At 44.4% G+C, this 144,179-nt stretch overlaps 2 protein-coding genes across 2 annotated transcripts; both read left to right on the plus strand.

Moving 5' to 3' along the window:
- The first annotated feature begins 29,742 nt into the window (after positions 1–29,742).
- Positions 29,743–72,114, plus strand: APPBP2 (amyloid beta precursor protein binding protein 2). Its single transcript, XM_066575110.1, has 13 exons — positions 29,743–30,097; positions 53,625–53,713; positions 55,936–56,087; positions 57,330–57,453; positions 59,784–59,952; positions 61,122–61,211; positions 64,726–64,793; positions 64,891–64,996; positions 65,878–66,002; positions 67,117–67,202; positions 69,308–69,498; positions 70,713–70,878; positions 71,074–72,114. The coding sequence occupies exons 1-13, from the start codon at positions 29,960–29,962 to the stop codon at positions 71,328–71,330; spliced, it is 1,761 nt and encodes a 586-aa protein (XP_066431207.1). The 5' UTR covers positions 29,743–29,959; the 3' UTR covers positions 71,331–72,114.
- On the plus strand, positions 33,717–38,862 carry LOC136575817 (uncharacterized). Its single transcript, XM_066575109.1, has 2 exons — positions 33,717–35,742; positions 37,080–38,862. The coding sequence occupies exons 1-2, from the start codon at positions 34,686–34,688 to the stop codon at positions 38,666–38,668; spliced, it is 2,646 nt and encodes an 881-aa protein (XP_066431206.1). The 5' UTR covers positions 33,717–34,685; the 3' UTR covers positions 38,669–38,862.
- Positions 72,115–144,179: the final 72,065 nt, after the last annotated feature.

Below are 144,179 nucleotides of genomic sequence, written 5' to 3' on the forward strand. Positions count from 1 at the left end.
ATGAAATACACATTGAAATAAAGTGCAAGGCCACATTTACACCGCCCTGTTACAATGACCTTGTCGCTGTGAGGGCAGTAGTCCCAAGGTCGGGCCGGTACACCCTACGTAATACATCTCTATGCAGGCGGCCTGAGGCGCTGCTCACATCTAGTTGGAGCCGGCAGCGCAAATTCAGCGCAAAATGATGCGCTATTTCAACTAAGAAAATGCTGAAGCCTGACACTCCATTAAACACAATAGAGTCCATCAGGTCCTGCTTGTTTCCATTAGGCTGCGGTTACACGGGACGGAAATCTTGCGGAAGGTCCGCAGGAGGACCGCACGGAAATTCTGTGAAAGGCTGCTTCATAGCCCGCAGATTTTGAAGCAGCTTTTTAGCCTGCATTCTGCTGCAGAGATCTCTCCGCGTGGACCCAGCCTTATTTGACAGACCCGATCCGGACTGGGATTTTATTTTCCTGTTACCGTGATGGAAACATGGCCTAAGGCCAGTGTCACACAGGTGTAAGACGGGTACATTCCTGGGCTTATATTAGCCCCCTTCACAGAGGCATATTTGTGTGCGCAGTACTTAGTGAATAAAACACTTTTATTTCACTGCGTTCACATACGCATATTTTCCTACACTATTTTCCTGCGCATTTGCGCAGCCAAAGTTTCCATTAAAGTAAATGAAGATGTGCAAATGCTCATAAAATGCGCTAGGAGATGCGTGAAACACTATGTATGGGCTCTTTCACACGGGCATAGGCATTTTTACGTGTGCCCGCTGGCGCCGTAAAAACACATGAACGGGCGCACAAATCTGCTATTACTGTGCCCTTTCAGATGGCCCGATGCATATACACCTAGCCTGAGATACTGTCGGGCAGGGGGAGACAGTTTAGTTCTGCTAAACTGCTTTTCCCCTTTCCACCCCCTCGCCGGCTCTCGGGAAGGGATGGGGACTAGAAGGGAGCTAGTGTGCTGAGCTCTGGCTCCTTTTCAGCAGCCAGCAATGGGATTGGGCGGGAGCTTAGTAACTAGGTCCCTCCCTCCCCCATAGCAAACAGCTGGCAAGGGGTGGAGAGGAGGTGAGAAGGGGGAGGGAGTTTAGCAGTCACGCTACTAAACTACCTCCCTTCCCTGGCCGCTGTCATTGGCTCCCATAGGAGTCTATGCAGCGGCCGTTGTATTCCGCCTGGAAAGATAGTTCCAGAACTATATTTCATGGCCGGCGAAAAAGTGCCCAGCCGAAATACACTACTTTGGCTGGGCGCTTTTAGGCGGCAAAAAATCGTCCGCCTGATCTAATGCATTGGAATCCAATGCATCAAATGGTAGTATATATCATCTGGCCATGAAAACGGCGGCCGATATATGTTTGTGTAAGGGAGGCCTAATTGTGCAGGAAAAAGAACACATCTGGAACTCATTAGAGTAATTATCCATTTCAATTAGTGTGTCTTTGCCATGCGCGAAAGAACATGCGTTGTGGGCACAAAAAGTACAGAAAAATATGCCAATGCCTGCACAAAAAAAGCATTGTTTATTCCGCAAATACACAGCACTCAGGCACACGCAAATACACATGTACTGGTGGCATATATTGATATTCCGCTGCACTTCAGCAGCATAGACGATTCCAGCAACCTCATTGGTTGTTGGACACCACGTGGATACACATTGTGCACGCGGATACAGTTTCACAGCTGTGCACGAGAGTCACGTGATCAGAGATGTGGGCATGTTTTACTCGTGCTGAGAGGAACGTAGCTGCTGCATGTAGGAAATATATGCTTACTTGTGCTGAGAGGAACGTATATTTCCTACATGCAGCAGCTACGAGTAAAACATGCCCACATCTCTGAGCACGTGAAAACAGCACCATTTCATAGTAAAAATGTACGTAGACTTCAGCAGCAGTGTTGATATACTAATAACATGCCGATCAATACAAGAGCCAGAAGAGAACTAGAAGTGACATACGAGAGGCCGTAGAGCGCTACATGAGAGCCTATTGAGCGCTACGACATAGCTCATACTCCTGCTGAGAGGAACGTATATTTCCTACATGCAACAGCTACGTTCCTCTCAGCATGAGTAAAACATGCCTATATCTCTGATCACGTGACTCTCGTGCACAGCTGTGTAACTGTATCCGTGTGCACAATGTGTATCCACGTGGTGCCCAACAACCAATGAGGTTGCTGGAATTGTCTATGCTGCAAAAGTGCAGCAGAATATCAATACATGTGTACTGGTGTGAAGAAGGGTCTAACAGCTGTAGAACCTGGACCAGCTGTAGGTCGCAGCTATGCTGTTAGTTCGAGTCATCAGACTTGCAGTTAAGCCAAGACTTGAGGCTATAATACGGACGCCCAAAGCGCTTGAAAATTCTGATGCAAAATACTGACATGTAAAAGTAACTTTGGGCCAGATTCACACGTATATATTCGTGCAGCATATTAAGCACGAAGAAACTGCACACAATACCCAGAGAATAGAATTAATTGATTTCAATGGCTACGTTAACATAATCGTATTTTGCACACACTTTTTTTTCCCCACACAAAAAATATATATGCAGCATGCTCTATTTTCCTGCATATTTGCGCAGGGAAAGAGCACATATTAAACTAATTACACTAATTGCCCATTTCAATGAATAAGAGCATGGATGTGTGTATTTTTCAATGGTCCTACTTAACACACCGTATAATGCATTGCAAAATTTTTTCACGAGTTCACGGTGTGGTAAAAGTGACATGTTATCTTTATTCTGTGTATTAGTATAACTACAGCAATAGCAAATTTCTACAGTTTTTTATGTTGTACTATTTAAAAATACTTTAAAAAAATTGTGTTTTGTTACCTTTTTTTGACTCCTAAAATAGTTTTTATTTTTCTGCCGATGCAGCTGTGTGGGAACTTGTTTTTCTGTTGGGTGACCTGTAGTTTTTATTGGTACCATTTTGGAGAACATACAACATTCTTGATTGCTTTTTAGGTCACGCTCACACATGCATTCACAAAGCACTGCATTCGAAATTGCAGCATTTTAACGAATTTTGAACTCACTGTACAGCATTTGACAGCGTTTTTTAACGCATCTCATCATTGTGATGAGGTGCAATAAAAAGCGCTTAAACGCGTGAAAACAGAGCAGACAGCGATCGAAAATTGGGCGTTGGTCTGCGAAGCCCCATGTAAATCAATAGCAGCGTTATACCGCAATTAGTGTGGTGTTTGAAATGCATGCTCCATTTTACTGCGGTTTCCGAACCGACGGCATCCATTAAAGTCAATGGAAGCTGTCCGATCCGCGGCCCATCCGCAATCGACATTGCGGATTCCGTGGGAAATCAGGAGTTTTTTTAAAAAACTATACAAACTGCGCATGTCTGATGGCGAGCCGGATGGCACTTCCTCACAGATCTACAGTACAGAAAAAAGAAGACACAGACAAGTACGCAGGGTTGCCAGGCAGAGTCGGATTCAGTGCAGGATTCCCCATGCAGAATGTGTGCAGTGCCCGTGGACATGAGGCCTAAATATAAGTTAGATAGTATTACCTTTTTTTTCTCAGGTGTTCATGTGCCCTAATCCTAACCAACCCAGATTTACTTGTGTTTATATATTGTCAAAGCAGCCAGTTTCTTAATCAAAATACTAAGGACCACCTGTCCGTCCGTGAGTGAGTTACATGCTCCGCCCCTGATCACATGACGGTGATGTCATCACAGGTCCTTCATCCCGAGTGCTGTACTGCTTGTGATCCCTGTTGTATGGGATGAAGAATGTTTGTAGCAGAGCTGTATGTGGTACACATATATCAGAGCTGTGTGTGATGTGCATGTAGCAGAGCTGTGTGGTGCATTGCACCACCAGAAACACTGATACTATGATTTCCTAATAATTACTAGTCAGCGTAATAGAACAACACTTGATTGCTCCATGTTGTGTTCTTCTCTGGTGCACCATACAGACAATTGGGCATACCTGGTTGATGAGACTTCAATACCCCTTGAGTATCACTTAAATTACACTAACATGGCATAAACATGCAGTTACTGATGGAAAACCATCTATTGAACTGATTAAATGTTAGGTCCAGCAGACCAAGGCGTCATCCTGTCTCCTGAGTCTGCTTCTGTTTCTTTCAGCATTCACAGGGTTACTGTGTCTAGCTCCTCTGGCCAGCCTGTGGAGATTTGTAATCAGCTTCCTATTTAAACCCTTCATACCTTACACACAATGCTTGGTGTTGTTGTTCATTCCCTGGATGACTGCACGCAAGCTGCTGGTGCAACTCTCTCTCTGTATATAGTTCTTTGTGTATCCTTCACTAGTTTGTATTGTGTCTTTGTGTCTTCCCAGTTCCCTGTCTGTTTTGCTTCTGGGTTCTGTTTGTCTTTCTGTTCCCTGTATCTGTGATCTCTGCACAGGACTAACTCCGGTTTTCATCTTACATCCACTCCTGCATATCCCTGCGGCTCGGTACATCTGACACTCAATTCCCATCCTCACCAGGTAGGTAGGGAGGTCTAGGAGTCAGGGTTTGGAAAGGCAGCCTGGATCTCTCCACCACCAGGAGTATCTCCAGGACAGGGATATCTAGTCCATCTGAGTTCAGGGTAAGGTCCATTCACGTTCTGTGTACAGAGTCCCCGCCTTTGCTCAGTCTGCACCTCGGTGTCAGCTCTCTATCCTGCCGGGTGGTTCCACTCGGCAGGACGACACAGTGGATCCACATACACTACGTAACATTAAACATATGAGTGTAAATCACATTCCTTCTTACATACAAGCAGTGATCATCCATTGTTTCAACTGTTGACTCATCAGAGAAGCACACTCTTTCCCAATCTTCTTAAACTGCTTGGCCCAAGTAATGGCCCTTTTACATGGGACAACAGTCAGCTAAACAACTGCACGAGCGCTAACATCACCACTAAGGTAATGAACGCTTGTGCAAAGTGTTTAGACAGACAGATTTCAACGCTGAATCGATGCCTTCTTGTTCAGCACTTCACCGTCTATATAAACCGCTGAGCAGGGAGCATTTATATGAAACGAGAAGCCAGGAATCCAGCAATAGCTTTCATGCTGACTGAAAGTCTGTGATAACGACTTGCAAACGAATACTGAGCAATTTTTTTTATACTGCATGATTAAACCTGGAATTCTTTTGTTTGAACGAATTTTGAGCAATAATCATTATGTGTAAATGGGCCATAAGGTGTTTGGCCTTTATTCGTGGAGTCAAAAGCTGTTTCTTCATACAACCTTCTCCTCGCAGTACTTTAGCTTAACTCATTATTGAAATGGTAATTTTTTGATGTTTGTTGTTAAAAAAGATTAAATGTTATTGTCTGGTTTTGGTGTTGCATTCTTGCTAAAGTGAATTATGAACAGTAGCATCAACGGAGAAAATATATAGATGTTTATATAAAGTACTTTACGTGCTGTTATCATGGGACATGTCAGTGGCTGAGCCGCAGCATTGATTAGCCAATCCATAAATCCCGCCTCCACAATGAGATTAGTTCTTCAAACTCTGCTCAGCCAATCAGTGCAGAGCTGGATGAACCAATCAGAGCCATTGCTTCCTAGAGGCGGGATTCTTGAATCCCGCAACCAGGAAGTGATCTTCTGTGGGTGAATGAGGACTGTAGGATGCTTGGCGGAGCTCCGAAGGGCAGCGGGAGGACCCGGACCAAGCCTGCTAGGTAAGTATTCTTTTTTTTTTCAGGGAATGCAGCAAGGGCTTATTTTAGGGGTTGGGAAATGCATCGCAGCTAACGAAAATCGCTAGTTCATAAGATGCGATAAACAAGGAGGCTCCATAGGGAAACATGGGCTACTAAAAATGCCGAGATTTTTTTTCTCTCGCAACATAGCATCACAGAAAACATTGCAAATGTGAAGGCACCCGTTAGAAAGCATGGACTTCGCATATATGAGATTTGTAGCATTGTCACATCACGAGAAAATCGCACGATTTTGTCACAGGTGTGAAAGCGGCCCTTCATCCAGACCTAAATTTTTCTGCCACACATTTGAAAGAGATCATACACACAAACACTGTAAGGCTAGGGTCACACAGGGCGGATTTGTTGCGGTTTTGCTGCGGTTTTTCCGTTGCGGTTTTGATGCAGAAGAACTGCTTCTGCGGCAAAACCGCTTCAAAGGTTAATTTGGGCTTGCGGATTTTTGTGCGGAAAAATCTGCAAGCGTTTTTTCCGCAGCGCTTTTTTACTTTTGTCGCGTATTTGTCATGCATTTGGTGCAGTTTTGGCTGCGGCCATAGAGGTCTATGGACAAAAAAGCGCTGCGGAAACGACCATAGAATGAACATGCTGCATCTTTTAAAACCGCGCCGCAGTTGCATTTCCGCACTGCGGCTGTGCGGAAAAAATCCGTCCTGTGAGAACAGCTTTTTGGCAAATCTCATTTGTGCTGCATTGCACTGCAAACGCAGCGGTTTTGCAGCAGTGCGGATATGCAACGGCAATCCGCGGCAAATCCGCCCTGTGTGACCCCAGCCTAAAAAAATCAAGCACATAGACCGAGTTGTCGTTTTGCTGCAAAACTGGGCATGTAGTTACATCTCAAATATGCAAATGATTATAGATTATAGATGAACGGTCCTGCAACCTGAAGCCCTAAAAAGTCAAGATACAATGATAACTATGGCACACTGCCCCCACTGCTGGTGTGATGTTCTGGGGGACATAGCATACGATATTCAGTCATCCCTAGTAGTGGTACGAGGTACAAGGACAGCTCAGCGATGTTCAGGACATCCTGTGTTCCTCTCAAGGCAGTTTCCAAGAGGCATATTCCAGCAGGATAATGCTGGGCTGCACACAGCAAAGGGGTCATAGGAATACCTCACAACATTGTCACTCTTCTGTGGTCTGCCCAGTCACCGGACGCCAACTTTGACAACCTACGAACTTACACAATCCAGAGGCTCAGTTACAGCAAATGTGGAGCAGTATACCACAGGATACCATACAGAACCTGTATGCCTCCAAGCCCTTCCCCCCATATCACATCTTGTATCAGAGCTAGAGGCGGTACAACAGGGTACTAGACCCTCCATGCCCAACTGTATCACAACTTACATCCAAGCTAGAGGCGGCCCAACAGAAGAGCTAGAGCCTCCGTCTGCCCGCGTCTGGCATCCACGCGTACCTGCTGTTTCTTCTTTTCTCCGTCCCCTTTTCCCAGAATCCGCGACTCTTCCACAATGTCATTGCAGAAGGACCGCAGATCGGATGGCTTCCATTGACTTCAATGGAAGCTGTCAGAGCGGAATCCGCACTGGAATAGGACATTCTGTGATTTTCCTACCACGAGCGAAAAAGCGCATTTGATTTCCGCTCGTGGACATGGAAAACCGATTTTGCATAGCATGTCTATGGGCATTATTTGGAGTCGGACGCCCACTCCGGATTTTGCAATGCAAATACGCCCGTGTACATTGGGTCAGCAAAAGTATGTATATGTTCTTTCTTTTGGGACTGGGCATATAGGGGCTTCCTTTAGTGAGCAGTAGTCAGGATAAAACTGAGATATAAAAAAAAGTAGACCAAGGTTTCCATGTCTTCATGATAAAAAAAGTAGACCAAGGTTTCCATGTCTTCATGAAAGCCTCCATCCTATCAACTGTCATAGTAGACACTTTTCCCTCTAACATCATTCTACAAACACGAGCGTTTTGCAGATTGAACCGAGAGACCAGCAGACATCCACCGTGACATTTATTCTAGCTGCCATGCAAAATATTTGTGCTAATTTGTGTTCTTCACGATTAACCCCTGGTGGTTTGTCAGCTAGAAGGATGACCAAAGATGTAACAGAGAAGGATTTAGAGAGAACTCTGGTGAACAAGTTGGTTCTCTCACCCCAAAACAAATGTATCTTGGGGCAAGTCCACCACATATGCAATTTTGAGCCCTGGTCCCGACATCCTCTTAAACAATTAGAGGGTACATCTGGGGAGAATTTATGTATTCTCATGGAAACCAGATATAATCCATATAACATTTTTAAGGAAGATTCAGCCAAAGTAACTTGATGACTTCCCTTTGATACGAATGTGCAACAGTGATGCCAACTGAGAAGTGATAAGGAGATGTTCAGATCCTGCTCCCAACAATGCATGTAAGGCAACTTGACCACAGATATTGGCTGGTTCATACCAGCAGACAATAGAGAAATCACCCCCAGTTGAAGAGGTGACCATGAACACTAATTCAGGGACCATAAAACCTTCACATCTTTGACTATTTAAGGATGTTTGTATTTCTGTTGTTGTATTCTCCAGTCAACCACTAAGGCTGGGTTCACACAGAGCGGATTCCCGTCGGAAATCTCGCGGTTTGGCCGCAGCAAAAACCGCGAGATGTCCACCGGGAGAACCGCCGCGGTTTAAGCCGCGGCGGCTTTGAAGCGGCTCGGCCGCTCGCTTTTCCGTTGCGGCCGGCGCTCCCATAGAGGAGAGCGCGGCCGCGACGAAAATAAAAAAAAAAAAAGTTAATAGACATGCTGCATCTTTTGAAACCGCCGCAGCCGCGGTTTCAACCGGATTTACAGCAGCGGATTAGCCGTCCCGTGTGGACGAGATTTCTGAGAAATCTCCTCCACATGGCTGGCTAATCCTGAGATTAGCGGCCGCGGGCGGATCTGCTGCGGCAAAACCGCGGCAAATCCGCCCTTTGTGAACCCAGCCTTAGGCTGGAGACTATATCTTTTTGTTATTTTTCTTGGGGGATGGGGAATTTTTCCTAGCCTTAGTGAGATTGTTCACTAGGGCTTTACATATCTGAGCTTCAACTAGCCAGTTTTCCTCTCAGTCAGACAGGGACAGCACAGTGGAGAGTATTCTAATCTACAAATTTGAGTATTTTTGTAACACTCTTATTTTTGAGTGCTTTACTTTGTTTCAGCTACTCCATACTACTCTCCTTTTTTACAGTTGTTCTGGAGGCTCACAAGTGTCGCTTTTCATTTTAGACAACCAGAACTCCAAACATCCTCCTTTTGAGCCATTTGTAAAACTTTCCACAGGTTCTATTTTTTTCATGGGTTCCTGATGAGTCGCTCTCGCGATGAAACGCGTAGAACCACAAACTGAACCGAGATCTGAATATGAATTTAATTTTGTAACCCAATCTGAACCTTTTAGCGAACGACTTGCTGGTCCAACTCACTGAACCCATCATCCATGTTGAGTTTGAACCAGAAATTCGATTCGCCACTCAAACCTTTTCCTCATCTACATTTGGAGTTGGCTTCTCGGACTAGGGGTTAAACCGCTTTAGGTCGTGTTATATGCTGACCCCACACTTTTGTCGGTATACCCAGTCCTGAATATTTCTAAACAAAGGGGGTTATCTACCAGACCTCCAATGCCCCTATTTAAGCATTGCAACTCTTTACACCTTTGATGACTCGTGCAATCTCTATATACGATTGCTGAGTAATATCCTCCCACATTGCCGTTTTTTACCCGGCAGGGTGGTTACTCACGATTTTGCACTTTTAGAGAGGTGCAGACATATATATTGATCACCTCTTTTACGCTGCCAGATACAAGTTCACACTGGCACCGTAGTCATTATTGCATAGTTGCAAGAGGAGAGTTCAGTAGGCTATTGTCAGCACCTTTACTGTAGGTGCTCAAGATAGTACATAGCCTACCGCTAGTGTATATGCACGTGGGTGATGCAATTTTCTTCCATCAGCCTCACTTGATACATGTTTGTTTGTCTTTTGATACTGGTCCTAAAAAAACATATTTAAAGTTTTTAAATTGCATTTAATAAAGGTTATATTTTAAAGGGGTCCTCCTCGTGACACTGTACACAACCCGTTGGGACTTCCTCCGCCCCTGTAACATTTGGATTAGATGTACAACGCCCATTATTGGATCTAATTAAGGCCCATTTACACTGGACGATTATCTCTAAAACTTTGCTCATCGTTGTAGCGATAATCAGTGAGTGTAAATGGGAGCGGGGCAGCCGCATTTCGGGCTCTTTTCGCTGATCATTAAAATCAAGTGAGCTTGATTTTAGCAATCAGTTTTATCAGGCTATTAGCCTGTGCTCTGTGAAGGCTTCATTAACATACATAATTGGCATTTAAGTAGCTGAGAAGCTACTTGAATACCAATTTTTTTAATGCAAAATAATCGCTCAAAGCTGTCCCTCAAACTGTGGTTTGCGCGATCTTTGAGCGATTATCTGCTCATGTAAATGGGCCTTAACGTGCACAGTATTAATTTGCTGCCTAATCAGAAGCCTTGCCGGCCGCCAGAGGTTTTTTTTTTTTTTTAAAGGAACGTTTATTGAGCATGTCATACATCACAATACAGAACAAGGAAGAGTCATCAAGAATACTTCACAAAATTAAAACATTACAGTTTTCTCACTCCCTTCAGAGTTTATAATACCCCCTTTTTTCTTTTAAACAATTTTGGCCGTTATAACAAAGGAGACCAAGACTCCCAACCTGGGGAATTGTAACAAATAGAACAAATAACTATAAAGTAATCCCACAGCTCCAGTATCAATATTGTGTATACATATTGTCCATGCGAGTCACAACAACCAATGGAGAAAAGACCTTCATTTTTCCCAGAAAAGAGGAGTTAGTCAGATACGCCCTCGCAGTATTGGGGCAGTCAACCCTCCGACCCCATATCTTGGTGAACTTGGCAGGGCATCCCCTAGCCATATATGTCAATTTATATATGATGGGGCAACACTGTTTAACTCACGTAGCGATGCAGACCTAGTGGTTTTTTGGGGATGTGTCCAATTAAGTAATATTACCTTTTTAGCATAGAAAAAAAGCAATTTGTATAGGGTGTGTGCTGCCACATTGACCGGAATGTCCTCCACAAGGCCAAAGAGACAGACCTTAGGGTGCAGGATACGCGGTGCTCCCAGATGCGTCTCCATGAACTCAAGACATCTCTCCAATAAGCTTGTAAAACATGACATTCCCAGAACATATGCATAGTTGTGCCTGTATCCATCAAGCACCTTGGGCAGTCTGAACTAGGAGATAAGCCCATAGTGTTTAGACGGCTAGGAGTATAATAGACTCTATGGAGGAACTTGATTTGTATTAGCCTGTGTCTAGTACTTATTAAGGGAGGCCCAGAGCCTGCCAAAAGGCCTCTCCGGTTATCTGAGTCCAGGTCTAGTATATCGAAGCCCCATTTTTCAAGAGCCCTGTCTCCCATTGAAGCAAGGCTACGTGTCAGCTGTCTATAGAAACAGGAGAGCGGCTTCAGAATATTAGCCATCTGTGCCAACTCCTCCAGCTGAGTCAAGACAAGGGGGATACTCAAGCCCTCAAATTGGGCTCTGAGGGCATGGCGAAGTTGAAAATACCTAAAAAAGGAGCTACTAGGGAGGCCAAAGCATGTCCGCAATTGTAAAAAGGTACAGAAAACGCCACCTTCAACAACATCTGACAAGGTAGTGATCCCATGCCGTCTCCAGAAGACTATATCAGGCATACATTGCAAGTGTGGGAAGTTGGGGTTACACCATAGAGGGGTATGAGGAGACCACTTGGCTGCATCATCAGGTATCAAATGAAAGTCAGCGTTCCAGATTTTGAGAGTCACCCACATGGGCACAGGTAGGGCACTTAAACACGAGGTCGGGCCCCTTAGTAATAAGCCTCTCAAACTTTGTTCTGAGCCCACCACACTGCGCTCGAGTCCCACCACTGGGTTATAGTCAGTAGACGACAGCCACCACCCCACACATACCAATTGACTAGCTAGGTAGTAACAGTAGAAGTGGGAAAGGGCCAACCTCCCTCCATCCGTGGGCAGGCAGAGAGTTTCCAATTTGATTCTTGGGATAGAGCCCCGCCATAATATGCGAAGGAGTATTTTACGGAGAGCTGTAAAGAATCTTTTAGGGATCAGGATACGGGCGTTCTGAAATATATACAAAAATTAGGGTAATAACGTCATTTTAATTAGGTTTATACAACCAAGTAGGGTCAGTGGGAGTGAAGCCCATTACATTGTCAGGTCTCTTGCCCAGTCCAAAAGTGGAACAAGATTATCTGTGTAAAAGTGCTGTGTAAAAAGATCTCTGCACCACTATTTCTAAATAAGTGACGCTATCTGTCCACTCCAGGGGGGCAGGGAGGGCTAGTGATGCCGCAGGAGGATCGACCTCCAACAGCCCAGTTTTATCCCAGTTAACCCTTACTCCGGCGTACTCTCCGTAAATGTCAAAAATTGAGTGCACTGAGGCTAAAGAGGATACTGGGTCTTGCAGAAACAGAAGAGTATCATCTGCGTACAATGCCACCTGCTCTTCATGAGTTCTCAATTGGAACCCCGTGACTGCCATTGACGCTCGAATCTGTATTGCAAGCTGCTCAATTGCGATAGCGAAGAGGGCTGGGGACAGAGGATAGACCTGACGTGTCCCTCTACCAAGGGAAAACTGCTTAGATATATGGGTGTTCGTCTGCAACCAGGCCACCGGAAAATGATACAGCACCTGTACCCACTTAATAAAGGTTGTCCCGAACCCAAAACGAGCCATCACTTCCCACAGATACCTGCACTCCACTGAGTCAAAGGCCTTAGCCTGATCAATAAAGACCAAGGTACGCTTCCCTCGGTTGGAATGCGACAGTGCGATGTTAGTGAAAAGTCTTCTGACATTCATAGTTGTACTCTTGCCTGGCATAAATCCTGACTGATCAGCGTGTGTGATGCGACTAATGGCTCTATTACTATGCACTGTGAGAACCTTAGCCAGGATTTTAATATCATTATTGAGTAGGGAGATAGGCCGGTACGAGCCACAGTCCCCTGGGTCTTTCCCCAGGCTTGGAAATCAAGACTATCAAAGCTTCACCCCTTCTCAAAGGATACTGTTGAATAACACAAGGAGTTTCGGGGCTATAAATTCCGCGTTTTTTTGGTACCATTCCATGAGGAGCCCGTTGGGACCCGGGGATTTCCTGTTTGGGAAAGACTGAATAGCCTCTACAATCCTCTCCTTCTCCAAGTTACTATCCAGCATTGTCACACTAGTCTGGGGCAATGTTGGGAAAGTAATAGTGTCAAGTTAGGACTTCAGGGCTTTATCAGACCAAATGAGCTGGGAGGTATACAGATTTGTGTAAAAGGCAACAAATACATTATTGATGAGCTCAGGGTCAGTGACCATGGTCCCGGATATATTCTGGATTCCTACAATTGGGGGAATAACATTGTTCTCATTAGCGAGGTAGGCTAAAAGTCAACCACTTTTATCCCCCTAATCAAAGACTCTATGCTGGGAGCGCAAGAGTCTTTTCTTAGTATAATCAAGCAGTAGTAACTTATATTCTCTCCTCAGACAGTTAAAGGGGTTGTCTCGCGAAAGCAAGTGGGGTTAAGCACTTCTGTATGGCCATATTAATGCACTTTGTAATATACATCGTGCATTAAATATGAGCCATACAGAAGTTATTCACTTACCTGCTCCGTTGCTGGCGTCCCCGTCTCCATGGCTCCGTCTAATTTCGGTGTCTTCTTGCTTTTTTAGACGCACTTGCGCAGATGGGTCTTCTCCCTTCGGCTGGGCTCGTCAGCAGCGGCGTTTTGGCTCCGCCCCCTTGTACGCGTCATCGCGTAGCTCCGCCCCCATCACATGTGCCGATTCCAGCCAATGAGGAGGCTGGAATCGGCACACGTCATGGGGCGGAGCTACGCGATGACGCGTACAAGGGGGCGGAGCCAAACGCCCAGTATATGGTGGTGCCTTGAAGTTCCTGCCTTGGTGCCTTGAAGGTGGTGCCTTGAAGTTCCTGGAGCTTATTAACTAGATGAGTGAATAACTTGAATGAGTTGGTGACCCGGGCAAAGGAATTTACTAAAATGATGTGTTAATCATAAAGGGAGCCTTATAAAATAACAAATCTGCCCTGAGAATCTTTTTCTACCATGTCAATTGTTACTGGAAAAGAGCTATGTAAGAGGATCATGACTCCTTGATGTTTGATTAACGCCTTATGTCTCTTAAGAGGCCAGTTAAATCCCTTAAAGGGGTTGTCCCGCGAAAGCAAGTGGGGGTATACACTTCTGTATGGCCATATTAATGCACTTTGTAATGTACATCGTGCATTAATTATGAGCCATACAGAAGTTATTCACTTACCTGTTCCGTTGCTAGCGTCCCCGTCTCCATGGTGCCGTCTAATTTTCAGCGTCTAATCGCCCGATTAGACGCGCTTGCGCAGTCCGGTCTTCTCCGTTTTGAATGGGGCCGCTCGTGCTGGAGAGCTGCTCCTCGTAGCTCCGCCCCGTCACGTGTGCCGATTCCAGCCAATCAGGAGGCTGGAATCGGCAATGGACCGCACAGAAGCCCTGCGGTCCACCGAGGGTGAAGATCCCGGCGACCATCTTCGCACGGTAAGTAAGAAGTCACCGGAGCGCGGGGATTCGGGTAAGTACTGTGCGGTTTTTTTTTTAAGCCCCTGCATCGGGTTTGTCTCGCGCCGAACGGGGGGGCTATTGAAAAAAAAACAAAAAACGTTTCGGCGCGGGACAACCCCTTTAACATTATGGGAGATATTAACTACAATGGTGGTTTATTTAAAAAAAGAACCTGAGGTAGCTGATGTCCCAAAGAGAAAATAAATTATGTGGTCAGAAAAGTAAACTGTAGCAGGAAAATGCCAAAACCTGGGTATATGACAACATAATAAAGTGTACTAAGGTCCGAAGGCCTACAATAGCACAGACTAATAATGAGTACATTAAAAAATTGGATAGGGCAGGACAACAAGTGACTCAGTCTTGTTCTAGCAACTAATAGTGTTGCTGGAGATAAAGAGGAGCCCCAAAAAATTCATTAACAGAAAAAAGGATAGTCAAAGAGACAATCTTCCAATTTTTATGGTTCAAAATGTTTTTTTAATTCAATTTTCATCTTAAACAGAAATAAAACATGGATCATCAGGGGCCAGTAGTTCTGACCATGTTGCATCATCAAACAATTTTATGTTGTTAACAGTAAACTATTATTAACTACCTCCTGTCTGGTTCTTAGTTGTAATCGGGAACATTATACCTTAAAGTATTTTATAAACCATCTAGTATTGTCAACTTAATATAATAGTTGGTACGATTGTCAAATATAACTCTAGCAGAGTCTAGAGTGGGGAAAAGAGGAAGAAGAAAGTAAAGTTAGAAGAATAGTATGAGGAGGGTAAGTGTGGGGGGGGGGGGAATAGACTGACCTGGTGTTCCTTTCCCTTCAAATCTGTTTTATATGCCTCTAGTCGTCCTGAGGTGGTTGGATCCTGGGGGCGGGAATTGATCCACTCGTGACCCAATTGGAGATCTCAACCGTTTCTCGTTGCGAGGACCAGGTATACCAGATCGTTAGGTGTTTCTTGAGACGCATCTTCCAATTTTTAGATAGTCGAAGACCTCTCTTACCTCAGAGAAAGCAGGCAATCATAACAACGTATTCAAAAAACTAGCATTGCAAATTCAAACTAATGCAATATTTAACTGAAAATTAGTGTTAAATATAATGATAAATAGTAATTTGTAGTTCACAGGTAGGTTCTTTTAATGAGGAAATATAATAATTAAATGGACTATAGTTGAATTCAATGACCATTACCATTTGTCTAAGGGACTGTCAGGTCTCTATGAGGGTTCCGGACTGTTGTCCGGGGTAAGTTGGTCTTTGAGGTCTAGGTGATGACTGAATTGACCAGTTGTATGGAATTCTTTCTGCCTCCAAAATACACCTTCCCTCCTCGAGGGATTTGATAGAATTTAGTTGTACTGAAGGGGGTACACCTGGATCCCTCATTTTTGCATAATGGAGTTTTAAAAAAAACATCTTGGTGGGTTTAGAGAGAGCGCTGGCCCTTTTACTTCTATTTTCAAGATCCTTCCTCACACTGAAGCTCAAAAGCATCAACTCTGGCTACATAATAATCCCATTTGGCCCACATCTGGTCAAAGGCATCCACTATTTCATCAGATTTTTGTTCAAGGTTAACCATGCGTTGTTCCAGATCTGATATTTCTTTAGATATTTATCACGTACTGCTAACTATAGTTCATACAGAAACATCTTTTTGATATGTCTAAGGAGAAAAGAGTCAATAGAAGATAAGACCGTTGTGGAATACTAGGTAGGGAAGTACCTTAAATGGCACTTTTAATAGTGCGCAAGCTTCCTAGTGCTTTGTTATAAGGTGCTATGTTGGTATCTGCAGGACAATCTGGCCTAGCAGGATAAAGTGAAAGTGGAGCAGGGATCTCACCTGGTCTTCAAAGCTGCGTAGTCGGGTTGCTGAAGGCGGCAGCAGAGACAGAAAGGCACAGCACACTGTGCCCCTCAGGAAGGAAAGGAGAGGTGGCCCGGGCTCCAACAAGGAGGATGGATGTTGGCGGTATGCTGCAGCAGGCCTCCAGTTCAGTCTCCTCACCATCTCTGCAGAGGATGTGCGGCGCTGGGTTCCAATAGAGGGTCTCAAGTGCAAGTGTACAGTCAAATTCCTGAGCACAAGTGAGTCTCTGTGTACAAGTGTAGGTCCTTTGCAAGCGAGTATGTGTAACAGAGTGGTGTACTTGTGTTGGAGCCCACAACCACTCGAGCTCACAGTCTATAGGCTTCAGTTAGGCCAGTAGGTTTCTGCTCTGGAGGACACAATGTATGAGCCACAGAAAATTCTCAGAGCAGAGAGTCCAGGCTGTATTTAGGCAGCAAGGTACCTGTGTTTGCATATTATGCTACATTTTAGGGGTTTCACGTGAGAGCTTGGTGGATGGATCTCTACACAGCTTGGTTGCCAGGCCAGACCTCCCCCTCCCTCCCTCTCCCACCACCCAGAATTCCATGGTTTTACGTATCAGGACATAAGAAAAACTTTTGGTCGTTAGAAGGTCATGAAATTAGGTAAACATAAGTTCAGATGAACAACACATGACAAACTACATCGTGTCATTATTTAAGAAAAACTAGGCCAAAATGCAGAAGCAGTATGTGAAAAACTGCATACACCCAATCAATGGCATGTTGACCCACCTTTAGTAGCAATAACTTGAAATAGTCATTTTTTGTATGACTTTATTGGTCTCTGACATCGTTCTGGAGGAATTTTGATCCACTCTTCTTTAGAGTGTTGCTTCAGTTTATTGAGGTTTGTGGGCATTTGTTTATGCACTGCTCTCTTAAGGTCTCACTGTAGTATTTCTATTGGGTTGAGGTCTGGTCTTTGACTGCATCATTGTAACACCTTGATTGTTTTTTTTTTTCAGCCACTCTGATGAAGATTTACTAGTGTACTTGAGATCTCTGTGCTGTTGCATGACCTAGTTTTGGCAAAGCTTTAGCTTTGGGATAGATGGACTCACATTTGACATTGTGTTAACACATGCCTGAATGCTCCAGACCAGCAAACTGCCAATACTTCTGCTTTTACATAGGAGGTCACACTTGCTGATGATTAGTTACTCAGGGGTTACTACCTGGCTGCTACTAAACCTTTTAAATCAGAGGCGTAACTCAAAGCTTTTGGGTCCTGATGAAAAATCTGTAACAGGGCCCCTAACTATAATGCTTTATCCATAGTACTGGGCTCCCTATATGGAGAAGAGAGGCCTTAACATAGTAACATAGTATGTTAGGCTGAATGAAGACAATGTCCATCCAATTCAGCCTGTTTCAACCCTGTTGTTGATCCAGAGGAAGGCAAATTACGGGCCCCATAAGGCTCCTGTGCCCGGGTGCAACCGCATCCCCTGCATCCCCTATAGTTACGCCCCTGATCTTAATGCCTATGGAAGCAGTACTGCTGGGTTCACACAGGGCAGAATTGCCACGGAATTTCCATACGGAATGTCCACACACCAATTCCCCCTGTGGTTCCTAATCCCAGGATTAGCCAGCAAAGTGGACGAGATTTTACAAAAATCTCATCCACACACTGCGGGTCAATCAGTTGTGGCCAAGCCGCGCAGAAATGGACATCCGGTGCGGAAAATGAAGACGCAGCATGTCAATTCCTTTTTCATTTCCACAGTGGCCTCTCTCCTCTCTATGGGGAGAGATGGCCGCAGTGGAAATGCAGGTGGTGAAGCCGCTTCAAAACCTGCGGGTAAAGGCCGCGGGTTTTGAAACGGAGCTTTTTCAGCGGAATTCTCACGGTTTTATTGTGCGGCCATTCCGGGAGAATTCCACTGGAATTCCACCCTATGCGATCCCAGCCTAAGGGTGTACTTGATTTTTCACACACTGTAGCTTCATTCACACGAGCGCATATATGCCGCATTTTTACGCTCAACCAATATACACGACCATCTGAGGCACTGGCTCCCAATGCATTCGTTCACACAGGCGAATATAGGGCATGTCATAAAAAATAGAACATATGTGACTAAAATGCATGCCTGCTATTATATACTGGTAAAAAGATAGTTCTGGTTCTATCTTTTGACCGATATACAGTGGTGGCTCCCATAGACTCCTATGAGAACCGGAAAGAAAGGTGTTATGGGAATATGATATTCCAGATGAGTTCACTGCTCTACTCCAAATTGGTTATTGTGAGGGTTATGAACATATTAATTTATATATGTATGTATCTTTGATACACGTTTCCGGAGGCTTTAGGCCTAAATTGTACACTCTATTCTGTGTCCTATGAAAAGCTCTGATAAATGCTTGTACATTTAGGTTAGTACTTAATTACATTAAGTAGAGGTGTAATCTTAAATGTCCATCATGTCTCCAAGATCTTGTTAATCTCGTTACAATGATCAAAGGATAATGGAATGCTTCGATCATTAACTGCTGTCTAGGGCATGTGATTAAAATGTAGATTGTGATAAAGAATCAAGGTACTAGACAGTCAGTCTACATTCCAACAAAAGAAGCCATGTTTATTGAGAAAACGCAATTATTCACCACCTTAGTATTTTGACCTCAGTATAACAGATTGAACTTTGTAACACTAGCCTTTGCACTGATACGCCTACTGATACGCCTACTGATACTCCTTCTATTTTTTGTATAAGAAATGACAATGTACAGAATAAACACAGATTGCTTCTAGACACAGGCCTGATCTCTGTGTTTCATTGCTTTCTCACGGCGGCCGCCATAACCACCTCTGATTTGGAGCCTCACAGCATATTGACGGAACATTGAATTCCTTAACAGTAATTGGTGCCCAGAACGTGGGGCTTGAAGGAACAAGAGGACCACCTGCACCTCAAACCCCCCCGGACCCAGATGGGATAAGGAGCCACTCGGAACCACGGATTTACAAAAACTGCGCAGTAAGGTAAGGCTTTATCTTGCCACAATCTATCCGTGCTTCTTGGCTGCTCCTTTCCTGTCCGAGGGGTAAGAAGTGCATGCCTCTTATAAATCTTCAAGCTTTTTTTTTTCAAGAATTCATATGGTGGGCTGAATATGCTGTGCAGGTGTTCTTTAACTGTTATTGTCTTTATTTGTTACTTTGCATGGTCAGTGTACAGAATATGAAACCCTCTTGCCGATCTCTGGAAGGCATGGTATAAATTGTACCAGGGAAGCCTAAAATTTTCAGGGGATAAAATCCCTGATGGGAGCCTCTTATAGGTATAAGAGAAGTAGTTGAGACGGGGGAAAAATAAGCAGGGTTGGGAGGTACCGACACTTACAGACAAGTGAGGAAGTACTGACACTTAAAAAAAAAGTAGTAACTGACATTCAAATGTTTTTGTCTTTATGTGTGCCTGTTTATGCACGAGTGAGTGATTGATGAGTTGACCTGATCGACGGAACCTGACCTCCGGGGTGCAAATATACATCTCTGTGTCCCATGTTTACAGGAACCTGATCAGTGACGCTGAAAGGAGTCCCTAACAAGGCCACGATTCTGGACAGGGCCCCCTGCAGTTCCGTTTGTATATTTCAACGGTCAGGGGATTGTTTTATGTGTATGAAAGGATAAAATAATAAGCCTCTTGGTGTACATAAACCGCCAGCCATGGGCAATACTGCTGGTAAAGAGGATAAGGTATGGAAGACAGCTAAAGAAATTGTACAAGAAAGAGAAGGCAGAGCTGCAGTTGGTAGAGGATGTGATAAATTGTTTAAGCACATAGGATATAAAGGGACAGGAGTATTAGATCTCCAGCAGTGGGAAAGGTTTTCAGACAGTCATGCTGGGTGGGCAAAAGATAATGGATTACAGGAAATGTTGAATAGTTGGAAAAAGGCAAGTAGAGATATATAAGATGCAGGATATCAGAGAAAAGAATTCAAAGGACAGATATATTATGCTCCCCCATTGCCAGGTCAGTTCCCTCTTCCACCTCCACCCCCTCCTTCATCTCAATTCCAACAGTCTCCCCCACCCTATGCCAAGCCATCCACTCCAAGGTCAAACACTGGACAGGAGGGATGGACCTGCTGGCATTGTGGACAACAAAACCCGGATTGGAGAGAGAGCTGCCCTGCTTGCGGAGCTCCTCGGCACAAACCGGTTATGCCTATGCTCACTAGATCCAAGGCTAGTGAGTGGAAGCATGGAGAAGAGGACAAGGAGGAGATGCAGGGAGCGGAGAGTGGTATAGGAGCTGATGTAACACAGGGGGAAGGCAGAAGGAGCCAATATGATATGACCTCACAAAAAGTTAAATATAGACCATGGACACCTCAAGAGCATATGTCACTTATACAGCAATTACCAGACCCCATGACCAGACCTATGCCTTTCTTTAGACAGATAGCACAAATACAAGACACATACTCTGCAACATCAGCTGATCTGGGTCCTTTGATTATGTTAAAAACAGGGGAGGCAGTGGGAACTATAATTTTAAATTATGTGAAAGACTATTGTGGCACAGATTGGGATAAAATTAAACATAGAGAATTAAAAAGTGGTAAGATATTTTTAATTGGTCTAGAACGTTGGGCAAAAGAAAAATTAAAAGAATCCTCCCTGTCTCTTTCTAATGTCACACAAGAGAAGGATGAAAGTCTAGAGCAATTTTATGCCCGCCTTCAACAACGTTGGTCAGATCTGGGGTATAGGGGCATACAAGAATTGGGTGACCATGTACTTAGCATGGCCTTTGTAGAGGGGTTGCGAGAACCCTTGAGGTCTAAACTCATGGATAACAAGCCTGAGTGGAGACAATATGAAGCAGCAGGCCTGGTGCAAGCAGCCAAGGGCATTGAACTAAATTTAAAAATCAAAAAAGGACATAGCTCTGTTATGATAGCACAATACAGCACAGGAGAGAACAAAATAAAACGGGGCACCCATCCCAAACATAACCTTAAGTGCCATTTCTGTGGTAAGCCTGGGCACTTTAAACGGGAGTGTAGAAAATTCCTCCAGCAGAGGGGTAGTGAACAACCCACAAAAGCACGAGTCGCCAAGGGAGAAATAGAAAACCAAGATTGAATAGTCGGCGACCCTCTGCCCTTCTTCCCCATGAGCAATGTAAAAGAGGGTGTGGCCATTTTTCTTAAAGGGGAAGTACTCAATAAGGAAATTCCTTTCCTTGTTGATACAGGGGCAGCAACCTCAGTCATCCAAAGCCACCTAATTCCTCCAGCATACCGGCAAAATACAGCTCAAACTGTTGTAGGTCTTGAAGGAGTTCCTAAGAAACTTCAGGAAACAGACCCTCTCCCCATAAAATTCAGAGACCAGACAGTGTTAACAAAACTATTGGTGAGTGATGATATTCCACTGTCAGTTATGGGCACAGACATACTCTCTGCCCTGTCAGCTTCCATTCAGTTTACTGAAGAAGGAACAGTGCAGATTGATTTTGCAAAAACAAACGCAGAACAATTTTGCCAGATGGTGGCTTCTCTAGATGATCCACAGCCAATTTTCCTCTTAACTACAGAAGAGGAAATAATATTACAGGAAGTTCCACAGGAACTCTGGGCCAAGTCCAAAACAGATATTGGTCATATGAATGTGACACCCATGGTAGTCACACTAAAACCAGGATGCGTAGCCCCCCAAGTAAAACAATATCCATTGGGTAGGGCCCAAGAGGATTCTATAGGCCCACAAATTACAGACTTAATTCAAATGGGGGCACTACGGGAAATAACATCACCAGCCAATACTCCCCTCTTCCCAGTTAAAAAGAAAACACAAAAGGGACAACCAGATGTTTATCGCATGGTACATGATCTTCGGGAAATTAATAAAGTAACTGTACTCGACACCCCAGTAGTGCCAAATCCACATACGCTTTTAGCACAAGTCCCGCCCACTGCGACATTTTTTACAGTGATAGATCTTGCAAATGCGTTTTTCAGTGTACCGATCCATCCGGATTGCCAGTACCTTTTTGCTTTTACCTTCAAGGGTAAACAATACGCTTGGACCGTCCTGCCACAAGGTGCGCAGAATTCTCCAAACATGTACACCCAGGCACTCCAGTCTGTTTTGCAGGCCTGGACTCCGCCTGATGGAACTGTGCTGTTGCAATATGTTGATGACCTTCTGCTTTGTGCTGAGGATCTGAAAACATGTCAATCTGCATCCATTTCTCTTCTAAAATTTTTAGCAGAAAATGGCTGCAAGGCTTCAAAGGAAAAAATACAGCTTTGTAAACAAAAGGTTGTGTTTCTAGGCCATTGCCTAGCTCAAGGAACCAAACATCTCACAGAAGAACGAAAAGCTGCAGTTCAAGCCATTTCTGTACCTTCTTCTGCTGCCAAACTCCGCACCTTTTTGGGGCTTGTCTCATACTGCCGTCCTTGGATCCGTTCTGCCTCATCCCTGATGCAACCACTCTATGATTGTCTTCCAAGTGTTCCTTTCTCTCTCACTCCTGAAGCAACTGACAATTTCCATACACTAAAACTCTCTATTCTCAGTTCTCCAGCACTGGGAATTCCTAATTACACTCTACCTTTCACTCTCTTCTGCACTGAACTTTCTGGTCATGCGACGGCAGTGTTGACACAAAAACATGGAGGACGTCCACGGCCACTTGGGTATTACTCCATGAGATTGGATCCGGTGGCCCGAGGAGCCCCCTCCTGTGTCCGTGCGGTAGCAGCAGTACAAGCAATGGTTGACAAATCTTCTGAGTTGGTCCTGGACTACCCCCTAGTGGTTCTCACCCCCCATGACATCCAGAGTATACTCACTCAAGTACAACCTAAACACCTGTCTCTAGCTCGTCAAATAAGGTTACAATGTGCCTTGCTCATGCCTCCTAACATCTCCTTCCAACGGTGCACTACCTTGAACCCGGCTACTCTTCTTCCAATCGAGTATCCCGATTCAAATGGGGGGGGGGGATTTGGGTACTGCAGATCAGTTATTTTTAAATTCTGTACAGCATGATTCTGATTTATTTGATTCAAAACACCAGCATGATTGTCTAGAATTGATGCAGCAAGAAACTGAAGGTTTTGAGTCAGTTACTGGAACGCCTATTGACAATGCACATTTTGAGCTTTTTGTAGATGGTTCACGGTACCAAGGTGAGGATGGCCGATTCCATACCGGGTATGCAGTAGTCACACAACATGATGTCCTAAAAGCAGAAGCTCTGCCTCCGCATGTCTCAGCACAAGAAGCGGAATTGAAGGCCCTCACTGAGGCGTGTAGAGTGGCAGAAGGTAAAACAGCAAACGTTTACACTGATTCCAGGTATGCATTTGGCATAGCTCATGATTACGGCCCAATATGGAAGGCCAGACAATTTTTAACTTCTGTAGGACAACCCATTAAGAATGGTGCAGCAGTACAGAACCTTATGAAAGCCCTACTCCTACCGGATAAAGTAGCAATCCTAAAGGTGAAAGCTCATACTAAAGCCGACACTGCAGAAGCAAAAGGCAACGCCCTCGCAGACTTCACAGCAATGGCAGCGGCCCTCAAACCATGGAAGAAAGAAGAAAAGAAGATACTGACCGCACAAGTCAGAGACTATGATTTGGACTTTGATAAAAATATGGACATTGATGTACTAAAGACATTACAGTCACAAGCCAGCAAAGAAGAAAAAGATAAATGGACTAATATGGGAGCAGTAGAACAGGGTGGCGTATGGCAAACAGTCAGTAGAACTTGCCTACCACGATCCCTGTACCCCATGATGGCCCAGCTGATCCATGGAAAGACTCACCTATCGAAGGCAGCTATGCTACTGACGCTTGAGAGAGAATGGGTGGCCCCTGGGTTCTCTGTAACTGCTGCATCATTTGTCCAATCTTGTATGATCTGTGCCGTGAGCAACCCAGGACAGAAAGTAAAGGTCCCGCAAAAACACTTGCCTAGGCCACTCTACCCATTTCAGAGATTGCAAATTGACTATATTCAGCTCCCACGTGTGGGGAAATATGAATATGTGCTTGTTGTTGTTGATATCTTCTCAGGTTGGGTTGAGGCCTACACCATCACCAAGGCAACTGCTCAGGCAACAGCAAAGAAGCTCATGAATGAGGTAGTCTGCAGGTATGGGGTACCAGAGGTAATCGAGTCAGACAGGGGTACACATTTCACAGGTGAAATAATGCAACACATCATGTCTGCCCTGGGTATTTCCCAAGCATTTCACACCCCTTATCATCCACAAAGTAGTGGGAAGGTAGAAAGGATGAATGGTACCCTAAAACTAAAAATACAGAAAGCAATGAAAGAAACAGGCAAACCATGGACTGAGTGCCTCCCATTGGCCCTTTTCTCAGTCAGATATGTGCCTAACAGAAAAACAGGATTATCACCATATGAAATCTTGTTTGGGTGCGCACCCAGGTTGGGTCTGTACTTTCCACAGGTACTGCAGGCCCAGTATGGTACTCTAACTGACTATGTTATGTCCTTAAATGCACGCCTAAAGGCAACACACAATCAAGTGTTTTCTTCAATTCCAGATCCAAATTCTCTTGAAGGAACGCATGATCTGCAGCCCGGAGATTGGGTAGTGACAAAGAGACACGTGAGGAGGACATTGGAACCAAGGTTTGACGGCCCGTATCAAGTGCTGCTCACAACCAGTACTGCCGTCAAACTAGAGGGTAAAACCAATTGGGTACATGCCTCACATTGCAAAAAGGTTAAGAAACCACAATATGAGAGAAATGAGACTATTCCTGGTGCTTGGAATTCTCCTGCTTATCGCCAGGGCCTGGACCGTGACGCCAGCGGGAAAGTTGAAATTGGCACAAACTAAGGAAGGAGGTGTTGTTAGAAGCTACTGGGGTTGGGCAAATAAAACTAAAGCCAGACAGCAAGACGAGTTCATATGTGAAGGCAATCATAGGTGCATAATAGCCAATTTTACACTAGGAGAGACCAGTGGCTTATATGTCCCCTCCAATAAATTTAAAGGTCGTTCATATGTCATACAGGAAGGAGAGCATCCTTGGATAAACATTATCAGTAGAGTAAATATCTCATGCTATAAACTAACCCAAGGATGTGTGGCTCATATAGATAAGCAGTTCACATATGAGCATCTTTCAAAAACATTAATGTGTAAGGGTGACCAAGTTGGAAGAGGAGGCACAAACCAGACAATATCTTTAAAAGATACATATACTCTCCTGTGCATTAATGGTACTCCTATAGCCAACTCTCTAATGTGGTTAAACCTTTTGACCGTCCTGGAAACAACCCCTGTGGTACACACTGACAATTTAGTTAGGCTCCCCCATACATGTAAAAATGTCTCAACCAAACAACAGAGGACCGTAGTGCAGTTTAATATATCTTTCCCTGTAATGAAATCATGCTCTAGAATGAAGAGAGAATGGTACGATACTCTTCTTGGAGGAATAGGAGCAGGCACAGGGGTTTTAAATTCAATAGATTTAGAAGTAATGAAAAATAAGATGGCAGCGGAAGGAAGAGATGTGTCTAATCTGGTCAATATTCAGGCACAATGGATGCCCTCCATATTCCTCCCCCAACATCTTGCATTAGGATATAATAAGGATGTATTAACGCTTTTTAATCTGAGTTTTGGGGTTCAAAATGATTTGTTTGTAAATATGAGTAAATTCATAAACTATACACAATGTAGCCTGCAATATGTATATATGATTCACGAGAAGGATAAAGCACAGTCAGATTTGATGACAAAGAATGAAAAATTGTGGAGAAATATTTTCAAGAATGTAATTCCAGTAGCATCCTGGATACGGCCCCGGGCTGATGGTGTAGAATGCTCTGATGAGTATAGCACTGGAGAAATGACTTTTTATGATGTAAAAGACACAAGCCTGATGTGTAAGTTTGTAGTACTACCTGTGGTGTTCGGACCGCCTCTATATGCTTTCCAATATTGGTTGCCCAAGTTCACAGGTACTATGATTGATAGTGAAAATAAAACCCATGGCATAGAGAACTGTGAAGAAACACTGGATGGCCTAGTATGCGGACGGAGTACAGCCGCATATGAGCCATGTTTCCTGCAGCCTTCAGTCAGCATATGTGATTGGATGGTGCTACCTGCGTCTTTCCACATGCTGATAGAAGTTGGCCCCCAATATATATGCTTTGTTACCAACCAAACTAAAACCACCAGTATGTATAATCTCACCACTCCATTTTCTGGATGTTTACAGAACATATCGGTGATACATTGGTTTACAGAAACTTACACCTTTTTGCCAGATGCTGAAGCTGCAATAAAGTATTACTGGCACCCAGATGCTATCCCTATGTCAAATCTGACTATATCCTTGGGTAGAATTGTAAGACTAATGAAAGACACTGAACACCTTCAAAAGCATTTGGATGTTACTAACCTCTCCCTTATGGAATTAGAAAAACAAACTATATGGGTAGGAGATAAGTTGGTCAGCATAGGTAATAAAATCCAGATAGACACCGAATATAACTGGTATGATATTTTTACTGGATGGTCACCTACAGCAGGAAAGATGATGGATTTTATGTTTCACCCATTACTAATACTGTTTCTTTTGTTCATTCTTTTGAGTGTTTGCAACTTATGGACATTCTGTGGGATACGGAGACAAGCAAATTATCTGGAATCGCTCCCTCTACGATATCGTTAAAACAGTCAAAAGAGTAAAAGAGCACCAACAGTGGGGATCCGGCGAAGAGGATAGAAAGACCGGCAGGGGTGGCTTAGCACCCTTGATAGTACCACAACAAAGGCTCTTTTCAAGATGGACTGTTTCAAATGGGGGATTGTGAGGGTTATGAACATATTAATTTATATATGTATGTATCTTTGATACACGTTTCCGGAGGCTTTAGGCCTAAATTGTACACTCTATTCTGTGTCCTATGAAAAGCTCTGATAAATGCTTGTACATTTAGGTTAGTACTTAATTACATTAAGTAGAGGTGTAATCTTAAATGTTCATCATGTCTCCAAGATCTTGTTAATCTCGTTACAATGATCAAAGGATAATGGAATGCTTCGATCATTAACTGCTGTCTAGGGCATGTGATTAAAATGTAGATTGTGATAAAGAATCAAGGTACTAGACAGTCAGTCTACATTCCAACAAAAGAAGCCATGTTTATTGAGAAAACGCAATTATTCACCACCTTAGTATTTTGACCTCAGTATAACAGATTGAACTTTGTAACACTAGCCTTTGCACTGATACGCCTACTAATACGCCTACTGATACTCCTTCTATTTTTTGTATAAGAAATGACAATGTACAGAATAAACACAGATTGCTTCTAGACACAGGCCTGATCTCTGTGTTTCATTGCTTTCTCACGGCGGCCACCTCTGATTTGGAGCCTCACAGCATATTGACGGAACATTGAATTCCGTAACAGTTATAATGAGAAGTAGCATGCATGCAAATGTATCTGAGGGTGCGTTCACACGAACGTATATCGGCTCGGTTTTCACGCCGAGCCGATATACGTTGTCCTCGGGTGCAGGGGGGGGGGGAGGAAGGAAGAGCCAGGGCCAGGAACTGAGCTCCCGCCCCCTCTCTGCCTCCTCTCTGCCCCTCTGCACTATTTGCAATGAGAGGAGGTGGGACAGGGCGGGGCTAAAGTCTGTGAATTAGCCCCGCCCCCGTCCCACCTCTCCCCATTGCAAATAGTGCAGAGGGGCGGAGAGGAGGCAGAGAGGGGGCGGGAGCCTCAGTTCCTGGCCCTGGCTCTTCTATCCCCCCCCTGCACCAGAGGACAACGTATATCGGCTCGGCGTGAAAACCGAGCCGATATACGTTCGTGTGAACGCACCCTGAGTCTGATTGCATTTTGGTCATTCTCTAATACACTTCTGGTTTATTCACATCATAATGGTACAGATATAGTTGGACATGACGCATCAATACATATGTACTCCCCCAACATCATAACAACTCATGATTGGCTTAGTATGTAATGATTCTAATGATTAGCATATGTTAACACCTCAGTTGTATGCCGCTACCAAACACGTCACCTCTAACTAGATGAGAACAAACCACACTTTGGGCTACTTCACACGTGCTGTTTTCGTGGCCGGACGATATACGCTACGATGTGAGGAGTAAAAACTCGTGAACGGGCGCACAAATCTAATGTTTATGAACTTGTTCAGACAGCATGGGCCCCGGTGCATATATACCGAGGCTGCCATGCTGTTGAGCCTTCCCTTCCCTCCCCCTCGCCGACTCTCCTCCTCACTCCTCCCCATCTGCTTACTGCAGTGGGAGGGGCGGGACAGGGGCAGAGCTAAGCACCGCCCCATCCCGCTTCCTCCCATTGCTGGCTGCAGACAAGGGGTGGGAGCTTAGCTCTGCCCCCTCCCATTGCAAACAGCCAGAGAGGAGGAGAGAAGAGGTAGCGAGTTTAACAGTTACACTTCTCGGGACGCTGTCATTGGCTCCCATAGGAGTCCATGCAGCGGCCAACGTATTCTGGCCCAAAAGATAGTTCCAGGACTATCTTTTGGGCCCGACATAAAACGCCCGGCGCTATATTGGCTGGCCAGGCACATTTATGTTGCGGGAATACGGCCATGTGATCTGATGCATTGGAATCCAATGCAGTGTATATCGGCTGACTGTGAAAACGGCGGGCTAATATGCGCTCATGTGAAAGAGCCCTTTATACTGTGTTCATTATCCAAGTAGCTTTTCCTTATCAGTGTATGAGGTCCCAGTGTTCCCCCCAGACAGGTTTCCCATGAGAAAGGTGCGGAGTGTAATTCAACATGTTTTTTCACATATATTGTGTTCTACCAGCCTGCTGAAGAGTTCTATGTAGTCTCAAAAGCTTGTTCTGTCAACACCATTTCTTTGTTGGCCAAAGGTATTATCTCTGCACGATTTTTTTCTTTGAGACCAATGACCTTTTACTTTTCTTAGTGACGTCGCTTTTTACATACTTCAAAATTATGGAGATTTGTGTAAAAAAGTAAAAGACGAAAAAAGTTTAGCTCTTGCCAAATCCTTTATTTTGGGGTAGAATTTAGGAGCCTTTTGTATATCAAAAGCCACCATATTACAAGCTAGATCTTATAAGACTGCTGTCGGCCACTACAGGAGGTGTTTAGACTAAAGGATGTACAATGATGTCTGACTACACATTCCAGAGCTCCAGCTGACTATTCCGCATCTACTTCCGGTGGATGCTCCTCACAAATGCCGGAAGCAGCAGGCTCGCGCAGCTCAGCAGCAGAGCAGGCCGCGTCACACCCCACGTGACCGTCCTGTCATCAGCTCATCCCGGACACTCCCCTTACGCTTCGGCTCCTGTGCGGGATGACGTCATTACCGTCGCCGCTCAAGTTCAGCGATGAAGGCGATGTAGAAAGCGGACTGCCCGCCTGTAACAATACATAAGAGCGGCCGCCGCATGCCAGTGGTGGGGAGCCGCGGGCCGGGCAGTCACAGCAGCGCTACTACTACTGCCTGTACGTGAGCAGCAAGCAGGGGGCGCTGTAGCCGCAGAGCAGGGAGGCGGCGGTGAGCTCTGGCCGCCGGGGAACATGGCAGCGGTGGAGCTGGAATGGATCCCGGAGACTCTGTACAACACGGCGATCTCCGCAGTGGTGGACAACTACAGCCGAGCCCGCAGGGACATCCGCAGCCTGCCGGAGAACATCCAGTTCGACGTGTACTACAAGGTGACAGCGGCTGTCTACCGGTCTGTACTGCGGCCCTTCCTGCCGGATTAGCGGATGTCTGGCTGCACCCTCCTGTGGGGTTGACCCCTCACAATGCTCACTCTATATGGCCTATGGCTGCTCTCGCATGAGCTGCTGGGAGAGCGCGGTGTTTATGTAGTGTTTTAGGCTGCTGTCGTCGCACGGGGTTGTCGAAAACGCCACGATTTTTATGGGCGGTCTTGATCGCGGTGTACGGTGGTCCGCACCGCTGAGATGCGTGAAGCGCCACAGTAGACAGCGCTCAAAAATCGTGCTGTTTGAAAACGCAGCGTTTGAGCGCTGGTCTGCGAGGCGCCATTGATATCAATGCGTAGTGCCGTGATGACCGCGGTGCTCAAAACGCCGCGGTAAAAAGTGTGTGTGTGTGTGTGTGCGAAAATGCTGCTTGAAATTGTGCTTTGTTTTTTAACCCCGATTTTTGAGTGGCATCTTACAACGTGTTTGTCAGCACTTTTTAACGCACCCATCATGGTGACGGGTGATGAAGTGTGCTAAAGCACTCGAAAATGGAGCGGGCAACGCTCGTGAATCTGCGTTAGAAACGCAGCGTTTGAGCGCAGGCCTGCAAGGCCGCATTGGAATCAATGGGAGCGCTGTACCCCCCCCCCCCCCCCCCCCTTCCCACTGGTAGCATAGTAAACTGCATATAACATGTGGTGTAGTGTACTTACTGTGCGTTTTTTTTTTGTTTTTTTTTATTTTATTTTATTTATTTTTTTAAAGTGTGAAATAAGCGCTAAAACACAGAAAATGCGACATGCATGTAAAATACGCGGTGCAAAAACGCTAGTGTGAGAGGTCCAATAGAAGGCATGGAGGCCCTGTGCGCTTATTATGCATGCAGGAAAGACGCAATTAAAAAAATGCTGAGTAAGAGCGGCACTAAAGGGATTTTCCAGGCAAATTGTATGAATGACCTAAGGATAGATAGTCGCGCGGGGATCCCCAGCGATCAGCTGATCATCTGGCCCGCTGTCATTGGTTTAGCAGAGTCAGAGGGCTTCACGCCTGTTGGAATCAGGGGGAGCGCTGCTTCTACTACACTCCCACCTCTGTCACCAGGGTCATACATGGAGGTGTAGTAGAGGGGCGGCGCTCCCCCTGATCCAACGGGCGTGAAGCCCTCTATGACTCTCGCCTCCTACACTAATGACCACTTCAGGCCCCACCACACTGACAGCAGGTGGGACGATCAGCTGATCACTGGGGGGCCTAGGTGATCAGGTACTTTAAAGAGTACCTGCACACTCAGAATACTGGTGACGTCATAAGTATTGATCAGTGGGCCCCCTGCTGATCACTGAGGGGGCTGCAGCTCACCCAGCACTGTGCCTCCCGCCAATGTTCACTTTTGTGCTTCTGGCAGCTGCGGACAGCCTCATAAAGGTGTCTAGGAAGCTCTTTAGGGTCACACGGGGGAAACGGAATCTGTCTGTAACAGAGCCGGTGACCCTGCGTACCTGAACTTACTGCGCAATACAGGTTTGAGTTTTTGTTTTGTTTTTCAATTTTAGTTAATTGCGTATGGGCTGCGGGTCAGACTGCCTCCATTGACTTCTGTGGAGACGGTCCGCAGCTAAATATAGAATGCTACAATATTTTTCCTTTGCTCACGGAATACGCAGTTCATATCTGCAAGTACAAGCGAAAGTGCATGCTTTTCAATGCCTGCTGCAGATGCCAGCTGTGAATTCCGCAATTGGAATCCGTCCATGTGAGCCTTGCCTTATAGGGGGACACAAACTGTTATCACAGTTACTGCTGAAGATTAGAGGCTCCTGTCACTCAGTTATGAAGGAGATGCCTTCCTGATTGTATACTTATGGGCTGTAGCTTATTCAGGTGAATGTACAGAGTAATGATGAGAACAGTGTCTTCCCTGCAGGCAGAGATGGTACTGGCTCTAGCTGCTCATGTGATGTGCTAATGTGTCATGAAATTGAGGTCACAGAATAGAGGTAGAGAAAGCGGGTGCAAATCTCAAGTACATCCCCAGCAGTCCCATGGAAACGAATGGAGTGATAGTGCGCAGTGTGAGCTTCGACCTGTTAGGGCTCATGTCCACGGGCAAAATAAGAATGAAAATCCACAGCAGATTTTAACTCTTCTCCTGCCCGCGGATCCGCACCTCATAGGGATGCATTGACCACCCGCGGGGTAGATAAATACCCGCGGATGGTCAATAAAAGTGATTTAAAAAAAAATGGAGCATGAAAAAATCCGGACCATGCTCCATTTTCGTGCGGGGCTCGTGCGGGCTTCTATTGAAGCCTATGGAAGCCGTCCAGATCCGCGGGAGACAAAAATCAGATTTTACTCACCCGCTCCGGTTCTTCTCTTCGCCGCGGCGCCATCTTCTCTCAGTCGCGGCCGGATCATTTTGCTTCGGGACGGCGTATGAGCAGGTCACGTCACCGACGTCATCATGCGCATCCGCCGGGCCGAAGAATGAAGATCCGGCCGCGACGCAGAGAAGATGGCGCCGCAGCGAAGGAAGTATCCGGAGCGGGCGGGAGGTAAGTTTATTCTTATTTATTGTTATTTTCAGCCCTCATGTCCGCTGGGCAGGAGGGACCTGCTCCGGATTCTCCATGGAGAATCCGGAGCGGGCCTGATTTTCCCCGTGGACATGAGGCCTTATGGGGGTATTTAGGACCTCAGCTGTTGCACTCCCACTGACCGGATGCTTCTCACCTGTCTTGTCTGTAGGTGTGCCTTATTTTCATGGGGTAACCCCTTTAATCGACTAATTAACTTCACTTTAGCCTGACTGATGTCGGAGCCTTCTTACCCGGGCTGATTAATCCTTCAGTTTTCCGTATCCAGTGGGAAACTAACGATTGTCATTTAGTGTAAATGTCTGCCCCGACTGACTGAACGACCAATGAGAATTGGTTGGCTGCTTGGTCCTCATTCAGTTCATGTAGACCGAAAACTGACCACTGGATCGGCCCGTGTGAACAGGCAGGTGTTCCTTTATGAGTGACTGCCTGTTTACTGTGAAAGATCAGGCAGGTCTGTGTAAGAGCGCAGGAAGGATCCTCGCAGGGACTAGCTTCGGTCAGCTGACTGACGCCCCCGTACCTGACTGACTCGGGGTGTGATCTGTCACGGGGAGCTGTTGGTATACAGAGATGATGCTGACTACCCTGACGCTCCAGCTTTGTGATGGTTTTGTGGCCAGTTGCAGTCTCCCAGCTGCTGCGGAGGACTGTGTACTTGTGATGGATTGTTCTGGCTATTGCAGTGGGTCACAGACGGGTCACTTGTCAGGACTGCTGGGTCATCTGATGTTCTGCTCAAGCAGCTATTCTCTGTGTAAGCAGGAGGGGATTTCTATTGGCACACGGCTATTTGTTACTATCTAAATGAGATTCTGCTCTCCAAAATTTGAGGGGGGGGGGAGGGACTTTTTGACGTTTTTGAAATGATACAATTCTGACCACAGTTACCCTGCCCAGCCACACACCTCCAGCCACAGACATATTTGTATTGCAGAATCTGGAGCGGGCATACGCCTCCGCGTTCTGCAGCAAATACCGTCAGCATGCCATGGGAATGCGTTTTTCCAGAGCGTCATCCCGACGGCCCCATTACATATGGAGGTTGCCCTCTGACCCAGGTAGGGACAGGAAGAGTTTAAAAGCACCTCCCTTTCCACCCATGCTTCAGTGTCTTCCTGTCCCTACGGTGGGACAGAGGAGCAGCTCCAGAGCTGCAGGAGATAGGAAGCTGCGGAGGCAAGAAGACTTACCGCAAAGAAATACTTACCGCACGCTGTGCGGCCCCCCTGGAGGGGTAGAGGTCGGGGCCGCACACTCAAGAGTCCCTGCATCCCCGACCTGCGCTGCCGACGGAGCCGTCAGTCGCCCAGTAGCGCTGGTCTCCCTCGCGCGGATCGCATGTTCGGGCCGCCGCTGCTGTGATGGGATAGTTCCTCCTGGCAGGGGAACGGCAGCGGCGGCCTCCCTGGACCTCGGGCGCATAGCGGTGACGTCATCCGGCGTGGTGACGTCACGCGCACAACGTAGGGGGCGTGGCTACCGGCGAAAACCCGGAAATAGCGCCAAATTTGAAAATCCTCCCCATAAAAGCAGGCTAAACTCCATGGAGGTTCCTGCTGACTGCCAGACAAGTGTATGTGAGTATGTCTACCCGCGACAGCTCAGCACGTGAGGGAGAGATTGACACCCTACCAACTGTAAGTAGGCTATACGCCAAAACATGCGCAAATGGTCACTTGTACAGCGGATGCATATATGTTCCCTTTCTTGTCTCCCCTCTCCCCCACTTTCATGGGTAGATGGATAAGGAGGGTCCAAAGAAAATGGACCCGAGGAAAAAATCGAAAAAATGCGTCCTCTGCAACAAAAGGCTCGAGGAGAGCTATAAAAAACCCCTATGCGAGGAGTGAGTGTATTACCGCAAGTAATGCTCCTGAATCCAACGCTTGCACTGCTATAACAGTGAATTGCTCTGCCTTCACAGATGCACGGGGAAAATTCTCGCAGAGGAGAAAGCAGCATTCAAATCCGATATCCGCTGCATGATAAGGGAAGAGCTGCAGGCTTCCATGGCGTCCCTTCCCCAGGCCCAGCCAGGTCCGTCACGGGTCCCTAAAAGACCTAGACAGACCGAGTCGGCGAGTTCGATCTCCGGTGAATCGCTGGAGCTCCTATCCGAAGGGGAATTAGAGGACCCACCGGTTCCCATAGAAGACGAGAAGAAATATTACTTCTCATCAAACGACATTGCGCACCTCATCAAGGCGGTGAGGGAAACAATGCAAATTGAGGAAGATAACCCGCCGAGAACAATCCAGGATGAGATGTTTGGCGGCCTCCGATCTAGAAGAAAGATCATGTTCCCAGTCAACCAGACGCTGCAGCAAGTGATCATAGATGAATGGCAGGAACCGGAAAAAAGGATCACTGTTCCAAAAGAGATCCGAAACCGGCTCGCATTCGCTACCGAGGACGTCCGCCTGTACAGGGAAACCCCCAAGGTGGACATCCAGATCGCAAAAGTGGCCAAGAAGACCCTCTTGCCCTTCGAGGACACCTCCCAGCTATCCGATCCGATGGATAAAAAAATCGACGGATTAATGAAGAAAGCCTGGGAGGCAACATCCCTCACCATCGAGGCTAACATAGCCTCAACCTCAGTGGCTAGATCCATGGCGCTCTGGCTAAACAGGCTAGAAGCCTCCATAAAGGATCGGGCCCCCAGAGAGGAGTTGGCCAGCTGTCTCCCCCTCTTAAAAATGGCTACCGCCTTCCTGGCTGACGCATCAGCGGAGACGGTAAGATACGGGGCAAAAACCGGAGTCCTCAGCAACTCAGCGAGAAGGGCACTATGGCTGAAGACTTGGGCCGCAGACATTACATCCAAAAATAAGCTCTGCGCCATCCCCTTCCAAGGGGAATATATGTTTGGGCCCGTCCTGGACAAAATCCTGGAAAAAGTCGGCGACAAGAGTAAAACCCTGCCTGACAGACAACCTTTCAGGAAACCATCCTTCCCGAAGAGGATGCGCCAGCCTCCTCCCGAAGTTAAAGGGAAAGGGAAGACTGGAAGATGGTCGTACCCCAAGGGAGGTCGGGGTAAGGAAGTCCAACCCTCCCCTGAACAAACAGGGGGTAGATTAGCGGGCTATCTAAGCCAGTGGCAAGGGGTAACGTCTAACCCCTGGGTACTCCGAATAATCGAAGCAGGGTACCAAATTGAATTCCACTCGCTACCCCCTAGGAGATTCCTTATAACCTCCCCGGGGTCCCTACAGGAACAAGGGAACCTCATAAAAGGCGTTCAGGAACTTAAGGACCTAGGGGTCATTACACAAGTCCCCGATTACGAAAGGGGTGAGGGATTCTATTCCCCCCTATTTCTAATAAAAAAACCGAATGGTTCCATTAGGACTATATTTAATCTTAAAGCCCTAAATCAATTTATCTCGTACAAAAAATTCAAGATGGAAACAGTAAGATCCATCGTCCCACTAATAGATCGAGATAGTGTAATGTGCACCATAGATCTTAAAGATGCATATTACCATGTCCCAATAACGGCAGCCCATCACAAGTACCTGAGGTTTGCTCTGCGGGAGGGAGACAAGATCCAACATTACCAATTCACGGCCCTTCCATTCGGAATCTCCACCGCCCCTCGGGTATTCACGAAAATCGTTATAGAGATGGTAGCCTACTTCAGGCGGAATCAGATCCGCATATTTCCGTATCTGGATGACTTTTTGTTGGTATCAAGGACGGAGAAGACCATGCGTATAGACCTATCCATGGTCTTATCCACCCTAAACAGTTTAGGGTGGATAGTTAACAAGCAGAAGTCCGACTTGAACCCTGGTACACAAAAGGTGTACCTGGGAGTATTACTAGACTCCCACATCCAGGAATCCCGGCTTCCATCATCTAGGAAGGAAGACCTCACCCAAAGAGTAAAATCCTTCTGTCAGGCTACGGCGGTTTCCATTAGAGAAACAATGAAGGTGCTGGGCATCCTGACGGCTTGCATTCAGATAGTCCCATGGGCACAGGCCCATACCCGGCAATTACAAGGATTTATCCTTGCCAACTGGGACAAACGGCAGACATCCCTGGATAAGAAGGTGAGCCTGTCCGTCCGAGTCAAAGAGTCCCTACGCTGGTGGACCTCACAGAGGAACCTAAGCAAAGGTACCTCTTGGTCACAAGAATCTACCGTACCCATCACAACAGATGCCAGCAAAACGGGATGGGGAGCCCAAGTAGCCGACCAAAATCTACAGGGGATTTGGGACCCCCAAGTAGCTAAACGCTCATCCAATTTCAGAGAACTAAGGGCAATCTGGGAAGCCCTTCAGGCGGCAGAACCCCTTATAAAAGGAAGGCATGTCAAAATCCTAACCGATAATATGACAGCTCTGTCATTTGTTCGTCACCAGGGGGGAACGCGACACCCGCACCTGCAACGACTGGCAACAGAGATACTCCGCTGGGCGGAATCCAACGTGCTGTCCCTCTCAGCGATCCACTTAAAAGGGTCCACAAACGTCGCTGCCGACTTCCTGAGCAGACAGAGCATCCATCCAGGAGAATGGGGACTGAATCAGCGAGTCTTCGACCAACTAATCTGCCAGTGGGGAGAACCGCAGATAGACCTGTTCGCCACGAAGAGAAATTCAAAGTGCCAGGACTTTTACTCGCTGAACCCCAGAGACAATCCACGCGGGGTAGACGCCCTGTCCCAAAGCTGGGACATGGACCTAGCCTACGCCTTTCCTCCCTTCCCACTGATCCCCCGCACCATCAGGAAAATCCAAACCAGCCGGGCGTCAGTCATACTAGTTGCCCCTATGTGGGACAAAAGGCCCTGGTATCCCCTGCTAAAAGCCTTGGCGATCCAGGGTCCATTCCTACTACCAGCCGTAGAAGATCTTCTCCTCCAGGGCCCACTAACATACCCAGGGGTCGAGAAATTGAAGCTAGCAGCATGGATGCTGAAAGCATGATACTGCGTGGGAAGGGACTCTCCCATAATGTAATTACTACCCTAACAAAAAGCCGTAAACCTATCACGATAGCCATCTACGATAGGATATGGAAAAAATTCACAGAATTCTGTAAAATAGAGCCAGGGAAAATCCCAGGAATTGACATTCCCGTAATCCTGGAATTTTTGCAGGCAGGCCTAGAAAAAGGCCTTAGTCCTAGAACCCTTAAAGTCCATACAGCAGCACTAGGGTCCTATCTAGATTTTCCCTTGGCAGAACACCGCTGGGTGCGTAGGTTTCTCAAAGGGGCAGAACGGCTTCGACCCTTTGTTAGAGAAACCTTTCCTACCTGGGACCTAAATATAGTCTTAACTAGCTTTTGCCAATCCCCCTTCGAACCCCTCTCACAACTCTCCTTGAGGCTGCTCACACTAAAAGTTACCCTTTTAGTTGCCATAACATCGGCTCGGAGAATAGGGGAATTGCAAGCATTACAGTGTATTGAACCATACATGGTAATACAAGACGACAGGATTACCTTCAAACTAGACCCAGCCTTCCTTCCGAAGGTAGTGTCAAAATTTCATAGGGAGCAGACGATCACTCTGCCCTCCTTCTGTCAAAATCCCCGTAACGAGAAAGAGAGAGAATTTCATAACCTAGACGTTAGGAGAGCTGTTCTAGCGTACCTAGAGGCCACCCGCTCTTTCCGTAAAAATAATAACCTCTTCATTCAATTTCAGGGGCCGGCAAAAGGAAAGACGGCAACTAAGAGCACCATCGCGAGGTGGATCAAGACCGCCATCCAAGAGGCATATAAAGCCAGGGGTCTCGACCCTCCGGGAAAAATTAGAGCTCACTCCACTCGCTCTCTTTCCTCCTCTTGGGCAGAAAAAGGCCAGGCGTCTGCCGAGCAGATCTGCAAGGCGGCGACCTGGTCGAGTATACATACATTTACCCGACATTACAGGGTTAACGTCCAGTCGGACAAAGACCTGAGTTACGGACGTAAAGTCCTTCAGGCAGTAGTCCCACCCTAGGGCCACGTATAATTTGGTATACTCCATATGTAATGGGGCCGTCGGGATGACGCTCTGGAAGGACACGGATTACTTACCGGTAGTCCCTTTTCCAGGAGTCATCACGACGGCCCATAGTTCCCTCCCCTTTAAGAATAATTTATGTTCTTCAAATGTAAATATGACCGAATAAAGGTAAAATTTGGTTTAGTAAACATTGTCCACCGTAATGATTTATAAGTCACTGAAGCATGGGTGGAAAGGGAGGTGCTTTTAAACTCTTCCTGTCCCTACCTGGGTCAGAGGGCAACCTCCATATGTAATGGGGCCGTCGTGATGACTCCTGGAAAAGGGACTACCGGTAAGTAATCCGTGTCCTTTTTTTTTCTTCCCCCCCCCCCCCCCCCCTGCACACGAGTGGAAATCGACTGCGATTTTTCTACTCACCCAGGAAATACCACAGCATGCTCTATTTTAGTGCGGTGTCTGCATGGATGACTTCCATTGAAGTCAGTGGAAGCCGTCCAACATGCAGCCTGTCCGCAATTAACATTGCGGACAGCTTGCAGTTTCTACGTAATCTAGCGCCGGTGCGGGAAAATCTGTACTGCGCATGTTCGACCGCGAGCCGTCCGGACCATCCGCAGTACAGATTTAGAAGAAAAAGACAGGTATGCGGGCCGGGCACAGGGTCTGACTCCTCTGCGGGATCCTGCGTTTGGAATCCGACCCGGTCGTGTGCAGCCAGCCTAAATCTGGCAGTAATTGTACGGACCCATAGAATAAAGTTATCAGGTCATTATTGTAGTAGTATGTGCGCCTTAGAAATAAGACGCACCCAAAGATGGCGGAATTGCTTTAAAAATTATTCCCATTCCACTACACTTAAAATTTTTTTTTTTTGTTTTTCAATACATTATATGGTAATTAAATAGTACTATTGAAAAATACAACTCGGCCCGCAAAACACAAGCCCTCATACAGCGACGTCGATGGATACATAAAAGTTAAATTTTTTTTTTTTTTAAAAGAGGCAAGGAAAAACTGAAACGGGAAGGGAGGTAGGGAGGGGTGGCTGTGCCCTTAAGGGGTTAACTACATATGTTTTTTTGCGGTGGTCCACTGTATAAGAAATGCGCCAGCTGCACCGTACACCCAAAGCTGGCTTCACTGCATCTGTGTGCCCAGACTGTGTGCCCAGATTGTGGTTCTGTCTGTATTAGTCAGGCGTTGCTATAGAAAGCGCCGGCCCCGTGTCCATGAGCAGATAATCATTTCGATTCGCCGCTCGCAGCAGGCAATTCGCAGCATGCTGCAAATTGCCCCGATTCTCCGCGGTCAGCCGATCTATCAGATAGGCTGACCTGCGGAGAACCGTCTGCCGACAACTGCTCCCGGGTGGCGGCTCCTGTGGCTGATATCCGCCGCGGGATACCGCAACGCCCGTGGACAGGGGGCCTAACTCAGAAGACACAACTCGGCAGTCCTGACAGGAGACAACAACCTACCACCACCACAGAGATCCAGTGGGCTAAAGGACCTGTGGGGATGTCACTGCTGTAGGAGGAGCCACTTTGTGTGTGTGTCTTTGTGGTAATGAAGCTACTGTGAGTGTGATGTGCCACCAGAAACACTGGGACTATAATGTCCTAATTACTAGTTTACTTTGTATAGTGCACGCGTAAAAGGCAGATCATGTTCTACTTTACCACTTACTATGCATGATAGAGCCCTATTATTCTCTATGGATGAATAATAAACGCTATACATATGCAATTACATTGCGTATGTGCAGCGTTTCTACACATTGTCGCTAAGCGTCAGCACGTGATGGCGTGCGTGAGATATGCTGTCATGTGCAGTCATGACGTGGCGATACGCAGGCTTGCATGAGCCCTGTCTAAGGGATGTTGCAGGCAGTTCTGCTATTCACATGTCTGTATACTGAGTGACGGCTCTTGTAGGAATTGTATAAGTGGCCATATTGGATGTCACTTAAGTTTTTTAAGTGTATCTGAGTTTTCAATGTGTTCTAAAATAAACCAGGTTTTCCTCACCTTCTCATTTGCCCCCTGTTTAGGCTGCCTGTCCACGGGCGTTGCGAAATCCCATAGCGGATCTCCGCTGCCTGCAGATGGATCTCCACAGTCAGCCTATCTGACAGATAGGCTGACCGCGGAGAATCGCGACAATTCGCAGCATGCTGCGTATTGCCGGCCACGAGTGGAGAATCACTATCATTCTCCGCTCGTGGACAGGGGGGCTTTGCTTTCCATAGCAACACTATGGAAAGAGCTCACTGCGTTCCCCACAGCCGGATTATCGCTGCGTGGAATGCAGTGAACATTCGCCCGTGGACAGGAGCCCTTAGTGTCCATTAGTTATGATTTGTCTGGTGGTCTTCCTTATTTTTCTGTTCTGCTGTTTTTAGGCTGGGGACACATGGGACTGAATTTCAGCAGAATTCTTGCGTAATAGTCGCACCGAAAAACTGCAAGATTTCGGTGGAATAAGCACGGGTTTTTGAAGTGGTTTCGCCGTCGGCATTCTGCTGCGGTTTCCTCTACCTATAGAGAGGCCGCTGCGGAAACGAGAAAAGAATTGACATGCTGCGGAATTGAATTCCGTGCCTCGTCCATTTTGCTAACTAATCCCAGGATTAGGAGCTGGGGACGGAATTGCGCGGCAATTCCACTTTCAGGGAGGGGGCATGTAGCAAGCCTAGCATTCTGCTAGTAGTTCATGTCCTGACTTCCTTGCCCTTACTTCCCATGCTGCAATGCACTGTCTCTGGTCCATTCAGCAGGGAGGCAGTATGTGAACGTCCATCCCTCTGCTTTCCCAGGACGATCGGGCATTCAGAGACGTTCTGGCCAAAGTGTGTGTGTGTGTGTGTGTGTGTGTCTGTCTATATTCACACGCTGTAACAGCAGGAGAGGCAGAGATTGTGGAGATCGTGATCAGTGTCTGCAGAGTATTAGTGTATCTTGACGCCACCAGAAGTACAGGTGAAGCCAAGATACAAGGTGTCTGACAGGGGGTTGACGCCCCCTGTTAGTGATTGTCTGCATGCCATTGCCCCCTTTTCACGGGCTCACAGGTCCTGCTTCTGGCCCCGTGGTGACTGTAGCCAGCGTCCCTGGTGCCCCTTTCTAGCCTTCACAGCTTTTGCTACTGGCCCCGCTGTCACCTCTGCTGCTTTGTAGCCGCTCGCTGTGACACCTCCTGCCGACGGTGTGAGTATAGTGGAGCTTCAAAAAGTGCAAAGGTGAATATACATGGGGGCCCCTGCCGCCACGGCCGGCTCTGCAGCGCTCACCGATCCGTGCCTCGGAAGTGGTGACCGCTGGCGGTCAGCGGCACAGCACTGCTGTAAACTCCAGAGCGGCGCCGCTCAGCGCTGTGGCCCACAGCAGCGCCATGAACTGAACACCGACGCTCAGCACTCCGTCCCACAGCAGCGCTGTCAACTTCGCCTATCTGCTGGTCACCGCTCCTTTGCACAGCAGTACCCCTGAGTCCACGGCAGTGCCACCTGTCAGTGGCAGTGTCCCCTGCCCAGCAGCGCTCATAAGTCCCCACCGCCATCTCTCACCTTCCTCAACAGCGGACGGGCGGCAGTGGCTACAGGCAGGACTGCCAATCAGGAACAGGGGGCAGCAACTCCCTGTCAAATTCCTTGTATCCTGGCTCCACCAGTACTGGTGGCATCAAGATACACTAATACCTGTCTACAGAGCTGTCAGCCTGCAGCCTGTAAGTACACAGGAGCCGCCTGTGAAGATGGCCTTCGTCCTTGATACCACATAAGCTGTGTACCTAATGACAAAAGTGGAGTGCAAAGAAGGGGAGACCCCTAGTGGCAGCCACTTTAAATGTGGTTTACAGTGGTAAAGTAACACAATTTTTAATGCAAGTATATTACAGAAATGATGAGACTAACACAAGCCAGAAGATGAGAAGTTATCTGAGTTAGTGTCCCTTTAACTGCAATGATGCAAACTTTGAACGCATTTGATCATACCCTGAGCATACACCGAGTTATAAAGGGAAGTATCACTGTGTTCTAAGCCTGCAAATATGTAAGTAAGCAGCGTTTCAAGGCCTTTCATCATCGCAAAGTCATAGCATGAATGTACTTGTGGTTTTAAGAAACTGTTGGCCCAGTTTCTTGTGTTTATACTATCCTCATCATATTATCCTTTTTTTTTTTTTCCTCCCACGGTGAGCCTCTCTATTAGAAAATACTTCACACACGATGGACGCCCAGTTTTTGTATAAAGTGGTTTGGTTTTATTCCATAACTACCATTAAATACAGGGATAGCAAGAGAACGCGTTTCAGACCTATCTCTGGGTGCTACCCCGCAGCGGAGTATCGCTAACGATATTCCGCATCAGCCGTGAACAGGCAGACTTTCACATTCGTGTCCGTGGAGAAATAAAACAGTGTTAAATATGATACATAGTTTTATTTTTCAACGGGCACTTTACTTTGAACTTGTACTTATGTGGTAACTACCTAAAGCGCAAATCTGTTTACCTAAAACTACATTTTTGATGAAAAATCCATCTTAAGGGGCATAAACTTCTTAGACGATTTCTCATCTATTACCATGTAATCACTTCTGTAATATACTTGCATTAAAAATTTTGTTGCTTTACTACTGTAAATCACATTTGAAGTGGCTGCCACTAAGGGTCTCCCTTCTGGCTTCTCTCCAATTCACTAGTAGTAACAAGGACACAGATATTTCCATAGCAACAAGGAGAGGATCTTCACAGGCTGATCCCAAGCACACACAGGCTGCAGGCTGACAGATCTGCAGACACTGATCAGGTCTCCACAGTCTCTGCCTCCTGTTATAGCATGTGGGTATGTGCTCACATCATAGTGGCTTTACTAACCATTTGGCTAGAATGTCTCTAAATGCTTGATCATCCTCTGATTGCAGAGGGGAGGGCATTCACATACTGCCTCCCTGCAGATTGGACCAGAGACAGTGTAATGCAAGATGGAAGGTTGGCGCAAAGAAGTGCAGTACAGTGGGAAACCTCGCATCACACTCGGGTGCAAGTGTTTTCCGGCCCATTGAAAACAATGGATGAGGTGTTTTGAAGGAATGCCCAATGATGGGACGGGCCACGTTTAGTTTTGTTTTTTCCTTGCACCGCGATGTGGGAAAAAAATCGCTCATGTAATTGGCCCCACTGCCAATTCAATGGTCTCCTTCCCTTCTGCAAAGTTTTCACTCCAGCGATGTTGCGTGAAAAATAATCGTGGCAAGTCCTATCTTTTTGCATATTTGCATCTTTTTTTTTTTTTTGTTGCCCATGTTTCCCTATGGAGCCTTTGTTACATCGTAAAGCACAAACTTGTGATTTTCGTTCAATGTGTTTTTAGCAATGTCTTATGAAAATTGAAAATGTTTTTGCGAGAAAAAGCAGCGCTGATGCACCAAAGTCATGTGAACAAACTTGATTATACTGCATCGTTTCTCGCGGCGATTGCCTGTGTGAAGGAGCCCTAAATCTTCTGATTCCGTGTATTTCAATTCCATGAGTGTCATAGAAAATCAAGATTTTGTAAGGAAGTGTCATGGAAAAAAACCCTGTATGAACCGTGATCTATTAATGGGGGGCATGAAGTGATCAGTTCATTACACGTACAAGTGGACTTTATTTCTTTTATGTTATTAATGAAAAGTGGTATTAATCTTTGTATAGTGCCAACTTGTTCCGCAGTGCTTTCAAAGCATCGGGGGAGCACAAGACAAGAATTACATGTGCTATACAATTTGAAGAGACTGCTTGGGGTACCAGGGCTTATGGTATTTAATTAGGAAACTGTGTGTGTGTGTGTGTGATAAGGAGGTACGGGCAGAAAATGTATATGATGGGCAAAGTGGGTGCTGGCCATAAGATGGCTCACACGTTTAGTTGGAGAGGCATATGCTTTGTACTCGGATGATACTCATATGGTGTCAGATGGTGATGGTCTGTCCTCAGAATAGTCCTCAATAGAAGGTCATCAGTTCAGGAGGCAGACAACCCCTTTTAATAAAGATCCCTCAAGTTGGTTGTTAGTAAACTACAGCCGCTTTATATGCCGTGCTGTGTATTTTACATTGTATCGTTTCCACTAATATCCATTGGCGCTATCAAGAAATGATCATGTTTAACCAACCAACCATCTAGCGTGGTGTAGAGCCTCCTAAAGCGTGCAGTGGAATCCCAGCAATGTGTCGGCTCTGATGACACGGCAGCGTTAGATTGTCCGCTGTGATATTGATCTTTCTAAGCCAGCACATATGACCTAAAACTGTCGCCTGTGAGATGTTTCCGGATAGCTGTGTGTTCTGTCCTGCGCTGTCATTAGTAGGTACTAGAAAGCTGACAGTGTGCCGATGAGGTCACATGCTGGGGGCACACGGGGCCAGACTTGTCACCACAAGTGGTGGCGATGGGTGAAGTAATCTACTGCAGCAATATCAGCAAAATATTCAACAGCTAATAAGGCTTTTTTTCTTATTTATTTACCAGCTTTGACATCTTCTATTCTGAGGTGCTCTCACATTACTGCATTTATTAAAAAAAAACAAAAAAAAAAAACTTTTTAAAAAAATCTATCTTGTGTATTTTTGAGCAATAAAAATGCAAAAAAACAAGTTGATTTTGCAGCTTTTTTTTCACCCCTTTTTTTCCCCCTCATAGCAACCAACGTGTTAATGCAGTTGGGGTTGTGTGTGTTTATTTTTTTTTTTTCCCCCCCAGCCCAATTCACTTCAATGGGCAAAATATGCATGACATACAAGGCAAAGCGCCGAATACCACGCAGTGTGGGCCCTATACGGTTGTATATGCAACACTGTCCATATGGTGGTTTCAGTTTTCTAAAGCAGAACGGATAGTTAAAAATAAAATAAAAAGGCCACGCGCAGTACATTTTCAGCCATATGTGGTCTCTGCGGGCAGATCTGCTATTTACAAGTACCATAGCGGCCATGGACATGAGGCCTCACAGAGTGCATCCTGCTTCAAAACTACTGTGCCCAATGCCACAAACCATGCCAGCAGAAAGTATGCCATCGCTTCTGGCATCAGTTTCCCCCTAGTAGCACTACCATACCAGTGAGAAATAACCTGCAGCTGAACATCTGGGTTGCAGCCTGTAAATAAAATTATGTAACAAAATCCCACAGTCATTTTTCTCCCAAGAGTGATTTAAAGGGGTTGTCCCGCGGCAGCAAGTGGGGTTATACACTTCTGTATGGCCATATTAATGCACTTTGTAATATACATCGTGCATTAAATATGAGCCATACAGAAGTTATTAACTTACCTGCTCCGTTGCTAGCGTCCCCCGTCTCCATGGCTCCGACTAATTTCAGCGTCTAATCGCCCAATTAGACGCGCTTGCGCAGAAGGGTCTTCTCCCTTCTGGTCGGTCTGGGTACGAGCGGCGTTCTGGCTCCGCCCCCTTCTACGCATCATCGCATAGCTCCGCCCCGTCATGTGTGCCGATTCCAGCCAATCAGGAGGCTGGAATCGGCAATGGACCGCACAGAGCCTACGGTGCATCGTGGGTGAAGATCCCGGCGGCCATCTTGGAGGAAAAGAAGGAAGAAGTTGCAGAGAGGGGATTCGGGTAAGTAAAGTTTTTTTTTTTTTTTAAATTTCAACACATCCCTTGGGTTTGTGCTGCGCTGAACAGGGGGGCCTATGCAAAAAAAAAACCCGTTTCGGCGCGGGGCAACCCCTTTAACTATTTTATTTATTCTTTAAATGCAGCATTTCTGATTTTTTTTTTTTCTTTTTTTTTTTTTTTTCCCTCCCTCCTGGCATCTTTACCCTAACAAAAACGGGTGTTAGACCAATCATCTTTTGCCTGATGGATTTGTGTGGTTTGTTTTGGCAAGCCATAAATGCTTAGGCCGCTCTTACACACGTCCTCAAAACGCCGCATTCTAAATCGCAGCATTTCAACGTGATTTATGTTTTTTGAAGAAATGCAGCAGTTTTTGCAAAAAAACAAAGTCCAAACCTGTTTGTTGCAGTTTTTACCAGAGCCGATTCATCCCATGTGGCGCACCCATATGGGTCTACTGTGGGAAAAGCATACACTTGTCTTACCCAGGTTTCCGTCTGAGGAGCAGTGATCCAGCTACAATATCTGGTTGTGTTTATGCATCCACCATGCTGTATCTTTACGTATGAACCATCAAGATTTACAGTGAATTTCATCCCTTTTGCATTCTGTTTTTACTATGTGGGATTATTTTGCCCCTGGTTTCTGTTTGTTATTTTGACAGATCTGTTGTATGCAAAGTACTGGTTTTTGTTTTCTCATGGCAGCCTCAATAGACTAAAGACCCATTTAGACACAACGATTATCGCTCAAAATTTGCTCAAAAGCTGTCTTTTGAGCGATAATCATTGTGTAACTGCACTGACATCATGCCGTTTTTGTTAAGCTGTCACTCACTGTTGTCTTTCAAGCAAGCTGAGAGATCAGCCTGATCAGGGAATTACAGCTGATACTTGTTTCAGCTGTATCCCGCTTCCTGAACACAGGTTGGGTATGAAGAACAAAGCGGTCCAGCTGTGTTCTCTATACCTGCACGGAGCGATCGGCTGTATAACAGCCGGGCACTCTGAGCAGAGAAGAGCTGGATGCAGAAGACAAGCGGGGACACTCGGCTTGTCTTCTGCATTCTCCACTCGCAGCGCGAGGTCATCCCTCATCTTGAGAGATCATCTTGCACTGTAAATGACACAACGATTATTGCTCAAAGGACATCACGAAATCTCGTGCGGCCATCAAACTGCGGCATGTCCTATTTTTGTGCTCTGCGAGCCCCGCACAGAAACGTCACGCAGCCGGCGGCTCCGGTCTGCGCATGCGCCGGCTGCCCGGCAGCCGGCACATGAAAGAGCCGGGGCCGCCGGGTGCGGGTGATTACGCGCTCATCCCCGCAGGCGCTCGGGTCGGGTCCCGCGGCGAGAATTCTCGCAGCTGGATCCGACCCGCTCGTCTGCAGGCCCCCTTTCTGTCGTTTGAAAACGGAAGTACTCAAATATGATGCCATTAGAAAAAACGACTTGTCCTGCAAAAAACATACCCTAATATGGTTATGTTGATGGAAAAATTATCCCTACTGGAATGTGACAATGACAAAAACTGAAAAATTTGTCGGTAATTAAGGAGCAAAATCAGCTTTGTCACTAAGGAGTTAAACAATGAAACGTAATGGAATCAAACTGAAAGCTTTCAGATTGCTTTCTCATTATGTAACCAAGGTGTGTGTGTGTGTGTGTGTGTGTGTGTGTGTGTGTGTGTGTGTGTGTGTGTGTGTGTCCATCCCAAAATGAGACCAATAGAAAGTCGTCTTGCAAAAAAGGCTTCACTCAACCCCATCAACCTCCTTCCCTTTATCCCTGCTCCCCAAAGTATGTATATATCTATATCTTTTTCTGTTTACCATTCCACCACCACTTAAAAACTTATGAAAGATTATCAGTACATGATATGGCACATTGGTTCCAATGGAAAATACAATTTGTCCTGCAAAACATCTGGCAAAAAATAATTAAAGAAGAATCAATTTTTTTGAAAGCCGGTGGGAGATATCAAAAATTGAATAAACTGAAAATGACCTTTTCAACAAGAGGTTAAGAGACCTCCCTGCTAGAATGAATGTGCAGAATATCCACATTGATGTCTGCAGTGTCTTTGTATATTTGTTTATGAGCAGATAATCCGTAGTAGGCGTTTACTACAAAATCCAGAATGAAATATTTTAACAGATTACATGATGGTATTTTCCTCTCTTTACATCTATTGCTGAAGGACGACCTGCAGCAAGCTTTTTAGCTACTTGTTATCAATTTAGCTATTGTATTGTTTCCTAAGGCCTCATGTCCACAGGATAATTCAGATTTAAAATCCGCAGTGTTTTTCCCGCACACGGATCCGCGCCCCATAGGGATGCATTGGACACCCGCAGGTAGTTAAATACCTGCGGATGTCATTTTTCCCTTCAGGCGCGGATCTGCATGTGGGGAAAAAAAAACGCAACATGCTCCATTTTCGTGCGGGTCTCCCACGGGGGCGGCTCCCACAGGCTTCTATTGAAGCCTATGGAAGCAGTCTGGGTCCGCGGAACACCCGTTCCTGAATTAAACTTGCCTGTCTGGATGCTGCAGATTTTCTCTCCGTCGAGGCCGGATCTTCTTTCTTTGGCCTGGCGGATGTGCCCGGCACATGCGCGCGGCCCGCTGCAGGCGTGCCAAGCACATCCGCCGGGCCGAAGAAAGAAGATCCGGCCTCAACGGAGAGAAAATCCGCAGCATCCGGACAGGTGAGTTTAATCTTATTTTCAGCCTCATGTCCCCGGGAAAGGAGGGACCCGCTGCGGATTCTACATGGAAAATCTGCGGCGGGCCTGATTTTCCCCGTGGGACATGAGGCCTAAAGATGGTGTAAGGCCAGTTTACCAGCTGTTGGAACCTCCGTTGCAAATCTGGCTGAAAAGCTGGGCACGAAGCAGCTTGGCGCAGGTCGCCGAAAAATGAACACACGCACGCACGCAGCATATTACCGATTTCGTGTGAGTCGGCAGAGACCGTGACAATTTATCCGAAAATGTGATTGTTCCCAGCAAGAGAAACAAAGTAACCTTGTAGATATGATACCTTTTAATGGCTAACAAAAATACATGATGTTATAGAGAGCTTTCAGACCTACGCAGGATTTATCTCAGGCACGCTGTCATGCAGAGTGACTTTTTTTGTTTTTTAATTTCCTTGCCTTGCTTCATAGCAGCGTTGCATGCGTATCGTCACCCATGCGCAATGTATTGCTTATGGACAGTGTTGCATACAGAAGAATAGGTGTAATAAAGCATGCTGCGATCGCCGTGTTTACACACTAATGTGCATGGATCAAAGACCGTCCATGTACTTTCATGGGCTCCATTCACTGTGTGTCACGCAGCCGTGCGCCACACACTTAATACACGCCAGAATCACGTTCATGTGAATTAGCCGTAAATTAACCTTGCTTACTGGGACTAAACGAGCCCATGAAGACCTCCTTCTATTTTGGTTGATTTTAGAAAACTATCTTTTCGGACAAGGTGTACTTGAAAACATGTTGTCTTCCTAGTTCTAGTCATACAGAAGGATCCCTTCATATCTCTGTTTCTCACAGCTGGGCCCGACCACAAGCTACAGCGGGGCTGCTCAGTAATCCACCGTTTCAGCTTTTTTCGTCTTGAAAGGTTTATAACAATTTCTAAAAAGTTCCTTTAAAGTTTGGGCAACAATGTGACAATCTCAGATTGACATGTTCCTAATCATACGGTGTTATGTGGGTCATTAGTGGCTCTTTATTTTACTGGTTTGCATAATTTATTACCATCATATGAATCATTAATTTTTATTTTTTTTTTGCAATGAATGGGTGCTGAGAAGCCTACCAGTGTCAGGCATTTCTTAACCCTCCCTGCACACCGTCGAGTGACGCTAGGCGTTGCTCACATTGTATTTGAGGCTTTCGTAATCCCCGGCCATTGGGGTTATTTTCTGACCTCTACTTCTCACGGACGGCTTTGGAGCATGGCATGTAAAGGCATTCAGTGGGATATGTTGCTTCATCCCATATCGGGAGTTGCAGGAAAAGCGTGGATGCGGTCACCTCCAGCGTAGGCATGGATATTGTGCAGATTCAATGTGGTCGCCTACACTTGACACACCTGACTATATACAGGCCAGTTGAAGTTAGAGATTGATGGAAATAGATGCACACATTTAGGAAGATGTCTCAAGCATGGTTCAATAGTAGAAAATTGGAAGAGTTTGCCTATGAAAGTAATCCTTTTCTTTTTATTTGGGAAGCCCCCATCGCTAGCTTTCCTGCTAAGTCTTCCTCAATGTCTTTTGGTAACATTGGTCTCGACAGAAGTTGGAATGGTGATTAAGTTGGCAGAATAAGATTGGGGGAACACTTTTACCAATGACAGAGCAGAATGGCCCAAACAAATCCAGTGAGCTTGGGCCCCCACGGGTTGGTCAGGGTTTGGGGAGCATGGACGTCCAGCTTGAGGTCGCCCATACACACAAGGCTGTAGGGTCAGTCGGTCGCATTTTGGTGAAGTTGGTAGAAATGTACAGACTCCGGCTTATAAATACGGTATAATTACCGTAATTCAGTGCTATTTCCCATCATAGGCATGTGGGAAAGTTTTAAAGTGTCCCATAAAGGTTTTATTCATCTAAGCCCCTAGTTATCAAAAACACTGGCTAAGGCCAGGCTCACACAAAGTATTGCAAGCAATCCAAATACATTGGTTTTCGCTGTCCTGCTCACACTAGCGTTCATTGCGGAAAATGAGCATGTAAACCCAAAAAACACTTTTTTTTTTCTTTTTTCTCTGCATATTACCTGCAATAAAACCCAATTTTTCTGTGTAGAAAATGCTGTAGATGCGCAATTACATTGCATATGTGCGCCATTTATACGCAACATCCGTAAGCCACAGAGCAGGAAATTTTAAAAGGAAAAATGAAACCTAGAAGGAGCCTGGCGTCAAATATGTTGCTTTACTCGGTTCCGCTCACGTTTGCATGTAGGAATTGTCATACGTGAGCGCAAAAAAGAATGCAGCATGTTCTAGTTTGCTGCATATTACGTGCCAGTGAGCCCATTGTTCTATATGGGGCGCATAATCACCTGCCCATATGTAATTACATTGCGTATGGGCGGCATATATTCTGCCACTGCGAAGCAACAGGGTGGCAAAGTTTAAACAAAAAAACAAGTGGACTGCGCATGACAGCATGTGAGAGAAACACGGTCATGCGCAGTACAATTTCACTGCCGTACGCGGCAATAGCCCAGATCACCGGCGGTAAAGCCCTGTGTCACACAGCGTCTTGCGCATACAGTCGTGTGAGCCCAGGCTGAGAGTAAGTAGCCTTATGCTGCTGCGGAGAGTTGTGCTCCGTAGTGAGGCTCCTCTACAGACCAGCGGGCATCCTACACATCGCAGACCTGCTGGAGAGAGCAGGAACACTGTCTGGGGCAAGTAAGAGCAGACCTAAACTTTCCATAGTCCAGCGTGTTTTTCCTAAGAGCTTATTAACACCAATCTAGTTGCGCAGTCTATTGCGCACACAATTTGCACGTGCCATACAGTGAGTAGAATCCATTGATTCCAATGTGTGTTCATATGGGCATATTTTGCATGTGCACATTAGCATAAAAAATGCAGCATTTTGGATTTACGCACGAACATAGCGCAAACTTTTTTTATCTTTATTTTTTGCATGCGCACACAAATACAGAAAAATGCACCGCCTACGCTCATGTGAAGCCGGCCTCCGTGCGGGAAAAGTGAAGAGTTGGTGTTTATGTAATTGAATATGCTGACTTAAAAAATGAAGATGAAAAAATTCTCCGAAAACTGGAACACCTCCCTATTTACACTTGAAAAGCCGAAAAATCATATTTGTGTCAATTTTCATATTTTATATATTTTTGTTTACTTTATGGCCAAAGTGAGAACTTATTTATTAAAACCAAAATACATGAAACATCATAACCATATTTGTTGCTTTCTGTACGTACAGTACAAAAACCCCATTAGAATCTTTACAGCAGTCATATACTCATTAGGTTACTCTATTTACTCATATACTATTTAGGAGAAGGATAGTTAGTCTTTTTTTTGTATCGAAACATGACAGTGAAGTTTTCCAGTCATTTAGGGAGGCGTTCGGTTTTTGGAGAAAATTATTATTTTTTTTTTTCCATCTTGTTTTCTTTTTTAAAATCTACATACTCTATTACATAAAACCTGAAATGTGCCTTCCTTTCAGACACTACAGGCTGCTGTGTAAGGCTTCCTGGCCACGGGCGATTCTGTATTGCTTTATCTGCAGCGATAATCCGCACACGGATAACATAATGAACGCTTTCCATAGGATAACTGTGGAAGGCACAACCCAACATACGTGAGCAGAAATTCGCCCCTCACTGCACATGACAGCATATTTCGTGCACACTGTCACGCGCAGTCTTCCTTGTTTCGTTTTTTTCCCCCTATTTTCCTGCTCTGTTGCTTAGTGATGGTGGGTATCCACGCTGCAATGTAATTGCGTATGTACTGCGTTTATGGGCCCATAGAGAACAATAGTGCGCTGACGTGTGTGTGTGTTTTTTTTTTTTTGTTTTTTTTTTCTGTGCATATTATACGCAAGTGTGAGTTGGATCAATGAAAATCGGTGTACTTTCATTGATTCCATTGTGCGCATGTAACGCGCTGTTAAATTCCGCTTGTGAGTCTGCCCAAATGGTAATCTGCAGATATGAATGCAGAAAGATGAATTCTAGAACTATATGGGATTATTATCCCAAGAAATGCCCATCATATCTGTGGTGCAAACTGGTCAAACCACTTTTTATTGGCGGTTGGAAAGTTGTGTTGTGGACCTTATTTTTGGCACAGTAATGCACCTGGATTGTGTTCGGGGGAAACTAACAATTCTCATCTAGCTGTGTGACAGGAGGAGGGGGGCATTTCAGATAAGAAGGTATAAGTGTACATAATCTGTGCTGTCCCGCCAGCTCCACACAATTAATTTTTTTGCACATTTTGGGTTACATTTACACGGGGCGGAATGTCTGCAGCAAGTTCCACAGCATTGGTGTAAAGTGTGAATTTGGCTGTGGACCTGCAACTGACTTCAGAAGATGCAGCACCCCCTCCAAACTCTGCAGCTGTTAGCCCCTCCGGTGGCCCCATGTACTTCTGGCCACATTGTTCTCCAGCAATCTGTGGACTATAATAACCATGGGAATCGGGCTGTAACTTTTCTTCCATGTATTGAAGTATAAATTTGCTGTACCATATAATATGCATTCTCTACCCTTCGTAAATATAGCCTTTTCTAAATCTGCATTGTTTTTTTTTAAGCTTTACCAGCAAGGAAGACTTTGCCAGCTTGGAAGTGAATTCTGTGAATTGGAGGTTTTTGCAAAAGTATTACGTGCGTTAGATAAAAGGTAAGTCAACCTGTCAGATTATGTGAAAGTGGACAGATATTTGTGGGACAATGCACCTTCTCAATTGTATATTTTGCTGCACCAGTGCTTATTTCAAAGTCTTATGTATTGCAAAATGGTACCAACGGAAACTACAGGACGTCCCGCAAAAAGTGAGCCCTCACACAACTATGTCGCTGAAAAAATAAAAATGCCATTGTGCGCAGGAGATGGCGGCAGAAAGTTATTAAAAACTCTTTGAAAAAAAAAAAATACAATTAGTACAGCAAAATGTTTGGCATCGTAGTAATCGAACTGACCCATAAAATAAAGTTTTGTCATTTTTGTTGCAGTTTGTGCGCTGTAGAAACAAGACGCACTGAAAGATGGTGGAATGTCATGTTATTAATTACCATATATACTCGAGTATAAGCCTAGTTTTTCAGCAAATTTTTTAATGCTGAAAAAGCCCCCCTCGGCTTATACTCGAGTAAGGTAAAAAAAACAACAACAAAAAACCTATAATACTCTCCTTCCAGCCGGCGTCTGTTTCCCCGGAGCGATGGTCTCCCCGGTGGTGTGGCAAGCTACTTGAGAATTTTCCCCGCTGTCCTTTCCCTGCTCAGCTTTGAATGTCCCCGCCATCAGCACTGTAATTGGATCTCGATCCAATTACAACACTGATGGCGGGGGAATTCAAAGCCGTGCAGAGGGATAACAGCGGGGACAATTCTCAAGCCGGGTATCGCACCACCGGGGAGACCATCGCGCCGGGGACACAGACATCGGCTGGTAGGGGAGTATTCTATCTTTTTCTTTACCTAGTATATACTCGAGTATAGCTCGGCTTATACTCGCGTCAATAAGTTTTTCCAGTTTTTTGTGGTAAAACTTATTGTCTCGGCTTATACTCGGGTCAGCTAATACTCGAGTATATACGATATTTATTTTTATTTTTTTTCTCTCCAAGTAGAATTTTTAAAAAGTTTCAGTACATTATATGGGGCATTAAATAGTATCATTTGAAAAATAAAACTCGTCCTGCAGAAAACAAGCCCTCATACAGCTACGTAGATGGATACATTTAAAAAAAAAACATTTTTTTTTTTTTTTAAATTTTAATAATAAAAAATGGAAAAATGGCTATGGTTAATGGCTTTCCAAAGTTACGACCACATAGTGAAACAAGTTAAGTTTGAACAATTGGGCTTGGTTACCTAGGCCCAACAGGCTTGGGAGACAACTGGTTAAAGATGCTTCTGTGGACACTTCTCTACAGGAATAGTTTGACTGAAAAATACAAGACCGTTTAGAGTTTAATTCAAATACCACAAATGTCTAGAGAAGCTGCTAATGACAGCATTCACAGCAAATTCATTTGTGGTTTTATATGCTGCAAGATTGTGTAGTTATTTAAAGCCCATCCTTGGAACACGAGCAGCGAGCTATGGTTTCATGTAAAAAGTACACCAACCAGGATGAAGTTTATGAAGGCAGACTAGCGCTCAAACGGGTAGGTGACCCTGACCTCTTTAGGCAGTATATTGGTTATGCCATCCACTTGGCCCTGGACTCGTGTGTGAGATGCCTCTGATTCAAGCTTTTCTCTGGAACGCGCACTTACGCAGTTAGAATAGGGCAAATAGAACATGCAGCAGGTGATTACAGGTGACTTCACGAGGCGGAATTCCACAGTGGAATACTGCACCGTGAGCATTGCGCTATTAGGCTCATTAGAACCTAATGGCTGCGGGTCAACGCCGCGTGATACGCGGTGGAAATCCGCCCATGGGAATTAGGCCTAAGGTCAGTTTCAGGTGGCAATGTTACAGCCACATTGCTGTGTCCTTAATATGAACATGGGTCCTGGTCCAATCATGCAGTTTACTGGCCTGATCTCAGAGCTTCATAGGGAGCTATGATGATCCAATTGTGGTTCAGTAAACCGTGCCACACATCCATATTACTGATGCAAAAATGTGACCGTAATAGTCTAATCTGAAACCAGCCTGCAATACAATAAAAGTTGGTGAGTTCAGTTTGATGCACCATCATTCGGTCTTTGAGTGCATTTCTACATGTACCACCTATTTTACTCCAGAGATAACGATCCCATTGTGCTGACATCCCCCCTAAACTTATGAACTGTGTATTATGTGTACCAAAGTAATCCACCGCACACATTCTATGTGATCTTTATTTTTCTTCTCACACCTCCCCAACCCTCTGTTTGTCCTCCATAGACATCTTCTGCATCACTGCTTTCAGGCTTTAATGGACCATGGAGTTAAGGTCGCCTCTGTGTTGGCGTATTCTTTTAGCAGACGTTGTTCGTATATCGCGGAGTCTGATGCTCAAGTTAAGGAGAAGGCTATCCAGATCGGCTTTGTCCTTGGTAAGAAGGCTTCATCCGTTCCTAGTTTGGATACTAAGTATAATGCTGTCATGTGGACCTTGCTGGAAAGGATATATTGCATTGACACATCTTGTGCCCTATTTCAATTTTTACCATTCCCAATCTCACTGCTGAGGCTGGATATATCCTCCTGCTCAGCCGTCCTGCTAATTGAAGGCCCATACAATCCTACATCGTGCTTTGTTCTTGTGTCTTAGTGGCAGGCAATGAAACCCTTTTATAGCAAGCAAATGCATCATTGTATCAAATGTAATACATTATGCTATGAGAGCTTTGGTACAGTGCGCGGCAGTAGATCTGTTGTAAGAGCTGCTCTGTTTAACCACCCGCTCTTCCCAGTTGTAGTGTAGTCTGTACAGATACCACCCATAGCCAAGTCTGCTGCAGTGACGGGTAAGAAAGGTTAAATATCCGTGCAGTTACAACTAAACCCGCTCTAGAGCCTTGCATGAGACTGGTTTTCTCCTCTCAGTGCAGTATACTCAGTTATTGACCTCCCTTTGTAGTAGTTGTAGTGATTGTATAATGTGACCTACAGTTCAGAGAAGGGCGAGCCTACAACGAGTCAAGTGACTACATGATGCTGTTAAAGAACACCAATTACCAAAATACTTGAATTTCCTTAGAGCAGTCCTTAAAGGGGTTGTGTCATTAAAAAAAACAACTTATTCCTACCCAGACAGTCTACTTACCGCATCTTCTCAACGTTCTTCTGTCTCCTGCAGTCCCCGGGTCACCTCACCTCCAGCCAGTTGGGTCCTCCTCTTCCGGTGACAAAGTGTCTATTCCTCACTTTCTTTTTCCTGCCTGGCAATGTACACATGCGCAGTCTCGGCAATAGCTCAGCACTCCCTTCTAGACTGTGAACACTACGTCACTAGTGGCATAGTGTACATTGCCAAGCAGAAAGACTGCGAGGAATAGATGCATCACAACAAGAGGAGGATCCATCCGGCTTGTGATGAGGTGACCTGGGAGACAGGAGCAGATCAGTGGGGAGAAGATGCGGAAAGAAGTCTGCCTGGGGAGGAATAGGTTAGTATTGTGGTTTTTTTTTTTACATGTATTTATTTATTTATTTTTAATGTCAAAACCCCTTTAAGGAATTAAACTGATACAAGACAAACAATTCGACTTTTTTTTACTCTTCTCTCATCAAATTTTTTTTTTTTAACTGAACTTTAATGGCAAAAAGGTAAACTATTTATTTTCACCTTGCAGGTGGTTTCCTTTCAGACGCAGGCTGGTATGGTGATGCTGAAAAGGTGTTCCTATCATGCCTACAGCTCTGTACTCTTCATAATGAAATGCTGCATTGGTTTCGTGCGGTGGAGTGCTGTGTCAGGTGTGTTTAGCTGAATTAATCATCTACAGTGACAAAAGTTCCTAAATTTGAATATCAAAAATCCTGGAAAAGAAACAATAAAACGTGACCTGGAAAGCTGTTAGAGTTTTAAATTGTAATTGTTTATTAGGAAGCCTAGACTCTTTAACCCCTTCCCGCTCCAGAACATACATTTATGTCCTGGAGCGTCGGGGTATGCATGAAGAGAAGTCGCAGGGCGACCTCTCCATGCAGTGCGGGCGTCAGCTGTTTATTAAAGCGAACACCCGTGGGCAATAGCCGCGATTGGCTGATCGCAGCTATTAACCCTTTAAATGCCACTGTCAGTTCTGACAGCGGCATTTAAATCCCCTGAATAATGTTCAGGGGTCCCGCACGGCTCCCACACGGTAAGATCGGGGGAACCGTGCAGGTGTTGTGGCAGCCGGGGGGCCTTCTGAAAGGCCCCGGGGCTGCCTTGAGAAACTGCCTATTAAGCCATCCCCGTGGGGTGGCTTGATAGGCTGCCTGTTAAATGGCAGTATGACATAATGCTGTAGCTGTAGCATTGTGTCATACTGCAGGAGCGATCAAAGCATTGCATATTGTAGTCCCCCAGGGGGACTTGAATGTAAAGTTAAAAAAATCAAAATTTTTTTTTTTTTAGTTGTACAAAGTTTGCCATATCTATAATTAAAAAATGTAAATAATAAAATAAAAATACATATGGGGTATCGCCACGTCCGTAAAAGTCCGCTCTATCAAAGTAGCACATTATTTGCTCCGCATGGTGAACGTCATCCGAAGAAAAAAAAAAAAAAGAGCGCCACAAATGCACTTTTTCAGTCACCCTGTCTCGCCGAAAAAACGCAATAAACGGTGATCAAAAAGTCGTATGTATTCGGAATTGGTACTAACGGAAACTACAGGACGTCCCGCAAAAAATGAGCCCTTGCTCAACTAAGTCGACGGAAAAATAAATGTTGTTGCATGCACAATATCACCACAGAATATAATTGAAGAAAAAATTACGTTTTCAGAAAAAAATAAATGGTAGTATAGTAAAAAAATTATACACGTTTGTCAACGTAGTAATCGTACTGATCCATAGAATAAAGTTATGTCATTTTTGTTGCAGTTTGTGCGCCATAGAAGCAAGACGCACTGAAAGATGGCGAATGTCTTTTTTTTTTTTTTCTCTTTACTGAACGTAAAATTTTTTATTTTTTTTTTTGTACATTATATGGGACTTTAAATGGCACCATTGAAAAAATACAAGTCGTCCTGCAAAAAACAAGCCCTCATACAGCAACGTCGATGGATAAATAAAGGAGTTACGATTTTTATTTTTTTTTTAAAGCGGGGAGGAAAAAACGAAAATGGGGCGAGAAATAAGGGCCGAGTCATGAAGGGGTTAATGAATTTTCTTAAAATGTCGCTTGCTAGGCAGTGTCTCTATTTTAGCCAAATAACTAGCAGCAGGTAACACTAGCAGATCTCCATGCTTTCCCAGCTCCCCTCTACATTGCACAGTCCTATGTAAGATGCTGGTAACAGCTAAAGTTTGTTTACTCCCTTATCAACTGCCAGAATGACTTTGTATGGCTTTCACTAGTGGGCTTTAAACCCAGACATATGCCTTTTTATGGGGGTGCAGTTTTCTCTCAATGCAGGTGTCCGATGTTGTCAATAGACAGCTGGAGATATTCCCAACTGGGTGCCTGCTCTAATACCGGGAGCGAATAAACCTCTGATCTTGGTAATTTAACCCCTTACCAGACATGATCTAATAATGAGGGGGCTCCCTGTCACCCATCAGCACTCCGCAATGCAATCACAACATGCTGATGGGCACCTATAAAAGCTGGAGGCCTCACAAAACCTCCTTGTCTGCCATGTAATAACTCGGCCTGTTACACTTGACTCTAGAGTCTAATTGGCTGCTGTACACTGAACTACATAAGTAAATGATGGCACTATGCTTGTGATCAAACAATTCCATCTTCTAATCCCCCTGAGGGCTGACAATAAATCCTTGCAAAAACCTTTTTTTAAATGAGGTAAAAAAACTAAAAATATTTATCCTATATGGTTAACATGAAAAGTAATTTAAAAAGAAAGTAGCCAAAATTGCTATTTTTCATCTTTCCACCTTCGAAAAAAAATGCAATTAAAAGCAATACAAAAGGCTTTTGTACACCGAAATGGTACCAAGAAAAACTAAACTCTTTAAAAGAGAAAAAAATAATGCTGGGTGTGTATACTAGAGCTATAATGCAATTATTACACAATGTTTTTATGACGCTGGCTTTGTTTTTCATGGATAATTATGTATTTTGTTTTCTTCCAAGGTTGCTTCATGTTCGAAACGGAAACTGCAAATATCATTTGGGAGAAGAAACCTTTAAACTTGCTCAAAGTTATATGGAAAAGCTAGCCAAGCACGGGCAGCATGCAAACAAAGCTGCTTTGTACGGAGAGCTATGTGCCCTGCTCTTTGCTAAAAGTCATTATGATGAGGTAGATGCTGCTTCTTGAGTGCAATTTCCAAAAAAACAAAACATTTTTGTTTTAAATGTAATGTCTGCTTGTCTGTCTACTTGTAGGCCCAATGTCCATGGGCAGATTTGATTAGCAGAATCTGCGTGGGAGATCTGCAAGTCAAGCTGCCCATAGGGACGCATCAGCGTCCGCAGGACAGTAAAAATCATGCGGATGTTTTTTTTTTGTTTTTTTTCCCCTGTTTGTTTTGTTTGAAAAACTATTTTTACCTGACGAAAAAAAGTTACTAAAATTGTTTGAAAAAAAAAAATGTAAAATTGCTTTTTACCTTTTTTTTTAATGCTCTTTATGCAAAGAGCCAACTCCTTGTGTTAGGCGATGGCTGTGATTGGCTGAGCCACGGCGCTCGAGAACCAATCAGAGACAGCGCTTCCTAGAGGCGAGATTTTTGAACCCCCTGACCAGGAAGTGCTTGCTGGAGACTATAGACAAGTGCCGCAGTACTGCCGGAGGAGAAGTCTTGTGTCTTTTGTTTTGTTTGTGTTTTTGGTTCCTTTTTAAAAATATACCCAGGACTTATTTTTGGGGTAGAGCTTATCTTTCATGCCACTCCTGAAAATCCTGGCAAGAGCGCTACTAAGTCACCTGACTCTGTAGCACTCCAATCACAATATATCCGCTAGAAAACACAGTGCTATCGCACAGAACACAGCTGCAATATTGCTGTGATTGTTCTGGCTGAATATCGCTGTTGTCCATGTGAAAGAGGACTTATTACAGCAGTTTACTATGGTGAGCACTATATTTTTTAACACTTTACTAGTCCAGAAGGGGATGTCTGGAGGGTCAGACTTTACAAGTTAAGACCTTGTAAACTAGATGATGTGTTGTAATTTGGGGTCAGTCTTGCGTGTGTAAAGCAAAACTACCCAGTGTTGTCTGTAAGCCAGATCTGTGTTTAAAATGTAAAGTGCTCTTTATTTAGTTTAGCTGCTACTCGCTCGTTACTCCATTTATACTTAAACCTATTTCTGGTAACATGGGGTTCCTAAAACACTCATTAAAGGGATTGTACCAGAATTTCACATGTCCCCTATCCTCATTCCTCTCCATCATTTACAGAGATCTGATACATTTCGTGTTTTAAACCTGCTATAAATCTAATATTTTAGTTTTCTACTTTCTAGGCTTACAAGTGGTGTATAGAAGCCATGAAAGAAATTACCAGTGGACTTCCTGTAAAAGTGATAGTAGATGTATTGAGACAGGCATCCAAGGTATGTGCAAGTTTTAGAAGAATATTATGGATAAATGTATACTTCAGGAAACAAAACTGAAAACTCTTGCTTGTTTGCAGCAAATTGTAATATGTGGTTGATGCATGCTTATTTGCTTCTCCGAGCCTTAGAGATTTGTATTCGTTACTCTACGGACAGCATTGATGTGCAACGAGCCAAACCTATTAACGCAGCCGTTAAATGGACTATCCGTCGATTTTAAAAATTTCTTAACGGAACACCCCAAGTCTGACCCGCCACTTACTGGAGCACTATAGCTTGCTGTGTTATGGGCATACTTAGACTGGTTATATTGCATGCAGTGCTATTCAAATCTGATGGAACTGCTGATGGAGCCTCTACAAATGTATATAGAACTAGATTAAAGTGGTGATTGCTACACGGACGTAAAATGGGTTAGTTCACAACTGGGATGTTTCCCTGCAAGGCATTGCGATACTATGCAAGCAAAAAAATCACTGCATTATCCTTTCTTTTTACAACATCGCCCATTATTTGCAATAGGGGCGATAGCAGCAGCGCCAGCCCCATTGAAAACAATGGGAGAACATCACAATCCCCTGCCGTGGCTGTGACAACAGGGCCGCTAGACTTAACATAGGAACTTTGACCTGCCCTGACAGCTCACTCAATGAATCAAACTCAAGTTTTTATGATTTTACAGCAGTGGTGAGGATGTAACAAATCTAATGACACCAAAATCACCCACCAAAGGTCACACAAAGGGTTAAATTGTGGTGCAAGAATAAGCCTGTACGCTTTATTATATTAGATTACTAATAACCTTGTGTTTCCCTTTTTTTTTTAAAGTTCTATTTTTGTGAGAAGTTCCTAAATTATACCTATTCCAGGGATCTGATGCTGTATAGATAAACATAAAAGAACAGTCAAATCCGTCAATGCAAGTTCAAGTGTTTGCATGGTATTACTTGTGCCAGGAAGCAGTATAGGCGCCTGCTTCTTCTGCAATACTCATCCCATGTGGATGTGTGCTGCTTCCAAAACACACAGGAATGTATCTATTCTATTCCAAACAGGAAAGCAAGACCTGTCAATGAATATTAGTCCATTAGAACATATTCTGGTGTTTCGTGTCTTGTGCTGGTCATAAACAAAGTACCAAATACTACCATTTATAACCTTTTATTAATGTCAGTGATATTTATGTATAAAGATCTATGGTTGTAAAACAGCCAATGACAACTCTCACATGCACTCCGATAAATGCCACTTGAAACCATGGCATTGTAGTGTATGGTACAGCGCTGCTTAACGCACTCCATTGTGATTTGTGATGAAGTGCTTTTCAAAAAAACGCAGAAAGATTGAACAGAAAGCCCTCCTAAATTATGGCGTTAGAAGCGCCGTATTTGAGCACAACTCCGAGGCCCCATTAAAATTAGTCGCGGTAAAGTGTCCGGTGTGCAAGCAGCTTTAGATACAATGCTTGTACTGGATTTTTGTTGACTTTTACTATATCATTCTAAAATCTGTCTGAAGAGTACTATAGGGCTTTGTTTTTTTCTTTTGAGCAAGAAGCTCTTTGATCAGTATGTTCTTGTTACACTTTTAGCACCATCTGAAGTATGTTTAGATTCCCATGACTTATGTGGCACAGATATATCGCAGCTCCAGATGAGCGATGAGTTTAGCTAGAACAGTGCAGTCTAAATAGCAGTGGTTCACTATTGAATGGCCACTGTGTTAACTAAATGGGGCTTTATTCACAGCTGATAACCTGGAGGAGGAGGGAGAAATGGTTTTTAACACTTTCTGCCTTCTACTTTCTTTAGTACATAGCCCTCATTGAAGCACTGTGTAATAAAGAGTGAAAGTGTTTCTTCCACTACGTGATCCAGCAGTCACGTGACCGCCGGGATACCCTGGCACAACGGAGTTACAGAATCCTAGCAGACCCTGATCACCTCTGCCAGTGACTATTGTTACTACAGGGGGATGTTTTCCCTGTGATTGGGGCTCCTAGGGATGTCCCAGCTACAGTGAAAAAATGGCAATAAAAAAAAAAAAAGACCGTGAATGTTCCCCAGAGGTCTTGTATGCTGTAATGGGGAACGTACATGGTAAAAAAAAATACATAAGTAAATCAAAATGACAGAATAAAAATGTATGCATACAAAAGAAAATGACACAAAGCCGACGCCAACCAAAACCGTTGGCGTATGCGCCCTGTAATCCAAAACCATACATATTCTATATTAAAATGTCTGAAAAACATGAGGAACCCGTTCCCATACTTTATTCTAGTGTATACTAATTTAAAAAAAAAAAAACAAACAAACTATAAATGTTAAAAAAAAAACACCCTAATCATAATTTTAAAAAGTCAGTGAAAAAGAAATTAAAAATTTGCCCTGTATATCATGGGGGGGGGGGGGGGGGGAAGCAAAAATAATTTTGGTGGCTGAAGAGGGAAAAAAATTAAGCAGTAAAACCACCACATGGTTAAAATCCCTAAAGTGTCTGGTCCTTGAGGTACAAAACGGCCTGGATTTAAAATGTTGAATTCTGGCTGCCTGCAGCTGCCACTAGAGGGAGCATGGAAGCTTACTGCATACTGTTATTAAGTAAGCAGTGGGGCTCCCTCTTGGAGCAACTGCAGGTGGCCAGAACTCATAAAACATCATTTTCAGTAGACCCGTCAGTCTGCAGTTACACTAGATTGTCTTTCTAGACTGACAAAGGCCAGTCAGTCAAGTGTCTAGTGTTAAGTGATGTTTTGTTTTTTTTTTGTTTTTTTAAAAAAATTTTATTTTTTGTTAAAGCATGTAGTAATGTTTACTTTATTTCAGCAGCCATAAAATTTAATTTGGCCTCAATTTTTTAGAGTTGGGAACTAAATGTGCCCAAGTGATTGGTTGGTTGAGAGTATTTTAAGTAACCTCAAGTCTACATGATTGGCTGGAGTAGGGCTGCTAATGTGCCTACCGGCTGTGCGAGTCTTACTATTTTCACTTGGCTGCCATCAGCCATCCTGAGTAAACACAGAAAAGGCTGATATACACCCAAGCAGCTATTCATTCTATTGGGAGCTTCAGCAGCCTCTTCTAGTGGCCTGAACAGTCACCAATAGAAACTTCTGATATGTCTGACAGCTAAAGTTTCTCAAACCAAATGTGCAAGAAATAACTTTTAACATGATTACACTTGTCAGAGCCTTCAATAAACATGCAGTAAATACAAAATATGCATTTAAGTGTTTAATAAACCTTAGATTGTAAACTAATCTCCATTAAAACACGTCGGTGAATGACTTCCATTTCTGTCGGTGTACATCAGACGACTACCGGCTGGCACCATATTGGAAATATCTTCTAGTTATGAGCATTGATCATTGATCTTTGGTCTGAAAATCAAATTTAATTTATTTTTTTTAATACAGTATATAATTTGAAAATGCTCAGGATGTTGGACTAAAACCATTCGTTCACTTTCAGTTTTTGCAGTTTAACTGCATCTTAATGTTCCTTTTTAGGCTTGTGTAGTAAAGCGGGAGTTCAAGAAAGCTGAGCAGTTAATAAAGCATGCAGTATACCTTGCTCGGTAAGGCTGGAAGTTTTTTTTTTTTCTGAAGGCTTTACTGTTTATGAGCTGTTTCATGTTTAATAACTATTGTGGTTTGTATTTTCTTCTTGTTTAGGGAAAATTTTGGCTCAAAGCATCCTAAATATTCTGATACGTTACTAGATTATGGATTTTACCTTCTCAATGTTGACAACATCTGCCAGTCCGTTGCGATATATCAGGTATATTGGTAATACTTTACTCATTTATCACTCATCTACAAGGCTTTTGTATTAAATGTTCACAATAGTCCAAGCAAAGCCTCACACGTAGAGTCTGAAATGTCCGTTTGGGGAGAGAGCTGTGAGCCATATAGGAACTGCAACAGTAGTACTATTTGTTCATCATTCTCATCCCTCTAAAGTCTCTGTCCCTGGCCGTATACCTAAAACACTGCATGGATCACAGCGGTTCACTGCGCATTATGTGGGCGTACATCACTCGCTGTGAAATCCCATTTGTGGGAATGAGCCTTAAAACTTTTGAACAAATCTGTAACAGAAGCCCCTAAAAGCCCAGGTAAACAAAGTGGTGGGTGAAAAGTGCAGCTGCTTGTGACATTATCTTTATTGGGAAAATTATTGAAACTCCATGGACCCCGGGCAGTGGGATTCCACTGGTTTGTTCCGATAATGGTACAAAAAAAATGAAAATGGTGTGAATGTGAACACAGCCTTAGTAATATAAGGAGGAAAAAAAACTACACTAATGTACCTTGTGGTTCTTTGGGGTTTTTCTTTAACACTAGAAGTCATGAACGTTTAAAGAAAACTTCCCATAATTGATATTTAGCTGATAAATGTCTGATTGCTAGGGACACCCCAGCAATCCACAGTCTGTGGGACATATGGAGCTAGCAGAGTGCTCCGTAGACAAACTCCTCTTCACTGCACTCTGATCAGACTTTTATTCCATATTCTGTGGATGGGTGATAAATGTCCATTGTAGGGCAATCCCTTTAACAATCTAATTCTCAGTTTCTATATTTGTAGTTTCTTTTAGGAAGTTCTACTTTGAATGTTTCATCTTAAGTACTAAACATGTCTAATCTGATTTGTTTTAGACTGCCCTTGATATCAGACAGTCAGTATTTGGAGGAAAAAACATTCACGTGGCAACGGCTCATGAAGACTTGGCCTACTCTTCTTATGTTCATCAGTACAGTTCAGGGAAATTTGACAATGCATTGTGAGTATTTCTTGTGATTGGTCTTATTCACCACTTTTTTTTTTTCTTTTACCCCTCAACACTGTTATGACAAAGGACATTTTTGCATAGTCATAATAGCATCTGGGTTCCTTTCTGTATTTTTTTTTTCTTCCTACATAATAGAATTGTTCTCACATTTTACTTTCTGCTTGTGACGAATACCAAGTTTATATAATGGCAGAAATACACCTAAGGTTGTACGGGTTGGCGTACTTTATAACTCTGAGCTGCTGTTTAGCTCCTTCACATATTTTTCAGTGCGCAGAATGGCTGCACTGAAAAAACGCATGATAAACGCAGCTTCAAAACCCCCGGAGCAGTTTGGCCGCCAGCGTTCCACTGTGGCTTTCTTTCTCCATAGAGGCTGCTGCAGAAACTAGAAAAGAATTGGCATGCTGCAGAATTGAATTCCGCGCCACATGTCCGTTTTCGTGCGGCTTGGCAGCAGCGTGTGGACAAGATTTTTGCAAAATTTCGTCCACTTTGACTAATCCCGGGATTTCAGACAAACCTCTAAGATGGGCTTTAAAGGTGTCCCATGTTGTTGTGGTATCTGGATGGCGGATATTAATCTTGATAGGATTTGGATGGCGGATATTAATCTTGATAGGATTTCAAATCCTATCTGTTGGGCCCATTAGTGACCGCTAAAAGGGGGAAATAGCTTCCACCACTTGGACGGTTATGAATCAGAGGTTATCAATTGCATCGATAGATAAGGAGATTGCATTCTCCCTTGTCACATTTCTGATGAAACGAGAAGTGGGATTATACACTTCGCAGTCTCCTTATCTTTCGAATGGTTGCTCCGTTCTCCAGATCTTTTTATTTGTGTTTAGTATTCACATATACGCCTGCTATTAAACACGCATTTATCTTTTTTGGCAGTACCTCCTTATCAATTCCACCCTGTTTTGTTGGCTTACAAAACTATATGTAGGTCCCTGGTCCTTATCGGATAGCTCCATCTGATTCTCACTATTCTGAAATGTACAAAGAAAAAAGTCTGAAGTTGCAGTGAAATCTTTGTTCTCTTCTCATTGTCTTAGTAATGTATATTTTCCAGTGACACACAATGTATGTTTTGTTAAAGATTTCATGCTGAACGTGCCATTGATATCATCACTCATATACTCCCAGAAGACCATCTTTTATTAGCTTCTTCAAAAAGAGTTAAAGGTATGCATAATGTTCAGTTTTCTAACTTGGAATGCTCGAATGAAAATTCCTTACACTTAGTATTAAAGAGACTGTTACTTGTTTTTAGCACTAGAAGCTAAGCTTATGGGCTAAAAGTAGATGACCAACGGAGTCCAGCAATATAAGTGTTCGCTGCATTGAGTAGCGTTATGAAGTAGTCTGCCCATTATAAAATTAGGACTGACTACTAGGTGCGCAGCTCAACACATTGAGTGGCTGCTTCTAGTGCTCACTCCGGGGAAGGTAAGTATAACACTTACATCCCCTGATTCAGCGCATCACCTACAAGCTTAGTTTGTAGGGCTAAAAGTAGATGACGGTCTCTTAACCTTTTGATGTCTAATAATGCAATTTAACACTTTATTTAATTTTTTTGCCATAATTTTGCGACAGAAACAAAACAAATTACTCTATGTAAAGATAGGTCTTCACAGAGTCCCTTGAAATCCATGGAAAAATTGCAGCATTATCACAGATCTCAGAGGGGCTTCAATGATTCCCTATGGATTTTTAGTAACTTTTTTACAAGGTTACATGCGGAAACCTTGAAGTTGCCCACCAGTCAATATTTTACTGCAAGTCAAGTAGCAATTTTTGTTTTAGCGTTAAGCCTGTAGCTAGTCTGTCATTTCAACAAACTTTTGCATACTGTAACTCAGTAGTGCACAAGAATACAAGAAACTTTGTAACCTATATCGAAATCCCCTTTCATTACTTCTCAGGCACTACTTCTACCTCCTGCACTGATCACTCGCTCTTAAATATTGCTACAATCCAACTTAAATTTAATCTGCTCACTGAGGCACCAAATTACTGCTGCCCATAGACCTCTATACAGAAGGTAAAGGAAGAGGGCAAAAAAACTGCAGAGTGAACACACAGATGCTATTGAAGGCTTTAGAAAGTTTTCAATTTCGCCACACTGCTCAATTCGTAGCCACACTGCTCAATTCGTAGCCACACTGCTCAATTCGTAGCCACACTGCTCAATTCGTAGCCACACTGCTCAATTCGTAGCCACACTGCTCAATTCGTAGCCACACTGCTCAATTCGTAGCCACACTGCTCAATTCGTAGCCACACTGCTCAATTCGTAGCCACACTGCTCAATTCGTAGTCCTTTACGTTGCTTTCCTGCAGGGTTCGGTGAAGCTGGCCGCCTCAGACAGAGCATCTCCTCCTGGTAACTGTTGAAAACCCCGCCTCCAGTAAGAGATTGCTCTGATTGGCTGAGTACCGCGCTCGAGAGCCAATCGGAGCAATCTCTTGCTGAAGGCGGAGTTTTCAACCCTGTTACCAGCAAGAGATGCTCTGTCTGAGGCTGATAACTTCACCAAAGTCTGCAAGAAAGCCGCAGAGCAGCGGCAGGGACCCGGACGGCGCCTGCTAGATGAGTATTCCTTTTTTTGCCAACGCTGCTGAAACTAAACGCCTGTGAGGGAGGCCTAAAATGCATTTCAGTTTATGTACTATTAAAGTGCTTTAATTTATTTATTCCTGCTTGGCAAATTAAAATAACAAAACAAAAAAAATACCACTTTCAAATGCAAGGAGTATTTTAGTTAAGCTGCTAACTAGTGACAGCTGGGCATATTTGCAATGTGTGTATGTATTTGTATAGCTCTCTATCTCGTTCTTCCTGGTAGCTGCTAACTAGGATATGTGACTGCTACAGCCTATAGAAGGTCACTGATGTTGCCAATGATTGGCTGCAGCAGTCACATATCCTGGTCAGCAGCAACCTGGAAGAACGAGAGTAACTGTGAAGCAATAATTATGGGAAAACCCCTTACTGCTAGTGCTCCGGAGGCAGAACTTCTCACTCAAAAGCTGGTACTGATTGGGTGATGTAGCAGTCTCCCAGTTGAGCACCACAACAGTCAATCTGCTATAGAACAACTCATTACTGTAAATGCTTAGCAATTGTAGCAACATCAAACTTGTGTTTTTTTTTTCCACTGCTCCATAAATGTACATTTGCACCCCTCTTCTCTGACCTAACTAGAGCTGTCAAAACTGTTAAATAAAGCCCTTTAACAAAGAATGCTTATGTGTAACGGTCTCTCCTATCCTCCACACCAAAGCACTAATCCTGGAGGAGATTGCTATAGATTGTCACAACAAGGAGACTGAGCAGAAACTTCTTCAAGAAGCTCATGATCTACACCTTTCTTCACTACAACTTGCTAAAAAAGCCTTTGGTGAGTTTAATGTACAGACGGCAAAACACTACGGGAATCTTGGCAGGCTATATCAGTCCATGAGAAAGTTTAAGGTGAGCATAAACTTACAGCGTTTGTTTGAAAGAAACTAGGCGGGCGAGCAGATTGTGTGTCTGGGGAGTTGTGTGGTGGGCGATTTGTTTTATTCTGTTTGTCATCCATTTCTTGTCTACAAAATCCTAATTTGGTGTCTCCCCATTCCAGTCCTCAAGTACCCCAACAAGTCATGTTTAAAGGACTTTCTTTGCATTGCACAAATGATGAAGTTATTGCCTTAGTGCCTCACATATTGTGACAGGTGTTCTTTATGATGCTGGATAGTGCATTTGGCTAAAACCAGGGGATGACTTTCCCAGGAATAGTGCCCTTTTATTCTCAAAATCATCTGGCCATTGCATGTGGCCTTAGTTTTGCCTGCATATGCAGCTGCCATAGCGTAGAAACCCATCCTAAGAGATCCTCCAATTGTGACCTGTTCAGGGTACTTAAAGGGGTTGTCTCGCGAAAGCAAGTGGGGTTAAGCACTTCTGTATGGCCATATTAATGCACTTTGTAATATACATCGTGCATTAAATATGAGCCATACAGAAGTTATTCACTTACCTGCTCCGTTGCTGGCGTCCCCGTTGCCATGGCTCCGTCTAACTTCGGTGTCTTCTTGCTTTTTTAGACGCGCTTGCGCAGATCTATCTTCTCCATTCGGCTCGGCATCACCGGCATTTTGGCTCCGCCCCTTGTACGCGTCATCGCGAAGCTCCGCCCCCGTCACATGTGCCAATTCCAGCCAATCAGAGGCTAGAATCGGCACGTGACGGGGGCGGAGCTTCGCGATGACACGTACAAGGGGGCGGAGCCAAAATGCCGGTGATGCCGAGCCGAATGGAGAAGATAGATCTGCGCAAGCGCGTCTAAAAAAGCAAGAAGACACCGAAGTTAGACGGAGCCATGGCAACGGGGACGCCAGCAACGGAGCAGGTAAGTGAATAACTTCTGTATGGCTCATATTTAATGCACGATGTATATTACAAAGTGCATTAATATGGCCATACAGAAGTGTATAACCCCACTTGCTTTCGCGAGACAACCCCTTTAAGGACTGGAGAAGCAAAACAATGACTATAGCTGATACTTGGAAGTTGTGAAGTCTTTTTACATAAGGCATAGTGACTGCATGTTGTGTGGCGTTCAAGCGCAATTACAGCCATATTGACATAACTGGTGCTTATACTTGCTTACGTTATTGTCTACTCTCTGCCTCGTCACATAGGAAGCTGAGGAAATGCACATCAAGGCGATTCAAATTAAGGAGCAACTTCTGGGCCAAGAAGACTATGAAGTAGCGCTTTCAGTAGGACATTTGGCCTCTCTGTATAATTATGACATGAATCAGTATGAAAATGCAGAGAAGCTCTACCTTCGCTCAATAGCTATCGGTATGTAGAGCGGGATTTTACCATTACATCATTTATTTAGTTTTTGCATCTACATCTAGTTATTACTAGAATGTGTAATATTGATAAATACACTACTGATCCTGAATAACAACGGCTCCTCTAACGGTATTTGAGAGCTTGTTACCAGCTTCTGATTTTGCTTTGATGCATTGTATCTTCATGTTTTAATTCCAGGTAAGAAGTTATTTGGGGAAGGCTACAGTGGACTGGAATATGACTACAGGGGCCTAATTAAACTCTATAACTCTGTGGGTAACTTTGAGAAGGTGTTTGAATACCATAATATATTGGCAAACTGGAACAGATTGAGAGATCGTCAATTTTCAGTCACCGATGCCCTTGAGGATGTAAATGCCAGCCCGTTGACGACAGAAGAGGTTGTGCAATCGTTTCTCGTGTCACAGACCACCACGGAAGGACAGAGTTGTTAATTTAAGGAGCCTAAAAAGGAACTCTTCAGCTGTGCCAGCTGCTTTTCTCGACTTACTGGGAAAGTTCATACTGTGAAAATGCAAGCAAGCAACCAGGTGCAACTCTTGGTTTGTCCTGGGAAATAATGGCCTGGATAAGAGTCGCACATCTGCCTGATGTCTAGTACCATATGGAATGTTCACTTCTTAATCCACCATTTCTACCCGAACCGCAGGACAAAAGAACTAGTGTTTTCATCTATTTTTGCAACTCCGGTCGGACGATGCAAATAAAACTGTTTAAGAGTTTATAAGAGATGTGTTTTCCCTGTTTCATTGGGGCAAGGTGTTACATGGATATAATATGCTGATAGTGCACTCCACCGATTATTTCATGTTCACAGGAGATGATCCGTTTTCAGAATCTCACTCAAGTCAATGTTTTTCTATGTCTTATTAATGCCAGATTTTGAAAGAAAAAGTGTTCATTGAAAACTTTGTAAGGCAGTAAGTAGTCGGATATCCCTCTAGCTGCTTCCTTTACTCACTGCGCATGCTATGTAATAGAATACTGCTTCTATGTAATCCATTTTCTGTGGATTTTAACAGCTCAGCATGCTGTAAATTCAGCTCATTAACGTTCGCTACCAAGAAAACACACCTAGATAATGATGGTACCATTCTCCATACAGCAATAAATGTAACTTTTTTTTTTTTTTTCCTCCTGGTTTATAAAAAATATTCTATTGAAGTCTTTTTTTTTTTCTGTATTTTTTAATTTATTTTTTTTCCTTGCAGCGCCTTAGTCCTAAATATTTTTTTTTGTTTTTCATTACTACTTATACAGTTTTAAAAGAACTTTTTATACACTGCTATTATGTGCTATAAGAAAGTCGTTCAGATTGTCTATGCCAAGGAGCCTGAAGTCTATATTGTCTGTCGCATACCGCATCAAGTCGCTTGTATTTTGTTTTTACTACTACATGTTGAATGAAGATCATTTCTTGTTTTAGCATGGTTTACTACATAGTGTATGTGTGAGTTGTAAGTAAGACCATTCATCGTGTTGGGTATATGCCAAAAACACTATCTAGGCCATCAAGCACAAGCAATGCAAACTGGGTTTGAAATTGTCATATCCTTTTTACAACATGCTTTATAGTTGTTAGCATTGGACAATTAATTTGGCAACGACAGTTCCAGGAGATCCATACAGTGTTATTAGCAAGATGGGAATGCAGCTTTGCATTCATTTATGGCAAAATCCAAATTGGAAATTAATATATATGCAGTCACATTGGAAGAACAAGTGCGAAACGCACCTAAATACTGTAAGCATATCCTTTTACAATATAAAGATTTGGAAGTCTTTGGTGTAGATCAAGATCATAGAGGACCTGTCACGTCATCTGACAAGCAGAACAGGGTGCATAGCTTTTATATCCCATCTCATTCCTCCAGTATCCTTATTTCTATTTAAGCTATCTTGGCCTCCTCTTCCAACCTAGTCTGTCAATGGCTGACTTGATGCTTGATTGACATTGGCTGGTGGAGACTGCTCACAAGAGGATGTGGCAGGTCCTATCTAAAGTGAAGGCAATTTTATGACTTGTGCTAAAGCCACCCTATAGGCAAGGCCATATATTGGCCCTTAAATGGGTTGCACAGTTGGGTAGGCCTTCATAGGGCCACCAAACACATAGTGTACCAATGTACAGTGAAGAAAACTTATGAGAGAGCTTCTAGATGACTGGTTTTTGGCTACTACTATAACTTTCCCATTGTTTGTTTTTATGTTTTGTTCTCCCTTCCACAAGAGGAAGGAGCTGTCGTCTTGTGTACGTGTAACATGATTCGCAGATGTTCCCTGTCTTAATGAACAACTGTCTTTGGACATGAGCTTAGGGATTTCTGGCTATGAAATGTTCATACCCAATGGTCTGTATTTGCTGCTTAATTTTAGTAGGTGTGCTGGGTGATAGCTTTGTGCCTTTTTCCACTTTTCACTGGTGTAACCAGTAAGTGCCTCTTTCTGCTTCTGACACATGATGCTAGCAGACAGAGAAATATAGTTATAGATGGGACCTAGATACATATACCCACTAAAAAGAATTGAAGAATAAATCCTGGCTGTGAAATATATATCAAATCTATATATAAAGATATAATATATGAATATTGCTAGGCTACAATGGAAGATATGATAGGATGGAGTAAAGCCTAAATAAAGTGCATATCTTCACGCATTTCAGCCAACATTGACCTCATTATTATTTAGGAAGTTTCCTAACCCTTTCCAATCCACTGTCTGACATCTTCCAACATTCTGATTGATTCCTGTACAGTTGATGTCGGAAGACGTCCGACAGGGTATTACTGGCCGCTGTGTCAGGGGGCCTCCCAGGCATGTCACATACTGCAGTACTGGCTCTAGCCAGCAGATGGTGCCATTGTAAAATGGCAGAAAGAGCCCCCTAGGAAACCCTGAATCCAATATTGGATTGCAAAGGGTTAAAATACAGCACCTGGGCTGCCTGTGCATTAGTCTTTTTTTGTCTCTCGCTAGTATAAAGTATGTTTAAAGTTAAATTAAATTTAAATTAAAAAAAAAATTCGCACTCCTATTTTCACTTTCTTAGCTCTGCATGTTGTGTTTCACATGACAAATCCTGAAGAGTTCTTTCTATTCATGAAATGAGGGGATTGGTTATTGCTTTATCTAGGTGCGGACAGTTGCTTTATTTGTATTAGCTATTGTCGAAACTTGTGTATATGGTTTATGAAACTCTGTAAATGGCATATGTTAGATACAGATACTGGCTAAAACTAGCATCACATTTTTAACTTTCTTACTATCTAACTTGTATATCCACCTTCATGTTTCTGAGAAAGGCTGACCTAAAATGTTAATGGTTTTTCTCACCATGGTTTGCACTTGGTCAAACTTAAAGAGCCTGGTCTCTTATAAAATCATACTCTTTAATGACACAAGATACAGTCCCCAGAACCAAAATTTGCATGTGGTATACCATATGCCACGTAACAGCTGAAAGGACATGTGGGAGGGGCATTGTAAAGCCCCATCTGTCAGCATATTAGCCAGTTGACTTCCCTGGGTGGTGGTCCTCCCAAATGTCATCAGATGGATGCAAGTCACAGTATACTCCCAATTCATCATCACAAATTCTGGTCCTGGGAAATTAGAGAGGGACATTTTTGTTTTAAAGTGCTTTTTTTCTTTTAACAGGGGTACTTTAAGCCTTAGAAGTAGCAGTGTATGTACATTATTTTTCTATTATCTTATAATAGGGGCATTCTTTATTAAAACGTACCATGCAATATTTTTATTTATTAACCATTCAATATGTACGTGCAACTTCAGCCAAATACACACTAAAATTACTGTTTTGCTAATTCTAGATACTATTGTACATTGTGACCTGCACCTTGTCTTCATCATGTTTTCAGTTTTTTTGTTTTTCATTTTTAATGTATATAGAAACTCGCGTAAATCTGCACTTCTCTACTAAATCTAGTTATACAATCTAAAGCTACAGTAGTATTGTAAGACTTCCTCGTAGCTTTACAGTGGTCTACAAACAAGCTGGTCACACATTTCTTTGCATAACTCAGTATTATGCAATTTTATACCGGCTCTGATGAAAGTGCTTTCAGTTATGAAACTGATCACCACATCCCCTAAATGTCCAGAAAAATGTTTTTGTTTGTTCATATTGCTGGTAGTACAATATAATATATATATATATAAAAGCATAGGTTTCAGTAGGGCACGGTCAAATATAAATGTATGCCTTCATAGTTGGAAGACTGTTGCAATTATTGTCACCCAATGAGTTTTCCAAATCAGTTGCGAATCTAACTTGTATGTTAGCCAATATACTTGATAGATATATTTAAAAAATATTTTAAAAACCTCAGAAGCCTCTCCAGTATATTTCCTATTCCTATCGCTTATTCTTCATTGGGTTTTGACCGGTTGAGGTTACAGCCTATGTGTTAGAAGTACTATCACCCTACACTTTCTGCCCCTGTAGTCTGGATGCTCAATGTCTTCATAGTCTGTTGCTTCTACTACCTATACTAGGTTTTTGACTTTGATTTTGACTTGTGAAAGCACTTAACTACTTACATGGACAGTGAAATATTTACTACTTTCACTAGATTGAACATGCTAAAGGGGCTTTAACGCAGGTCGTCTTGGAGTTCCCCTTGAAGTGGTTCAGAAACTATAATTGGGGTGTGTGCATATACTAGAATTAATACTCACCTCTTAATTTTCCCTTGTTCCAGCGCCGATGCTCCGGCCGTGCTGAACTACTGGTGTTACTTCATGGTTTCCATCGCTAAGAGGTGCCAGTAGTATGTTACATGACCAAGGACCTTAATTGACAGCAGTAACAACACCCTAGTCACTTGTAAAAGGAGAACCCCTGTAACATCAACCTTCCATTGGTAGGGGATTCAGGAGATGAATACTGCTTTATTTTATAACACGGACTCTTTTTTTAAGTTTGAAACTGTGTAATTAGATTTTTGCTGCCCTTTTTGAAGGTCGCACAAAGTAGTGCCAGAAAACCTGATTATAATGCTGTCACTTTTTTTGTCATTAAATTATCTGCTACACAAGCCCAATGTTGAGGCCTTGTCCTTGAGTGGAGGGCGTCCTCTGCCCTTCCTTGAGTTACAATTTTCTCCCTGTACTATGCATAGGGAAAAGCTGTCAATCGGCGGTGTATGGATAGGGGAGCCAGCGCTCTACTATGTATAGGGAAAAGCTGTCAATTGGCGATTGTATGAATAGGTGAGCCAGCTGTTCATGAATATGAAGAACCCCAGCGCTTGGCTTGTGCCCGCTGCTATTAATAAACAGTAATATTTATGAAAACTACCGTGGCAAAAAAAGAATTGCATTGGTATCGGGGGCTGTCACTATTTTTTTTTATGGTGCACAAATAGGGCATCATAAACCTATTGATGGGCTTATAGGCTAGGATTATTCTGTGAAAGCTTCGTTTGTCATGACCAAAGCCGTCAAATCCTTTTGTTTTAAAGGGGTTGTCCAGGATTAGAAAGTGAAGTGTTTTTTTATCTTATTTTCATTTATTTAACAAACTTTTGTCTATAGCTCTAGTATTGAAGCTCAGCCTCATTTGCAATACCAGACAGTTTATGGATTATGGACTAGAGCGATAGTTTCCTAGTCCCAGATAACTCATTTCTAGGTAGTGTCTGTTTGGAGCTGTGGTCTTTAACCTCTCCACAACTTCTGAGCATGCTCTGTCATGCTGCTGCTCGGGGTTGCCAACTTACCAGAAATTCCTGGACCGTTCAGATTTTTTATTTTTTTTTAAAGTATCTGGGGGAAAAATTTAGATGTGGCTGTGATTGTTTTTGGGGCTCGTGGTAGCTGCACAGGTTATTGTGATTTTGTAATTCTCTTTTTTTTCAGCTCATAGTAAATGCTGGTAATGAATTCTTACCAGTATTTGACCCAAACACTCATATATATTAGTTCTCATTAGGTTTTTCCAAGTTGTCCATTCAAGAAAAGAACAAGTTGTCCATGATTTTTTTGAGTATTTTGTCCATAATAACCTTAATTTTTGCAACCCTTCTGCAGCTGTCTTTTAGTATTGTAGCTCTCCACCCACATTGGACACCTCTGGCACATAACTCCTCCGATCTACTCCACTCTTAGTTGTTTCTGTGACTAATCTCTATGAAGAAACATGACCAAGTTTCATATGCCTGGTGTTTCCCATTTAGTTGTCTGTTAAATCTGATCCCCCTCAAGGAGCGGATGCTATTCGGTGCCATATTGCTGCTGGTAACCTCGGTACTTATATCATAGATGAGTATGAAAATACTCCCTCCCCCACAGAATGATGGATTTTAAGTGCCTCCTGTATTTTTATGTTTTAAGATGTTTAAATCTTATTTTTTACCTAAATTTTAAATAAAACCATTTTTTTTCCATACATCACACATTCCATTTTCTAATTGAGTGGCATGTGAAATCGAGGCCATTTTCTATCGCATCTACAACATCGAACACAATGCTATTTTTCGTGTTTATTTGTATAGCAAGCACTTAATTTTCCAACTTTTTTTTAGACCTTTTTGGTTTATAAAGTGTCTAACAGTTTATAATTCTGCACAATCATAGGAACTTATTTAGCTCTTGTACGATTGCTTGCTTAGTTGATTTAACATAGCTGCTTTGAGTGACTAGAAGACATAACACATGTTGAGGTGTATTAATTAAATGTAAATTAGCACGTGGTGTTTAAGAAATGGGCAAGTCAGAGAATCTCTGGATAATTTTTTTTAATTTTTTTTTTTCACCCCCTCTAATTCTTACCTGGTATTTTGTAATGAGGTGACCGCTAGGAATATCCTAGCCTGCTTTGCCATGGTGTATTCGGTGCTCTCCCACCCCAAACCCCCTCCCTCCCAATGTGATTTGACTCTATGGTAATCTGCAAAAAGCAGAAAAATGCCTGGCGTTTTCTGTTTGGCAGATCTCATGTAAATAATACTTTTTAGAAATTTTGGCGCTCCATTTCAGTTTGTCTGGGGCTTTACTTCAAGCAGCGCTTCAATATTTTGCATAAGCTTTTACAACATAGCATAAAAGAGCCATTAAACCAAAAATGCTATTGCTTTTGTATAAAGCATTTGATGGGGGGGGGGGGGAGAGAAAGTGCTTAATAGTCCATGCTGTAGTGATGGTAATGCCCAAGTATCTTCTCGTGTATGATGTATAATGAGTAACGCAGGGTGTTGAGTTTTGGTGTTCTTTATTGGCATTCGTACCAGTTCAGGCTGTAACCTGAATTTTTTTGGTTGCTATGTAGCAGGCAAAGTTTTGGCAAAAAAATGTGTTCATTGGGAGTACCGAACGTAAGGGAGTTCATTGGCCGAATGCACACGGGCGGTTGGATTCTGCATGCGGAATCAGACCCTGCCTGCGGCCGGCATCCACGCGTACCTGCTGTTTCTTCTTTCCCTCCGCCAGTGGAAAATCTCAATAGATTTCCACTCGTGAATATGGATAAGCAAATTTTTTTTTTTTTGCATAGCATGTCTATGGGCAGTATTTGCTGGGGAATCCGGATGTGGGGACACGCTCCGGATAGCGCAATGCAAGTACGCCCATGTGCATTGGGCTTTAATGAGATAAATGTTGCGTTAACATTTGCTACTACAGTACTTCAGAATTACAAGGGGGCTCTCTATTTACAAAAGTTTATTCCTAATGATTGTTACAGCTGGAAGGGATTTGTCTTTTACCGTGACCCTTCCTAGATTCGCCTGATCTACATGAGAACAATTTGGTGCTAAAGTTTAAGTCTTACTTTCGGAGTGCCCTGCTTGAGATTCTAGGATTCAGAGGTTTAACAGTACGTGACAACACACGATTTAGTGAGTTTGCGATCAAGGTTAGGTAGAATATGAGGTTTATTATGTACACCTTTTTATAATACAGATAATTAAAAGATATAATCCTAAAGCTTTAAGAACATTATTGTGCAGTTTTGCTGTAGCATGTATTTCTTTTAATCACATTGGCTCATTTTTCTTTAAAGCGGCCCTTTCAAAGACCCTTTTTAACAGCGTAGAACTTAGGTGTATATTTGTCACCTATAAGTGCCCTTCCAATTTTAGTTAATCTATTTCATTTTTGTTAATTTTATATATCAATTGTTTACATGAAAACTGTACAGATACCGCGCCGTTTAATATCAAGCTAGACTTGTCAGTTTAACCTCTTGTATATCTTAAAATGCCATAGTTAGACTGTATGTGTGTGCTTCTGAGCATCTGCATGGATATGTGCAAATATCCAAATGGGATATTTCTTATTGGATGCTAATTGCCGTTTCCACCCCCTCCCCTCCTCCCCCATTAACTTCAGGTTTTTTTTTTGTTTTTTTTTAAAGCAATGTATACAGAGGTCCTTGTGTTTTGGAATACAGTTATTTTATATTTTGCACTGAGGTTCAAGTGGTTTGGCTTTGTTAAATTTGTATTTCCAGTCATCTGATGACTGATACTGTGCCAGTCTTCTAGTAATGTAGTTTGTGTACCGTGCATAATGCTTTTTACAGGGTGTGCTTTTGATGGTCACGTGCTATGTATTGAATCCGTTTCTGTATCTCATGCAGGTGGTCTGTGGTGTTTTACATCAGGCTTGACAGACTGGCACTTGTTCTAAGAGGGTAATAAAATGAGTCAACCAGAATAATGAATGCCCAGAAGAATACCACACGTAAAGGCAAGCTAAACATTGTGTGCCAGATTTCACTAACCAAGCATTTTTCTAAGGTTCTTGTATCGGAGATAGATAAAGCTGCTACCCATATTTAATGCATGAGTGGCCTTAGTAGGTTTGTAATAAACAGAATTTTTAATGTACATTTCAAGGAAACTAAAAATATATACATAGTTATCTAGAGGAGACAAATCATTGGTGCACACGTTTATTGATACATTGCTTGTATTCTTTGACTCGTGAGTGGTACAGTAACTTCGAAATCTATATTGGTCACCTGAGACTTTCTATATGATGACAAATGGTAAGTTGAGTGTATGGTGGTATGTCTGTGCAGGTGTGTGTGGAGAATATGTAGAATCTGCATACGTCACTAATATTTTTCATATTCTTTATAAACCAAAACAATTTTTCATGTCTTCAATAATTTAATATATTTGTTATAATGTTGAAAAAAAACAACAAAAAAAACTACAAAATATATCTGCTAGTTGTCCCCTAGTTTACTCAAATGAGACATATCTTGGTGTTCTGTTTGTGTGAAGAATAACTTTTCATACCATTCTAGACATTTATCCGTGCCAGGTTACTTGTGTTCATTCAGTCATACTGAAAATGTTTGTATTTGGCATTGTGATAACATGTAATTGCATTGCTAAAAATAAAGATACTGACTAAAACGAATAAATGTTTCTTCTACATGCTAGTATGTGAACTTTTTTTTTTCTACTTATTTCAATAAAAACTAAATATTTGATTTTGGTTACTTTTTTTTTAGCTTTACTGTTAATCTATAATATGGGTTGTATGCCACACTTGTGAGGACTGGTGAGCGGAGACGGCTGGATCAATCACTGTAGCCAGGTCCATGCTGCCAGCAGCAAGAGCTAAGCCTCTTACATAGAATTCAATGTAAGCTACTTCATCCCTTAGTCACCTGTATGGATGCAGCAGAGTACGCTAGAGAAACTTAACAGCTTTGTACAGCATTTAAAGGCACAAATTTTGGTGCACGTCCTATTTGCGACCTCAGGCGGATCACGCACATCAGGGGATCGCAAGTGTTTCCCATTTGATTTCAATGGAAAACCACACTTGCATGCAATGTCTTTTAAGGTCCCATTGAAAACGGGCGTAGTGTTCCAAGGGGACTGAAAACAATAAAAAATACTCTTTTTTTGGGGGGGGGGGGGGGGGGGAATTGCTCAAAAGAATGAAGTTCATATTTGTGCAAGTTTTGTGTTTTGCAATGCACAAAGTCGTGCAAGAATCTTGTCCGTGTGAATAAGCTCTTAAAGACCTGAAATGGCACAAATTTGCAGCTGATCACAGGTGTAGCTTTAATTTTATTTCTTAAGAAATGCACACATCTTAACTGTTCTAAAGTTGCACATTTCGCTATGAACTCATTCAGTTTGACATGTGAAACATTAGTCTAATGTGATTTGTTAGTAAGAGAAACCAAGTAATCTTGTAGATATGAGACCTTTTTTAATGGCTAACAAAAATACATGATGTTGCAGCAAGCTTTCAGGGGATATCCCCTGAAAGCTTGCTGCAACTTTTATTTTTGTTAGCCAATAAAAGGTATCATATCTACAAGATTACTTGGTTTCTCTTACTGAGAACAAATCACATTTTATTCTACTGGCTAACACGGTACCAAACTTTTTTTTTTTTTCATATAAACATTAGTCTGAATCACCCCCCCCCCCCCTCCCCCACTACTCTGGTAATGACTAGAGATGAGCGAACACGTTCGGCTCCGCCCCTTTTTCGCCCGAACACCGAACTTTGCGAACACTTCAGTGTTCGGGCGAAAAAGTTCGGGGGCCGCCGTGGCAGCGCGGGGGGGTGCGGCGGGGAGTGGGGGGGAGAGGGAGAGAGAGAGGGCTCCCCCCTGTTCCCCGCTACTGCCGCCCGCGCCGCCGCGCATCTCCCCGCCCCCCGGCGGCACCCGGACACTTACACGCGAACACTGCAGTGTTCGGCAAAGCCGGTGTCCGGGTGCGGATGTGTCCGTAACGGACACGTTCGCTCATCCTTAGTAATGACTAGAAGAGTCGCTTAGAAACTTTGTGAGAAATCATTTACTTTTCTGAATTAAAAAGTATCAATGAAAAAGATGTTACCAGAAAGCTGTAAATGCACAAGCTTTCTGTAAATTTGTTCCAGCCAGGAAGTGTAATAGGGAACAGAAAAGCTTCACATGCCTACTAAGTTGTGCCACATGAAGTAGGTGCATTTTTATAAAGCCATGCATCCTGCAAAACTATTAATAAATTTCACCTAGTGTGTCTTTTATCTTTGAAATAGAAAGTAGCAATCTGAGCTTTGGACAACAGTGCAACAATAGTCATACTCTTACTCTTGACGTATCATAGAATGGTAGAGTTGGAAGGGACCTCCAGGGTTATCAGGTCCAACACCCTGCTCAGTGCAGGATTCACTAAATCATCCCAGACAGATATTTGTCCAGCCTTTGTTTGAAGACTTCCATTGAAGGAGAACTCACCACCTCCTATGGTAACCTGTTCCACTCATTGATCACCCCCACAATCAGTGTTTTTTTTCCTAATATCTAATTTGTGTCTCCTCCCTTTCAGTTTCATCCCATTGCTTCTAGCCTTTCCTTGTGCAAATGAGAATAGGGCTGATCTCTCTGCACTGTGACAGCACTTCAGATATTTGTAGACTATTTGCCTTCTTTTTTGTAACCTAAACATTCCCAGATCCCTTAACCTTTCCTCATAGGACATGATTTGCTGACCGCTCACCATCTTAGTAACGCTTCTCTGAACTTGCTCCAGTTTGTCTTTTAAAGTGGAGTGCCCAGAACTGGACACAGTATTCCAGATGAGGTCTAACTAAGAAAGAGTAGAGGGGAATAATTGCCTCATGTGATCTAAACTCTATGCTTCTCTTAATACATCCCAGAATTGTGTTTGCCTTTTTGACTGCTGCATCACATTGTTGACTCATGTTCAGTCTATGATCTATTAGTATACCCAAGTCTTTTTCACATGTGCTGCTGCTTAGCCCAATTCCTCCCATTCTGTATGTGCTTTTATCATTTCTCTTGCCCAGATTGCATTTCTCCTTGTTAAAGTCCATTCTGTTAGTTGCCCCCACTGTTCAAGCTTTTCTAGATCTTTTTGAATACACTCCATCTCTTCCCTAGTGTTAGCTATCCCTCCTAGCTTTGTGGCGTCAGCAAATTTGATCAGTTTCCCATCAATTTCTTCCTACGTATCGTTTATAAAAATGTTGAACAACACTGGGCCTATGACAGAGCCTTGTGGTACCCCCACTTGATACATAACTTCCACTTGATCACTCAGCCAGTTGTAAATCCACCTAATATTTGCCTTGTCAATCCCATATTTGGTCATTTTTGTTCAATAAGTATAGTATGAGATACTTTGTCAAATGCTTTACTACAGTCAAGAGATACTATATCCACCGCATTTCCCTGATCAACCCAGTTGGTGATTCTGTCATAAAAGGAAATAAGATTAGTCTGGCATGACTTTTTTGTGACAAACCCATCCTGGCTCTGGTTAATTACTCCATTTTTATCCAAGCACTCGCATACATGCTGTTTTAATAATTTGTTCAAAGATCTTTCCTGGTATAGAAGTCAGTTTCTCAGGCCTGTAGTTTCCTGGATCCACCTTCTTTCCTTTTTTGAAGATAGGGATAACATTTTACTCTTTTCCAATTTTCTGGGACCTCTTCTGTTCTCCAGGAATTTTAAAAGATGAATTCATTTAAGTCTCAAGGTCCAGATGAATTACAGGTTAGTTCAATGTTTCCTCACCGTCTCTCTCTCTGCCTATAGATAGCCTTCATTATTTTATTCCCCCAATAGCACAAGGAAGACCAGTTGATGTTCCATCTACTTTCTGAGAGAAAGCCAATGCAAAATAGGAATTTAAAAATTCGGCCTTCTCACCATCATTCTTAACGAATTCACCATTTTCATCCTGTAAGCATCCAATAGCATCTTTGACTTTTCTTTTGATTTTGATATACCTCCAAATCCTTTTTCTTTTATTGCATTTAGCCTCTATTGCAAGCCTTAATTCATTATCTGCTTTAGCTTTTCTGACACTTGCTCTACACTTTCTGCAGACCTACTTAAATACACTGCATCACAGAGGAAATGCCATACCATGAAATGCTCAAAATTAGATCAAATGCAACACCCAGAATTAAGTTCTAAACAATCTATTTTTAACAATTACATGTCTCCTATAGTCCAATAAACCCGATTAGCAATAAGTCACAGATGGCCGCTAACCACTGTGGTGATCAGCTGGGGTGCTGCAGTTTCCCGCTGGCAGCGCTGACCCTGTCGCTCACTCTGACGTCAGTGTGCAGCCAAGATCCTCCTCCCCTGAGTCCTCTGTGCCTCCGTTCTGCAGGAGAGAGGACAAGGGAGGAAGCGTTCTGGGGGTCACACACTGACAGCAGTGTGCACACAGGCTTAGCGTGAGCAGAGGAGGACTGGCACTAACTGCAAGGAGGAGGTTAGTATATAGGGCGGAGAGAGCTATTATTACTGTGGGGTTAATATTACTACTTGGCCACTGTGGGAGGTACCCGGTTCTTACTGGGACCACTGGGGGGGGGGGGGGGTTCGCTATTACTACTGCCACCACTATAGGGGTCACTGTTAGGGCTCCTTCACATGGGCGTAATCATATTTCAGTCGCACAAATACACTGCATATTTGCGCAATCGAAAATTTCTTATGCCTGCATATTTGGGCACGCAAAAGAGAATGCAGATGGCTCCAGTGAAATGGTGCGCAAATATGCAATGAATACCTTTCCTGCGCGTTCATTGCGTATTTGCGCAGCCCATTCACTTCAATGGCCTATTGATCAAAAAAAAAAAAAAAAAAAAAAAAAGGCCCCAATAAAACATTTAAAAAAATGAAAAAAAAGGCAGTAAAAAACATTTTAAAAGTAGCCCTATATGTGACAGGAAAAGAAACACAGCAAAATTATTTTGATAGCTATAGGAAAAAGAACAGGGCAGTAAAACCAACACATGGGTAAAATCCCTAAAAAGTGTCTGGTGCTTAAGGGGTTAATGGTAAAGTTCTTGTACTACTTTATTGCTTGGATTCTTGAAAGATGTGAATTGTATGACAGGTTTAAGAACTAACATAACTGTTGGTTCCTCTTCTATCTTGTTCCTATAAGACAAATTTAGAATAATATTTTGTGTTAATTTTTAAACCACCATGGGGTAAGAGGATGCATGGATGAATTGGTTTCCCTTGGCTAATTTGCTTTCGTACAGTATTAGATGGTTTAGATCAATTTGGTCAAATATTTAGAGGTTGGCTAAACATTTTAACAACTACTAACAAGTCATTGTGATATGTCAGAAGTTTTGATTGGTCGGGTACAGGCGCTGAGACCCCCCAGCAATTGCTAAAACTGATGTGCAAAAACTTTCAACTGAGCGCTCTTCACATTCGGCTGTTTTCCTAACTCCTCGGAGCAGTGCATGGGCTCCATAGATAGTCTATGGAGTTTGTTTACTGGTTACGATGACCGCCAAATGGGCACAGCCCTCAGCTGAGCACTTTTGTCTGTTCGTTTTAGCGATTGGTTTGGGGTCAAAACTCTTAGACCTCACCAATCAAAGCTTCTGAAATATTACTATGACATGTCAAAAGTTTTACAAAGTTTAGTTATATACATTAAAGGGGTTGTCCCGCGGCAGCAAGTGGGGTTATACACTTCTGTATGCCCATATTAATGCACTTTGTAATGTACATCATGCATTAAATATGAGCCATACAGAAGTTATTCACTTACCTGCTCCGTTGCTGGCGTCCCCGTCGCCATGGTGCCGTCTAATTTCGATGTCTTCTGGCATTTTTAGACGCGCTTGCGCAGTCCGGTCTTCTGGCTGGTGAATGGGGCCGCTCGTGCTGGAGAGCTGGTCACCGCGTCGTCATCGTAGCTCCGCCCCGTCACGTGTGCCGATTCCAGCCAATCAGGAGGCTGGAATCGGCAATGGAACGCAAGGAAGGAGAAGAAAATCCACGGTGCACCATGGGAGAAGACCAGCGGCACCATCTTTAAAAGAAGAAGCTGCAGAACGCTGATGCAGGTAAGCGCAATGCCATTTTTAAAAACTAACCTATGCTTTCTTTTTAACAGGGCAGAATGCGGGGGTAGGTGAAAAAAAAAATTTTCGCTTTTGCCGCGGGACAACCCCTTTAACCCTTTCCAATCCACTTTTTTTTTCTCATCCATTCTCCCCAGCTCCAAATATGAGAACTAATAAATCTCGGTGGAAACCAAAGAACTTGTTTGTGGTGTGGTTTGTTAAGTAGACAGACAAGGGATAGTGAGAAGGATGGAGTGGGGGAGGAAAGAAGGGGGGGGGGGGGTTACTGGGGGCATTTTTGATGGTAGACAGGGGTCAGCATGCGTGATCTGACTGGTCTGCAGGTAAACAGCGCCATATGCAGCAAGCTGCAATGCTGTGTGTTATGACACTTTTCTATCATACATCGCCGCTACTACCTTGTTGTGCAGTCCACATTGCTGTAGAACCTTGATGGAATAAAGTTCCCTTTTTATTCATCTGTCTTGCTGTGAATACGTTTCTATCATAGGCAACATTAACTTTACACTGATTTGTGCTATAGTAGCTCTTCTGCGGGTTTGTACTAGTCAAGCCTGCCTTGGGACCATAAAACTGTAAGGCCTCATGTCCACGGGGAAAATCAGGCCCGCTACGGATTCTCCATAGAGACATGAGGCATAAAAATAAGAATAAACTTACCTCTCGCCCGCTCCGGATCTTCCCTTCGCCGTGGCTTCATCTTCTCTCCGTCGCGGCCAGATCTTCTTTCTTCGGCTCGGCGCATGCGCCGTCCCGAAGAAAAAAGATCCGGCCGCGACGGAGAGAAGATGAAGCCGCGGTGAAGGGAAGATCCGGAGCAGGTGAGTAAATTCCTATTTTGGTCTCCCGCGGATCCGGACGGCTTCCATAGGCTTCAATAGAAGCCCGCGGGAGCCCTGCACGAAAATGGAGCATGGTCCAGATTTTTTCATGCTCCATTTTTTTTTAAATCACTTTTATTGACCATCCGCGGGTATTTATCTACCCGCGGGTGGTCAATGCATCCCTATGGAATGCGGATCCGCGGGCAGGAGAAGAGTTAAAATCCGCTGCGGATTTTAATTCTTCTTTTGCCCGTGGACATGAGGCCTAAATGAGACACCAAGAGCTGCACTGTGGCAGAAAATGGAATTTACTGGTATGCAATTAAAAACTTTGAACCTTCTATTTTTCAGTGATGTACGGATTGTGTATGTGTCTTTTGTAGTTTGTAATTTTATCCCCAAATCTTCTCCTCCTTTTTAAATAACCCTGTAGTGGTAAAAAAAAACATAGTTTTATGTAACAATACCAGAAACAGATCTGATATTTTAGGTACTGCATTTTTGTATTCCACCACAAGAGGTCACTATAGTCCCACATGTGGTTCAGCATTTGGAAGCTTTATCATTTATTTGGATGCTCCAAGTAAATCATTGGTTTAACTTGAAATAATTACTGAACAGCACACAATCTATGATGGAATAGAATGCAAATTATATATTCGAAAGAGGTGGTTCTTTATACCAAGCAATAGGTAAAGTATAATAATGTACTGGAAGGTAAACATTTAACATTTTCAGAAACACAGTAGACAAACAATATGTTTTAAATAAGGAAACTAGTTTTCTAAATGTGTGTCTATCTCTACAGTCCTATTGCAACCGAATGGAGCAATAGTGAACTGGTTCTACCAGAGCTCCAGTCTCTAAGAATAAGTCATCAATATTGAAGTTCCAGAAAACCAATTTTTTAAATAACATGTTACATCTCTTTTGTACTCAACCAACTTTAGTGTAATACACAATTTTTAATAAATGTATACATGTAGTCATTACAGTCATCTTGTATGTTATGGCTGGGTGAGCAGGCTGTTAACAGGGAGGGAATGAGGGTGGGAGTTATGACATTACCACTTCTTAGTGTTAAGGTAGTTCAATGCTATTTTTCCTTAGGGGGGGGGGGGGGGTCTATTTCCCTAATCTGCAGGGTTGCCTACTGTTGTGTTATCCTTTTGTAGGAGTTTATCCATGGTGACCAAGAAGCCTCATAATTGGGTATTTTGTTGTTCCTAATACCAAGTATTTTTTCATAAATTCCATATTCAGACATCCTGTCTATAATATTTTGAAGGGAGGGTGGCTCTGTGGTCTTCCAATTCCTTGCTATGGCCAATTTGGCTATTATTAAAAGATGGATCACTCTGTGTCTGTATGTACTAAGAATCTTTTCCACTTCCAGCAATAGTAATGCCATCTGGGGGTTAGGCAAATATTTCTTTCCAAAAGGACATTATTCGTTGACAGCTCTAAAATATGTGGTATAAGGACCTTGGCTTCCCACAATCTTTCCAACACTGATCCAGCGTGCCTGGAAAGATCCCGGCAAGTCAGCTCAGGAAGTAATTCCAGCATGTGGCTACCTTGTAGTGATTTTCTAGTAGGTTGGTACAGGCTGAGCTTTTATGGGCCACAGCGCTCAGCCAATCAGAGGCAGGGCTTTCTGGAGGCGGGGATTTTTCAATGCCTGGCCTCCAGACCAGAGAAGAAGACTGCCGGATGGCTCTTCTAGGTGAGTTATTCTTTTTTTTTTTTTTTTTACTTTTTTTTTTACAGCTTGCCATGATTTTCAGGGATGGGCTTATATTTCAAGCCCTTCCCCGAAAATCATTGCTGCAAACCCACTGCTTTCAATGAGGCTGCAGCAGTGCTGACTCCATTGAAAGAAAAGGGATAGCATCACGGACTTCTGCCACAGCTGTGACAGCTGTGCAGAGGATTCTTTTATCCCCGCAGGGATCAAGGAATCCCCTGCCATCGCTGTCACTGCTGTGTCAGGGGAGCGCAATGTTCTCCCTATGTTTTCAATGGGGCTAGCACTGCTGCCTCTGGCCCCATTGAAAACAATGGGCGATATCACACATTCTTCTGTGCGATGCGAGATTACAGTGAAAACATGGCTAATTAGAATGAAACCTTAAAAATCATGGTTTCATTATCATGCGTTTTCACTCACTCTCACATCACAAGGATATTGTATAGCCAGTGGGTGTGAGCCCTTAAGGTTGCTCTGATCATTTGTTTTGTTGCTATGATTTTTTAACTTATTCTGATTTTGACAATGTTTTCTATGGTTATTTCTCTAGTTTCACATTGACTGGGAAGGTCTTTTGTATATCATGCAGTGGCAAGTAGGGAACTATGCCGTGCCTACAGTTACCCTCTCCCGAAGTAGGGTCCACAACACATAGTGTTGTTGTAGAAACTTATTCCACTCTAGTAAAGTCTTTTGGCTTACATTTTCGTATCTCTGATGCACTATAATGTTTCTTTGTTTCTTTTCTGTATCCTTCTCTCTCCTATCCTCCATCGCTCTACACACCTGATAATGCAAAACTCACACCACCTTTATTTATATTACTATGGCTGACGTAAACTTCTGTACCTCTAATATTTGGAGGTTAAATAAGCCCACTAAGTGGAGCCACATCCTGTACTATCGCCACAGAAAATACATAATAGTGGCAATATTTCAGGAGATGGATTTTCAGGCCTCTAATATTCCCAGGTGCGTCTCTCGATACTATACTCACTGGCACCACAATACTCACACAACAAAAAAGGTGTGTGGAATCTCCATTGCCTTCCACTGGTGTTTTCCACATTTGTTTTCAGCCTCGGAAAGTGATCTGGACAGGCAGTATTTATTTCTTAAAATTCATTATGCAGGATCTCTTTCAACACGCCAATATTTATTTCCCCAGCCAGCTCTGGACAAGTTCGTTAATGGGTCCACTTACATACTGGGAGGCAACCTCAGTCTGTTCTTTGATCCCGCTGTACAGTCCTCTGTGAGTAAGTCTATTCTATTCAGTCCACTATGCTGCGAGGACTACAGAAACATTTTCTCCGCCTAGTGGATTTGTGGTGGATTCTCCATCCCAGTATTAGAGATTATAGCTGTCATTCCTCAGCCCAGAACAGCTATAAGCAGAATAGACTATTGATTCAATTCTCATAGCCTGTTAGACTCCTCCCCACAATGTTTCATGAATATTTTTGTGTGGTCCGATCATGTCCTGTCTGCAGTGCGCTTCAGAGCTGGCAGTGAGGGTTAAGGTGCCCCATGTGCTGCCTCAGTGATCTGTTAAATGACACTGCGTATCTAGTTTAGATCCATTCATCAATTAAAAAATTTGGGCAAGTCTATGCTGACTACGTCACCAATGGCCCTATACAATGGGAGGTACTTAAGTGCATCCTGAGGGGAAATTTTATTGCCAATGGGTCCAGATTGAAATGGGAGAGCTCGTTAGTACAACTGGCCACAACATTGTCCTCTAATAAGACTTCTTCTTCCAATAGTTTAAATGTGAAGAACTTAACCTTACGTCAACAAATCTTAATCATTTTAGATCAGAGGACTTTGTACTTCAAAGATAAATTCTCCAAAGGTTTATTTGAATATGACAACACATTCAGTAGACGGTTGGCGATGGCTTTCCATCCTAGAATTCGTCAATCTCACATTTTTTCAACTAACCACCCTATTAAGGGTTTGGTGCATTCTACAACAGCCAAATCGCGAGTGATGTCCTTGACTATGGCACAGATCTTTTTGACACAGATACTGCATCAGCTCTAGAAACAGATTTAATGGAGGAGGTAGCAGCGATTGTCAAGGTCATGAAAACTCAGAAAAGTCCAGGCCCCGATGGTTTTAGACCCATATTTTATAAATTATTTGGTGACTTGTTATTGCCGCACCTTCTTAAATGTTTCAATACTATATCTGGTCATTGTTCCTTTCCTTCTTAGGCTCTCCAGGCCATAATAACTGTGATACCCAAACCTGACAAAGACCCCTCTGCGTGCAGTAGCTATCAACCAATCTCCCGAATGAATGTGGACATGAAGATCTATGCTAAGATTGTAACTCTCAGTGTGTTACGGTATCCTACCCGATGATACGCCAGCATGGGTTGTCCTAGAAGTTACCCGCAACCCCTGTCCCTGCCTACTTGCCTCCACTCCTGGCTAACCCCAGGCGGGCAACTGGGCGGTGGTTCCTACACTCACCAGGGACCGAGAGGGAGGACTGGCGTACCAAGATGGGACAGGGCAGAATACCGACAGGAAGGGAAGATGAACTAACCCAATAGGAAATAACTGCAGACCGAGGCAGATGGAATGACCTGGCAGAACTAGTAAACAAGCTGACAAACAGGAGACTGACAGAGGCAGGATGCAAGCACGCTGACAGAAACCAAAAACTGGCAGTGAATGCACCTCACTGCCAGCCTCATATACAGAAGCCTTCGCCCAGGGGCGGAGAGAGGGAGGCGCTACCTCCCAGAAGGATCTAATATAAGGAGCTCGTGCACGGATCCGCAATCACAGGCGTGCGCGCGGCGCCGACCAGCCACTTGCGCCCCCGACCGCGGGACCCAGTGTCTGGCTGCCCTTGGGTGACCCGCAGCCGCCGCATGGTAACATTACCCCCCCCCTCTGAGGGGGGACCTCTGGGATCCCGCCAGACTGTGCAGGCTTATCTGGAAACAGACGGTGGAAATACCGCACCAAAACTGGAGCATGAACCTCACGTGCGGCCACACAGGAATGCTCTTCTGGACCAAAGCCCTTCCAGGCTTCCAAATATTGCAGGGTCCCCAGACACAGACGAGAATCCAGGATATCCTGGATCTCATATCACCGGAGGGATAAAAGATTTCAATAAAGACTTATGAAAGACCCTGTGAACACTCCATGTAGCTGGCAAGTCCAGTTCATAGGCGAGAGGATTCACTACACGTGTGACAACAAAGGGCCCCACATAACGCAGCGCCAGCTTCAAGGACGGGACCCTTAATTTGAGATTTTTAGAAGACAGGTATACCTTCTACCCTACGCTGTAAGGTCCAGACACTAACAGACTCCTCCCACTACGCAACTGCATACGAGCCCCCGTTGCGTCCAAGTTTTTCTGTACTTCTTTCCATACTCCTTGTAGCATATCTGTGGCGACGTCAGCTGCAGGGCAGACAGACGGAGTAGGAATCGCTATAAGAAAGCGAGGATGCTGCCCATATACACAAAAGAATGGAGACACCCCAGTGGAAGAACAAGTGCAATTGTGCAGTGCAAACTCTGCCAATGGCAGGAACTCTGCCCACTGATGAGCCCTCTCGCCAGCAAACAACTGTAGATATTGCACAAAATCTTGGTTCATCCGCTCAGTCTGACCATTGGTTTGCAGGTGGAATGCTGACAAGAAGGAAAGCAACGCTCCAAAGTTTCTGCAGAAGGCTCGCCAAAACTGCGCAACAAACTGAACCCCACGATCAGATACAATGTTTTCGGGAACCCTATGTAGGCGAATGATTTCTTTTACAAAAATCCTAGAAAATTCTATTGCCGAAGGTAGCTTCTTTAATGCCATAAAATGTGCTATCTTCGAGAACCGATCGACAACCACTAAGATAGTGGTGAGATTCCGGTAGGTCAGTGATAAAATCTATTGATACCTGTGACCACAGGCGCGGAGGTACCGGTCTCTCAGAGGCCCCTCCGGAGGACGCCGCCGACTTTTATTGCGTGCACAGACAGAGCATCCCTTAACAACGTCGCTGATCTTCTGAGCCATGCCTGGCCACCAGAAGTGTCTGGAACAAAGATCCAGAGTCCCCTGTACCCCTGGATGGCCTGCGAAAACCGACGAGTGAGATTCTTCAATCACTCTGAGACATAAGGTCTCTGGCACAACAATCTGCCCTCCGACACCCCCGAAGGAGCGTCCTGCTGAGAGTTCTGTAGTTGAGCGACGAGGTTAGTTTCTACAGCTGCCACCACCACCCCAGGTGCCAAGACGTTCTCAGGAGGAACTGTCTCACTTTCTGGTGACCCGAAACTCCGTGACAGGGTGTTTGCCTTCACATTCTTTTCTCCCAGAATATAAGTCACGACAAAATCAAACCTGGTGAAAAACAACGCCCACCTGGCTTGACGAGCAGTGAGTCTTTTAGCATTGGCGAGATATACAAAGTTTTTGTGATCTGTATACACGGTAATGGGGTGTCTAGCTCCCTCAAGATGGTGTTGCCACTCTTCAAGGGCCCTTTTGATAGCCAGTAACTCACGGTTACCCACGTCATAGTTACGTTCTGCATAGCTAAACTTCCATGAAAAGAACGCACATGGGCAATAACCGGGTATCCCACTGACTTCCTGAGACAACACAGCTCCTGCTCTTACCTCAGACACATCTACCTCAATGAAAAATGGTCGCGCGCGTCAGGCTGTACTAACACCGGGGCAGTAGTAAATGCTCTTTTTAAAAGCCTCTAGGGCCTCTGGCGACCATCTTACCCAGTCGGCCCCTTTCTTAGTAGGATCGGTCAAGGGTTGAGCAATAACAGAGTAATTCTTAATGAACTTTCGGTAAAAATTTGCAAAACCCAAAAACTGCTGGAGAGCCTTAAGGTTGTCTGGTCTGACCCATTGAGAGATTGTTGCTACTTTATCAGACTCCATCTGAATCTCCGTGGGTGAAATCACATAACCCAGGAAAGATACTTGTTTGGTACCAAATATACATTTCTCCAACTTGACAAACAGTTGGTACTCGTGCGAACGGGTCAGAACCAACCTCAAGTGTTGCACATGTGAATCCCAGTCTGGGAAACACACCAGAGTCCGAAGGGCATAACCAGACATTCAAAATGTCCTAAAGGGGTGTTGAACGCCGTCTTCCATTCATCTCCATTGTAAGCTCCCCTTAAGTCCAGTTTGGAAGACCAGTGGGCCCCTACCACCTGACTCAACAAGTCCAGCATCAGAGGCAAGGAGCACTGGTTCTTCACTGTAATTTTATTCAGAGCCCGATAATCTACACAAGGCTTCAATGTCCCATCCTTCTTCTCTACAAAGAAGAGGCCTGCCCCGGCAGGGGACCTGAACGGCCAGATATGTCGTTTCGCCAGAGACACTGAGATATAGGACTTACGGGCTTTGTGCTCACGCCCTGACAAATTGAAATGGTTCCCTTAGGGATGGGACTGTCGGGAATCAAATCAATGCCACAGTCCCACTACCTTTGGGGAGGCAAAGTCTCAGACAGTTTCTTGGAGAATATGTCTGGAAAATCAGACAAATACTCTGGGACAAGCACGGTATCTGCTGAGCGCAGGGATATAGTAGTTAAAGGGGTTGTCCCGCGGCAGCAAGTGGGTCTATACACTTCTGTATGGCCATAATAATGCACTTTGTAATATACATTGTGCATTAATTATGAGCCATACAGAAGTTATAAAAAGTTTTTTACTTACCTGCTCCGTTGCTAGCGTCCTCGTCTCCATGGTTGCCGACTAATTTTCGCCCTCCGATGGCCAAATTAGCCGCGCTTGCGCAGTCCGGGTCTTCTGCAGTCTTCTATGGAGCCGCTCGTGCCAGAGAGCGGCTCCGTGTAGCTCCGCCCCGTCACGTGCCGATTCCAGCCAATCAGGAGGCTGGAATCGGCAATGGACCGCACAGAAGAGCTGCGGTCCACGGAGGAAGAGGTTCCCGGCGGCCATCTTCACAGGTAAGTATAGAAGTCACCGGAGCGCGGGGATTAAGGTAAGCGCTCCGGTAAGCTGTCTGTACGTCCCTGCATCGGGGTTGTCTCGCGCCGAACGGGGGGGGGGTTGAAAAAAAAAAAACCCGTTTCGGCGCGGGACAACCCCTTTAAGTGATTATGACAGGACGACCCCCAATGTGTCAATTCCCGGGGGGACCAATCAAATTGGGGGTTGTGCAGTGCCAACCAGGGCATACCAAGCACCACATCAACAGACATCCTTTCCATAACCAGGAAGGACAGATTCTCAGAATGGAGAACACCCACAGTAAACTGTAGAATGGGAGACCTCCATTGGACAACACCTGCTGACAGAGGAGTTGAATCAATATTGGTAAAGTGTATGGGGGACTTTAGCGTGGAGAATTCGGTAATCAGGGATCTGACAAAATTTAAATTAATCAGATTGGTGGCAGCACCTGACAATTGCCTAGGATCTGTAGTTTTCTGCCAGTTCAGACTGATGTTGCCGTTGCTTCTGTGGACAGGTTGCTACCTGATGTCTGGCTTCCTCACAGTAGAGGCAAAGACGGTGAGTCATCCGGAACTGCCGCCGTTCCTTGGCAGTTAGCTGGTCCACTTCCATAGGCTCGGCTCCAGGAGTTGGCATGGGAGAAGTAGGAGTGGGTCTGTAGGACTCTCTAGTTTTACAGGCCTGTTGTTCCTTTTGTCTAGATCTCAGCCTCCTGTCAGCTTTTACTGCCAATTCCATCGCTTCACTAAGTGTTGCGGGAGCGGGATGGGAAATAAGTAGATCCTTGACAGCATCGGAAAGGCCCAACTAAAACACATCTTTGAGGGCACTATCGTTCCAGAAGGTTTCACCGGCATACTGTCTGAACTTAGAGCAATAGTCTTCAGCACATTGCTGCCCCTGATGAGATGAGATACTGCTAACCCTGCCCGGTCCGGCTCATCAAAAATACCTCCTAGTTCCCGAAAAAACGAATCAACAGACTTCAGGCAAGCCGAACTCTTGGGTAAGGAGTAGGCCCATGTCTGGAGGGGAACCCCGCAGTACGGACATAATCAATCCCACCTTCTGGGACTCTGAACCGGAGGATCCGGGCCACATCTGGAAATATAGTCTACATGCCTGCTGAAAAACAAAAAAACGTACTTCTCTCCCCGGAAAACACATCAGGGAGAGGACACTTAGGCTCAGGGCTGAAAGGTTCAGCAGAAACATATTGCCGCTGCTCCTGGGCCACCATACGACCGGACAGGTCTTGGATTACGCCCACTAAACCCTGCAACTGACTTGCGAGGTTACTCACGGCCTTCATTGGAGAGCAAAAACTTATCCCGCTGGGCAATTTTAAGGGCCAGTTATTATGTTACGGTATTCTACCCGATGATACGCCAGCCCAGATTGCCCTAGAAGATACCCGCAACCCCTGTCCCTGCCTACTTGCCTCCACTCCTAGCTAACGCCAGGCGGGCAACTGGGCGGTCCCTACACTCACCAGGGACCGAGAGGGAGGACTGGCGTACCAAGATGGAACAGGGTAGAATACCGACAGGAAGGGCAAATGAACTAACCCAACAGGAAATAACCACAGACCGAGGCAGATGGGATGACCTGGCAGAACTAGCAAACAAGCTGACAAACAGGAGACTGACAGAGGCAGGATGCAAGCATGCTGACAGAAACCAATAACTGGCAGTGAATGCACCTTACTGCCAGCCTTATAAACAGAAGCCTCTGCCCAGGGGCGGAGAGAGGGAGGCGCTACCTCCCAGCAGGATCTAATATAAGGAGCTCGTGCACGGATCCACAATCACAGGCACGCGCAGCGCCGCCTGGACCCACGAGCGCGCGCACCGCACCGACCAGCCACCCACACCCCCGGCAGCCAGACAACAAGCCGGGGGGACGCGCCCCGACCGCGGGGCCTAGCCCCGGGAGGACCCGCAGCCGCCGCATGATAACACTGTCTTTGTCCCTTGATGCCTTCTTTAGTCCATAGGCTACAAGTAGTCTTTGTCCCCAGCTGTAAAGTCAGGAACAACACAATCAAAACAAAGTCCCTGATTTCAAGAGCTTACTACTCTGGGAACCCTCTTTGTCTTCTATCTGTGGATGCCGAAAAAGCAATCAACAAGGTCTATTTAAAGTTTCTGGAGGTGACCCTACAAAAAATTTGCTTGGGGAATCACATGAGAGAGTGTATCATGGCTCTCTATCATGCTCTCACATCACAAATACGGGTATACAGCATGCTGTCTACTCCCTTTAGGCCGCCTGCAGACGAGCGGGTCGGATCCGGCAGCGAGAATTCTCGCCGCGCGATCCGACCCGAGCGCCTGCAGGGACGAGCGCGTACTCACCCGCACCTGGCGGCCCCGGCTCTTTCATGTGCCGGCTGCCGCGCAGCCGGCGCATGCGCAGACCGGAGCCGGCGGCCGGGTGAGTGCGTGCCCCGCAGAAAATTAGGACATGCCGCGGTTTGTTTGCCGCGCGAGATTTCGCGCGGCCAAACCGCGGCCGTCTGCATAGGAGTGCGTATTTTAATGCACTCCTATGCAAACTTTCAGCGGCGGAAATCCCGCGGGAAATCCCGCGGCGGGATTTCCGCTCATGTGCAGGCGGCCTTAATGTGAGGAATGGTATGCGACAGGGTTGTCCTTAATCTCCTTTTCTTTATATTTTGGTCATGGAGGCCCAAAAAACGTTAATGTGAATAAAGCCTTAAATAACCGGTCATGACGATTTTATTAGCAATTTTTTGAAAATTAACCCTTTCCAATCCAGTGTCAGCCCTCATCCAACATTAACATTTCCCTACATAGCTTTGATGTCCAACTAGGGCCTACACATGCACGACAGCGATCCGATGTTGGAGGCTGTTCTGTATATATACACTACCGTTCAAAAGTTTGGGGTCACCCAAACAATTTTGTGTTTTCCATGAAAAGTCACACTTATTCACCACCATGCGTTGTGAAATGAATAGAAAATAGAGTCAAGACATTGACAAGGTTAGAAATAATGATTTGTATTTGAAATAACATTGTTTTTACATCAAACTTTGCTTTCGTCAAAGAATCCTCCTTTTGCAGCAATTACAGCATTGCACACCTTTGACATTCTAGCTGTTAATTTGTTGAGGTAAGCTTGTGAAATTGCACCCCACGCTTCTAGAAGCATCTCCCACAAGTTGGATTGGTTGGATGGGCACTTCTGGCGTACCATCCGGTCAAGCTGCTCCCACAACAGCTCAATGGGGTTCAGATCTGGTGACTGCGCTGGCCACTCCATTACCGATAGAATACCAGCTGCCTGCTTCTGCTGTAAATAGTTCTTGCACAATTTGGAGGTGTGTTTAGGGTCATTGTCCTGTTGTAGGATGAAATTGGTTCCAATCAAGCGCTGTCCACTGGGTATGGCATGGCGTTGCAAAATGGAGTGATAGCCTTCCTTATTCAGAATCCCTTTTACCCTGTACAAATCTCCCACCTTACCAGCACCAAAGCAACCCCAGACCATCACATTACCTCCACCATGCTTAACAGATGGCGTCAGGCATTCTTCCAGCATCTTTTCATTTGTTCTGCGTCTCACAAACGTTCTTCTTTGTGATCCAAACACCTCAAACTTGGATTCATCCATCCACAACACTTTTTTCCAGTCTTCCTCTGTCCAATGTCTGTGTTCTTTTGCCCATCTTAATCTTTTTCTTTTATTGGCCAGTCTCAGATATGGCTTTTTCTTTGCCACTCTGCCCTGAAGACCAAAATCCCGCAGCCGCCTCTTCACTGTAGATGTTGACACTGGTGTTTTGCGGGTACTATTTAATGAAGATGCCAGTTGGGTACCTGTGAGGCGTCTGTTTCTCAAACTAGAGACTCTAATGTGCTTATCTTCTTGCTTAGTTGTGTAACGCGGCCTCCCACTTCTTTTTCTACTCTGGTTAGAGCCTGTTTGTGCTGTCCTCTGAACGGAGTAGTACACACCGTTGTAGTAAATGTTCAATTTCTTAGCAATTTCTCGCATGGAATAGCCTTCATTTCTAAGAACAAGAATAGACTGTCGAGTTTCAGATGAAAGTTCTCTTTTTCTGGCCATTTTGAGCGTTTAATTGACCCCACAAATGTGATGCTCCGGAAACTCAATCTGCTCACAGGAAGGTCAGTTTTGTAGCTTCTGTAACGAGCTAGACTGTTTTCAGATGTGTGAACATGATTGCACAAGGGTTTTCTAATCATCAATTAGCCTTCTGAGCCAATGAGCAAACACATTGTACCATTAGAACACTGGAGTGATAGTTGCTGGAAATGGGCCTCTATGCACCTTTGTAGATATTGCACAAAAAAACAGACATTTGCAGCTAGAATAGTCATTTACCACATTAGCAATGTATAGAGTGCATTTGTTTAAAGTTAGGACTAGTTTAAAGTTATCTTCATTGAAAAGTACAGTGCTTTTCCTTCAAAAATAAGGACATTTCAATGTGACCCCAAACTTTTGAACGGTAGTGTATATATACCGATACTATTATACTATTATATATATATATAATAGTATAGAGGACAGCACTCACATGTGGAAGGCTGTTCTGCTTATTATTTTACAGTATGCAGGAAAGCGCTTTAATGTCGAAGGCTGATCGGTGTATGTATTTAGCAGTATATAGTACAGTGCTCCGATAACGGAAGCTGTTCTGCATATGTATGCTATAGTATACAGGGCAGCACTGTATACTGTAGCATACATATGGGCAGATGGAGAGGTTGTGTAAGTTGGCAAAATGTTGATCGTGTACTGGAAAAGTGAAGAGCCGAAGATGTCTGTGTTGCAAACTTTACACAGAGAAGTTGTGGCTGAAAGAAGCGGTGGTCTGGGACGGACAGAAAAGTGAACAACTTCAGCAAGAGAAGACATCACCTATGTTCATCAGATATAATGATACTTTAATAATTTGTATTGTGTACAGAGCATCTGTGTAGCGCTGGTATAGGTTTCATGGCCGGCCGATATACGCTACAATCTGATGCATTGGATTCAAATGCATCAGATCACACAGGTGTATTCCTGTGGTGTAAAAGCACCAAGCCAGGCGCTTTTACCGCGGGCAGGAAGGATAGTCCTGGAACTATATTGAATCCCCGCGCTCCGGTGACTTCTTACTTACCTGGTGAAGATGGCCGCCGGGATCTTCTCCCTCGGTGGACCGCAGGTCTTCTGTGCGGTCCATTGCCGATTCCAGCCTCCTGATTGGCTGGAATCGGCACGTGACGGGGCGGAGCTACACGGAGCCGCTCTCCGGCACGAGCGGCCCCATTCAGAAAAGAAGAAGACCGGACTGCGCAAGCGCGTCTAATCTGGCGATTAGACGCTGAAAATTAGACGGCACCATGGAGACGAGGACGCTAGCAACGGAACAGGTAAGTGAATAACTTCTGATAACTTCTGTATGGCTCATAATTAATGCACAATGTACATTACAAAGTGCATTAATATGGCCATACAGAAGTGTATAGACCCACTTGCTTTCGCGGGACAACCCCTTTAAGTAAATCCCCATGCTGCTAGGACCTTTGAGGACCTTGCTGCACACAGCCAATCAGCAGCGTGTGGCGTACAGTGGGCAGATACAGCCCTTCACTAGCTCTCCGACCTTTGAGAACCTTGCTGCACACAGCCAATCAACAGCATTTGCGTACAGTGGGCGGATACAGCCCATCACTAGTTCTCCACCCATTCTGCTGGTGGTGACAAGCTACAAGAATACTGGTGGGAGGTTCGGGTTTGACATACGCCTTGGGGCTTGTGCCCTTGATCTATATATATATATATATATATATATATACACACACACACACATATGATACACATCATTTTACACATACACACTGTGATACACACAAGTACATACATACATACATCTAGACGTATATATATATATATATATATTCTGCAACAGCCATATATACTGAACATTCATGCACACACACCCCGTTGTATAGAAACATGCACTTATCTTCTTTCTTGGCTACTAAGAGAGGAGTGGGCACAGCAAGACAGGACTTCTTCAGCCAGCAGCAATTGCAAAGAGGAGCTGTGAATCTCTCTCCTTTTTTCTCCTGTCCCAAAGGACTGCTTGCTGTTTGTAAAGCTATCTGTCATCTGCTGATCATAAGTGAACACCTCCCATGAATTGTTCTTCACCAGCAGAAAGCAGGCAGACAGCAGGAGGTCTAAACAGTGGCAGAAGCAGAGCCACAGAGATGAGCCAAGGAGGGACTGATGGCACAATTGGAAGATATTAACTCCATAAAGCCCCTTGGGTATGCCACTGAGTAAATTCATCTAAATCTATTGCATACTATGAAAGGGCCTGTCTCTGAAGGGCTTATATTCTTTTATACAGAGCATTCTGCCCTGCAGGAACAGACTTGCGGTTATCAAGGTAACAGAAAAAAAATGCCTTTAGATTTAACTGCTGTCACGGTCATCCGCAGGTCTGAGCAAAGATTGTGGAGGTAGGCTCTGTTCACATCTGCATTTGGTGACCACATCAGGAAGCCATAGCACAAATGGGGAAACAGACCAAAACTGCAACCCATATTAGGCTAGGTTCAGACTACGTTATAGCTCTACATTGAGCTTTACAGCAGGGGATTCCGTTTGAATACTCGAAAATGGTATTGAAATAGAACCCTTCACTTTAATAAGGCAAACAGAGCCCAAAGGACAAACGATGTACTCCATGTGACCTGGTTTCTGTTTATTTCCATCTTTTATGGAAAGCGCAATATTTTACAGACTATTCGACTCAATTATAAGTCGTAAAACCCATACAAGAATACTGTTTTCAGCATCTAGAGCACAATGAGATATGTTGGATCGTTTTCATTAAATTACTTTGTCTGTGTGGTTTTCCATAACAGCAGAAATCCCATTGCATTTGCTTATCCATTAGTTGCACATGTCAGCCTTAGTCTCTTGGCACCAAAACAGTTCTTTCTTATTCCCTTTGCCAGTCAGTTCTGTCACAACCATCTGCAGTAGAAACACAAGCAACATTTAGTGGATATACCAAAGCAACATATATTGATCTACAGTTACAAGAAAAAGTAAGTGAACCCTGCTGCAATACCTGGATTTCTACATTGATAGCTGATAAAATGTGATCTTTTTGTTTTCTAAGTCACAATTATGGAACATGCTAATAAAGCACAAACTATTGTACTGTTAATGTCTTTGATTGAGCACATGTAAAAGGGCCATAAGTGAACCTTTGTGTGAATTACTTGTCTAAGTGCTAATTATCAAAAGGTGTTTTATTTATTGAGATGTGATTGGAAATTTGGGTTTCACAAGTGCTTTGTTCTATTTTGAGAAAAAGTAAGTGAACCCTAGAATTTAAAGAAGACCTATTATGGGATAAATTCAGCAGAGCTGGCTGTATAGCTCTACAGAAGCCTGGGCAAGATCCTTCTTAGGTGTTTTAGTCCTTCAAAATTTCAACCTTCTTCAGTTTAAGCCACACCATCTTGATGGGAATGACTGCTGCCAAGCTGTTTTTGCCTTTCTGTGCTTCTGCATAGAGCCTATATACAGTACCCCTGAGCTGACCAACTCACAATCTGGTTGGGTTGGTTCATCAATTAACAGGATTTAACCACTATAGTAAATGGTGGCATATTACTAGGATATTCTATAACTAACTGATCAAAGAAGGTCCAGTCACCATTGATCAGGACCTGTCATATAAGTTTCATAGACAATATCATCCAGCCAATCTAGAAATGGCTTTGACGTCCACTACTTGCTCACCTGACATTGTGAATGGATCCTGAGCCACTGGTGTAACTATAGGGAATGCGTTTGCACTTGAGCCCAGGAGCCTTAGGGGGCCCATAAGGCCTCTCTTTTCCATATAGGGAGCCTAGTACTATGAATAAAGCATTATAGTTGAGGGCCCTGTTATAGATTTCGCATTGGGGCCCAGAAGCTTCAAGTTACGCCTCTGTCCAGAGGTAAAGGAACGCACACAGAACTGTCTTGCTAAGACTGTCTAAAGAGAAGGTTTTCCCAGCTACGAATGAAGACAGTAATAATGCATGATAGCAGTCTACTGAATTCTAAAATTGATCTTCAATAATGTTATAATGTTTGATTATGTCTATACGCTAACCAAATGTTGTCTTACATTGTCTGTGTTGCCATTGTCTGATGAGCTCACATTTAACCCTGATCTATTTTGCATTTCCGGGTTTCACACAAAATGCAATGGGATAGAGTGTAACATTCCCCTAATACCTTAGCAATCATAATAGAAAATACAGTATGATAAAGATTGTTTGCACTGCGCTACCATGCTATAAATTCTTATATGTCACAATTGATTGAAAGTGCTAAATACTTCATGAAATTGAAACAGACTTGATTATCTGTAAATGTGAATGGATTTAGTTATATTTAATCTCTACATTTATGATAAAGCAGGAAACATAAAGTGATTTATCACATATACGCTGTGTTCACTTCCTTTGACCTATCTGATCTTCTGCCAGGTTCACATCACCCTGAAGCATGGTATCCAGGCCAATCCCCTAGATTTCCATCTCCTTTCATCAAAAGCCTGGGGTAATGGATAGGTTGGGGCTAAAAGAAACCCTAAAGCTGATCAATTGCTTGCAGTAATTTAGAGAGCTGTTACACTACATTATTGCTTCAGGATTCACTGTACAACTTATCACTTATAAAGAAATTCTGACTTCTGTTGGCTGACCACATAATAGCAAAGCTTTAGCTACACTAGTATTTCTGTCTATCCACCATTCTCATTTTCATTGAAGGCCTCACTGTGTTCTAAATTTCTTGACCTTTTTTACCCTAAGACCTCCCTCACACAAGGGTATGGCAGTCCGTGGCACAAAATATGCAGCGTTTGTACTGCTAATTGTATTGCCTTTTTCTGCATATTTGCTGTGCATGCATTTTTTTGTGTGCATATTGCCTGCATTTGTGCTGCATATTTTACGCGCGCATAAAAAAAAAACGCAAGCAGGCCCAAATGATGTCAGAAGTTGGCCAATCCATTGAAATCACCCTTCTAGTGATCACGTGGCCAAACAAGTGCCATTTTCCTGTGTTTTGGAGAGAGCTTTGAGGTAGCTGTGGTCCAGGAACAATGTCTTCACTAGATGATGATGCTCATATGGCTTGGTTGCTATTTTTTATTTTTGCAGAGCCATGTATGATTCTGGAGAAAGAGCTGAGAAGAAAGAAGGTTCTGGGTTCACCGTCTGGTGTCATGGTTAGGCTATAAAGACCACTTTGCTGGCCTTTACAGTGACTTGAGACAGCATCTGGAAAAGATCTCTGCGTTCTGTAATTTTTTCATGATATCCTTCAACAAGGTGCTGTAGGTGGTGCTTTCCGGATTGAGCTAAGCCAACATGAACATGTGCCAGTGTATCTTCCCTGAAGAGTCAACTTGAGGTCTGCTTGTCAACTTTAGGTAAGAACAGACAGGTCTCCATGTGTTTTTTATGTAAGCTCTATAGTGCAGAGTCTCTTTTTCCCTAACATGTGCTCCCAATTTTTTTTTAAATTGTTTTCATATTTTTTTCTCTTTTTTGTTTACAGATTTCTCACCACCGGGAACTTATTTGTATTGCTGCATTTTGAGTTCCTGTTGGCCACTCTTCACAAGCTTGGCTGGACATCCCAGATGGTTTTCAAGCTGCTGCACAGTTCCCAAGCTGCATTGGGGTCTGGATAGCAAGCACATCCGTGTGAAGAAGCCACCTCACTTGGGGTCCCAATATTAGAAATATAAGCAGTAATTCTCGAATGTTCTGTTGTCTCTCGCTGATAGTAACTATTGGTTTATAATTGTTGATATCGGGTCCTGTGGAAGCCCACATTTTCAGGACTTCCATAGCTGGTCCTTCCAGAGCCACGATTGCTTCCTGGTTCTTCAGACCCAGCAGCCCCATTCATTATTGTGGCGGATGAGGACTTTGGCCCGCTCAACCAGGTTCTGTGCCCCTTTGTGCACAGAGTGTTGGACACCAGGAGGCAGGTCTTTAATTACTGTCTCACATGGGCTCGGCCTTTTGTTTTTTGTGTCTTTAGGATTCTTACCAGTAAGTGCCAAGTGTTCCTGGGCACTATTCAGAGGGAACCCAAGAATGTTTGTGCAGTAAATTAAGCCACTGCATTTGGTTTTGCACAATTTTTACAGGCCCAATGACTCAGGTTGGAATGTGGTGGATGATCAACTTGCAATAACCTTACAAGTTGTTGCAGTGGATCAGACGCCACATGGTAGGCTAACATCATCTGGACTCCGTGTCAGAGACATCTTTGCAGTCACTTTCTGTGCCCTCATGGAGCACTTCCATGGCAGATGGACTCTGTTCGAGGAGACAGATCATCTGGACTATCTAAATCATGTCATTTTTTTGGTTCAAAATGTTTTTATTAGGACATATCGCGTTATACATACATATCATTTCTTATTGCGTTACATTGAATACCATTCAGTAAAATTTCTTACATTGACTCTCTCCCATCGATTGCATATTCTGGTATCCAGCGTTTGGGCTTTGTTGTCCTTAGATTTTCTCTTTATTAAAACCTAAAATCTAAATAGTTTGGTGTACACTTATAACAAAAGAAAGTGACCGTAAGATGCTGAGAAGATATCAGCGGGAAGAACAAATCAGATGACAAGACGGGGGGGGGTTGTGGGGTGACAGGGAAGTAGGGGTAGGGGTAGGTGACGCACTTTTATCATGTCACAATAGTAGACCTCGCGCTGCCGTATGTGGGGGCATTCCGGGGTTTGGTCAGCTCCGCCGAGGGGCGGCACCGCCGCGGACGTTGTATATGGGTGTCTCCCATTTCCCTCTTTCCCGGTATCGGAGTGTCTGACGGCACATCTAAGGCGGCGGCGCCCCCCGGTTTATCCAGTCTGCGGCCTCAGGGGACACCCTGAAGTCTAGCCATGGCTGCCAGATCGCGTAGAACTTTTCAACTGTCATGTCTTCCTCCGCTCTCATCTCCTCGAACCTTGCCAGCTCATTGACCGCCTCCACCCAATGTCTCCTGGTGGGGTGATCCATGGACCGCCAAAACCTCGGAATGACTTGTCTACCTGCCTGAACAAAGAAGCGGAGCAGGCCCTTCTTGGTTTCTGCAATGGGCCCCGGGAACATAGATAGCACTGCTATTTCTAGTGTAAGTTGTATTTCCTTCCTGCATAGACGATTGTGTAACCTGGCCACGTCCTCCCACAGGGCTGCTATCGGCGGGCATTCCCACCAGATGTGTGACATATTTCCCCTTGTGTTCGGGCATCTCCAGCAAGTGGGGGTGGTCTGTGGAAACATTCTGTGTAGCCGCTCTGGGGTTCTGTACCAGCGTGACACAATCTTGTAGTTCAATTCCTGTAGTCTAGAGTAGACCGACCCTTTGTGTGTCAGGGCGAGTGCCCTCTCCCATACCGCCGGTGTGAAGCTCCTGCCCAGCTCCTCCTCCCAGGCCGCTATGTATCCCGGTTGGGTGTCCCCCATCTCCCACTCCAGCAACATCTTATAGAGCAGAGAGATTGTGTGTTTGATTATGCCCGTGGACATGCTTATTTTTTCAAAGGGTGTGAGTTCTTGTGTTGGGCTTGGTCCAGGCGACAGGGAGTCCAGTGAACCTCTCATCTGCAGGTATTCTATCCATGCCCCCGGGGGGACCCGTCCCTCTGGGAAAAGCTCTATTAGTTGTTTCAGTCCCGTCTGTCCCCACACGTCTCTCAGGCGTGGTGATGTATTAGCGGGAGTGATCAACAGGGATTTTCTCTGCTCAAAGGCTTTAAATTGAGGATTTGCCAACAGTGGGGTGAGTGGGCCCGGGACTGAGACTAGCGGGCAGCCTCTCAGTAGATCCGACCAGGCCTCTTTCAATTGTCTCAGCAGGGGGGACAGATCAGGGGAACCTCTAATCAGGCCGCCCGGTATCCAGAATGCACTTTGTGCCAATCTCGGGTCCAGCTCGTATTCGATCTCGACCCACAGCTTGGACTCTTTGTGTTTTAGGAGGTTCACCACGCAGTTGGCTATGTTGGCCTTGTAATATAATGAGAAGTCTGGTAGTCACAGTCCCCCTCTCTCCTTAGCTCTGGTTAGCGTGCTGAATTTTAGTCTGGGTCTACGGCCCCGCCATATGAATTTAGTAATTAGGGCTCGGATGTGCCTTAAATAGGGCCTACATAGCCTGACTGGGAAAGCCTGGCAGATGTATAAAGTTTCAGAAGCGCATCCATTTTGATTGTGTTGATTCTTCCCATCCAAGACAGGAATAGCGGGCTCCATTTGTTTAGGTCTTTTTCTAGGTTAGTTACGAGCGGTTTGTAGTTCAGTTTGATCACATCCGCCGGTTCTGATGGGAGTTGAACCCCCAAGTACTTAATGGAGTTGGCTTGCCATTTGAATGGGAATTGCCCTTGTAGGGACCTCCTCTCCCGTTGTGGGAGGGATATGTTCAGCATTTCCGTTTTCTGTAAATTGATTTTAAAGTTACTCACTGTGCTAAATCTATCAAACTCCCGCAGTAGGACCGGGATACCCACGTTTGGGCTGGACAGGTATATGAGGACGTCGTCCGCGAACAAGGAAACTTTATGTTCCGCTTGTCCCACTCTGACGCCCCTGATTGAGTTATCCTTTCTAATGGCATTAGCTAGGGATTCCATTGTTAAAATGTATAAGAACGGTGACAGTGGGCATCCCTGTCTCGTTCTATTTTTTATGAGGATGTTATCTGATAGAGTCCCATTGACCCTCACTCTGGCTGAAGGTCTTTGGTATAGGGCCATTATCCAGTCTCTCATGCGGGGTCCCAGCCCCACTCTCCCCAGAGTGGCTTCCAGGAACCTCCATCCGACTCTATCAAAAGCCTTCTCTGCGTCTATTACCATGAGGCAGAGCGGGGACCCCGCATTCCGGGCGCGTGACATGAGTGACATGGTTTTTATTATGTTGTCCCTACCCTCCCTCCCTGGGACAAATCCAACCCGGTCTCTATGTATAAGTTTTGGTATACAGGGCTGTAGTCGGGTTGCTATCAACTTCGCAAATATTTTTACGTCTACGTTTAAGAGTGAAATGGGCCTATAGTTCCCGCATGCTGTGGGATCTCTCCCTGGCTTGGGCAGTACGACCAAGTGTGCTTGAAGCGCCTGGTCTGGGAAGGGGTACCCTCTGTTTATAGCGTTTAAGGGCTTTCAGGATCATGGGGGACAGCTCTTCTCTGAAAAGTTTATAAAATTTGGCAGTGAGCCCATCTGGGCCCGGACTTTTTCCTGTTTTAAGTTCTTTTATCAGACCCAATAGTTCTGCACTCGAGAAATCCTCCTCCATATTGGTGGATTCCTCTGGGTCCACCGGGCCTGGGGCATAGGTATCCAAGTACTCCTCTACCCCCCCTTCCGCCCCTCCCCGCGCTGTGTTGGGGTTGCCTTCTATATCATATAGGTTTTTGTAGTATTTATGGAAGACCTCTAGGATCTCAGAGGTCGAGTGAGCGACTCCCCCGTCTTGTTTCTGGATCTTAGGGATGTGGGTCATCGGAGTTTTGGGGTGTAGGGTTCTGGCCAGCCATCTCCCGCATTTATCTCTGTATTCGAATGCGCATCTTCGCATTCTGTCTCTGAACCCCATCGACCTCTGGTCCAGAATAGACAATATTTGATGTCGTATTGTAGAAATTTCGGCTTTCAAAGTTTCCTCTGGGTGGCCCTTGTTTATTTGCTCTTTGGTGTGTAGTTCGCTTAATAATCTTTTCAATTTTGCTGACCTGTCCTTTTTGAGGCGGGCCCCATGGGATATGGAGACCCCCCTCAGAATGCACTTAAGTGCTTCCCATTTGACTGGGAAATTGGTTGGGTCGTCCCTGTGAGTGACTTCGAAAGTCTCGATTGTTTTTTTTTATCTCGCTTACGCATAATGCGTCGTTAAGGAGGTTCTCGTTCAGTCTCCACTGGTTTATTTTGGGTATTCTGCCCGCGTTAGTGAATTCTCCATATATTGGCGCGTGGTCGGACCACAGAAATGGGCCAATTGAGCATGCTGGGTTGGCATCTAGCAGCCTGTGCGAAATGAAGAGGTGATCTATTCGGCTGTAACTATTATGGGCCGCTGAGTAAAAACTGTAATCCCTGACGCCTGGGTGTAATATTCTCCACACGTCCACCAGCTGCATTCTCTCTAACTCTTTTTTCAATGTGCGTCGTGCTGTGTGGGAGATGGGGGACTTACCCGCCGATGAGTCTACCTCCGGATCCATCACCATGTTGAAGTCCCCTCCCAGGATCACGCTTGTACCATCGGCGAAGTTGGTCAGCTTACGCAGAATTTTCACTCCAAAGGCGGCCTGGTCCTGGTTGGGGAAATAAATGTTAGCGAATGACAGCACTGAGCCCATTATTTCCAACTTTAAAAAGATGTATCGACCCAATGGGTCTATCAGTTGGTCGATGACCGTATGTTGTAGCGACCTGTGCAATGCTACCGAGACTCCTCCTGCTTTTTTTGTGGGGTGCGGCCCGTGTATCCATGTAGTGTAGAATCTGCATGAAAAACGTGGGATGTTTTCTGCCTTGAAGTGAGTCTCTTGTAGCATGGCTACCATGATCCCCTTCTTATGCAGATGATATAAAACCTGCCTCCTTTTTTCAGGGGTGTTCATCCCCTTAACGTTGTATGAGCATGTGGTTACATTAACCATAATTGCGCGAGTGCAGGTTTGCCTGATGGTAATCGTCACCTATACCCCTACGGAGCCTGGGATGGGGGAGGGGAGGGGGAGGGAGGGCAAGAGTAAAAAAGAAATGAAAAACTGAAGAAACAAGAGGCCTAGTGCCTCCAAACATTATAACTCTACTTTTGTGAAATGAATTTCAAAGCAGCGTTTTGGCTGCGTGCCCTATTTGGGGGTACAGATATCCGAGGGCGAGGCCACCTGTTTAGATGACCCCCGGCAGATCTATGAAACCAACAAAATGAATATTGTTTTACCGACAATGTTCTTTAGCTATGTGAGGAATGACTTTCAAACGGACCTGGTAACGAAATAAATGGTGAAAATTGCAGGCATATATGCATTGCTTAAACATAAGTGCGCTATGCATCCGCATACGACTAAACACCCGCTCTAAACCATGTCATTTTTTTAACCGGCTTGCTGTTTTGTTTTGATTATATCTAGTATGGTGATTTAAAACTCTAAGGCCATTATTTTAAAAATGTGCGTTATGAACACAGAAATATGGACATAGGTTTTAAAGAGATAATCTGGGGACATTGCAAAGTTCATTATCCTGCTCATACGACAGTGGAAAAATTACATAATATATACATACAAAGCACCAATATCATTGAAAGTGTCAGCAGACCATATAAACAATCTGTCCTTCCAAAGGGTTTTCTAGTTCCAACAGGTTATCACCTATACCCGGCATACATGATAACTAGCTGATTGGTGGGGGTTACAGTGCTGGTACACAAACTGATCACGAGAATGCAGAGCTGGTAGTTTCACTAAAAAAAAGTGCACAGGTCAGCCTGAACAGGAAATACGGGTTGGCCAGGCACGCTGCAGTTCATTTCAATGTAAGCGCCGATTATTCTACAGTGATTGACTGGGAAACCAAGAATGCTATCATTGTAATGAATAGAGCACAGTGCACCTGTCCCACCTGTGCTTCATGCATTGCCCAACTTGTGTTTCCTTCAGTTGTGGGCTAACCAGCCACAGATTGTCATGATCTGTAGGGGTCCCAAGCGTTCGAATCCCAACCAATCAGCTGTCTATCCACTATCCTGTGGATAGTGGATTACTTGTTGGAACAAGGATAAGTATACACAAACCACACTTACAAACCAATAACTTTTTATCATTAACATGAAAAAACTTTTTAAATTTACAGGATACATAAAAATATGAGGCAGCCATTACTACACAAAAACAAAACACAAAATCACAAATTTGTATAGCTATAATCAGAAGGCTGTACTGACCCAGGGGCATTATCAGAGGGCATGGCGCCAGATTGCTGTTGGCTTGCAATCTGAAAAGAAGGCTGAAAGCTGGTATTTGTTGGCCTCAAATAAGAAGGGGCTGGCATGTTTGGTAAAACCACTTGCCACAGTGGCCATAAGTGCTGGAATCGTGATAGCCAAATCTGTACCCTTGACGCTAAATGGAAGCATATCCAGTTGGTGTGGGTGGCTGATGTCTATAGTACCACCCACTATCTTTTGAAAACTTGTCCTGAGGGCAAAAACACATTGGCATATGCGCAACTACACTCACTGCTACATAGCGTAGTTGCACATGAACCGAGGTTTGTTTGTTTTTTTCAGGCCATTCAAACTCCTCATCATAGCGCGGGTTTGAAAAAAAACTGCAGGAAGATAGGTCCTGCCTTATCTTTCTCGCACATAGTATAGTCCTACATTTTCTCACCCGTACTATTAAAGGAGATGTCTCGAGGAAGCAGTTAATTTTTTTTTTTGCCCAGTCCCCCCCATTAAACACACATTACTAAGCCCCCCTGTAAATGACATTTCTAGCTGGTTCGTACTTACCGTTCCAGCGTTTCAGCAACTTATAAAAGTTTCCTCAAGATGGCCGCCGGCTCTTTCCCCGTCGCTCGCTGCAGCCCGACGTGCGCGCTCCCGAGACGCCGCCAGCTGTGTCTCCATGGCAACCGGACGCCCCGCAGCCGCCGACCAGACGCCCACCGCCAGGCAGCAGGTAAGCGGCGCTAGCCCCCGGCTCCCCAGCGCTAGACCCTCAGCCCAGGTGAAGGCCCCGGAGCCCAGCGCTAGTTCCCCCGGCCTAGCGGCAGCCCCCCCCGGCGCAGCGACAGCCCCCCCGGCCTAGCGACAGCCCCCCCATCGCAGCGACAGCCCCCCCGGCCTAGCGACAGCCCCCCCGGCGCAGCCCGGCGCAGCGACAGCCCCCCCCGGCGCAGCGGCAGCCCCCCCCCCGGCGCAGCGACAGCCCCCCCCCCGGCGCAGCGACAGCCCCCCCCCGGCGCAGCGACAGCCCCCCCCCGACCCATCACTTACCTGGGAGGCTTCTCGGGGCTGCTGGGCTGGGCTTCTCCGCTGGGCAGCTCCAGTTTCTGCACCTTCCTCTAACAGAGGATGGTGCAGAATGGCCGCTTCAGCGCGCTCCCGAGCAGTGACAGCTCGTCTGCGCATGCGCAGAAGAGCTGTAGCGGGGAGCACACTGAAGCGGCTCGTGCTGAATGGAGAAGACCGGACTGCGCAAGCGCGTCTAAAAAAGCAAGCTGCCAGCGAATTTAGACGGAACCATGGAGACGAGGACGCCAGCAACGGAGCAGGTAAGTGAATAACTTCTGTTTGGCTCATATTTAATGCACAATGTACATTACAAAGTGCATTAATATGGCCATACGGAAGTGTATAACCCCACTTGGTTTCGCGAGACCACCCCTTTAATGGCTGAGAATACCACTAATGAAAAGGAAAGCATTGAAATCCATTGTTTTATTTCATCCTGTTATGCAGCAGTGATAATCACAGCCGCATCACGAGAATAAGGCCTCCTTCCCACGAGCGTGACGGGCTCCGCCGCGTAATATTCCGCAGTGAAGCCCGTCACGGCGCCCCCCTGAGACCCCATACTTACCAGCGGAAGATAGCGTGAAGACGCTTCCCCGCCCACCGCCGTCGCGTCATGTGACACGCCCACCGCGTCACATGACGCGGCCGGCCTTGTCACGTGACGCGCCGGCCGCATCATATGACGCGCGGCGGTAGGCAGGGAAGCGTTTTTTCACGCTATCTTCCGCTGGTTGCAGCGGGAGATAGCGTGAACGGACGGCTTCCATTGACTGCAATGGAAGCCGTCAGCGCGTACACCCACGGCAAATAGAACATGCTGCGGGTGAGGACGGGAGATTTCACGGTGCGAAATTCCGCGGTGGAATTCCGCACCGTGAGCATTGTGCTATTAGGTTCAATAGAACCTAATAGCAGGGGGCAACGCAGCGGATTTTTGCAGCGGATTTACGCGGCGTAAATCCGTTCGTGGGAAGGAGGCCTAAATCATCTCATTTGAAGAAGCCCTTATGCTGTTCACTATTTGTATCCAAGACATATGGGTTTTACTCCATTATAGCAATTAATTTGCCTAAATCCACATGTGCCATGTTTACTCCCTCTGTCTGCGTCTACACTGTGTGCAAAAAATATGCATGTAATATGGTAAAAATACGTTGGTTTGAGTGAGCCTTTAGGTACTGCTCACACTGCCATTGCCAGTTTTTTCGCATTTGATGGAGAGGATAGCACAGCATTCAGGGCTATTTTGCCATCTAAGAGCTCATTTACATGAGCGTATTTGCACAGAGTATTACACATGTAATATACAATAAATAGAACCCATTGATTCACGAGATGTTTGGTTGGAATAAAAAGCACAGTATGTCCTATTTTGGTGCGTATTATGCACTGAAAAAAGCTATTGAAGTGAATAGGAAACCTGTGTATTCACTGTATTTGTGCAGCAAATCAATGGGCTCTTCTGCATTTTTTGCATGTGTAAATACACAGTCAGTATATTTAAGTGCACTAAAACCCACATGAACGGCCTAAAAATGCAGTCAATTGCAATTTTCAGTTGTGTAAATTCACAGCGTATTTGCGTGACCGAAACCTGCATATGCCTGTGTGAACCAGCCATAAATGACTGACTTGATAGAATTCTGATGGTCCCAATTAAGTCAATGTTGGGATTGAACAGATGACAAATCTGGCACTGCATTGTGGCTGCTGTTATGAGTGTAGATATGAGCATAGCTTATCTTTGATCATTAATTAGGGAGAGAAGGCTAATATAAAAACATAAATGAACATTACTCAATACAGCAGGCTGTTATATTTGTACACTAATCTCTCCCCTAGGACTGATACACAATTAGTGCTCTGAAAAAATTGTTAACTAGGATTGGATGGCCAATTCCATCAGGACCAGTGGCATACATAGAAGCGAGGAGTTCCTAGAGCAAACATTTTAATTGGCTCAAATTATGGTGCCAGATTTTAGTACTCTGTATAAAAGGGGCTGGTGTTTGTGTGGTGCTCCATGACCATTTGGCCAATTCCCTACTACTTGGCTTGGTAACGCTGCATCTCATCTGTAGTGTTGTGTCACCAAATAAGGATGAACCATTCAGGACTAGACCCCTTCTCTTCAAGAGCCCCATAATACCCCCCAAGGTTTACCTCTATGGTATGTATGCCCTTGATCAAGATGATCCACTCTGCGGAGGAGGAGGAGTTTCCTCCTAGCTCGGCCAAGAGAGTCACTGTTCCTCTGAAGAGGTTCTCATGAGAGCCATGCCCTAGACAACAATGCCTATTGTAAGTGTAGATTTAATCATAGTGACTTAATGATCATAACACTGATAAAGATTTTTATGGCAACACAACCAATTAAGATCAGTGATAAACTTGTCATTCATTGTTCAGTTTTTCCTGTATTCACACTGGCCAATTATTATAATTGCTTGGAAACAAGTCAATATTATCAATAACTTTAAATGGGTCTTTATTAGAGATGAGCGAACGCGTTCGTCCGAGCTTGATATTCGTGCGAATATTAGGGTGTTCGGGATGTTCGTTATTCGTAACGAACACCATGCGGTGTTCTGGTTACTTTCACTTCCTTCCCTGAGACGTTTGCGCGCTTTTCTGGCCAATTGAAAGACAGGGAAGGCATTACAACTTCCCCCTGCAACGTTTAAGCCCTATACCACCCCCCTGCTGTGAGTGGCTGGCGAGATCAGGTGTTCGCCTAATATAAAAGTCGGCCCCTCCCGCGGCTCGCCTCAGATGCGGTGTGAGTTAGATGAGGGACAGTGCTGTTTATACCGGAGCTGCTGTAGGGAAAGAATTGGTAGTTAGTGTAGGCTTCAAGACCCCCCAAAGGTCCTTATTAGGGCCACTGATAGCTGTGTGTTGGCTGCTGTTAGCAGTGGCATTTTTTTTTTTCTCAAAATCGCCTCTGCAGACCGTTGCACCTGGCATTAGGGACAGAAGTGCTGCATAGGCAGGGAGAGTGTTAGGAGTGAGTGTAGCCTTCAAGAACCTCAACGGTCCTTTCTAGGGCCATATTTATCCGTGTGCAGTACTGTTCAGGCTGCTGTTGGCTGTGCTGCATTTTTTTTGGGCTTCTCAAAATCGCCTCTGCAGAGCATTCCACCCTCCATTGATACTGCAGGGAAAGAATTGTATAGGCAGGGCCACAACACAGTTGTTATTCATAGAATATACGCAGTGCTGCCTTTTGGTGGGAAAAAACTGAAAACAAATCAATTTGTCCAGCCTCTGTCCGTCCTAACGCCTGTGGACACGTGTGAGCTGCGTGAAAAACATTGCTAAATCATACGCACCCAGCTACGCTTTACTGCTGGCTTCGCCATTTGCTTTCCTTAATTGGGAAAAAAAATACCTGCTCTGCCAGAGTTATAATAACTCTGCTACCCTCACGTTCTGTGACACATAAGCAGGGACACAGCACAGTTATTAAACTTCTCATGTTCATTGAATATACGCAGTGCTGCCTTTTGGTGGGAAAAAACTGAAAACAAATCAATTTGTCCAGCCTCTGTCCGTCCTTACGGGCGGTGGAGACGTGTGAGCTGCGTGAAGAACAGTGCTAAATCATACGCACCCAGCTACGCTTTACTGCTGGCTTCGCCATTTGCTTTCCTTAATTGGGAAAAAAAATACCTGCTCTGCCAGAGTTATAATAACTCTGCTACCCTCACGTTCTGTGACACATAAGCAGGGACACAGCACAGTTATTAAACTTCTCATGTTCATTGAATATACGCAGTGCTGCCTTTTGGTGGGAAAAAACTGAAAACAAATCAATTTGTCCAGCCTCTGTCCGTCCTTACGGGCGGTGGAGACGTGTGAGCTGCGTGAAGAACAGTGCTAAATCATACGCACCCAGCTACGCTTTACTGCTGGCTTCGCCATTTGCTTTCCTTAATTGGGAAAAAAAATACCTGCTCTGCCAGAGTTATAATAACTCTGCTACCCTCACGTTCTGTGACACATAAGCAGGGACACAGCACAGTTATTAAACTTCTCATGTTCATTGAATATACGCAGTGCTGCCTTTTGGTGGGAAAAAACTGAAAACAAATCAATTTGTCCAGCCTCTGTCCGTCCTTACGGGCGGTGGAGACGTGTGAGCTGCGTGAAGAACAGTGCTAAATCATACGCACCCAGCTACGCTTTACTGCTGGCTTCGCCATTTGCTTTCCTTAATTGGGAAAAAAAATACCTGCTCTGCCAGAGTTATAATAACTCTGCTACCCTCACGTTCAGTGACACTTTAGCAGGGACACAGCACAGTTATTAAACTTAGATTATTCATTCACTAAAGGCAGTGGGGCCGTTCGTTTTCCAAAAAGTGCAAAAATTATATTTGGCCTGCAGTCTTGCGCCAATTTATTTCCTGCCTGTGAAATCAAATCACTGGTAATACAGCATGCTGAGGGGTAGGGGTAGGCCTAGAGGACGTGGACGCGGCCGAGGACGCGGAGGGCCAAGTCAGGGTGTGGGCACAGGCCGAGCTCCGGATCCCGGTGTGTCGCAGCCGACTGCTGCGCGATTAGGAGAGAGGCACGTTTCTGGCGTCCCCACATTCATCGCCCAATTAATGGGTCCACGCGGGAGACGGTTATTAGAAAATGAGCAGTGTGAGCAGGTCCTGTCCTGGATGGCAGAAAGTGCTTCGAGCAACCTATCGTCAACACGCAGTTCTGCGCCGTCCACTGCTGCAAATCCGAATCCTCTGTCTGCTGCTCCTCCTTCCTCCCAGCCTCCTCACTCCACTACAATGACACCTGCTCAGGAGCGGGAACACTCCCAGGAACTGTTCTCGGGCCCCTGCTCAGATTGGGCAGCAGCGGTTCCTCTCCCACCAGAGGAGTTTATAGTCACTGATGCCCAACCATTCGAAAGTTCCCGGGGTCCGGGGGATGAGGCTGGGGACTTCCGCCAACTGTCTCAACAACTTTCTGTGGGTGAGGAGGACGATGACGATCAGACACAGTTGTCTTGCAGTGAGGTAGTAGTAAGGGCAGTAAGTCCGAGGGAGCAGCGCACAGAGGATTCGGAGGAAGAGCAGCAGGACGATGAGGTGACTGACCCCACCTGGTGTGCAACGCCTACACAGGACAGGTCTTCAGAGGGGGAGTCAAGGGCATCAGCAGGGCAGGTTGCAAGAGGCAGTGCGGTGGCCAGGGGTAGAGGCAGGGCCAGACCGAATAATCCACCAAGTGTTTCCCAAAGCGCCCCCTCGCGCCATGCCACCCTGCAGAGGCCGAGGTGCTCTAAGGTCTGGCAGTTTTTCACAGAGACGCCTGACGACCGACGAACTGTGGTGTGCAACCTTTGTCGCGCAAAGCTCAGCCGGGGAGCCAACACCAACAGCCTCACCACCACCACCATGCGCAGGCATATGATGGCCAAGCACCCCACAAGGTGGGATGAAGGCCGTTCACCGCCTCCGGTTTGCACCCCTGCCTCTCCCCCTGTGCCCCAACCTGCCACTGAGATGCAACCCCCCTCTCAGGACACAGGCACGACCGTCTCATGGCCTGCACCCACACCCTCACCTCCGCTGTCCTCGGCCCCATCCTCCAATGTCTCGCACCGCACAGTCCAGCCGTCGCTAGCGCAACTGTTGGAGCGCAAGCGCAAGTACGCCGCCACGCACCCGCACGCTCAAACGTTAACCGTCCGCATCGCAAAATTCATCAGCCTTGAGATGCTGCCGTATAGGGTTGTGGAAACGGAGTCCTTCAAAAGTATCATGGAGGCGGCGGCCCCGCGCTACTCAGTTCCCAGTCGCCACTACTTTTCCCGATGTGCCGTCCCAGCCCTGCACGACCACGTCTCCCGCAACATTGTACGCGCCCTCACCAACGCGGTTACTGCCACGGTCCACTTAACTACGGACACGTGGACAAGCACAGGCGGGCAGGGCCACTACATCTCCCTGACGGCACATTGGGTGAATTTAGTGGAGGCTGGGACAGAGTCAGAGCCTGGGACCGCTCACGTCCTACCCACCCCCAGAATTGCGGGCCCCAGCTCGGTGCTGGTATCTGCGGAGGTGTATGCTTCCTCCACTAAAGCACCCTCCTCCTCCTCCTCCTCCTCCTCTGTCTCGCAATCAAGATGTGTTAGCAGCAGCATGTCGCCAGCAGTCGGTGTCGCGCGGTGTGGCAGCACAGCGGTGGGCAAGCGTCAGCAGGCCGTGCTGAAACTACTCAGCTTAGGCGATAAGAGGCACACGGCCCACGAACTGCTGCAGGGTCTGACACAGCAGACCGACCGCTGGCTTGCGCCGCTGAGCCTCCAACCGGGCATGGTCGTGTGTGACAACGGCCGTAACCTGGTGGCAGCTCTGCAGCTCGGCAGCCTCACGCACGTGCCATGCCTGGCCCACGTCTTTAATTTGGTGGTTCAGCGCTTTCTGAAAAGCTACCCACGCTTGTCAGACCTGCTCGTAAAGGCGCGCCGGCTCTGCGCACATTTCCGCAAGTCCCACACGGACGCTGCCACCCTGCGCACCCTGCAACATCACTTTAAGCTGCCAGTGCACCGACTGCTGTGCGACGTGCCCACACGGTGGAACTCTACGCTCCACATGTTGGCCAGGCTCTATGAACAACGGAGAGCTATAGTCGAATACCAACTCCAACATGGGCGGCGCAGTGGGAGTCAGCCTCCTCAATTCCTTTCAGAAGAGTGGGCCTGGTTGGCAGACATCTGCCATGTCCTTGGTAATTTTGAGGAGTCTACCCAGGTGGTGAGCGGCGATGCTACAATCATTAGCGTCACCATTCCTCTGCTATGCATCTTGAGAAATTCCCTGCAAACAATAAAGGCAGCTGCTTTGCGCTCGGAAACGGGGGCGGGGGAAGACAGTATGCCGCTGGATAGTCAGGGCACCCTCCTGTCTATTTCTCAGCGCGTACAGGAGGAGGAGGAGGAGCATGAGGAGGATGAGGAGGAGGGGGAAGAGACAGCTTGGGCCGCTGCTGACGGTACACCGGCTGATTGCCTGTCATCCTTTCAGCGTGTATGGCCTGAGGAGGAGGAGGAGGAGGAGGAGGATCCTGAAAGTGATCTTCCTAGTGAGGACAGCCATGTGTTGCGTACTGGTACCCTGGCACACATGGCTGACTTCATGTTAGGATGCCTTTCTCGTGACCCTCGCGTTGCACGCATTCTGGCCACGACGGATTACTGGGTGTACACACTGCTCGATCCACGGTATAAGGAGAACCTGCCCACTCTGATTCCCGAAGAGGAAAGGGGTTCGAGAGTGTTGCTATACCACAGGACCCTTGCGGACAAGCTGATGGTAAAATTCCCAGCCGACAGCGCTAGTGGCAGAAGGCGCAGTACCGAGGGCAAGGTAGCAGGGGATGTGCGTAGATCGAGCAGCATGTACATCCCAGGCAGTGCAACAGTCTTTAAGGGCCTGGCCAGCTTTATGGCTCCCCACCAAGACTGTGTCACCGCTCCCCAGTCACGGCTGAGTCGGCGGGAGCACTGTAAAAGGATGGTGAGGGAGTACGTAGCGGATCGCACGACCATCCTTGGTGACGCCTCTGCCCCCTACAACTACTGGGTGTCGAAGCTGGACACGTGGCCTGAACTCGCGCTGTATGCCCTGGAGGTGCTTGCTTGTCCTGCGGCTAGCGTCTTGTCGGAAAGGGTGTTTAGTGCGGCTGGGGGAATCATCACAGATAAGCGTAGCCGCTTGTCAACCGACAGTGCCGACAGGCTAACACTCATCAAGATGAACAAAGGCTGGATTTCCCCAGACTTCTGTTCTCCACCAGCGGACAGCAGCGATACGTAAGCAATACGTAGGCTGCACCCGCGGATGGAAGCTACGTTCTCTCTCACCATCCAAAACGGGGACATTTCTGCTTCATCAATCTGTGTCTAATATTCCTCCTCCTCCTCCTCCTGCTCCTCCTCCTGAAACCTCACGTAATCACGCTGAACGGGCAATTTTTCTTAGGGCCACAAGGCTCAGTCAAATAATTTTTCAGAACAATTTTTAAAAGTTTCAATGCGCTTAAAAGCATTGGAACTTTAACTTGAACCAATTTTTCGTTACACTGGGCTGCCTCCAGGCCTAGTTACCACTTAAGCCACATTAACCAAAGCGATTAATGGGTTTCACCTGCCCTCTTGGCTGGCCATGGCCAATTTTTGGGATGTACATTAGTACTGTTGATACAGCAATTTTTGTGGGCCCTCGCCTACAGTGTAATCAAATTAATTTTTAGCCCACCTGCATTACAGCTGACGTAACCTCAGCTGTGTTGGGCAATGCAATGGGATATTTTTATGTACCGCCGGTGGGTTCCAGGGAGCCACCCATGCTGTAGGTGCACACGGAGTTTTTAATACATCTGTACACTTCTAAAGAACCCCAGTCTGACTGGGGCATGCAGTGTGGGCCGAAGCCCACCTGTATTACGCACAACATTACTACCTCAGCTGTGTTGGGCAATGCAATGGGATATTTCTATGTACCGCCGGTGGCTTCCTGGCACCCACCCAGGCAGTGGGTCCACAGGGAGTTTAACCTACATGTGTCCACTTGTAAAGAACCCCAGTCTGACTGGGGCATGCAGTGTGGGCCGAAGCCCACCTGCATTAAGCACGACATTACTACCTCAGCTGTGTTGGGCAATGCAATGGGATATTTTTGTGTACCGCCGGTGGGTTCCAGGGAGCCACCCATGCTGTAGGTGCACACGGAGTTTTTAATACATCTGTACACTTCTAAAGAACCCCAGTCTGACTGGGGCATGCAGTGTGGGCCGAAGCCCACCTGTATTACGCACAACATTACTACCTCAGCTGTGTTGGGCAATGCAATGGGATATTTCTATGTACCGCCGGTGGCTTCCTGGCACCCACCCAGGCAGTGGGTCCACAGGGAGTTTAACCTACATGTGTCCACTTGTAAAGAACCCCAGTCTGACTGGGGCATGCAGTGTGGGCCGAAGCCCACCTGCATTAAGCACGACATTACTACCTCAGCTGTGTTGGGCAATGCAATGGGATATTTTTGTGTACCGCCGGTGGGTTCCAGGGAGCCACCCATGCTGTAGGTGCACACGGAGTTTTTAATACATCTGTACACTTCTAAAGAACCCCAGTCTGACTGGGGCATGCAGTGTGGGCCGAAGCCCACCTGTATTACGCACAACATTACTACCTCAGCTGTGTTGGGCAATGCAATGGGATATTTCTATGTACCGCCGGTGGCTTCCTGGCACCCACCCAGGCAGTGGGTCCACAGGGAATTATAAATGCATCTGTTTCCACTTATAAGGAAACCCAGTCTGACTGGGGCATGCAGTGTGGGCCGAAACCCACCTGCATTAACCCTTTCCAGTCCACTGTGTGACCTGTGAAGACATTAGGGTTTAAGGCTGTACAGCTCCGTTGTTGGTAGACGTCCGTCGGTGTTCTCTTACTGTATATTGCCAGCCTCTCTGCTGTCGGAGCCTATCCTACGTGTCAGCTCATGCAGTACTGGCTTTAGCCAGCATATAGCGCCGTTGTATAACGGCAGAAAAAGAGTAAGCCCCCTAGGAAAACCATATACAAATTGGATTGGAAAGGGTTAAGCACAACATTACTACCTCAGCTGTGTTGGGCAATGCAATGGGATATTTTTGTGTACCGCCGGTGGCTTCCTGGCACCCACCCATGCTGTAGGTGCACACAGAGTTTTTACTACATCTGTACACTTATAAAGAACCCCAGTCAGACTGGGGCATGCAGTGTGGGCCGAAGCCCACCTGCATTAAGCACGACATTACTACCTCAGCTGTGTTGGGCAATGCAATGGGATATTTCTGTGTACCGCCGGTGGGTTCCAGGGAGCCACCCATGCTGTGGGTCGACAGGGACTTCACAATAGGGAGTTGTACCTGCCTGTGTCTATGAATTAAAAAGCCCGGTCTGACTGGGGCATGCAGACACCTTGACAGAATGAATAGTGTGTGGCACATAGGTTCCCCATTGCTATGCCCACGTGTGCAGCTCCTGATGGCGGTGGCACAGGATTCTATTTCTCATTGCTTCTGTACAGCATTGTGGGCTATCGCTCCGCCACTTTTAAAGAGGGACGCTGCCTAGCCGTGCCAACCTCTGCAGTGTGTGCCTGCGGTCCCTCGTCATGGCTGACGCAATTCTAAATAGACATGAGCGTGGTGTGGCATGAGGGCAGCTGAAGGCTGCCCAGGGACACTTTGGTGTGCGCTGTGGGGGGGAGGGGGGGCGGTTGGTCAGCATGTAACCCAGGAGAAGTGTCAGTGGAGTGTCATGCAGGCAGTGATTGTGCTTTGTTGGAGGTAGTGTGGTGCTTAGCAAAGGTATGCCATGCTAATGAGGGCTTTTCAGAAGTAAAAGTTGTTGGGAGGGGGGGGGGCCCACTCTTGCCGGTATTGTGGCTTAATAGTGGGACCTGTGAACTTGAGATGCAGCTCAACATGTAGCCCCCCGCCTGCCCTATCCGTTGCTGTGTCGTTCCCATCACTTTCTTGAATTGCCCAGATTTTCACACATGAAAACCTTAGCGAGCATCGGCGAAATACAAAAATGTTCTGGTCGCCCATTGACTTCAATGGGGTTCGTTGTTCGAAACGAACCCTCGAGCATCACGGGAAGTTCGTTCCGAATAACGAACACCCGAACATTTTGGTGTTCGCTCATCTCTAGTCTTTATTCATTCTCATAACTAGAGCCATTGCTAGAGAAGGAGGTATGGACAATTTAGCCCATAAGACTATATTATTTGTGTTTTTTTCTACAAATAGAAACAAAAATATCAATGTATAAGGCGCTGGTAGTTATAACACTTTGCAGTGTCTGAAATTGAGCAATACCCACTTAAAAGCAGCATTGCTTATTGATGATATTCATGTTTTATTAAAATACATCACCAGCCAAAAATGAAAAGCTGCTAAATCCTTCTGCTTAGTAGCTGTAGACACAGAGTACAAGACCTAAATAATACATGTAAACATTGAGAGTACTCATTAAGAGGCTTTTCCAATTTATCTGTAAATAATACTTATTCACTGTATGATGAAAAGTTACACAAATAATATACTTTGTGTATCGATCCCTTCTCGTCCTCCCTTTTTCTAAAACTCCACACGAAGAAATTTGATCTGTCGCCCATATATCACACAATCTTAACCAGAATTATCAGTCACAGTTAATAGCTCACACTTTCCCCAATCTCACAAATTTATTGCCTTGGATTGACCTTTGTTTTTGCGTTTCTTTCAAACAACATATGCAAACCCTTAACAATTTTTGCCTCTTATATCTTCAAAATATCTCTCAAATTGACTTTTTCCTTAGCCTTGATTCAACAGAAATGCCAGTACATATCCTCATTATCTTCTCAACCTCAGACTACTACAATATCAATCTCCATCTCAGCCTCAACTATGCAGCTAGTTAACCCTTTCCAGTCCAATTTGTATCCTGGTTTTCCTAGGGGGCTTACTCTTTTTTCTGCCGTTATACAACAGCGATATATATTGGCTAAACCCAGTACTGCATGAGGTGACACGTTGGATAGGCTCGGACAGCAGAGAGGCTGGCAATATACAGTAAGAAAACCCCGATGGGCGTCTTCCAACATCAGAGCTGTACAGCCTTAAATCATAATGTCTTTAGACGTCAGACAGTGGATTGGAGAGGGTTAATCCACTTCTCCCCCAGTTACTCCTCCCTTCACTGGCTACTCATTTATTACTGAATTTAGTTCGCAATATTAAAAAATGACATACAAGACTGTCCATAATTTTTTCCACGCATAAATAACCTAATCTCCCAATGCAGGTAATCTTACAAGACCTCTTTCTCTGCGCTCCTCATCTCCTCCTCCACCAGTTGTCTCCAAGATTTCTCCTGTGCATCCCCCATGCCTTGGAACTCGCTACCCTACCATATCCGGCACCCCACCATCAAGATCTTGTAAAGCAACCTGTCAACCCATCTCACAAGAAAAGCCTACAATAACTCTACTGCTACTACACTATGAGCACTTTGTATCCATTGTTTCCTTCTGCCTTCACTTGTAGATTGTAAGCCCTTGCATATACAAAGTCAAATTAACCCCAACAAGGCTTGTTTCATACACAGCATTTTTTTTAACATCATTGCAGTTTTTTGAGCCAAATTGAAAAGTGGATCCAGCAGGAAGAAGTACAAGTCCTTCCTTCCTTTACATTTCTATCCTCTATAATCCACTTTTGGCAGTGGCTCAAAAGACCGCATAAAACCACCACAAAACTGTGTTTTTTTCAAAAATGCTGTGCTTTCACATAGATCCTAGGGATCTTAAATTGCTGTTAGTAGAATGCTTTATTTCATACGCAGTAGGAGTCCATACTGTAACGGTTATAGACAGGAGAGCTGGCCAGGGTGCTGAACTCTATTTTATAGGGCACTACTGTATAAAAATATTCCAGTGTAAAGTGAGATAGTCATAGAATTACAGATTCAGTTATTTAAGCAGTGGACACTATATAATGCTTAGCATCAGTCAATGTCAATTTGTATAGTTGTAAAGGTAGAGACTGTAGTGGCAATAGTGTTTTGAGTGCTCTGTATGCTGATATTTCTCATGAAGTTGTGTATGTGGTGCAATATATGACACTGATAATGGAGAGACAACACACAAATAAGGGAATAGGTATAGTGTTTTTTTTATTAAATGTTTTTATTAAACTTTTTTTCATAACATACAAGGAATCATGACCTAAGAGTTAGAGGCGGTAGCAGCGCAATTTCTTTCACAAGTAACATTGTTTGTAAACAAAATTGATGCAATGGTTTCTGCTAGTTAATTTTTGTTCATTGCAAGTCTAATAATTACTTCACAACAGTGAGAAACCAATGTCTAGTGAGAAACGTTTGCAGTGGTTTCAGAAGTAGAAATTTGCTCCAAGGCTCAAATGGAGCTGAGATATACATTTAGAAGAAATAAAAACAAAGTTAAAGTAAACAAGAGAAGATCAGACCTGCTTTTATCATGACAATATTGTACGAGGGGGTGCTGATAAGTCTTTTTTTTGTTTCTATGGTAACGAATGCTACATCACATGAAAGCCTTATGTGTCTAATATAGATTTTCAAAATTTTGTATTTGTAGCTTATGGCAACAGTAATCTAGGCACGCAGGAAAACAAAATGGCGGAGTCTAAGGCGATATTCACAGCAAATGAGAGCAGAGAAGTGATAAAATTCTTGTTTCTGCAAGGAAAGTCCGCGAAGGATATTCATTGTGATATGTCGCAGACATTGGGGGATCAATGCCCTTCATATTCTACAGTTAAGAACTGGGTTGCCAAATTTAAAACGGGCTACTTCAGCACCAGTGATGAGGAACGTCCTGGACGACCCAGAGAGGTTGTTGTTCCGGAGATCGGCGTTGCTGTGCACAACGTCATACTGGAGAATCGGCCAATTTCAGCTAAAGGAATAGCAGACATCATGGGGATTTCTGGTGAACGTGTTTGTGTCATTATCCATAAACATTTGAACATGAAGAAGCTATCTGCAAAGTGGGTCTCCAAATGTTTGAAAACAGATCAGAAAAGCATGCGAGTGAAAACTTCCCAGTCCATTTGTCAGCATTTTTGGACTGATAAGAACTTCCTGGATCGACTGGTCACTATGGATGAGATCTGGATTTATTTGTATGACCGTGAAACCAAGCAGCAATCAAAAGAGTGGAGGCACAGTGGTTCTCCTCGCCCAAAGAAGTTCAGGGTGCAAAAGTCAGCCACTAAGGTGATGGCATCTGTGTTCTGGGATAAGGAGGGAGTGCTGCATAGGACTACATTCAAAATGGTTCCACCATCAATGCAAGGTATTACATTGAACTTTTGGACCAATTGAAGGCAGCTCTGAAGGCCAAAAGGCACGGCAAGCTGTCCAGAGGAATTTTGTTTCTGCAAGACAATGCCTCCGCTCAAACTTCACAAGCGACCATGGCAAAACTGGTGGAGCTAGGCTTCCAGCTGGTTGACCACCAACCTTATTCACCAGATCTAGCTCCCTCCGACTATCATCTGTTTCCAAACCTGATGAAACACCTCAAAGGTACCAAATTTCACACCATTTCTGATGCCATGGCTGCTACGGATGACTGGTTTGAGGCACAACCGAAATCCTTCTTTTTGCAAGGCTTACAGAACTTGGAATACCGATGTAAGAAGTGTGTTAACATCAGTGGAGAGCATGTGGAATAAATGGAAAGTTTCATCTTCCTATCTAGTTTCTTTCTGGGTAAAGCCAAAGACTTATCAACAACCCCTCGTATATCCCATCTCTCAAGGCAATGGAGGGGTGGTATTAATCACAACTTCAGATGTGTCGGGGTGTGTTTTTGCAAAAAAGGGAAAGAAGAGCAAAATATTAGACTTCATCCTGGAAGTAAACATGATGGATGTGGATATCTCCCACAGCCCCAACACATCATTCAAAACTTCTTAAAGGGGTTGATCCTCCAATATTATTTGTTCTTGAAACCAGCATGTATAATAAAAATAATCTTTAGGTGCCCCCGTTGTTCCCACCTGCAAGATGGCTTTGTTGTGAATGTTAGCAAGGTCTATAGCAAAGGTAAAGAGGGGCAAGTTACGATTCTTTGTCCAGGCCATTATGCAGATTATTCCTAGATTGTGGAGAACCAGCATTTTCCTAATCAGAGTTCAATGGGTGGAGGCAATCAACACCCTTGTGTGTTATGAAGAGATGAGTGCTGAGGAGGACCTAGATCCTAATGCATTTTATGCAGTGTGGCAGCCATGGCTGAAATTTATGTCCTAGAATGAAACAATGGTTGTCTTTAGGTTTGGGCATGGCATAGCAAAAGCTATTTTTGGGCTTGCCCCGAGTTTCCTCTGCCTCACATGAGGGAATGTCACAGTTAGCCTGGGTTTCCAACATTTCTACTCAGTAGGGTTGATTTATCGTATCCAACTTCCTTTGAGGCCCAGGTGTCCCTTCCCCCATTTCCCTTCCCTAGATTTCCCTTTCCTACCCCGTGTTCATCTGTTTTACTTTGAGTTTTATTATATTGATTGATTTATCTGAAAAATCTGTGACAGGGGTCTACAATTTGGATGTTTTTCATGGTCCACTGGCAGAAGAGATATGCTGTTAAATTCCATTTTACAGAGCTTAACTTGTCAAAGTTATACAGCAATATATTATCGGTAATTACGTTTTGTCACCAATGTCATAATAAAATCTTTTTGAACAAAAAACAATCTTTAAGTTTGTCCTTAACTCTCTGTGGCAATATTTGGATAAAACTCCCCCTTGTCATAAAGAAATACCCTACCATCCTTTCTCTGAAAAAGTGAGGTTTCAGTCCAGTCCTTCTGGAACAAAAACATAAGCCTATCCAAGAATAGTTTGAATAAACACTAGAATTGCGCTTTTTCTGTCACCCTGTCTCCAAGAAAAAAACGTAATAAAAAAGCAATCAAAAAGTCATATGTACTCCAATATGTTACCAATATAAACTATTGGAAGTTCCGCAAAAAATGAGTCCTCATACATGTCGACAGAAAAATAAAAAGTTATAACTATCAGAAGATGGTGCATAGAGTCCAGGCAGCATGAGATGAAAGAAGTTTCAATCCTTTATTCCTCCATAAACACGAACAAGCGACATTTCGACCCAACAAACACGTGGGTCTTTATCAAGCTTGGTTAATGCAGACATTACAACACATATATATATATACATACATTAAAATAGTTAAAACCTAATAGCTGTGTCCAAATAGATTGCTAGCAATCAGTGACTAATCACACTTTAACCAGCAGGATGCCGGATCATTATCTTAGTTATACATGCAGTACCTTAATTTGAAATGGAACTGTCTCCAGTAGTCCACTGGATGGGGTTAATGTATAAAGCTCCAAAATAGTCAAAATTATAGAACATGCATACGTCAATGTTATATACCTATATATTGGCCTCATCTATAATGACACATTCACATAGGTTTTAACTATTTTAATGTATGTATATATATGTGTTGTAATGTCTGCATTAACCAAGCTTGATAAAGACCCACTTGTTTGTTGGGTCGAAATGTCGCTGGTTCTTGTTTATGGAGGAATAAAGGATTGAAACTTCTTTCATCTCATGCTGCCTGGACTCTATGCTTTATTTGGATGTCGTTTGGTCTTGATCCAGACCATAACTGGGCTATGCATTTTTTCTCCCTGCCTTGAGTAAGGTATACAGAACACCAAGGGACGGAGAGTCCCTATCTGCTGCTGTTCATATAAGTTTATGCTTTGGATGATGGATCAACAACAGTGTGCACTGGTGAGAGGAGATGATATGAGTATATTTCCAGATAGAGATGGTCTGGTTACCTCTGCTATATTTTCATACACAGAAGAAGATGCAAGACGAATTATTGGGACAACAACTAATGAAGGTATTTTTCTTAGTGCACCCTCAGTTGGCATGTCGCTTAAAAAATGGGAAACCAAATCTAAAAATACCATCTCATTGGGTCTCCATTTTATTACCTTAAAGGAATATTATAAGTCCAAACGCATTTCATATGACTGAGGCCCAACATTAATGGCTAATAACAATGCGTTTTGTGAGAAATTTGAATGCATCACGAACAAGTTTTGCTTTGATGTGATACTTTTAAATTTGGAGTTTCTACAAAGTGAAATACAATCTAAAAAAGACCAGCTGACTGATATTGAGAAGGATATTTTGAGTAAGATACCGCCTGATGAATGGAATACTTATCGTATGAAAATAGAAACCCACCTCCTACATTTTAAGGAGGATCTGGAGACTAACAAGAGAATGAAATGGTTTAGGGATGCTAATGATTATGCCAATGGACAGGTTTTCAATTGGCATTCGGTAAGATCACCTAATCATGAGCCACGACCGCATAAGCCCAATCGGGGCCGTCACAGGAGGAGAAAACAATGTAATCAGAGCAGAAGTGGCTTTACATCAGATGGCTCTAATTCTAATTCTCTGGATGACTTTTCTAGGGACTCTTTTGCTACCAGTTCTTTTTTAGGTCAAGCTCAGGCGACAGGAAGAGATGGGAGAGACCACCCAGGAGGAGAGGCGGGATTAAACATCACAGGACCCGCAAGAGATGGCAGCATTATGAACACCAGATTGAGAAGTCGTCATCCACCTCTAAAATTCAGGAAGTGACTTCATCTAATGTTGATTTGGTGGTAAATATATCGTCACAAGTACTAACTGCATCTGTGATATCAGTTTTATCTAAAGGGTTGTCTTTTTGTACAAAAACCAATAGCAACTGGTTTCAGGTTGATTTGGAAACAATTTTCAGACATTTGCGTCTTAAATCGCACTTTGCAGTGGATTTATCTGGTGAGAGCACTGCTGTGCAGTCCAACCCCCATGGGAATTTTTCCTTGGTGGGTGTTGGACTGCGTAACAGGAGCAATTTCCAGCCACCTAATACTAATTCTGCCATTGAAGTCTATGCTAATCTTGTTAAGGATAAAATTAACCAACCAAAGCATCATAAAAATAATAACGGTAACAAGGGAAGATCTAATTTATCTAAGATTGAGAGATCTATCTTGGATAGGTTATCCAATGATGAGAGTATTATTGTAAAACCAGCCGACAAAGGCGGAGCAATAGTAGTGATGGACATAGATAAATATCGAGCAGAGGTACACAGAGAAATTAATGATACAGATGTGTATGAGTTGCTTCCTGGCGATCCAACTGATATTTACCACACTGAACTAAGAATAATGGTAAATAATGCACTAGTTGATGGCATCATTGATAATGGTCTGGCACGATATCTGATTATTGAATTTCTGAGAATCCCTACTGTATATATGTTACCCAAGATGCATAAAGATCTCAACAACCCACCGGGTAGACCGATTGTCTCCGGGCGCGACTCTATTTTTTGTAGAGCAGCTATTTTGCTTAATAAGATCTTGAGGAAATTTTTCATTGATGCAGCCTTATATTAGAGATACTGGCCACTTCCTTACTAAATTGAATGATCTCAACATCACTGATTCTATGATCTTGGTAACATTAGATGTCGTTGCTTTGTATACATCCATCAGACACTGTCAATTTCTGAGAGTGAGGCGGAATACAGATGACGCTTATGTTGAGGATAGGTTGGATGAGATGTCCCATAAATTCAATGAGAGGGGGTATCCGTCTACTCTTACACATTCTATGAGAGCCAGAGCTATGTCTAAACCCAGAAGCGAATTATTACTACCAAGCTCTAGGGAACCTAAACCGAAAAGAGTGCCTTTTGTATCCACATACTGTAAAAACAGTGGTCTGATTAAAAACATCTTGTATAAGCACTGGGGCATTTTGGCCAAAACATGTCAGGATATACCTGAATTGGTGAATTTACCAATGGTGGCCTATAGACTGGGGCGCAACTTACGAGATAGGTTGGTGAGCCTGTACTATAGACCAAAAGCTATGACTATACAGAGGACTTTGTGCCCTAGGAAACCGGGCAACTATGCTTGCCTAAACTGTTCTTGTTGTGGCAACATGGTTCGCAGTGACACATTTTAACATCCTTTGACAGGTCGCACCTTTAAAATTAGGAATTTCTACACATGCAGGTCAACATACGTTATCTATTTGATAACATGCCCCTGTGGCAAAGCCTATGTTGGGGAAACAATCCAAGAAATAAGACAAAGGATAACCAAGCATAAAGGTACAATCAGGACCAAAGTCAAGGATTTACCTATTGTTCAACATTTCTTGGAGTACAAACACTCCATTAGTCAACTGCGCTTTAAGGTCATAGACCATGTACCAGTATTGGAAAGGGGAGGTAATAGGGTGAGTTTACTAAAAAAGAAAGAACTTAAATGGATTCATACTCTTGATACATTGCAACCGAAAGGAATGAATATAGAATACTACATTATACCCTTTTGTGAATATATGCTTGATCGTCTTTTTCTTTGTTTTGATATATGATTAGAATATATAACATATATTTTGTATATATATTTTTAATTGTTTCTGTGTCTATTATGCTGTAGGTCAATTACTCTCTTTGCCAGTGATTTATGATGGTACCGTCTCTGCTGAAGTTCCCAGGATGCACGTTTTCAAGTCATCATACAGATGGGATTCAATTATGAAACAATAATTATCTATGTCATTTATTTACTTATTGATATGTTTGCATATTTAGAGTCTTGGACTCCTTAATAAATTATATTTCATAATTGCAACTTTTTGTCCTCCCTGAGACTTATTGATTATATATGATTGCTGAGGGTAGATATAGGCATTATGGACACATTAGATATCTGATAGCATTGCACATCACCTGTTTGGATACATCTTTGAGTAATACATGATTTTGGTACCTTTGATTAAAGCGGTTGACTATATAGTGTTGTTCTTATGAGCTGACAAATGATGTGTTGTGATGGTCCCTTGAATCTTGACACGAGACTCTTGAGCGGATTTTGTTGACTGATATGATGTCCATCTATCGATATGCAATGGAGATATATGCCTGGATTGATTTGACATATGACTTCCCATACATAATGTGAATAATTTGCTAGTACTACACTTACATCTGACAGGGGGTGAATGTATCATTATAGATGAGTCCAATATATGGGTATACAACATTGACGTATGCATGTTCTATAATTTGGACTATTTTGGAGCTTTATACATTGGAGGTGGTATAAGTGGAATGATGTACTTGTTCATTGATGCCTCTTACCATCATGTTGATATGGGTCCAGTGATTAATTGATCATAGGCTTATATGATGCTAACTTATATGTACCATTGGTTCTCTATTTAGTTCCACCATAAACACCTTGTAAAAGAATGCATATGTGTTTATTCCTCTCACGCCAACGGAGCCTATGACATTTTTTGTATAGAGTTAATGATACATTGGTATGCCAGTATTTATTGTAAACGCATGCGCATTTGACTATTCAGTATATGAAACATTTGGCAGAGCCGAGGTGGCAGAACGGACTATGGCGCTTGTGTGTTACTGCTTTCTGACATGGAGGCAACACATGACTGATGACGTGTTGATCACATGGTTGTGCGTCCTTCACGCATGCGCAGTGCATATCTCATGACAAGTGACCGATGATTCTGGTTGAGATATCGCGTTTATTCTTAATACTCCCGCGCATGCGTATTCCAGCTTAAAGGGGTTGTCCCGCGGCAGCAAGTGGGTCTATACACTTCTGTATGGCCATATTAATGCACTTTGTAATGTACATTGTGCATTAATTATGAGCCATACAGAAGTTATAAAAAGTTTTTCACTTACCTGCTCCGCTGCTTGCGTCCTCGTCTCCATGGTTGCCGTCTAATTTTCGCTGTCTAAAATGGTCGAATGGCCAAATTAGACGCGCTTGCGCAGTCCGGGTCTTCTTATCTTCTCAATGGGGCTCCGTGTAGCTCCGTGTAGCTCCACCCCGTCACGTGCCGATTCCAGCCAATCAGGAGGCTGGAATCGGCAATGGACCGCACAGAAGAGCTGCGGTCCACGGAGGAAGAAGATCCCGGCGGCCATCTTCAACCGGTAAGTATAGAAGTCACCGGAGCGCGGGGATTCAGGTAAGCGCTGAGCGTTTGTTTTTTTAAGTCCCTGCATCGGGGTTGTCTCGCGCCGAACGGGGGGGGGGGGTTGAAAAAAAACAAAACCCGTTTCGGCGCGGGACAACCCCTTTAATGATTGGCTGGTTGTTCCTATGATCCATTTAACCCCATCCAGTGGACTAGCGGAGACAGCTACATTTCACATTAAGGTACTGCATGTATAACTAAGGTAATGATCCGGCATCCTGCTGGTTAAAGTGTGATTAGTCACTGATTGCCAGGAAGCTATTGGAACACAGCTGTTAGGTTTTAACTATTTTAATGTATGTATATATATGTGTTGTAATGTCTGCATTAACCAAGCTTGATAAAGACCCGTGTGTTTGTTGGGCTGAAACGTCGCTGGTTCTTGTTTATGGAGGAATAAAGGATTGAAACTCCTTTCATCTCATGCTGCCTGGACTCTATACTTTATTTGGATGTCGTTTGGTCTTGATCCAGACCATAACTGGGCTATGCATTTTTTCTCCCTGCCTTGAGTAAAGTATACAGAAAACCAAGGGACGGAGAGAGTTCCTATCTGCTGCTGTTTATATAAGTTTATGCTTTGTCAGAAGATGGTGGCAGAAAATAATTGTATTTTTTTCCAAAGATATTTTTTTTTAAATTAGTACAGCAAAAAAAAACCCAACTATATATGTTTGGTTTTGTAGTAATCGTACTGACCCATAGAACAAAGCTAGCATTGTCATTTTTGCTGCAGTGTGTACACCGTAGAAACAAGACCCCCAACGATGTCGTAATTGTGCTTTTTTTCCCCCATTTCATTCCACTTGGAATTTTCTTTAAGTTTTTCACTATATTACATTGTACTATTGAAAAATACAACTCGTCCCGCAAAAAACAAGCCCTCAGAAAACTACTTTGGTGGATAAATAAAAAAGAGTTATGATTTTTTGAAAGTAGGGAGGAAAAAATGAAAATGGAAAAAAAGGAGGCAGTCCTTATGGGAATTGTGGTATAAGACTGGATTTGTAACCAAAAGGACATGTACTCAAACAGTGGTATAGGTTTGCATTTGGGCGCTTTACATTTGAAATCATTTGGGGTTGTGTTTATTCTTCATGTTGGGGTACATGTTTAGTATTTACTAAACCAGGTAATAATTTCACTTGAAACAGAAAACTGTAAAAAAAAAAATCACGCTAAAATAGAAAACTATATAATTAAGTAGACAACTTAACTGCTTCTCTTTTTGTAGACTCCCCTTCCTGGTGCCCAAAACCCCAGTCCTATAGCATCAGGTTACAGAACTCCCAGGTCTTTCGGCTGCATAGCTAAACCAGAGGTGTAGCTAGGTTTTCCGTCACCCAGGGCAAAGATTTAGTGTGGCCCCCACCTTGCCCTCACAATGTGGTCAAAAAGTGCACAGACCTATAGAATAAAGTTAACATTATTTTTAGCATGCCACAAAAGCAAAACCCTTGAAAAATGGTACCATTGCATTTCTTTGCCCCTTCTGCCCAAATGTTAACATTTTAAACGTTTTCTTAATGCATCATGTGGTGCGTTAAATGCTACCATTAAAATGTACAATCTGTCCTGCAAGAAAAAAGCTCCCCTATACAGCTATGTTGATGGAAAAATACAAGAGTTATAGCTCTTGAAAGGAAAACCATACAGGGCCTGTAGAAAACCTTACAGGGCCTGTAGAAAACCTTAAAGGGGTTGTCTCGAAGAAGCAGTGAAATTTTTTTTTTCCCAGTCCCCCTAATTAAGCATACATTACTAAGCCCCCCTGTAAATGACTTTTCTAGCTGGTTTGTACTTACAGTTCCAGCATTTCAGCAACTTATAAAAAGTTTCCCCAAGATGGCCGCTGGCTCTTTTCCCGTCGCTTGCTGTAGCCCGACGTGCGCGCTCCCGAGACGCTACCAGCTGTGTCTCCCTGACAACCAGACGCCCGCAGCCGCCGACCGGACCCCGGGATTGAACGCGGCTGACCAGTCACCCACCGCCAGGCAGCAGGTAACCGGCGCTAGCCCCCGGCTCCCCCGCGCTAGCCCCGGCTCCCCAGCGGTAGGCCCCGGCTCCCCAGCGGTAGGCTCCGGGGCCCAGCGGTAGGCTCCCGGGCCCAGCGGTAGGCTCCGGGGCCCAGCGGTAGGCCCCGGCTCCACAGCGGTAGGCCCCGGGGCCCAGCGGTAGGCCCCGGCTCCCCAGCAGTAGGCCCCGGCTTCCCAGCGGTAGGCTCCGGGGCCCAGCGGTAGGCTCCGGGGCCCAGCGGTAGGCTCCGGGGCCACAGCGGCAGTCAGTCATGCGTCACCCCCGTCAGTCCGTCACCCATCACTTACCTGGGTGGCTGGGCTGGGCGGCTCAGCTGAGCTGCTGGGCTGGGCTTCTCGGCTGGGCGGCTCCAGTTTCTGCACCTTCCTCTAACAGAGGTTGGTAGCAGAATGGCGGCTCCAGCGCGCTCCCGAGAAGATACAGCTCGTCTGCGCATGCGCAGAAGAGCTGTAGCGGCGAGCACACTGAACCGGCTCGTGCTCAGAGCAGAAGACCGGACTGCGCAAGCGCGTCTAAAAAAGCAAGCCGCCAGCGAATTTAGACGGAACCATGGAGACGAGGACGCTAGCAACGGAGCAGGTAAGTGAATAACTTCTGTATGGCTCATATTTAATGCACGATGTATATTACAAAGTGCATTAATATGGCCATACAGAAGTGTATAACCCCACTTGCTGCCGCGAGACAACCCCTTTAAGCTACACATTTATACAGTCAGAGTACAGCACTAGGCCTGAACACACCCCCATTAAAAGGTCCATTTAGGGTGCTATTAAACGCTGCTGTTATTACACTACAAAACGCGGTAGGAGCTACGTTGATTACAGATTACACCTGTATGTCTCAGTTCAGAGACTATAAGGGCCAAAGTCCATGGCAATACCGGTAAACCACTATGGCTGTGCCGGCAGAGAGTGTACTGCACATATGCCCATGTATCACACGCACATGCTCATGCACAGTGTGACTTTTTTTTTAATTCCCCACTTGCGTATGAAATCGCCACCCATACACAATGTATTGTTTATGGACAGTGTTTGCATATGCTGCCTATACAAAGGTATAGGGCTCACATCGCATGGTACGCTGAGAAATAGAGCATGCTGCTATCTATTTCCCATGCGTATCTACAGTGTGTACGTGCTCATGTGCATGGATCAATGAAAGTCAGTTGACTGTCATTGACTCCATTTACTGCGTATAATGCGACCGTGCAACGCATAAATAATACGCGGTGAATAAACACCGGTGGACATAAGTCTCAAGACATCCAGTTGCTGGCTATAATCTGCTCTTCCTGCATTTTGCAGCGTGTAATAGCTGTCTAATGGGCCATTTACATGGGATGATTATAATTATCACTCAAAATTAGTTCAAACAAACAAAATTCAGTGATAATTGTCCCGTGTAAACGCAAAAATATTGTTTACTATCCGTCATCTCTGACTTTGGCCGCCTGCACACGAGCGGAAATTCCGCGGCGGGATTTCCCGCGGAATTTCCGCTGCTGGAAGCCTGCATAGGATTGCGTTAACAAACGCAATCCTATGCAGATGGCCGCACGAAATATCGCAGAGCCCCACACAGAAATGTCACTCACCCGCCGCCGACTCCGGTCTGCGCATGCGCCGGCTGCCCGGCACATCAAGCAGCCGGAGCCGGTGGGGGCGGGTGAGTATGCGCTGGTCCCTGCAGGCGCTCGGGTCCCACGGCGAGAATCCTCGCCGCCAGATCCGACCCGCCTGCAGGCGGCCTTTCAGTCAGCATGAAAACCATTGCTGAACTGTGAGCTTGTCGTTCACTTGAAACGCTCCCTGCTCAGAGTGTTCATCGTGATGTTTTCCTGGCAGACTGTTTTTCCCCAGTCATCTTTATCCCTCATTAAGCTGGGTACTCATTTTATTGATCTCGGAAGGATGGAAAACTGAGTCAACCTTGAGCTGGCTACCTGAACCATGTGGGGATTGAACCTCCAATCTTCAGGTTGTGAGTGAGAGCTTAGGACTGCATACTGCTGCCTTAACACTCTGGCCCATGATACAGGCAATCCTTAATCCCTTGTAAAATAAGAGTCTGAGTCCTTACAGTAGCATGTCAGCTCATTCTGGTATTGACAATGATGATAGCACATAATCAACTAGCACTGCTGTGTACAAGAAGAAAAATTCACCAGTCCACATAAATTATAACTCAAAGGTGTGTTTGTGTGATTTATTATAGTAGTGTACACAGATTTATCAAAGCCAATGCAAGGAAAGGTGCATTCATTTGTAAATGTCCCCTGAAGTATGAGAGCTGTAATCTGATTGATATTTCTAGTTAACTCCCTGTTTTTCTTTTGCACTAGTCTTGTGAAAGCGTACCTGCACTTTCAGATACTTTGTCAGAATAAGCTGCTGTGAATACATGATGAGTAACACTTTCTGATGATTATATACTTTGTATTCTGCATTTTTACTATTCTTCCCTCTTAATTCTGTATCTCTAATTGTTAGTTCTCTTTGAGTTAATAGGTGGAGACTAACCGCCATAATGCCTTTTATGTACTGCACCAGGAGAAAAAAGCAGATTCTGTTCCATAACTTTATGGCCTCTGCGAACCCCGCTCAGAATTAAAACATGCCGCGGTTTGTTTTTTGCGTGTGATTTCGCACAGACAAACCGCGGCCGTCTGCATAGGATTGCGTAATGTAATGCAATCCTATGCAGGCGTGTACGGGAGGAAATTCTGCGGGGAATTCCGTCGCGGAATTTCCGCCTGTCTGCAGGCGGCCTTAGTAATCCACACACAGAAATAACATCAGCATGGAAGACACCAGAGAGGTACTGAGTACTGTATATGTGATTTCAGTAGATTTAAATCAATAACTTTTCAGTTAACCTCTACAGCATCTGTTTAGGTCTCTAGTTATGTCTCCCTCCACTCACACCCTCCTCTATCAATAGACTTCTATGGGCAGCATGAGTCATCACTCTTCTTCACTCACTGTAATCTGCCTTGGTGCCTTTGTTGCTAAAGATGGACTTCACTTGACAATAGGCAGTTAGAAGCAAAAAGGAAAGCAGAGCATTAAGCCCCATTTACACTCAAAATTTGCTCAAACGATGTCTTATGAGTGATAATCGTTGCATGTAAGTTCTACCATCGTTTACTTTTCAACAGGACTATGATTTTTAGTTGAGGTTAAAATCCATTGTTCAGCTGGAGAGCTGATTGCAGGGAGCACACGCTGTGTTTCTCCACAGATGCACTGATAACACTGTATTTAGCTGCAGTCCCGTGGCAGAACAAAAGAGCTGTATGCAGATAACAGACCATTTGCTGTTCTCTGCATACAGTGCACGGAGGCTCATTTACATGCAAATGAAGCTAATACATTACTAATGGGCATTAGTGCCCATTAGCAGCTTATGCAAAAGGATCACTCAAACTGTCAATGATCCTATCTTTTGAACGAATTTTGAGCGATCATCTTTGTGTGTAAATGGGGCTTTAGTGGCCAACAGGTAATTTTCATTACAAAAATCTCATTTAAATAAATAAAATGATTTGCACTTATACTAGTTATCACATTGGCTATCATATTAACACCAGTTGCCTTAAAGTGAAGACTAATTTATGATATCTCAGGTTTTTAAGTATGGAAGCTCAGTAAATAGCACTGGGGTCCTGAATTTGGATATGACCATAGGCAAAACGTGCATGGTGTTTGTATACTTTCCACATCATTGGGTTTCCTTTTGGTACTCCAGTTTTTATTACACCACTCCAAAATTGAATACTGATGTTTAATGGTTTTCTATGAAAGCCACGCCAGTATGTGTACAAGGCAACACAAAGTAATCAAAAGACTGTATAAGAATTTCTTCTAACACTGCTCTGACTGAGGCCACATAGTGCTGAAGTATATGTCATCTGCTAACACGGTTGTATGGCTGAGCTTCAGCCTTTGTTACTCTGATTGTGTGCTTTTGGCCATGAAGAGGGAGCTCAGCCTAGAGCCATAAGGACTTATGTTTTTAGAGCTGTAGTTGATATTTGGGACAGTACTGATTTCTGAAAGAAGTAACTTTTAGTAGTAGATTGCTATAAATATTGGAAACACAGACCATGTTTTTTTTTCCTTTTGTAGGAAGAGCTGACATAACTTATACACATTAGTTTTGCGATCAAATGTTAGTTTAGGGTCATGTTCTAATGTGTTAATTGTCAATCCCAGTGCAACAGTAATTCTGTACTTGAGCTTTAGTTTGATTTCATGACCAATGAATTTTGCTTCATCTTTGTATCCATAGAGTTAAGAAAATCATGCAGAAAGAATTTCTACATTTAAAGTAAAAGTTGTATATACCTTACTGCTGTATGACGTATATATTAGTCATGAACAGGGATTAGTAGCCACCCCATGATAGATATATACAGTCATGAGAAAAACTAATGACATCCTCTTTGAATTCTATGGTTTTGTTTATCAAGATATAAAATTAGGTAACTACAACCTCAGATGACCACCTCATAACTGATTATACCATGTTATTTATTTAACAAAACTAGGCCAAAATGCAGAACCATGTGTGAAAATTAGAGATGAGCGAGCGTACTCGGAAAAGCACTACTCGCTCGAGTAATTTGCTTTATCCGAGTATCGCAGTGCTCGTCCCTGAAGATTCGGGTGCCGCTGCGGCTGACAGGTGAGTCGCAGCGGGGAGCAGGGGAGAGCGGGCGGGAGAAAGGGAGAGAAAGATCTCCCCTCCGTTCCTCCCCGCTCTCCCCTGCAGCTCCCCGCTCCGTGCCGGCACCCGAATCTTCAGGGACGAGCACAGCGATACTCGGATAAAGCAAATTACTCGAGCGAGTAGTGCTTTTCCGAGTACGCTCGCTCATCTCTAGTGAAAATCTAAGTACACCCAATGGATAAATAACTTGTAGAACCACCGTTAGCAGCAATAACTTGAAGTAATCATTTTCTATGAGACTGTATGGGTTGCTCACATTGCTGGAGGAATTTTGGCCCACTCATCTTACAACATTGCTTTGGTTCATTGAGGTTTTTTGGGATTCTGTTATGCACAGCTCTCTTAAGGTCCCGCCACAGCAATAGGGTTGAGGTCTGAACTTTGACTGAGCCATTGCAACACCTTGATTCTTTTCTTTTTCAGACATTCTAATGTATATGCGCTGCAAAATAAGCCTAAATCATCAGCCCTCCACCACTGTGCTTGATAGTTGGTATGAGGTGTTTGTGCTGATATGCTGTGTTTGGCCATAATGTCCAGCGCCTCGTTTGTCAAAAACCAAACATGTCGACTTTGATCTCATCTGTCCAAATGACATTGTTCCAGAAGTTTTGTGGAAAGTTTCTTAAAATGTACCTGGGAATCAGCAGCTACTGCATTTAAATCTAGTACGCTAGGTCTATGATCCTTTGGCTGGATCAATTAGAGTTTCAAATCAGAGATAAAGTTCTAAAGAAACAGTTGCTTTCCTCTCTTCCAAGAATCCAGAAAGCAGCCTGTTTTATGGCAGATGCTTCAGTGGATGCTGCAAAATTAACAGCAATACAGCCCTACAGGTGCTTTGACTTAAAAACTGGACTGGTGATCTGCTGTCCAAATCCAAATTATGTGCTATACTTTGCCAAGGGGAATTTTTAGTTGGGCCTGTTTTGGATGACCTTTTATAAAAAGCCTCAGATAAAAAGAAAAGGTTTCTGGGCTAAACATTTTCAACCTTTAGGAAACCCTTTTGCCCTTTCAGGAAGCAGAGGCAAGATCGCTCGACTAGACGGAAGGAAGGGAGATGGAAAAATTCCAGAGACAGAAGTCATGGATTGTTGTTTCATAACACATTTCCAGAGCAGACCAAGAGAAATAATCAACAATGATGCCATGAGCAGGGTAGGGGGAAGGTTGTCTCTGTTCCTTCTGTCTCTGTTCCTTTCTGCCTGAGCAAATATTTCTGCAAGCTAATGGGTTCAAGAAACTTTAAATGGTCAAAGATTTAAATTTCATCTGCCTCAACAAAGATATGTAACAAGAACCATGTTAGGGGCAGGAGGTTTTGTATTGGAAGAAGAAGTGATGCATCTATTTGCACATAGAGTTAGTGAAATGCAGGCTATTTGAATCAGCCCCAATTTTACTTCTATTCTGGAGGCACTGGCATAACTATAGGGGGTGCGGTAGCACCCAAGCCCAGGAGGCTTAGGGGGCCCATAAGGCCTCTCTTCTCCATATAGGGAGTCCAGTACTATGAATAAAGCATTATAGTTGGGGGACCTGTTACAGATTTTGCATTGAGGCCCAGAAGCCTAAAAATAATAATTCCACTCACCAGTTATTTGATTTTCAAGAACCCATGCCAGCATCCTTCTTTTTCCTTCCTTTGGTGTTGGTTTTGATGGGGTTTTGCATATTAAAAAAAAAAAAAAGGAAGAAAATGTAGGTATTGTATGTAAGTTTAACTAGCCGGGGTCTTCTCCTGCTCTGTAAAGCACCGATGTGATAGAAAGACTCCACCTTTATATCTGCAGGGTTCCTGTCCTTGGGGGTGGATCCTCTCTTCTGGTGCCATCATGGATTCTGGAAAATTAAATTACTGGTGTGTGTAGTTACCATTTTTATGTGTGTGTTGCATCCATATTCATTGCATTTATCACACACGTAAACCAAAAAAAGGCGTCCCAATTGAAGCCACAATTTTGTTTATCCACTGTCTCCAGGCAACATGTATAAAAACTTAGAGAATGCACTTGCACCTGCATGATTGCGGTGTTTTTAGAATCATAAAATGGTAGTGTTGGAAGGGACCTCCAGGGTCATTGGGTCCAACCACTTACTCAGTGCAGGATTCACTAAATCATTCTAGACAGATGTCTGTCCAGCCTCTGTTTGAAGACTTCCACTGAAGCAGAACTTACAACCTCCTGTGGCAACCTGTTCCACTTATTGATCAGCCTCACTGTCAAAAAGTGTTTACTAATATCTAATCTGTGTCTCCTCCCTTTCAGTTTCAATCTATTGCTTCTAGTCTTTCCTTGTGTAAATGAGAATACTCTTTGAGTATGATCACTCAGCCAGTTGTGAATCCACCTAGAGGTGCGTTGTCAATCCTATATTTGGTCATTTTTTCAATAAGTATAGTATAAGATACTTTGTCAAAAGCTATATTAAAGTCAAGATACACTATATCTACCACATTTTCCTGATCAACTCAGTCAGTGATTCTGTCATGAAAGATAATTAGATTAGTCTGGCATGACTTGTTTGTTACAAACCCATCCTGGCTCTGGTTAATTACTCCATTCTCATCCAAGTATTTGCATACATGTTTAATAATTTGTTCAAAGATCTTTCCCAGTATAGAAGTCAGGTTCACAGGCCTGTAGTTTCTGGGGTCCACCTTCTTCTCTTTTTTGAATATAGGGAAATTTGCCCTTTTCCAATCTTGTGGGACTTCTCTTGTTCTCCAGTAATTTCCAAAGATTACCGGTGAGGGGTTTCTACCATTACCTCTGCTGCTTCCTTCAGTACCCTAGGATGTAATTCTTCTGGACCTGGAGACACGAATTCATTTTCGTTAGCTATGTTTTCTCTCACCATCTCTCTGCTTATAGATAACCTGCATTATTTTATTTCACCAAAAGCACAGGGAAGAAAAGTTGATGTTACATCTACTTTCTAAGAGAAAACAGATACAAGATTGGAATTTAAAAGTTCGGCCTTTTCCGTATAATTTTTAACCAACTCACCATTTTCATCCTGTAAATATATCCTATAGCATCTTTGACTTTTCTTTGGTTTTTGACATACTCCCATACTTCTTTTTTATAGCTTTTAGCCTCTGTTGCAAGCCTCAATTCATTTTGTTATCTTTAGCTTTTATGACACTTGCCCTACAGTTTCTGCAGACCACATTGTATTCTTCTTTAGATATTCCTCCCGCTTTCGATTTGATAAACATATTTTTTTCCCTTTTAACATGTGTGCAAGTTCTGTGTTCATGCACCTGGTCTCTTTAAATGCTTCCCATTCTTCCTTCTTTGTTATTGTTAAAGGGGTTGTCTCGCGAAAGCAAGTGGGGTTAAGTACTTCTGTATGGCCATATTAATGCACTTTGTAATATACATCGTGCATTAAATATGAGCCATACAGAAGTTATTCACTTACCTGGTCCGTTGCTGGCGTCCCCGTCTCCATGGCTCCATCTAATTTCGGTGTCTTCTTGCTTTTTTAGACGCGCTTGCGCAGATGGGTCTCCTGATTGGCTGGAATCGGCACATGTGACGGGGGCGGAGCTACGCGATGATGCGTACAAGGGGCGGAGCCAAAACGTCGCTGCTGCCCAGCCGAAGGGATCCTTCCTACTCTCTTTCTAAGTGCATTAAAATCTGCCTTTCTGAACTCCAATCTTGAGGTCTGAGTCTTCTCACTGCCTCCTAAGGTCCCTGACACCTGTACTTCCCCAACCATTTTTTTACTGTTGGTAAGAAATAGGCCCAAGATAATAGATCCACTTGTTTTACCTTCTACCTTTTGAAAGATAAAGTTGTTAGCAAGAGCAGACAAGAATTTGTTGGACCCTTACTTTTGCCTGAGAGAGATTCCCAAGTGTCTGGATATTTAAATTCTCCCATAGACTTTAATGGTTAATTTCAGTCCATGATAAGGACTAAAAGAAGAAATGTTGCGATTTCTTTTTTTTATGCGCATAAAATACATGCGTCTGAAAACCTCAAGCGAAATCAGTGGTTTTTTTGCTGTCCAAATTACATCCATAAGAAAAAATATGGACATAATACACCTGTGTGAATATACCCTACATCATGTGATCTCCCAGGTATTGTAAATGTACTCAGAAGATTAGTGCAAGAACCTGACTGATACACAATGACAGGTTTCTGACACAATAGTTCTGATCCAAGCAGTTTAATCCCTAGGATGCCATAGTCAATGCTGACCATTGAATCTAAGTGATTGAAAGTGTGAGGGATTTCCTTAATCAATCTTTCAACACCTCACAATATGATCAATGCAGATGGTTTCTATGGAAAGTGGAAGCTTTAGGCCCAATGTCCATGGGTGGGTTTGGTTTGTGGAATCAGCGCAGGGCACCCACGTGGAAGATCTGCAAATCAAGCCACCCAGAGCGAAACATGGGCGTCCGCAAATGAAATAAAGCATGTAGATTTGATTTGCATACTTTTTAGACCGAAAAGAAACTCTCATCATGCTCCATTTCAGTGTGGATCTTGCACGGACGCCTTCATTGAAGTTAATGGAAGCACTCCTATCCACAGCCTGTCCACAATTGAATTGCGGACAGCTCACAGATTCCGCATGAAAGCAGGAGTTTAAAACAAAAAAACTGTACATGTTCGGCAGCACATTGCCTGGCACTTCCTGCACACATCTGCAGTGAAGAAAATGAAGACCTGGAGGGGTAAGTAGAAAACCAACAGTGTCCTCGGCCGCGGGCAAGGTTGGATTCCACCACGGGCTCCCGCATGCAAAATCCGATCTGCCCGTGGACATGAGGCTTAAGGGTCTTTTTAAACAGGACAATTGTCAGGCACTTCAGTCATCCCAGCAATAATTGCTCCTGTGCTTTCACACAACAGCAATGATCACTTAAGGTCCTTTTACAAGCAAACATAATTGCTCAAACTGCCAAAATATTAAAATAGTTAACAATGTTTTTGCATAAAAAATTACACATAGATAATCAGTGCTTTTCCCTCATTATCTAAGTAAAGTCAGTAGCAGTGTGGTCCTGTGTTTAGAGTGAGTGATTATCTGCCCAGGGGGGTTCCATTGTTCTTTCCTGGCATCTGTTTGCCTTGCATAATCAATGAACTCATTGTGTATGAAGGGAAATAAATCCATCTTGGAGTCTTTTGAAAGACCAAGGGAAATGCATTTAAATGAAGGAACTCACTCAATCTATAAGCGGCTTCAATGATGGATTTTGTGTGGACTGAAATCCATCATT

The sequence above is a fragment of the Eleutherodactylus coqui genome, chromosome 1 (genome assembly GCF_035609145.1).
Source record: "Eleutherodactylus coqui strain aEleCoq1 chromosome 1, aEleCoq1.hap1, whole genome shotgun sequence".
Lineage (NCBI taxonomy): Eukaryota > Metazoa > Chordata > Amphibia > Anura > Eleutherodactylidae > Eleutherodactylus > Eleutherodactylus coqui.

What these genes read in the sequence shown, in the direction of transcription:
- LOC136575817 (XM_066575109.1), top strand. Translation starts at nt 34,686, where the DNA reads ATGATAAGGGAAGAGCTGCAGGCTTCCATGGCGTCCCTTCCCCAGGCC. An exon ending in GTACCCCAAGGGAGGTCGGG is followed by an intron (nt 35,743 to 37,079) that starts GTAAGGAAGTCC and finishes GTTCGTCACCAG; the next exon opens with GGGGGAACGCGACACCCGCA.
- APPBP2 (XM_066575110.1), top strand. Translation starts at nt 29,960, where the DNA reads ATGGCAGCGGTGGAGCTGGAATGGATCCCGGAGACTCTGTACAACACG. An exon ending in CATGCAGTATACCTTGCTCG is followed by an intron (nt 64,794 to 64,890) that starts GTAAGGCTGGAA and finishes CTTCTTGTTTAG; the next exon opens with GGAAAATTTTGGCTCAAAGC. An exon ending in TTCTTCAAAAAGAGTTAAAG is followed by an intron (nt 67,203 to 69,307) that starts GTATGCATAATG and finishes TCCACACCAAAG; the next exon opens with CACTAATCCTGGAGGAGATT.